The 144179-nt window shown below is 34.3% G+C and overlaps 7 protein-coding genes and 5 long non-coding RNA genes across 14 annotated transcripts; 4 read left to right on the top strand and 8 right to left on the bottom strand.

The window, feature by feature from the left end:
• Positions 1-20935: 20935 nt before the first annotated feature.
• On the bottom strand, positions 20936-24787 carry LOC123662625. Of its 3 annotated transcripts, none has more exons than XR_006744526.1 (5): positions 24374-24787; positions 23815-23891; positions 22166-23156; positions 21619-21683; positions 20936-21076 (listed from the first exon to the last, which is right to left on the bottom strand). It is a non-coding gene; the product is annotated as an uncharacterized LOC123662625 (long non-coding RNA). The 3 variants fall into 3 exon arrangements; XR_006744525.1 differs by having other exon boundaries at positions 24655-24787; XR_006744527.1 differs by lacking the exons at positions 21619-21683; positions 22166-23156.
• A 2564-nt stretch (positions 24788-27351) lies between these two features.
• On the top strand, positions 27352-30361 carry LOC123662896. The gene is made up of 3 exons (XR_006744563.1): positions 27352-27708; positions 29709-29780; positions 30214-30361. It is a non-coding gene; the product is annotated as an uncharacterized LOC123662896 (long non-coding RNA).
• Positions 30362-41338: 10977 nt separating this feature from the next.
• LOC123663080 lies at positions 41339-43678 on the bottom strand. The gene is made up of 4 exons (XM_045597819.1): positions 43657-43678; positions 42990-43127; positions 41763-42614; positions 41339-41673 (listed from the first exon to the last, which is right to left on the bottom strand). The coding sequence occupies exons 1-4, from the start codon at positions 43676-43678 to the stop codon at positions 41339-41341; spliced, it is 1347 nt and encodes a 448-aa protein (XP_045453775.1).
• A 2720-nt stretch (positions 43679-46398) lies between these two features.
• Positions 46399-47417, bottom strand: LOC123662904. The gene is made up of 2 exons (XM_045597681.1): positions 47269-47417; positions 46399-46938 (listed from the first exon to the last, which is right to left on the bottom strand). Exon 2 carries the CDS (start codon positions 46906-46908, stop codon positions 46456-46458), a length of 453 nt encoding a protein of 150 aa, XP_045453637.1. The 5' UTR covers positions 46909-46938; positions 47269-47417; the 3' UTR covers positions 46399-46455.
• A 20984-nt stretch (positions 47418-68401) lies between these two features.
• Positions 68402-68778, bottom strand: LOC123662898. Its single transcript, XR_006744564.1, has 2 exons — positions 68585-68778; positions 68402-68456 (listed from the first exon to the last, which is right to left on the bottom strand). It is a non-coding gene; the product is annotated as an uncharacterized LOC123662898 (long non-coding RNA).
• Positions 68779-75598: 6820 nt separating this feature from the next.
• On the top strand, positions 75599-78215 carry LOC123662845 (protein ALP1-like). Its single transcript, XM_045597637.1, has one exon. The coding sequence runs from the start codon at positions 76865-76867 to the stop codon at positions 77702-77704; it is 840 nt and encodes a 279-aa protein (XP_045453593.1). The 5' UTR covers positions 75599-76864; the 3' UTR covers positions 77705-78215.
• A 3106-nt stretch (positions 78216-81321) lies between these two features.
• On the bottom strand, positions 81322-82152 carry LOC123663079. Its single transcript, XM_045597818.1, has one exon. It carries the CDS (start codon positions 82150-82152, stop codon positions 81322-81324), a length of 831 nt encoding a protein of 276 aa, XP_045453774.1.
• A 9079-nt stretch (positions 82153-91231) lies between these two features.
• On the bottom strand, positions 91232-91826 carry LOC123663078 (putative nuclease HARBI1). Its single transcript, XM_045597817.1, has 2 exons — positions 91603-91826; positions 91232-91517 (listed from the first exon to the last, which is right to left on the bottom strand). The coding sequence occupies exons 1-2, from the start codon at positions 91824-91826 to the stop codon at positions 91232-91234; spliced, it is 510 nt and encodes a 169-aa protein (XP_045453773.1).
• A 3802-nt stretch (positions 91827-95628) lies between these two features.
• On the top strand, positions 95629-98025 carry LOC123662944 (putative nuclease HARBI1). The gene is made up of 2 exons (XM_045597710.1): positions 95629-96205; positions 97107-98025. The coding sequence occupies exons 1-2, from the start codon at positions 95723-95725 to the stop codon at positions 97851-97853; spliced, it is 1230 nt and encodes a 409-aa protein (XP_045453666.1). The 5' UTR covers positions 95629-95722; the 3' UTR covers positions 97854-98025.
• Positions 96225-99250, bottom strand: LOC123662945. The gene is made up of 3 exons (XM_045597711.1): positions 98868-99250; positions 98120-98205; positions 96225-96865 (listed from the first exon to the last, which is right to left on the bottom strand). The coding sequence occupies exons 1-3, from the start codon at positions 99097-99099 to the stop codon at positions 96317-96319; spliced, it is 867 nt and encodes a 288-aa protein (XP_045453667.1). The 5' UTR covers positions 99100-99250; the 3' UTR covers positions 96225-96316.
• A 10194-nt stretch (positions 99251-109444) lies between these two features.
• LOC123662908 lies at positions 109445-115141 on the top strand. The gene is made up of 2 exons (XR_006744566.1): positions 109445-109900; positions 114801-115141. It is a non-coding gene; the product is annotated as an uncharacterized LOC123662908 (long non-coding RNA).
• On the bottom strand, positions 110266-110726 carry LOC123662909. The gene is made up of 2 exons (XR_006744567.1): positions 110637-110726; positions 110266-110567 (listed from the first exon to the last, which is right to left on the bottom strand). It is a non-coding gene; the product is annotated as an uncharacterized LOC123662909 (long non-coding RNA).
• Positions 115142-144179: the final 29038 nt, after the last annotated feature.

Genomic DNA, 144179 nt, shown 5'->3' with positions numbered 1-144179 from the left:
AAACACTTTCTGAGAATCTCTAATATCTTTTAACTCATATATGCAACGATTCACAACATATGATACAAATGATCCAATGCAGTCTAAGATTTTTTGTTTTACTGTTTCTATAAAATGATTATGAATAACACCTTCGGAAAAAAATCATTTTCATCTTCTATATAACAAGATAAGTAACTATTAACTTTACAACATGATTTTTGTTAAATTAATAGAATATAAAATTTTAAAATAAAAATAATTTTATATCAAATCTATACTAATAGTATAAAGCTGAAGAGTTTGTTTTCTTGAACACGCTAATCTCTGGACCTACTGGACCGATTTGATTTTTTTTTCAGTATTTGATAGCCCATTTATCAAGGAAGTCTAGGACTATAGGCTATCACTATTATCACGCAAAGACCAATAAGAGTGGAGCACCGATGAAGAATGTTTCAAATTCGTATTTTTTTTCCTTCTGAGACCTTCCCCAGCTAGCCCAAAGTAACTATTCCACGCGGACAAAGTTGCGGGTAGAAGCTAGTAGAAAATAAAATTCAAATAATTTAACTGTGAGTAAATAATGGAAAATGTAAAAAAAATATATTAACAAGTAATAGATACATATTTAGATATTTTACTACTATTTTTCAGATACTTGACAAAATAATTTATTTAGATATAGCTCTTTCCTTAGTAATCAAATACGTGTATTTTATTGTTATAATATTTTAAAAGAAAAAGGGGAAAAAATAATAATTACATTCAATTATTCCAATTGTATCATGCAATGGGCGTTCCTTTGTCGTATACTTGTGTTATTATTTAAAGCAAAATAAATACATATTAAACTGTAACGATCACAAATAAAATATATCAATATTAACATTGTTTAATATTGAAATAAAAATAATAAATTTATCTTAATATAATAAAAGCAATAAATTATTTTATAATACAGGGTGGGCCATAAATTTTTGCAAATGGCAACACTCGATTTCTCAAAAACCGTTACAGGGAGGGGCGCGCGGGGTACGGGGAATGATGCGCCGCTTTATGCAATTTTAGTCACGATGGAGCGCTTCACGGGAAAACAGCGTGCTTTTTGTGTAAAAATGTTTTACAAAAACAACGACTCCTACGTTACTGTACGACGGCTATTTAGAATTGAATACGGATTACAGCGTATAAGTGAGTGTCCAAGTGTTAATTTAATTAAAGCTTGGGTCAACAAGTTCGAGGAAACAGGATCGACAACCAATATTAAACAAACAGGGCGGCCACGTTCAAGAAGAAGCGAAGAGAACATTCGGGAAGTTGAAATTTCCGTACGGAACGATCCAGAATCATCTTCGCGTAAGCGTTCGGCGGCTCTAGCAATACCAAGAACTAGTCTGCGGCGAATTTTGCATTTGGACCTTAAACTACACCCGTATAAGGTTCAAATTGTGCAGGAGAGGAAGCCAAACGATTACATTCAACGTAAGTTATTGGCTGACACTATGCTGGAGCGATTCTCTAGCCTTGAGAATGTATTGTTTACGGACGAGGCCCATTTTCACATCAATGGGCACGTAAATAAGCACAATTGCCGGTACTGGAGCACGGAAAACCCTCGCCTTAAACACCAAAAGCCCCTTCATTCACCTAAAACGACTGTATGGGCTGCCATATCGGCTAAAGGCATAATCGGTCCGTATTTCTTTGAAAAAAGTCAGGGAAATAACGTAACTGTAAACTCAGTGGAATACGTCAAGATGTTGCGAGAGTTTTTGACACCACAGTTACATGAATTTGAAGGATACAACAGCAGGACTTGGATGCAACAAGATGGAGCAACATGCCATACGTCAAATGTGACTTTACCGGTGATCAAAGAAATGTTTCCCAACAACTTAATTTCTCGCAGAGGTGATATTCCATGGCCTCCAAGAAGCCCAGACCTTACACCTTGCGATTTTTTCTTGTGGGGATATCTGAAGAGTCGAGTTTACTATAATAAACCAACGACCATATCCCAATTGAAAGAAAACATCCACGCGGAGATAGCCGCGATTCCTCGCAGCATGTGTCAACGAGTTTTCCAAAGTTTACGTAGTCGATTGCAGGAGTGCCAGCGACGAGACGGAGCACATCTCGATGATGTCATTTTTAAAAAATAAATTGCTTTAAATGTTTATTACGTTAAATAAATCATCAATAAAATAATATTAGTAGTTTTATTTTTATTCATGTTTCAAATGTGCAAAAATTTATGGCCCACCCTTTATTATATTTAAGTAAAAATTTATGAAATTAAAGGAATAAATCACATTATACATAATATATACTTTCAACGTATGTATGTACGTAATATGTACATACACATAAAAAATGTATATATAATAACAGTTTTTTTTTTAATTTCAGATTCTACATTAACTGAACGTAAAAAGATCCTGCTGAGTCATTGACTCAAACTAAATTAAGCTTGAAGCGTTTGACAGTCGAAATGCGAACTGTGAGGAAGACACTAATAAATTGTTTGTAGCTTATAAAGATATTAGCGGGGTCCGCACTGACATGCCTAATAGAAATAATAATTATGACATTCAAGTTGTTGATGAGATAGCTTATCCTGTTTTGTCTCTGCCCAATGAAATCGATTTCTTTTCATATGAAAATGATTTATGTAACTTTGAGGAGCAGCCAGTAGTATATGTTAGTGGTTATTTAGCTGCAAAATTATTAGATAAAACGAAATGTCAGAAATGGAAAGATTCGTTAAAAGTTGATAAACCAGTAGACGACTTATACAATTATATTAGTTTTAAAGAATGGTAGAAAGATTCGAGCTCATTGTGCTTTCCTTCTAAACCTTTATGTAATTTTGTAAACAAGAGCCAAATTCATTTCAAAGCTATTATATCTCAGGACTTACATATTAAAAATATAAAGCAGTGACTAGTTTGCAATTAAGTAATGAAAGTTTAGAATGGTTTATTTGCCAGGAGTATTTTATAGAAAAAACAAATCAATTAATTCATAATCTTTATTTATTATTCATTAGAAAATCATGTAAAGACAAAAATATACAATTAGAATAATGTGATCGAGACAAAGCTTAGATAATAACTTTTAAGATTCTTGTTGAATATTTATATTTATATTGTCAGTACTATAAAACAATGTTTGTAGAAAACATCCATATTGGCAGTTCTTGACATCTAATGTCTTTGCAATGTTTTTTGTTTTCCAAGTTTTTAAATGTGTATATTTTAGCTTAGAAACAAAAAAAATTCTGCTGTGGCTTGGCCCACATAGATTACGCGATTTACGTTATTTCGTTTTCTCCCATAATCCGCTGTTCGTTTATCCACATACCATGGCGTACATGGAATTATAGCATCCCGTGAAAGAATTTTTAAAATCGGTAGTACTTTTTGGAATTATCTACTACAAACATTTAATATCGCAAAAATAAGAATTTAGAAAATTACTCTAAATATGTTCTTATTATGTTTGTAAATTATTTTGTCTTTTATCTGTATGCCAAGGATCATCATATAACGCTTTTCAGAATTGTTTTTGCTTTGATAATATCTTTAAATATGTTTATGTTATGTTTGTTTGTTATTTACTGTATGTCGGATCGTTACATATGTAACGTTTAAAAATTTTAGATTTTTGTGAATATTTTATGGGTCGAATTCATCGTCTTGTTTGTTATTGATTGATAATTACTCTTTTGCGAGATCATTTCATTTGTATCACTTTTTAAGAGTTAATTTTTTTTTGTGACTATGCTACGTTAAGTGTTAAATCATGTTGTTTGTTATTTTTTGATAATTACTATTTGTTACTATTTAATTTGTTTTATTAATATTTTTTTATATTTAAAATCATCTTTTTTGTTATTGTTACTTACTGTTCCACGGGTTGCGGGTTCGATTCCCGCCTGAAATTGAATGTTCTACGTGTATTTATATATCTATTATTTCTGTTTATTTATTTCAAAAAATGTATATTCAGTTGTTACCTGTAATACAAGCATTAAGTTGCTTAACATAGGAACATATGACAGTATGAGTATGTTATAAGATATTTATGTTATGCGTGTAAATGATCTATATTATAAGATATTATATTATATTTATTTATTTTAATTTGTTTTGTAAATAAGTTTATGTTATGCTTGTAAATCATCTATGTTATAAGACATTAATTAATTAAATATTAATTAATATCTTAATAATTAATAATTATTAAGAATTTGTTTTGTTAACATGTTCGTTATGTTTTAAATCATTTTGTTTGTTATTGTTTGATAATTAATAGTTGTTATTATTTAATTTGTTTTGTAAAAGTGTTTATGTTTTAAATCACGTTATTTGTTATTGTTTGATAATTACTATTAATTTGTTTTGTAATGGTGGATTAAGCTCCGATCCTTCTCCTACTTGAAGAAAGAGGCCTAGAATGTGCTGAGAGCTGTGGGATGTATCGCAGTATATTTACGAAAATATAAAATTTGTTTGTTAGCTGTTGTGATCGACATGCCTTCAATAATGTAACTTTTTTGTATAACAACTTTAAGTTTGAAAAGAGTACCGAGAGTTTTTTCCTCTCGGCTTACACTAGGGACACACACTACACAGCTTCGGAGTACGCTGAGATGATTTATGTTTATGGAGAATGACACGGCAATGCTAATTTAGCAATACAGAAGTACCGGAAGAGATATGGGAACACTTTTATTTGTCCAACTGATGGCCGCACTATAACAAATGCTTTCCAGAGGATACGGGAAAATCAATGCTTAATCCCGCATTTTCTGTGAAGTTTTATAACAAATTACTTGTACTCAACAGATGTAAATACAGTTGATGGGTTAAAAAATAGAATTATTAGACCTTTAATAAATTAAAAAATATGGCCCCTAATGGCAACATTATGTCAAAATTAATGAATTATATTATAAGAAGATAATTATTTTAGATAGAATTTAAAAATTTAGTAACCTACTATGACCGACTAAACAAACCAACGTACCTAGTTCGTAGTAGTTCGTAGTGTCACCGCGCGTCATAACAGGTCAGTGAACCTATAGTCACACATGTTGTAGTATAATTTTATTATATTTTTCTTATTTAGTTTTTTTGAAAAAAAAAAACATTTTTTTGATTTTGACGTTAGGACTTTTTTGATGGTTTTGAAATACTCCTACAACCTAGTATTACCTGTGTTATCAATTTTCGTTGTATTGTCATCCCCACTCTTTATAGAGAAATTTTTTAGTAGGGAACAAAGCGTAGAACGGACGGGTGTGTTTGTCTGTAGAGTTAGAGCCCTTATCGCTCAGTTAGCGCCGAACACATTGCCTGAGAACCCTGTGCAGCTAGATATGGTGTACGGCCTACTGCATACAAGGATACGAGAGAGGGTGCCTAGGGCCGCGTTTAATTCATTCGATGAGATGCTGAAACACGCTCGAGTAGCAGAAGATCTTCTTGGTGAGACTAGTACGTCTGCGAGAAAGTATAACATGCCTGCTCCTGTCTTATCAAATAACAACAGTGGTGCGTTACCACTGCCATCAACATCAGCTGGTTCGTCTTCAGTGACCAATACTGATAAAATGCCTCCCACGATTCAAAACCGTAACAGACCTAGATGCTCGTTCTGTAAAAAGTCACGAGATATATCACGAAGATTGAAGGTTTCTGAAGCTAGTATGAAAGCCCAAGTTAACAGCTGCAATGAAAGCAAAGCGCCTGAAGTGGGCCAAACAATATCAAGACAAAGATGTGGACTTCTGGAGATCGGTAAGTGTTAGTCTTGTGTAGTTCGCGAACGAACTAGTTCTTAAGAGCGCTCCTAAATGCGAACTAGTTCCCAAATGCGTCGCTCCTTAGGTCGTTAGTTCGTTATATGTATGAGCGAGAGCGCGTCACCGCTTGGTACTGATTGAGTTTAAGAGTGCTCCTTCGATACGAATAATATGAACTATATAATGATTACTGATTGATAAAAAAAATTCTACTCTAGATCTTATGTATGTGTATGTATATGTAAGTAATATATGGTGTAGCTATTGCTGGCTACAGGATATTAAATCTGCACTACGCTGACGATATAACCTTGTTCACGTTTAGTCCTTGTCATATGGAAGAGTTACTTCTCAAATCCCAATCTAAGCCGTTTATAAGACTACTGCATTCATAAAAAATTACACTTAAGTATATCTAAGTGTAAATCAATTTCATTAAAAAATATATAAATTATTTGAAGAACACATACTTTCTTTGTAACACTCCATTAGAAAATGTCAGTACCATAAAGGATCTTGGCGCATTTTTTGATAGCATATTGATTACATTAAAAACAGGGGATTTAAACTATACGGCTTTGTAAAAAGAAGTTGCGAACAATTTAAAAACCCTGCTACAAATTTATTTATAGATGGAACATCTTCTATCAACACAGCAGCAATTGATTGGAGCTATTGAGCAATAGGCTGGTAATTGAATAGATGGTTAAATTTTATGCGTATAATTTTAGATTTTAAGAATGTCGGAGTCAAAACCTTGAAAAAGAGGTAGTACTACAGTACATGGGATAAAGACAGTTTAGGACGTTCCATGGAAGCAGTACAAAATAATCAAATTAATACAAATGCTGCAGCGTTTCAGTTCAATATTCCAAGACGCACCCTAAGAAACCATTTAGTAAGTGGTAACAAAACAATTAGAAGAAGATTTATCGCAGCGAATCAAACGTTTTGCAAAAGTGGGTGTACCACGTACGCCGCAATTTATCAGGAAACAAGCCTTTTTATTTTATGTAAGCTTTAAAATCAAACACTCGTTCAATATCTCAACAAGAATAGCTGGACGCAAATGGTTCAAAATGTTTTTGGCTCGAAACCCATCAATATCAAAAAGAAATCCCCAGCTAATGAATCCAACTAGAGCTCAAAAAATGAATAAGCCTTTTATGAAACACCATTTTAAAGAAGTGAAGGAACTCTATGAAGAACTAGTTATTATTGCACATCCAGAACGCAGTATAACATGGATGAAACTGTAGTTTTGGCTGAAAAGGGGAATAAAAGAGTACATCTTGGTGCTCCACAACACGCCGAGAACGTTACAATAGCGATGTGCGTAAATGCTGTGGGTATTGCTATACCACCCATGATTATTTTTAAGGGGATTAGGCGAAAATCAGAACTAGCATCAAATTTGCCACCTGGAACAAAAGTAAACATGGCACCCAAAGGCAGCATGACCAGTAGCTTGTTCGTAGAGTTCATTCATCATTTAGCACAACATAGAGTACCTGGTACCGCCATTTTTGGCGTAAAATTGTGGAGGCCTATGTCCAGCAGTGGACTGTGGTAGGCTGAAATGATGATGATGAATGATGAAAGTACCTGGTAAGTGTTTGCTTATCTTTGATGGCGCAGTGTCATTTATCATATGAGGCTCTGGAAGAAGCAGATAAAAATAATATAGTACTATACTGCTTATCTTCGAACAATACGCACCAACTTCCAACCTCTGGATAAATCAGTGAATGGGTCATTCGAACATCACTGGGATCAAGAAGTTTTGAACTACCTGTGCAATTCTCAAGAGAGAACTTTAAACAAAGCTGCATTTAACAAAATTTTCTCAAAATTATATTATTATAATTAATATAAAAAAGTCATTGATAATTGTTAGTTTGGCCTTCTTAGGAACATTTTGGTTTAACAAAGAAACTAACCTAACTCACCCCAAGAAGGCCATTTTAGATAACAAAAAAGTTTTTAATTACATTATCAAACGCGTTGGCAAGTTATTTGATGTCAATATAATACTCATTACTACTATTTTTAAATGATTTCCATTAATATATTCTTAGTTATAAGATGGTGTTCAAGTAATGTTCGTTGAGTTTTTTATAAATGAAAAAAATATATCGAGCAATTAATGTTTCACTTAAATGAAAGTGCATATTATGTAGTTTTAGTAAAAGCAGATATATTAATTGTTACAACTCTATTTTTAAGTTGAACGATTGATGTATAATATTGGCCTTGTTTGGAGCCGTGTGTGAAATAAATAGTGGTTAAAGCTAGGTTTAAAAAAAAGTGATTTATGTGGTACAAAATAAAACAAAGTATTATTTGATAATTTTGTAGTGTATAAGCATGTTGTAGCGTATTATATTATATTAGCGTATATACATATATCCTAAATGTAAGTATAAATTACGTGAGTTACATATTAATAGTCTTACTAGAGCATTCGACATGGTTTGATTTCCATCTCCCATTACAACCTTTATATGGCGACCCTGCCAGGACCTGTCTATGCCGTGTGTCGCGTGTGTGAAAAAGAAACTTTGTGTTATTGAACTTTGGACTTTAGTTGTGAGCAGTTATTGTGTTAATTTTTTTTCAGCATTTTTTTTTTGAGAATGTGCCAATCTAAGGTTGAAAAAGAAGATGTGTTCATCACTCATAATTCTGCTGGAGGTGTGATTTCCGCGAACAACGAGATCTTAAAATGTCATTTATCGACAATAAGCGTCGTACTGATAGTGATATGTACAATTTTATTTCTGGAAATTTGCAATTTTTTATACAAACAATACAAGAATTGCCACCAATCCTGGATTCGAGCGTAGATTTCACGGGATATTATCGGACGTTCCCTGAACAGAAGCAAAGCTCGTGGTGAGATGTACGAGTGCAGCAGCCGAGGCAGTGATCCCAATAACACAAAATAACACTAGTATCAGGGGTTTGTAAATGAAGAGTGTTATGCGCGCATTCCTAAGGACAATATACATAAATATATAGAATTAACTATATTTACATTATTTTTATTATGAGGTACAATACCCGGCAATAAATGTTGCACATCGACCTTTGGAAAGATACAAACGGCTAATTTCGGCTTCGTAGAGCGTTATCTCTGTCACACGAAATACAAACAGTCCGGTATCTATTAGGAGCTGTTAAAACAATTATGAGTTGCTTCTTTTGATATATTTTTTATTCTTTGTATGTATTAAATACACCATTTTTTCTTTGTGTTGGCTTTAGGTTGGGGTAAAATAAAAAAAATGTTCACATTATCTTTAAAATTACAGCTGTAGTGTAAATGCCAAATTAAAATTAGAAACTAGTTACGATAATATTGAAAGTCTAATTCGGGCAATAAAATGTAATTTATTACCTAAAAGGTCCACGTCCGCTATGCAAGCTAAGTTAAATAAGTTTAAACAAAATAATTTGTCAATTGAAGAATATGGTAGGCAAATAACAAATATGTTTGTAGACTTGACGATACCTCAGTCGGAGGGAAACGAATCTGACTTTAAAATTTTAAAACCGAGGAATGAAAAACAAGCCATTAAAATATTTGCTGACGGACTAAGAAACCGTCAGCAAGTATTTCGTCGTCTCGAAACTATTGTTACAGCTAGAAATTACTCCCTGGACGAAAACTCCTCATCAGTTCACTCCGGAGATGTTTTGACTATGCGTCATCAAAATTATAATCAATATTACAATTACAGAGGTCGTAGGAATTTCAACACTGGACAATTTAGAGGTCACCATGGTCGTGGCACATACTTTCAGCATCAGCCCCAAAATCCATTTTTTAAAAGTCGAAGCGCGGAACGTGACTGGAGACGCGGCAATTTTAGAGGAACTTCAAGGCCACATAATAATAAAGGTAAGTGGTATCTTAATAATTACAATAAAAAGAATCAAGGGTCGAGCAGACAGCAAACCATGCATATTTTGACAAATTCGAATAATAAAAATTCTAATCCTGACAACCCTAATGATTTTTTTCGTGACTAGAAATATCATATTATCATGTACTTGATTTGTCATACTTGTTATGTAACCATAAATTCATCAAACAATTATTCTTATAACTTATTACTTGACACTGGCGCTTCAATTTCAGCTATTAAGTATAAATATATCATTGCTCAGAACATTCCAATCCATAAAGAGAATCTTGTAGTCAGCGGTGTGGGAGGTAAAATCAACGCTATCGGATATGTTGGTCTAGATCTTTTGATTGGGGATCAAATTATAAATCATCAATTTTATGTATTTGATTAATTGCTATGTAAGGCTAGTGGCATACTTGGACATGATTTGAGTCGTATATTACCAGAAACCGCTAACTCTTCTATTTTAAAATTTTGGCGGTTTTAGATTCATTTGACAGCTAATCCATTATGCTAATAATATCTTTGATTTTTTGCTTCCAATCTCCGCCAAATCTCGAAGAAATCGACCCTAAAATGTACATTTCGTTACAATTCCCGCTAACTCCCAAGTCAACTTAGTTCCCGATTCCGCCATGTCCCACGTCGACTAATCAGAAGCGTCAAATTTGACAGAAAGTGTAATGGCGGTTGTTAAGGCAAAATTAAAAGTGTTCTCGTGTTTTTATTGTTTTACTGGTGGAAAACATGTGTGATTTGGAAAAAAATGTTGAAAAAACTGATGCTAATAAAACCAGGAAGCGTAAAAGTCAACCGCATTTATAGAGAAAGAATGTAGAACGTCAAAAAAAGTGAATGAAAAAGTCATGTTCTGTATGATAACAATAACTTTGTTTAACAGGGATGTATGTACAGCATGTTTACTTTTTGTTCAGTATATTTGTGTATAGGTACATATATATTTTTTAATGTCGTGTTGTGTTTTATATATTATAAAGCTGTAATCTCATTGACTTGCATTTTTTTCAATTTCAGTTTCACTTTCAATTACCAAACTTTCTTCAACAAACTTCATTCTATTGGATTTATACCGTTAGTAGAAAAGTAGTAGTATAGTGTGACTAAATTAATTATATTTTCATCAGGTACACTCCCAACTAATTTGCCAACTTTACCTGCATGCAGACACAATAAAAAAAGTATAAAATGTGCCAAGTTAACTATGAGAGATATATTGAAAATTCACGAAAAATTTTATAAAAATAAAAACAAAATATATCAAGACAACTATATCTTGCAGAATTGTAAGCAAAACAAAACACATCGACGAAGACCAAAAAACGAGACTCGGGCTGCCAAGAAAATGTGTACAATACTATTTGCCTAGTGACACTATCGGAGGCCTAGTACATGTTTGCAATGCTGTCTTTCTATCTATATTAAACATTAAAAAGGACAGGGTTACAGGAGTTTTGCAGCGGTCTTTTTAAAAGCGATCTTAATTTTATAAGCATCAATCTGGAAGAGCGGGACATTGTGACACGGTAGAATACTTACTTAAAGGGATGTCCCATCAACGGTTTCTTATTATGTAAAAGTTCTAAATAAATAATCTTTATTTTTTTTTGTCCCGCATATATATTTGATATATATGTATGTATTGTATATTTGAAATTTCTCTGTTGATATCATTACTGACTGTATTTGTATTTTTATTAGTAAAAATATTTTCTGATAAAGCAGTTTCTCAAACTTATGAAACAGCCTGTGTAACAGCTTAGGACTAAATCCCGCCATCTCCATTTCTGATGCATTCCTAATCACGCTAACTCCACTATTGAGTTCCATAATCAGCTATCTCCAAAAAATGTAGCTAATTTTCTCGAATGTGGTAAGATAAATCTGGCTATACAGAAGTTTAATTACATAATAATATACAAATCTTTCCAGAAAAACTAACAGTGTATAAAATAACTTAATACACAATAAGGTACGAATTACTTGACATGCTGCAAATGGCTTTGGTATGGAGTTAGCAGTGTCTGGAAATGTACGACTCATTTCTTTAATAAATATTATGCGATCTTGAACTTTAATTCTTGTTCAGTAACATTATGGAATCAAGGTATCAATATAAATTTACTTATAAATATGGGAAATAATTCGTTAAATATACCAGCGCGATCTGAATCTACACATTTTATTCATACTAATATGATTGAAGAATCTGAAATTCTCTGTCTAAAAATCTGAGTCCATCTGAAATTCAAAGTGGAAATTTTATCGCTAGTACCTTAGTTAAGCCGACAGACGGACAAATACCTATACGTATCTTAAATATAACTGAACAACATTTACAATTGAAAATAAATTATTTTAAGCCCATAATTTTTTTAGCTAGTGATTTTCATATTTGTTCTTTTGAAAAAACAACTAATAATTCTGAACGAGTTAAAGAGTTATTGTCAATCTTACAACTAGATCATTTAAATAAAGAGGAGAAAAGGAGCATTTTATCCTTATGTGCTAAATAATGATATTTTTTATATTCAAGGTAATAAATTAACCATAACGAAATTATATAAGCATTCTATTATTTTAAAACCTAATACAGTACCAGTGTATTCCAAGCCTTATCGACTTCCTCATTCACAAAAGGAAGAAGTTAAAAAACAAATAGATAATTTATTAAAAGAAGGCATTATAGAGCCATGCAATAGTGAATGGAGTAGCCCTGTACTAATAAGTACCCAAATGCTCTAACGGAGATACGAAATGGCGTTTGGTAATAGACTATAGAAAACTTAATATTTGTATTGTAGATGACAAGTTTCCATTCCCGAATATTAACGGATTTTAGATACACTGTCGGTGTGCATTTATTTTTTACATTTGAACTTAAATCAAGAATTTTACTGTATAGAGTTAGAAGAAAATAGTAGGAAATATACCGCATTCTCTTCTGGTCAATATCAAATGATTTCTTAAGGGGCTCAAAACTAGCCCTAGTTCCTTTTCATGCATGATGACCATGGCAATGACGGGACTCGCATATGATAAATGCCTTTGTTATCTTGACGACCTAATAATTATGGGAAGAAATTTTGAAGATCATTATAAAAATTTAATTGAAGTCTTTGAAAGGATTCGGAACTTTAATTTAAAATTAAACCCGTCTAAATGCGATTTTCTTAAAAAGCCACTACTTTATTCAGGTCATGTTCCAAAAAAATTTTTTTGTTTATTAATTTAAGTACTATACTATTACATATTTTTCATTAGCAGACGCTAGAAATTTATGCCAAAAAATTTGTTAGGGGATCTGCCATTGTCCTTTATGTTATGGCAATAATCCGAAGTAACCGAAAAGGTCTACCAGAAGCTTACAGTAAAAAAATGAGAAAAACACGTCTCAATGCTGGTAAGTTTATATTTTTTATGGCAGGCATATATCTATGATAAAGTGGAAAGACACTAAAGATATCTTTGTTGCTACTACAGCTTACTGCCCTAAAGAAGTTTTGGCATAGACACTTTTGGTTTTTGCTTAAATCTGCAATGATCAAATGCCTATATTTTGTACATGCTAAGTCACTTTGGCAGAAGGAACACACATAGAGATTTCAGACTGCGATTAGGTCGATCGCTGATAGACACTTTTTCCAGCAGGACAAGAAGGCCACCAGTATTCAAAAACAAAAATGGTGGTGTGTAAGGTGTGCCTAATGAGCTTCAGCTTTCACATATTGGAAACCCTACGCCAAGAATAAGTTTAGAAAATGCCGTTTTTGCAGCACTCGTAACAAAGAAGTACGTTCAAAATACATTTGCAGTATATGTGAAGTGCCATTATGTCCAGCTCCATGTTTTGAAAGTTTTCATTGTAATTTTGATAATGTGGGAAATAATTTTGAACAAGATACATGAAAATTATTTTCCGCATTACACTTTACACACAGGTTCTACGAAGGCCGAAGGAACATATTTCCCACACAATTTTTTTTTATTTAGTAATAAAAATATCAAAAAACTAGTGTGCTTGTTTATTGCTCTATCTATATTACATAAACAACCTCAGTTACTATATAACTTCACCGTGTTGCTCAATCCCAATTAAGGGTTAAATATGTTAAAGATGTTAGATAACATTTTTATGATAAATGTATAATACATCCGTGCCATTTATCAACATGTTATTATAATGGGCGATTTTAACACTTGTCTAATGTAAGACAACTTTCGTGCTCGTAAACTACGTGCCTTACAACAATCTTCCAACCTTCATCTCTTACCCACTGCTACGACTCATCATTTTCCTGATTGCACCTCTTCTCTATTAGATTTAATGATTGCGTCTTCGATTGATAATATTCCAGTTCATGGCCAACTTTCCGCATCATTTTCCTACCATGATCTACTTTTCCTGTCCTATCGTGTGCACCCCCCTAAGCGTAAACCTCAGTTCAATTTTTCGACGTAGCTATAAGCATATTAACCAGGAGACGCTGGAAATATCTATAAGAGCTATTTCATAGTGTTATCCTAGTTTATATAAATTGTTAAATAAAAAAATAATAAGAAAATGAAATTGAACATTGTATAATATATGTTGCCAAGCATTAATTCTGCCGATAAACTGTCACGCAGTTTGGCTGGTTATGAAATTGTACAGTATTGGATACTTTTTCGCCAACGTCCATACCACGTTGAATACACCGGTTCTCGTCCGATCACCGAAGTTAAGCAACGTCAGGCGCAGTCAGTACTTGGTCAAATAAATATTTTTTTTAATATTATTATTTATTGTTATTTTTTTTATCGCAGATCCAAATATACCCTCTAGTTAAAATAAGGTCGTGGAGAATGGATATAAACACAGTTAAAATCGGCTCTTCAAGCAATAAACAGCAGTCAAATATAACAGCTAAATGCTGCTACAACATATGGCATACCAAGGCGAACATTATGAAACACATAGAATCTGGTTCCATGAAGAAAATAACTGTTCGTACCCCCATTCTTAGTAGATGACAAGAAAAGGATTTAAATAGAATAGTTAGATTGTCTCAGATAGAAATGCCATTAACTCCTAAAATTGTTCATAAGCAGGCTTATGAATTCTGTAAAGCAAATCGTATACCAAATCCTTTTAATGATATAAAGAATATTGCTGGAAAAAAATGGCTTAAAAATTTTGTCAATCGCAATTCTGAAATATCGCTCGAAGGGCTCAGTTGCTAAATCCTGCAAGAGCACAAAAGCTTAACAAGCCAATTATCATAAAACATTTTGAGGCTGTTAAAAATATCTATAATAAATTAAATAACTTCAACCACCCGGAACGCCTGTATAATATGGACGAAAAAGGTTGTCGATTAACGCTACACCATTTTTTTGCATCGCAGAGGAACCCATTTACGGTTGATATTCAGGGAGGGCGTCCGGGTAGGCAGTCCTAGACTTTTTTATCTTGTCATTTAATTTATTATTTAAAAATGTTTTTAAATACGATTAATACGTCACAAAAATGATAAATAACGAAAAGATAAAATGAATAAAGCCAGAGGACGTCACCCACAAACGAGACCAAAGGTTCCATCGAGCTCCGAAACACAGTCGTCAACGACAGACGATGAATACAAAACACCGCCGTCTATCGCGGAATCGGATGCTGACGATGCTGACTTATCTGCGAGACGATCTAAACGTTGACGAGTCATACGCCCGCTACCAGCTAATTTGGAGTTTCAGAATCAACGCGCTCCCACAAGAAATCCCACTGCCGGTGGTGCTGAGATAGACTCAAAAAATGAATAAAAGTATCATGCGACCGTACTAAGAGCCAACAGGAAGGGGATACGAGGTTCTCAATTTGTCTGGTTTTTTTATGTATAATATATTATTAGGATCGTCAAGAAAATTAATTTTTATTTTAATTATTTAGTTTATGTAGTATGATTTTCAAAACGTTACCAACAAGATTTTTATAATCTGTAGTACGACGAGCTGCAATGAAGCACGAAGGCACGAGCTTGGCCGATCAAAGTCGAGCGACGCCAACGGCCAATACAGGGGTATAAAAGCGGTCGTCCCGAGGCTTAAGGCCTTGTTCTCTTCCTCGACGGTGCTCGGGTGCGTGTAACGGTGCTCGGGTGTGTATAACGGTGCTCGGGTGCGTGTAGCAGTAAGGTGCGAGAATAGTCGGTTAGCTCGTCGTAATTTAGGCAGTTAATTAGTGGTCAATTCGTGGTTAATTGTTTTCTCTTCGGTATTATAATTGTTTATCATTATCGTAGTTATTTAAGTAAGTTGTAATCTTTTAGTCAATAATATAAGTGGTACGAAACATTGTGTGCTCGCCTTCTTTTTTAACCCTTACTACTTCTGGTTCCTAAAAATATTATCAACTTTTTACTATTTGCATCAATTTAGATGATTCTTTTTTTTTCGAATTCTGGTTCTTGTTGCGTCATGGTCCTTTAATTTATTTTGATTACATTCGGAAGAGTTAGCTTATATCATCGCCCGAAGTCGCTGAATCGTTGCTTAAATAAAATGTGAATGCGTGCAAAGATGATTTTATTTTTAAACCCATAGATGCTAATGAAATTGTTAAAATATTTAAAACTTTAGAAATTAAAAACACCGCTGACTTCTGGGGTATATCTGTAAAAATTATTGGTACAATTGTTGATATCATAGCACCCTACTTAGCATAGTAAAGTTATACCTTTGTTTAAGTCCGGTTGTCATACAGATCCAACAAATTACAGGTCCATTTCTATTCTACCTGCCTGTAGATAAAATTATTGAAAATGTGATTGTGAGTGTAAAATATTTGAAAAAGTGATTCTCGGTCAGCTTTTAAACTATTTCACAACAAATAATCTTTACATAACAAGCAGTTCGGTTTCACTAAAGGACGCTCAACAACTGATGCCGGTGTCGAGCTTTTTACTTCGATAGTCAATGCTGGGAGGAGTTGCGTGATGCTTTAGGTGTATTTTGTGATTTATATAAGGCATTTGACTGTGTTCATCGTAACACATTAATCAGGAAACTCAGTCACTATGGCATTAAAAATACCGCACTAAAATTTCTGAGTTCTTATCTTAGTGATAGAACTCAGAGGGTTGAAGTAAATGGTACTAAGTCGTCTGGGTCTCATATACAGATGGGTGTGCCACAAGGCTCAACTCTTGGTTCATTTTTGTTTTTAATATACATAAACGACCTACCGTATTTAGTAGAGAAGAAGCATGGGATTGTATTGTTTGCTGATGATACTTCATTTATATTTAAATTACGTAGACAAAAAACCAACTATAACGATTTAAACGATGCTCTCTCTGAACTGGTGCACTGGTTTAGTGTGAATAACTTACTTCTCAATACTAAAAAAACTAATTGTATCAAATTTTCTGCTCAAATGTAAAACAAATTGATATGCATCCAAAACTCAATAATGATAAATTGAACTTAGTTAACTCAACCGTTTTTCTAGGAATCACCATTGATTCTAAGTTGTAGTGGGGACCCCATATCTGTCAATTGACGGATAGACTGAGTTCTGCAGCGTACAGGGCTAAAAGGATAAGGTTATTAACAGATGTCGATACAGCTAGATTAGTTTACTTCAGCTACTTTCATAGTATAATGTCCTATGGCATTTTGCTATGGGGCAATGCGGCTGATATTAATTTTATTTTTATTTTGCAGAAAAGGGCTATCCCTATTTATATTTACAAAATAAAATGTAAAGAATCTCTGAAAGAGAAATTTAAAGAGATCAACATCCTGACCTTTGCATCGCAGTATATTTATGAAAATATAATGTACATACGGAAAAATAGGTATTTATTTGTTAGTCGTAGTGATCAACATGCCTCGCATGATGTAATACTCAGGAACGACCACAAATTAATATTTTCTAAATGCCGGCTCAGGAAAAAAAGTAGTTCCTTTATAGGAATGTCTATCTTATTATACAATAAGATTCCGGCTGCGCTTCAATCTCTGCCTTTACTAAAGTTTAAAAAATTATTAAGCGAACTTTATGTAGAAAAGCCTATTATAACATCAATGAATATCTTAATGATAAAAAGGCATGGAATTGAATAAAGTTTGAGCAGGCTAGGTCTTTGATCTCAATCTGTAAATAGATATAGTTAAAATATTGTGAGCGTGACATGTGGTGGTTTCGACGCACACGATTGGCTGTCTCGTGTTTGTCCTGATCATTTCATGGTCATACTTGTTACTTTATGTCTTGTGTATGACTTTAAATTTTTAAGAGTACCGAGAGTTTTTTTTCCTCCGACTTTAACATAATCTAAGGTAATGTCTACCGAGACATTAGAAATTTAAATTAACTTAATATTTCGATTATTTCGACTAAGTTAAGGTTGCACATAACACTGGGTATATTACCTAAGTTTGTAATGTACCCAGTGTTAAGATATAAATCTTTATCCCTTTCAGCCCACCCCAATCCAATTGTGACATTCACTTAAAGTTAAATTTTCGCGGTATTTAAAGACTTACTTAAACGGGCCCACGGCCGCACGATTGTGACGGATATGCTCTATCTACGGATGTGAGTGAGACAGGTAGCAAGCGTCTCGAAGTTCAAATTTAAACGGATTCATTTCGCCCTCGCCGTTGCAGTGGGTCAATCTGCGTGTAATTATTATTTCCGTAAAATAATGCTATTTCTATATTGTCATTGTGAGTAAAAGTTAATTGTGAAGTGTTTTACGCAATAGTGAATAAATTTGTTTGTATTTTTAGGTAATTCTGAAAAAAAAGAGTCGCTGAAGAATACCGTCACAATTGTGTCACTACCTACGGGCCCAAGTACATAGTGCGTCCCAATGGCTAGATCATTATTAAGCCTCAATGATGATACGATTAGGGAGTTATTGGAACAGTCTGACTTGGAAGATGTTGATGAAGACGATGATGAGGCATGTGTGCAAGATGACGAAGATTCTTACTCCTCCGAGGATGATGCACCACTATCGTCTTTGGGAGGAGGGAGGGCGGACCCCAATCAAAAAGAGGGTAAGTGGTTAAAAAAAAGATTTCCAGGGAAGACCACTACTCAAATTCAAGAAAGTTCAAATAATGAAACTCCCAAATCGCCTGCGCAATACTTCGAAAATTATTTTAATGCTGGTTTGTATGAAAAGTTTGCGATGGTGACTGCGCAATATTACATGGCCCAAAAGGGGCAGCAAATGAAACCGCAATGCACGCCTAATGAAATTAAAAAATTCTTTGCAGTGCACGGTATTATGAGTTGCATTAAGTGTTCTCGAATGAAAATGTATTGGCATCAAAAATTTCGATATGATCCAATAGCTAATGCTATGTCCCGTGAGCGTTTTTTCGTGTTACGGGTCAACTTACATGTCACCGATCCTAACAGCGTCGATGAAAATGAACGATCCTCCAATAAGTTATGGAAGGTGCAACCTGTCATAGATTTGGTCAGGAACCACTGTCATTCATTACCACGCGAGAGCAAAACTTACTTATTCGGTGGATGAACAAATGATACCGTTCACGGGTCAGTGCTCACAGAGACAGTATGTGGCCAACAAGCCTAGACCAGTAGGGTTGAAAAATTTCCTAGTTACCACTCCACAAGGATTGACTCTAGATTTTGAGATCTACCAAGGCCAGACAACGGACTTACCAGACAGGTCATTTGGCTTAGGTCCTGCGGTTGTTTTACGTTTGACAAGGACGTTACCAGGCGGAAGTTTATTTTTCGATCGTTATTTTATCACGATTGGTTTGCTAGAAGAACTAATTGAACGCAATTTCGATGGAACGGGTACGATAATGTCAAATAGATTCAAGAGATCCTGGTATACGTTTAAAAATGATCAAGCGATGAAACGAGGAGTGGGAAGAAGTTTGCAGTCCAGATGGGAAACTATGCACGGTTAAGTGGAAAGACAACAAAAGTGTTTTGATGGCCTCAACGATACACGGAGCTGTGCCAAGTACTACTGTAAATCGTTGGAAAAAAAAACACGAACTTACAAAACCATTCCTTGTCCTTCTGTCGTCGCCAACTACAACAGCAACATGGGAGGCATAGACTTGTGCGATCAAATGATTAAAAACTACAGAACATGGTTCAAAACCAAGAAATGGACTGTAAAAGTGATCTCTTTGATCTCGCCATCGTTAACTCGTGGTTTGAGTATCGAGAAGATGCACGAAAAGCCAATATGCGTAAAAATGAAGTCATAGACTTGTTGGCTTTCCGTTTGTCGATTGTGGAGTATTTATTAGGTGGACCGACTCGAAAAAGAGCTCGCGAAGACTTCGAATTAGCTCCGATACTGACAAGCTCCGATACTGACAAGCTCCGAGTATAAACCTGCGGTTCTGCCAGCACCTGACAAACGATATGATGGCTACAATCACTGGCCGATATTTGACACGCTGAAAGCTCCTCGAAAATGCAGGTTGCCCGATTGCACCAGTAGATCCAGCCAAAATTATGATTTTTCTTTTAAGTTCTATGTTAAATTTGGTGAAATGTTTACCACATGTTTACCAATTATAATTAATACCAAGTATATTAATTATTTTTATTTTACTTACCTCATAAATATTTGATAAAAATATAATAACTTAATAAGGTTACAATAAAAAGACACTATTAATATGGCCCACATCGACACGACTGTGACCGTCACAATTGTGACATGGATTGGATTGAACTGGGCCCACATCGACACAAATGTGACCGTCACAATTGTGACTCTGAATGACTAAGGCCCAAGTTGATACAATTGTACGCCCCCTGAAAAATCATGAAAACAACATAGTATCCCTGAAAAAGTTCAGTTGCTGTTTTCTGTGATCCTCAACGATAATATATATCGATATTTTTCTACAATATCTTGTTTAGTTTCATCGTGGGTCTGATAGGGTTATTTGTCTGATTTTTTTGCTGCCTTAACTTTCTTTTATTATTGTCGATTTTTTTTTAATTTATTTGTAATTTTATTTTTGTAGTTGACATTATTTTGACTTTCGTTAAGTGTGTATATCACCTTATGACGAAATAAATGTTTTCATTTCATTTCATTTAAGTTATCAATAAATTGTAATATACTTGTCGATGTAAATTGAATTAGGTATTTTTTTAAACAAACAATTATTTAATAATGTATTATTACCATAGAGATAAATAAAACGGAGAAAGGACAAACAAAAATTTACTATCTCATGTTGTAAAGCACATTGAGTAAAATTTAGATCCATTTCATTTCGTTGCATAGATCATAACCGCTCCTCTGTGTCCTCATCAGTAAAATGACTGTCACAATGAAAATGTTTGTGATCTCTGAAACAATATAAAACGAACGATGTATAACAAAGGCAATGTATAAAATAAAAATAAAAAATTACGATAAATTAAAAATTGATACAAATTATACAATTACAAGATTGAGTGTAATTGCTTCTCAAAAACTGATGGGCGCTCCAACAAATCGTGTTTTTTTTTTTAATGATATTTAAATACGAATTACATTTTTATAAAATATGAATATCTTTTTTACCAAAAGTAATAAAAAATATAAATAAATAAAAATTCAAAATTAATTAAAAAATAATAATGGTGCAGGTGCTGCAGGTTGGAAGTTGGAAGGAAGAGGAAGAGGAAGAGGAAGAGGAAGAGGAAGAGGAAGAGGAAGAAGAAGAGGAAGAGGAAGAGGAAGAGGAAGAGGAAGAGGAAGAAGAAGAAGAAGAAGAAGAAGAAGAAGAAGAAGAAGAAGAAGAAGAAACCTTTGTTTGTAGGAATGTGTAAGGGAATCAGTAACCACTCAACATCTGGTGATTAAACAGCCTGTTTGCCCCTAAAAAAAAAATATATATATATGATACCTGCGCTCATTCGAGTCTCAGAATCTTCGTGTTTATCATCTCAGAAACGATACTGGAGGATACTTCTATAATAAGAAACAATACAAACTTAGATGGAAAATAAATAAAACTATTATACTTATCATACATGTATGTGATCCACTAGTTTATGTATTAACTACCAACAGCTATTTTCACAATATCCCTTAATAAACACAATAATAGATCTTATTGTATTAAGTTAATTTCTGAATAGATGTAGATAAACTGACAAAGCAGCTACTTGATGCAAGGTGGACTATAAAATGTGTATGTAGGTTTAATAAAATATGCTTTTAATACAATTTATTTTCTTCATAAAGTAACAAAGATGTACAGAATGCTAAAAACATTTCACTTACCTAAAATACAGTCTTATTATTTTTTATAAAATCCTTGTATAGGACAATAATTAATATGAGACATTAAGATACAATATATTCAGTACATTATTCAGAAACTTAATTTTTGGGAGTTAACCATCAATTGTAAAAACCCTATAATGAATTAAAGCATTAAAAACACTTACCTATTTTCTGAGGTTTTGATATAGCTTCTGAATATCAAACCTCAATCTAGCTGGTTGATGGAAGTGAATATCTATGCATGGTGTAAGATGTCCAAAAGCTTTCCTTATGATGTAGACGAAGCTATTTGCCTTTTTAGTTATAGCTGCGATGTGGTGCTCCCTTTTAAGGTTTTCAGTGATATGTATACCCAAGTCGACTTGATTGCTGACTTTTTTTAAAAGTATTCCTTCTATTTCATAAGGCTGGTGAGGATTTCGAGTACCTATATGTAATACACTACACTGGTCCACATTCAGTTTAAGAAGCCACTCATTTGACCAGTTTGTTATTTGCGATAAGTGAGACTGAAGACGCTCAGATGCTTTAAGGGGATTTGCAAAAATCTTTGTATCCTCAGCAAATCATGCTCACATTGCATGTCAAACACTTAGGAAAGTCAAACTTATAAATAATAAATAGGACCGGACTAAGCACAGAACCTTAGGGCACGCTGCTCAATATTTCTTTTTCATCAGAAAATGAGTTGCCAATTTTCACCCGAAATGTTCTTTGTCTTAAAAAGCTTTCTATCCATTTCAATAATTTACCCCGTACTTCAATAAATTCTAGATTTTATTCATAATTTCATTCTATATATTCATTTAAACTACACTGTGGGTTCGAATTATTTCTGACACGTGGGTGGAGGTTAACTGTGGTCACTTATCATAGCGGTCTCCATGACTCATAGCTTGGCAGAAACTCCCTGGATGATCACCCGCCAGTCTCTCGAGTTCAGTAGTCCAACTTCCAGGACTCCATCTCCATCACGAGGTCAGCTGAGGTTAAAAAAATTTTGCTCGGCCAGAAGAAAGAATCCCGATACTGATCCGAAGAGGTTGAGGAGTTCTTTATCGTAGATGTTGGGGTCCTAGCAGACAACCCACAAAATCGTGTCACGTGGTATCACCGGCAACAACGGTACCACACGTATCCGCTATGCCAAGGACCCTGGAAGGTCACACCAGAAAGTGAGCCCTTCGTAGTCAACCCCCAACGTCTCTGGGTTGACACGGAAATGGCTCATAAAGACAAGCACATCCTAACATTTTACAATAATTTAACAAAACAATAAACTTTAGAGCAAATAAAATTAATCTTACACACACAATCTACACACATATTCGCAATTAAAACAAGAGTAAGTTAATAATTACAATTAAATAAAAGTATTTAATATTACAACAACTTACCCAACAAAATCGCACCGTGAACCTAACCAAGGCTGAAGACAAAGGAAAAGGAAGGAAGCACCAGCGCTTATATAGTGCAGAGCCTAATCTACACCGCGAACCCCACCAATAGTTGCTTACGCAGCCCTACGTCACACGAAATATGCTAATAGAGAAATGCCTAGCAATGAAGAATAATATTTCGATGAAACAAAATAATTGTTAAGAGAATGAACGAAGAATAAAAATATACGTTACAGGTGGTACAAACAAACTAGAAACAACCTTTGGTTGTGCCAACTTCACAAAATGTGCTATCACAACAGTGCTAAGTGAGTACTTCCAAGGTTGCAGACTCGGCTGCAAAGCAGTAATAGTGTAGCTAACTAGTACTAAATATAGGAACAAAAAAATTAGTGATTCTTAATATTACATACCTGTCATGGTAACTGGTTTACCAATTGAATTATCAGATTCATGTTCATAGCCCTGACAGTAACTATGGTCATCCACCCTAAAATTAATATACACATAAATGTTAAGAAAAAGAAGTAGAATTATCCATTTAAGGATAAAAAAACATGAAAATTTAATTTGGATGACTTCTAGCATTCAACTTAAACCAGCTTCTACACAGAGATTCGAGTAGTAGGTGGTTTGAGTTGATGCTGTGAGTAGGAGATCAACCATCTTTATCAGCTATGGAGAAAACATCAGTCTCACAAAGGACTTTAATCCTACTACATAAATTTATTTAATGATTTATATGAAAGTATTTGTTGACTTGGTTTCCGTTGAAAACGGTTTATTCAGCAGTGAATGCATAAAGGTAGATGACATAAATTAGTAAAGTAATAGAAGATAAAATAATAGAAAATTGGATGAAAAGTAAGCTGTCCAATTTTTGTACCTCTTATAGTAAGAAAATAAGACTGCTGTTGTAGGACTAACTAAAAGGTCATAACTAACTATAAGGTAGGAGTTATAAATGCTTACCCTAGCAAGAGGTATGCCTAGAGCAATTTCCATTTCCGTGAATAGACATGGATATGAATAGCGTATTTTAACACCAGCTTTATCGAATTGAGTCTCGTCAAAATGTCTTTCACAGACACATTTTTTTAAAACAATTGGTTCTCGGTTAGTCCTAGTAAATTAGGGCTGGTCGGAACCAATAGCGACAGCCATAGATTCCTTAAATGAACATTTGAGGGCATGCAAAATAGTCTATAATTGGAGCTTGTTGCATCACAGTATAGTAGTATAGCACACAACACCTGTATTTAGGCGCCGCCATACTTGCGTACGATAGCCACAGAACAACGATAGCAGAGAATACTTTCAAGTATTTAAAAAATATTTACGATGTCAATCTCAGAATCTCAGTAATCTTGTTAAATGTCATTTGAAACCAGTGCTGCCAGAGTGTTTTTTGTCGAAAGTTACGTTGGCATGCATGAAAAGTTACATTTTTAAACTAAAACTTACGTAGTGGTAATTTTATGAGTCTGAATGTAGCAGTCATCAGCCAAATTTATAATTATTAACAAGTGAAGTAAATAATTAATAAAACAAAATTTTATAAAAATGCGCATTTAAAATTTTAAATGCATTTTTTTTTAATTTTCTGATGTTTGCTACATTCACACTCATAAAATTGCTCATGTAATTTTCAGCTCAGAGATCAAAAATTATTATTATTTTATATTTTCTTGTACACAATAATTTAAAAAAGTATATATTTATCAATATAATTATACTACTCTATTGTCAGTGGTTGAAAGTACGCCATATTTGTTTACTAAATAAGATTATTTCAACAAAATAGAATATATGTGTGATTTAGTCCTATAAAAATATACATAAATCAACATGTTAACAGGAGTGCCATCTCTATTATGTGATAATCACTAATAGATTGTTGAAAACAGTTAAGCGAGTTTTTTAAATTTTCGTATGGTTTCGTAAATATTGCAGTGTTTGTTCGTTTTTTTAAGATTTTTTTATTTTTATTTCTTTTGTAATTTTTGAAAAGTTACTTAAATTTAACTGAAATTGTTTCTTACATACATGTTACATGAACTGATCGAAAGTTACGTAAAATGTAAAAAATGTAACCTTCTGGCAACACTGTTTGAAACACTGACACAGATAAACCACTTGATAGGCTAAGAATTTTTTTTATGGACTGCACGTTAGTACATTGCCAATGACGTGCAGGAATTAAGGAAAATGGTCAAAAATTGTGGATAACGGACAAGAGGAATTTATGACAGGATTCAGAACAGGAGGCTTAGAATTAGCTGCAGCGTCAAAACTCAAGTGTTGGGCTTAAACGGACGTTTATCAGGTGCGCACTCTATTCTTAAAATATGTACTAGTACAGTACACCTTATCCATACTATTACTACTTAGAGTAGTACCTGGCTACAAAACAGTGTACAGAGTGCCTAGTGGGAGTTTTGTTTAATTCGTCTCGCAATAACGGGCGTAAATTTTAACTTCATTTTGTATGGGAAATTCGGGATTTCAACCTAGTTCTCGCGTTTGCCGCTAGATGACTCTGTATTGATTGTATCGTATAGATTATAGGTATCGTATATTTATCGTCTAGGCTGCACTGTTTAAATTCCCATGCAAAATAATATTTACGTATAAACGCGTGTCTGTCATGTTTCTGTGAATAAAATTCGCACTAGGCACATTGGTCTAATACGTTTTGTTTTATCATTTTGATATATTTTTTTTTGTCTTCTAGCACTTAAGATACGATTGTGAAATAACAAATCTCATTATACACATTATTTGATTTCCATAAATATAACGTTAACAAATTCATTTTACGTAAAAGTGTATTTAAAAGGTTTTTTAAATCACTAAAATTCTCAATTTTTACTTACCTACGCTACACAAAAACTAACAAAAAAAAATTACTTTTACGTAAAAGGAATTAGTTTACGTTACGTTCATAAAACTTTGATTAAAAGGGGATATTAAAACGCGAAATGAATAGGATGCGCTACGCGATGTAACTCTGATGATTTAACACATTCAACATTAATCGTTCGTTTGTACCGTTCTGCTATATACCTCTGTTTCATTTTAGAGCTGACGAATGTCGTTCGAATAAAATCATCTCGGACAGTCGGACAATCGGACAGTGTAATACTCGGACACATAGACGTACAATACAAAATCCCCGGACCGCGGTGAACGTAGTTCAAGTTGATAGTACTGTTACAGTGTAGTTTGTCCGATTAGGTCCGAATAGCGATTGACGTTTGGTACTATTACATTTCGAACCTTACTAAATAACGTAACCTTTTAGTATATCGTGCATGTGCTACCCAAGACTAAAGTTAGGCCGCTCAAAGAATGCGTTTCTAAAACATGTCAATTCGTCATGACTAGTGATATACAATAAATAAAATTAATAATATTTAAAACGTTATTTATTGCATTCATTATACATACATATTTATTCAATTTAATTTATATGTTGTCATTTTTTATAGGTATTATATTTCAATATAATACCTATAAAAAATGACAACATCTAAATCCGACCGATGGCGGGATAACCATTCAACTGCTGGCTTTGAAATACACAGGCCGAAGACGGGCAGCAGCGTCTTCGGTGCGACAAAGCCAGTACTGCGGTCACCAACCCGCCTGCCCAGCGTGGTGACTATGGGCAAAACACATGAGTTCACGTTATTTTTGGCGTAAACTTGTGGAGGCCTATGTCCAGCAGTGGACTGTATAGGCTGTAATAATGATGTGATGATGATGATTTCAAAATATTCAATAAATATTCACAATGTAAATAAGTTTTCATGAATCAATTAATTGAATTGAATCGTAATTTCTGAATGTAACGAAGCGAAAAAAATGCTTTGTTTATTTGGAAAATGTATGTTATGACATACATAGTTTTAAGCCTTAAACAATGAAGACTTTGTCAAGCAATTTAATCTTCCAATTCGCTTGAGGAGTCGCTGTCATTTTCACTAACGTGTATAATCAAATTATTGTCAATCATAGTATTTATACGGATATCGCGGTCAAAGTCATCAAATATAATCTTTTTAGTTTTTCAGATCATCTTCATCCAGTCATCTCTTGTGACTTTTCACATGCTTCGTTTAAAAGCATGTTCATCTTTTTTATGCCATACTGTGGAGAAGTATTATGACGGGCTGCATAACCTTTAATTTCAGCCCAAATTAGCTCAATGTCATTGTACTGGCCATGTAGCATAGAGGTACTGGCACGGAGGAATTTGGAGAAAGCTATTTTGGGTTGCCATTTTTTACCAGAAATATAAAGTAGTAAGTAATTTTATTTTCAATGTTTTTTTTTTTAATTTATCTGACTGATATTATGACACTAATTTTCTTATGTTTTGTTTGGGCATACCTTTATTATATTTTTTAATTTTATTATATACTAAGTACATTGTTTAATATAAAATTATAACGTTTCATTTTATATAATACCGACAGATTACATTTAGATTACACAAATATTCGATTACTACACATTACTACAAAAACAAACAGGTGACATAACCTTAAACCACAGAGTATAGTAATACTCCTTAAACCAGCGCCGTTTGACGTAGTTTGACTTTAAAAGCTATTGTTTTTATTTGTTAATTAAGTAATTGTAATAATTTTAGCCCAAAATTATTACATTTATTGTTAGTTGGCCTAATTATTCGAATAAGGTAAATAAAAGATATTTAAAATTTTGCCGTAAATTGTACCCCAGTTCAAAGTTACATCGCCTAATCGATCACGAATTCACGACCTGTTTTTGATAAAGGTAAATACTTTTGATATCGTTTGCAATGAAATTGGCGTGCCAATCTCAACCGGCTTGGTATCCGAGCAAATGTAATTTGTGTTACGAATAATTGTAAAGTTTCGATACAAAAGACGTTTGCTTCGTTCTTACGAGTAAGTTGAGGTCAGATTCTAATTGTACATGTCTCAGATTAATTAAACAAAAGGCAGATGGGGTATGTGCAACATAAAGTATGAAACCACTTTTCATTCATGTATGCGTGGCGACTAGAAATGGCACTGTAAGGACATGTGTATCTATGTGTTGTATAATGATACCCTAAAAAGAAAAAAACTCCCTGTATTTTTTTAAATGTCTTTTTACGTCAATAGGTTCTAAAGTTTTATTTGGATACATGGATTTGTAAATCAATGAATACTTTGGGTTTGCATTAGGATTGAACGATTGTTTAATTAAGTTGTTTATTAAACACTTAAATTTTCATATACACTGTACAGAATCAAGAGATCTCATGTTTTATTAAATTAAAATTTTCGTTAAAATAATAAAAGAAATAATATGTCAAGATTATTATAACTAGTGGTCCGTCCTCACTTTGCTTCGTGTATTACTTTTGTTTTTGTTTGATAAGGTTTAAGTGGACTGTACACTGCTTAACACACTAGATAATAAAACTTTAGTTTTTTTTTCAGTAGTATCATATTTATTTCATTAGAAAGATAAAAAAAAAAACACAATTCAAAATATTTATTACAATCACAGTAAAACTATTGCCAAAAAAAAATTAACCACCTTTATTTTGCACTAATTCCTTGTTAAATTGCCGTTTAGCTTCTACATGTCGAGAATTAGTTTCTAATTTTGCTATACAGTGCAATCGTACCATTAAATATTTCTCTATCAGGTACTTCACCAGATTCACTCTGTGATCATTTCCGAAAAATTGATGTTCTTCCTCCAATTGCATAAAAATCGTTTGGTTATCACTAAAACTTTTTAAAATCTGAAGTTACATATGTAAAATCATTTTGTGTTTTAATCATAACTTTTTCTTTTAAAATTTTTCTTTTTATAATTTTACCTGCTGTACAAACCTCATATGTATCAGTGGAAGGAAAATAAACCTCCTTTGTCTCTTTAATCAATTAATTTGTGAAAATCTTGTTTTTCAGTAGACAATAAACGTCTTAAGCGAGGCTTACATTATTAATTATTTTAACATGGTGTATGAACATCCAGCAATTTATCCATTAATTACTGTTTCATGTCATTGAAAATTGGTACATCCAATTATTGTGCTAACTGGTCCACATCCCCATGAAAAACCCAAAGATTCATTTTTAGACTCGTCAGTATCTTCTAGACGGTATGAGGAAGCTGTTGAATTAATAATCTGTGTTGCGGAAGTACACCTCAATATTGCCATGTTCTCTAGCGGAATACAATTTCCAGTTTCCAGACTACTAATTTCTAAATGTGTTAACAATTTTCAGTATATGCCCTTAAATTGTTTCACGTTAAGGTTGTCATTATGGCCTGCATGCATCCTGACGCAGCAGAAAAATATTTCCAGGTGATCCTGGCAAGTATGGAGGTAGGTAGAAACATTTATCTTTTTCGATTAGTCGTTCATAAAATGACTTTAAACTTGATATATTTATTAATGCTCCAATAAAACCAGGTTTACATTTTGTTTCTACAACTCTTTTATAAAATCGCGTTTAACGTAAGTTGGTCGACCATCTTTTATAATTTTCCTTTTAGTGACACTTTTTATTTGCAAATTTTGAATATAATCCTGAAGCTGATCTAGCAGTGCATACATTTTGTTTTTATTTCCTTCGTATATAGTTTACTGTAGTCTGTGATATATAGGTTTTCTATAGTCAAAATGTGTCATACTTCGTGAATTAAATACATCGAAATATGTCGATGCCTGTTCCGTCATTTGCCCACAAATCTTTTAGGTTTTGTCCTCCAGGTTTGAATAATCCAGCTAAGAAGAGTAATCCAATAACTGCTTTTAGTTCACTTAATGTGGTGTCTGAATAGCCATATTCATTGGAAGTAGAGATGCGCCGAGTACTCGGCCGAATAACTCGGTTCCAGTGACCGAGTGGTTGATTTAAAATACTTAAGAGTCAAAATTTAAATAAAACAACATTTTAAAAGTCACATTATTTTATTAATTTAAAACGTTAAGTACCTAATTAATATTTATAAATAATCAAGGGTAAATTATGATGTAGAAAACTAAGATTCTCTGCCAGTGTAGGTAATAATCTGTTCCTTTTCTCCTTCGTAGATATTGCCCGCTTCTGAAAATAAGCGCTCGCTATACACGGTGCTTGCAGGTGCACATAAGAACACACGTACCAAATGTGACAAAAGTGTATATCTTGTTTTATGTCCTGCCCACCACTCGAATGGACTCTGGTCTCCCGGCAACAAAGTCTCGCTTACATAGCGATCTAACTCTTAAGCGATGGGACTTTTAGAATCTTCACGTTCTGGTGGCTTGGTAGAAGTTAGTTCTTCGTAGCAATTCCAAAAAGCTACATGAGCATCTTGTGAAGGTCTTGAAATGTTAACATTCATTTCATTTTCTTCACTGCTGCTGGAACTCTTTGCAAAGTCACTTCTTTTAACTGATTCTAAGAATAGCATCTTCCTTATCAGTTCACTTTTTTCTGGATTAAAAAAAATCTTAATCTAATAGTAGGGGAGCCCACGATGCTAAATGGGAATTTACTCGAGCGTCATAGAGACCTATTAGGTTGCAAAATTTAGATGATAAGAAATTTTTTTTTTATATAATATATATCTACGTTTTAATCGATGGAGTAAGCGACTATAGATTTTTTAATTATGTAAAAAAAATACTGTTGCATGGGCATACTCGAGCGTGTCAGATGTTGATAGCATCAATGTCCTACGTATTTTTAATAATGTATGTATGTTAATCTGATCTTTTGCACGATGCGGGTGGCTGTACGTAAGGGTTAAAAATGAAGAAAAAAAATTTAATCGAGCTCGTCAGATTTTCTAATGGGGTGTTAAGTGCACCAAAAAAAGCTCTCATTCAATAATCTGACGATTTCAATCTGACGCAAACTCGCGGCCATTATTATAATGTGCAATAAAAAATCCGCCATTTTGAAATACTCAAGCGCGTCAGATTAAGATATATATGGTTCATCTTTATGTTCTAGACGTGCTATCTCATAATTTGACGATTATCTAGAGGGATTCGCCTAATCTGACAAAAAAATATTTTTACTTTTTTTAATCATTGAACTTAATTTATTTAATATATTGAATTTTTTTTAATATATTGAAAAGCTTAGAAATAGCATGCAAATAAATAAGTGTATGTTTTTTTAAGTAGATTACTTGTATTTGTAAGAAAATATTTAAAAAAAAAATGCTCAAAAAATTTAATTTTTTAAATTAAATTGATTAAATAATCATCATCTTCATCTTCATCAGTAGAATTATCTTTCTCTTCTGGCTCGATTTCATCCTCAGATTAGGTATCTGTTTACAAAAACACTTTTTACAAAAAGTCATTAAAATATTTAACAATTTTTTTAAATGAATAACGTGTTTTTTTAATTATCGGGGAAAAGAAATATGATTCTGGAGTATCTTCAAGAATATCAGGTATGACTACATCATCGTACGATTTCGGCAATTGATCACCTGCAAACCAGACCATTTTGAAAATTCCGTCGACAGCTTTCCATACATAGTCTGTTGGTAAAAAATCAATAATTTTTGTATTATGTGCATTACTCCACAACCATGCAATGAATCTTGTGCGTAACACTTGCTGGAGTAACTCCGATTCACAGGGTGGCAAGTTGTAATTCCAGACACTCAAGGAAAAGGGTTGTGATTTGTCTTTTACCTTGTACGTCCTATTGAAGATGACAATCCTGGCTTGATTGACATCGTCTAACTTTTTCAACTCATACGAGTGATAAGTCAAAGACTGTATGATGGTAAAAGAATCCTGTACATTATGCTCTTTTGGTCCCAAATCCAGAAATGCTTCTTGGAAAATTTCTGAATTCATGAGATATTGCAAAGGTTTCTTTTCCTTCGTCGGTACAATGCTGGGTTGAAATCTCAACCAGTGAACGCTTGCACACCTGGAAGCACCTTCGAAATTTTCGGGCCTAATTTTTTGTAGAGAGCGGATACGTCGATGTATTCTTAGTGCAGTGTATTTAGCTATACCGGTTCTTATTCAGACCCATCTTTTTTTAATTTTTTGCAATTTCTATGATGGTTAAAACGTATTTGTGTGAAAAGTTTGTATGGGGCTATATAATTTTTATGGTGTTACTCTGGAGTTGAATATATTATTTTTCATTTGAAACCAAGACATCCTCGCAGGGTGACTCCTAATTAATTAAAATGGTACCTGAAAAACACTGATATTTGTAGAAAAATGTGATAGCGTCCTTGTGTTTAGCGACGAATTTTTGTTATTTCGGCTTACGGAAATCGTTTTCGTTATCCTTGAATTATTTCCTTAAAAAAAAAATATATATCTACGCTCGAGAAAGTCGAGGTGACGTTTTTTTACAACTTTGCTGCCCTCCCCTTTCTCTACGTCACCCTCAAATTGTCAGATTAGTGGAACATACACTTTTTAGCATGTAATTAACTCACTCTACCTTAATCTGACGCGCTCGAGAGTTTTTGATGATCAATTTTTTTTACTAATCTGATCCTTTACCTTTCACGGGCGGCTTTATATATGGGGCTCATATTTGGTGGAGGTACTTAACCGGGTACAATGTATCCCCTGTATATTAATCTGCCGCGCTGTAGTAAATCCTGAAATGGGAAATCCGCTTGGGCTCCCCTACTATAAATCGAGGGTCCAGTAAAGTGGCCAAAGAAAAGTATTTGTCGTCTTCTATTTCACAAAAGCGGTTCTGAACTTCCTCTTGGAGCTTTTGTTTCATGTCTACTATGTTGGGGCACAGTGATAGGACTTCAGGCTTGAATAAATATTTTAGTAGTGAATTGCTGTGAGGTATCACTTCTGAAATTGAGGACATTGATGAGCTGGTAATTTTAGTTATTTCTACAAATGGTTTAAGTAATGTTATGCACTCTTTGAGAATTTCCCACTGACGTTCTGTTAAGGCTTGAATGTTGGCAGTGCTTGAATTATCAGATATGTATAGAGAAATTGCTCTCTTCTGTTCTAAAAGACTTATTTTTTACATAGTAATTATTTTTAATATATTTACACTTATTTGCTAACTACAATATATGTACACTTATTTTCTAGCTACAATATATGTACACTTATTTTCTAGCTACAATATATGTACACTTATTTGCTACTTACAATGTACACTTAACCTATGTTATTGTTTTACTTTATCGAGTATTTTTACCAAACAGTAGAGGTTTTCCGCATATTCATCGCGTGGCGAGAGCACCAGAGTCTACATCTGTAGAATAATGCGACCCGCATGGAACAAGTTCTCTACCGTACACTGGGAACCATAGATAATACACTAATATATGGGTATGGATAAGCCACTCTAACAAATCACTGGGAGGCAAATGAGACATCTGTGCTGCCTAAGAGATGGTGCTAACAAAAGTTATTATAGCTACACTAGAGGGCGCTTACGATTTTGTTGGTACTTTACCTACCAAAATACTATTTATAGGTATAAAAAAAACTACAAGATTAAATAGTTATTGCTTTTTTTTTAGTCTTTTCAAATAATAACTCCTACCTTGTAATGTGTTTCAAATAGTAACGCCTACCTTGATATAGAAAAAAATAAGAATAAAAATTGCATGTTTTTAGAATAAAAAAGGACATGGGTTCATTAGCCCGTGGATGGATATCACTTGTAAAAAAAATAATAAAAAATAATAATAATAATAACTCCAAGCCTGTGCTTTTACCACATCACTTTCGTCAAAAGTAACAATTTTTTCTTTTATTAATTGGTTTATCCCTTTACACCAACTATGAACGACAATATTAATTGCAGTTTTAATAATACACTTAATTACCTGAGACTTATGTGTATCACAAGATATCATATTAAAATCTACATCGATATTTAAAAAGTAAATAATTTTCTCTTCGTTAACTGAATGAGGTGAGACTAAGTTATTGACTAATAGTGTTTTATATGCGTTTAATAATTGAGCACAGGTAAGATTTGTATTTCAGACACCGTTACTTCTAATACCACTAAAGAAATTTTCTAAGGGGTCTTGATTAAATTGTCTAGTTATTTATATTACATATTTGGTGTTCCTTTTTTAAAAATTCCCACATTTCTGAAAAAGTCTCAATGTTGGAAATCCAATTTATAATAGATGGCACTTTTTCAAATTTGATGGATTCTATGCCATCCCTTTTTTTAATAACACTTTTAAATTTTATACTTTTTAGTAAAGGGATAATTTCCAACCAAAATTTTTGTGAGGGGAATCGTTTTTAAGACACCCTGCTAGTTCTTTTGAGGTACCTGAATAGGAGTGTCCATTAAAACAATCAAATAATTTGTCAAATATCATTAAAAAAATGAGGTATCTTCACACTCGGAGGGTAATATAGTGTCCTGGAAAGAAAAAAATAACATTAGTTAAATAACACTAATAATCAAAGTCAGTCCGTAATCAAAGTATGCAATGAATATTGTAAAGGTTTAATTTGTTTGGACATTTGAATTTTTGACTACTTATGTATATAACACCATTGAAATATATATATAACAAAATTGGCGATAAACACAAAGATATTCGCAAGGCGAAATATTAAAATTACTCTGTATGAAAATACAAGAGACTAAATTGGAATGGATCAATATATTGAAGTCAGCCATGCGACATTAGCTATTACTAATCTGCGTCTTTTGAGTAGTGGCATAAATAACCAGTGTTGTATTAAAATGACACAGATGGAGTTCACTTGCCGAAAAACCTATTGCTGATGAAATTCTCTGGCTGAATACTTGAGCAGTATACTTTACTTTCATTTTCGGTATTTTGTTTTCAATCACATGGTAAACTGTCAATTTATTGACCAGTTTTATTTCATCTTCGCCAACATCCGCATTATATAGCATGACAATATGTGCCCACTTTCGCCACCATTTTTTATATAATAGACATCCTTTTTTAATAAATTATTTCGCACCACTTTTAAAAGGTGTGGAGTATCAAGAGGAAAAAAATTTTTACCATCAATCAAGGCAAAAGAGTTATAATCAATTCCTTTCCTTAAATATTCTCCCCTTGTATCGTCTCTGAGGCTTTTTATTACACTAACATTTGTTTGTGACTGGTCACATATTGTAGCAATTATTTTTAGACCCGTCTTATGAATTTCTCTGATTATAAACTTTATTAGATATTTCAGATCATCTTTTTTGTGCAACTTTGGCAAAATGTGAAGCATATTGGCTGTTTAAATTTTGCTTTAATACTTTTTAGCATAAACACTAACGCATGATCTGCGATTTACGAAGTGTTTTTATTGCCAGTCTTAAAACCCAATGATATGACCTTTATTAAAATACAGCCCTGGTTCTATTGCCACATCGTCAAAGATCAGGGTGCACAATCTTTTTTCTTTAGGTAATCTACAGACAGTCTTCTTTAATTTGAAAATGTCTTCATTTATCCCCGGCTTTAATGGTATTTGGGTTAATAGTTTTTGTAAGCGCCTCTTGGAAGGCAGCACAAACATTTTTTTTTTTAAATTATATGCTTTTGTGCTCTGCTTAAATATGGAGAGTGTCATTACCTTTTCATCGGTAGTATACCTTCTTCCTCTTGGTTTATTTTTATGTTTAAATTGTAATTGTGTAAAAATCTGCATTGATGTCGGCAACTTATTGATTGTATTTAAAAATATTTTTGAATTTAAAAGATTCTTGGCGCATTCAATTGTTTTTCTGTGCATTACACTTCGAACTTAGGCTTTTTAGCCTAATTTCGAGTTTATAAACTTTTCTTCAAATATTTTTGGCATTTATAGCACTAATAGTTTTATCTGAAAAAAAAAAGATTTAAGTAATTATAGGCCATAGTAAAGTCCGTGTAGTGATGGAATGAATACAATATGTCACCATACCATACCATCCTGAGGGTATCGTACAAGGCGACTAAGGGAGTAAGATATACTTTTTCCTGTATCTCATTGATTTATAAAATAACCGAAGCTACACACTCAGCGTCTTAAAACTGACCGCAAAAAGAGCGCACAATTTTAAATTGTGCACCCATTTCAGTCGAATAGTATCAAGTCGCTCGTGTCAATGCATGTGTCAAACACGAAACACTTTTGTACACTGCTTTGTAAATACAACTTTATGCGTATAAGTTTGAATTTTCCAAAAAATATGTCTCATCACAGCAGCCTTTTGCAGTCCACTACTGGACATAGGCCTCCACAAGCTCGCACCAAAAATGGCGTGAACTCATGTGTTTTGCCCATAGTCACCACGCTGGGCAGGCGGGTTGGTGACCGAAAAAATATGTCTATATATCATTAATTTTTCAAACTCCTTATGATTATTTGAAGACAGTTTTGAGTGTTATTTTTTTTAGAGACTATGCATCTTAGGTTTTTTATAAATCAATGCTGCATCTTCTAATTTGAAAAGCTTCTACTGTTCTTATGATGAAACTACAACTTGAAAAATAATGTTCTAATAAAAATATAACAGTTTTATTACCTGCATCCATAGTATGTTGAGATGTTGATGGAATTTCTAAATATTGTTTGGTACATGCAAAGTTACATCCGTATCTTGTGATAAAGAAGGCAATGCTTCTTTAATAAAATTTATGAGCAGGTCACTGTGTAGTAGTGGTTGAGTAATTTATTGTGTAGCTAAAATTTAAATAGCAATAATGAGTGTGTTGCCGAGGTTTACACTAGAGCTAATTATAGCACTGAGACATATAAAGGCATTATGCCTTTATATGTCTCATGAGGATGTGATTGTCTTTAATTACTATTGTCTTTACTTACCTGTTATTAAAGTTGGAAACGCGTTTCATGTTAATTTCCCACTAGGCGTGTGATAACACCTCTCAAAATGTTTGTCACATAATCTTAAACTATTGTAAATATAGAGTGGATCTCTTTCTTGCATTTCTGGGTTCAAAATACTCGTCCATAATTTAAATCTTTCTTCATTTTGGACAGGATTTGTGAACCGATGAAAAACGTCTGAAATTACAAATAATTATATATGGAATTATCAAACAAATGAAAACATTCTCTGAAAGAACACGAATAAGATTATTGCTTAGTCGTTCTGGCTACTGGTTCTGTAAATAAATAAATTGCTTACCGTCAGCGTCACATCCAAAATAACACTTCCAACGCTTGTTAGACGCCATTCTGTGCTGCGAATAAAGAAGATCCAAATCCAGTAAAGGGAGGCCAAGGTCAATTAGAGTAAATCAAACAAGTCCAGAAAACACGCCGAAGTCACGAAAAATAAAATTAAACACAATGAACACAAACAGTATCAGCACACAAACTTTCGAAAAGCAGTGAAAACCATAGATCATCATGTGAAAACTAAAAAACAGTTGGAGGGACCTACGCCGCCATAGACAATCTCAAAAGTGGTGCTAGTTAAATAATAAACCGGATTTTTCTTAAACATTACTGCCAAAATAATTAAAAGTTCCTATTAAAAATATTTATCGATTTATAATAGTTAAATTGATAAAACCTTGTAGTTATCACTATATAGTAGAGCTATCTACAGCATATTAATTTAATTGTAATAACTACATGATTATAGTTCAATGGAGCAGTTATCTTGTAATTTTGATTTTTTTTTGGTCTAGTCCTTAAGTTGTTTGTGTATGGATGGATGTATGTATCTGAGTGTAAATAAACGATTATTATTGTTATTATTAATAACAAAATATTGATTTCTATATACAAAGAGGTGATAAACAGTGAATTTCTTAATGACAAGGTTGCTTGGAAGCAATCGGCTTTGACAAGAGCAACTGCTGAGTTGCTTGCCGGCTCTTCTTGGCAGAATCAGCTTTCCGAACCAGTGGTAGACTCTCAACTTGTTATAAGAGCTACGATTTGGCCTACATTCAGTAGATAATTTTGAATTTATATAATAAATATCAATATACGAGTATATCCATAAATATCAATATATATCCATAAATAAAACAATTTGAAATACCTAGTTTAAATATTATTTTATTCATTATAAAACCAATCAGTCTTAATAATAATTAGTGTATCAGCATCAGAGCCCTAATCAATTTTAGATGAAACTGACATGTTTTCCTTCACCGATTAATTAATCTTAAAATATTTATCAACTATTTTTTCTAATGAGTCTAGTCATTAGTTCCTCTAACGCCATCTAGTATTGAGTAGAGATTTTCACGCGGTCTCTGTCTTTGTGTGGTTTCAATGGTTGCCGCTAGATGGCGTTAGTTTCTTTGTGTGTTCGTAACAATATGGAAAACTTTTTGTATTACCCCCTAAGGCTGCATTTGTCAAAATTGGATATAAAAACGAAATGTATGCATAATTCACATCATCAGAGTACATTGCATGTAGCAATTCCGCTGTGTAACATATTACATTTAGGTTTGCCAAATTAAAATGTGCTTTCAATTCCAACCACTGTGTGTGAATGTGTACAACTGCGGACTCTACAGAAAGCCACCTACTTTGGCAAGATTATACAATTTTTAAAGTTGTAAACAATTTGTATAGTTCTTTGTAGGCAGCTTGTCGCAATGAAGAACGGCTGAACCAATCATATGTTTCTTTAATAATGAATTCGAGATTCCTGGGTAAGAACTGCTTTGTTGCTGTGGAAACAGCCAATTGTAAAGAATAGCAAATACAGCGCACCAAAACTACACTCGACAGTTCTCTTTTTAATTTGACACGCACACCGTTATTAACTCTTGTCCTGACTGCAGCATTATCAGTTCCGATACCCATTAAATTATGTAGAGATACACTTAACCGAGAGAGGGACGTTTTTATAGCGGTAAACAATCCCGTCTGCATTACACTCGTAGAGCATTGGAATATCTAAATACGTGGATATATATTTTTTGTGACTGCAACTGTAATAAATAATTAACATTCCCAATTATTTATGATTAGAAATTTTTGTTGATTCGTCAATTAATAAACTATAGGGTTGATCGTTTAAATCTTCTTTTAGATTTTTGGAAAAATTGGGTGCTAGAACATTTTTAATAATTGGCAACCAATTTGAACGTTTATTATTAAACTACGTATTTGAAATTGTTGCTTAAATTATTAAAAACACCCCAACCACCCTAAAATACACTTTCACTGATTTTCGAAATAATACTTATGTTCACTTTACTGCGAACCGTCAAAGAATACTTATAACAAATGGACACAACGATAAATAATAAAATTCTTATTTTATTATTTTTTTTTTTTGTTATAAGAAAAATAGGGCTAGAGAAACACAGGTAGCAATAACTCGGCAATTTGACAAAAAAAAAAAAAAAATTAAGTAAAATACTACTTAAGAAACTTCATGAAGTAGGCATGTTTTTTAAACTATGTGCCACCTAGGTTCCCCTACGTTTTTTTTATACCACAGGTGCTCAAACTTTATCATAAAATATTCAAATACATTATTTTTCTTTTTTAAGTATTTAAAAAAAAGAAACAGTTGCTAGAAATATTTTGTAAAGCGCGTTAGCAAGGCCGATTATCCGCGGTTATTTCCAGAGAAATCAATTCGTTATTATTGAATTTGCAGCCGTAGTGCCCAAAAGTTTGAACAAATGTATCGAATTTCGTACTTTAATAAATCCTAGACCGTTGCAGATAGATTTATTTTTTTCTGGCTTGGCCCTGTGCCCTTCCACAAGCACCTGCGGGGTTATCCATTAATTGCCGGGCACCCTGTATATAACGAGGGAGGAGGTCGATTGAAATCAAAACAGGTGACGTCAGCGCCGCTGACGTCGCGGTCTGTACTGTCACTACTCATTTTAGATAATTAACACGTTGACTGCCAGCCCGGTCACCGGTGACCGGACCTCGTCTTGTATCTACGCGCCGTGTTGGTCACCGGTGACCTCAAGACAGAACTGTTTTTGGGCAGAATTATTACGCCGGTGGCTACGTTTATCGTACATTTAGTGTATGCAAGTGACCGGAGCGGCGCTGTAGACTGTTACTACAGCGTGGTTTCGGCGTGTTTATGATATTGTGAGCAAGGGCGTCGCCAGCCGATGGCGCAGGGGGGGGGGGCAAGTTGACTTTACCTACTACAATTCATACTTTTCTCATTCTCTATGAATGAGAAAAGTAGGTATGAATTGTAGGTAAAGTCGACAGCCCATGAAGCTTTTCACTTGTACTACGAGCCTTACATCTACAGCGATTGTAATAACAACAGTATCTTAGTACTATATACATATATATTCTGTGACAGTACAGAGTCCAATGTGTAAAGCTACACGAGCACGAGCTCTTGACTATGCAATAAAAAACTTGTAAATAAGTTATAATAACATTTATTAGAAAAATAGAATAAAAAGGAGTTTGAATTTGAATAAGTATACAGCGTACAGCGTATTTTTTTTAAATTACCAGATTTTAATATTGGTCGTTGTTTGTTTATATTAGGTTAATTAAATCATAATTTTCGGGGATTCATTGTAAACTTCTCGACCACTTTATTATTAAAATCTTGTAAGTTTCCATGTATAAGTTTTCGGTGCACACTCATCATGGCCAAACCATTCAGGCGATTTTCACTCATAGTGCTTCTTAGCCAGGTTTTTAGTCTCCTGAGGCTGCTAAACGATCGCTCTACCGTACACGTCGTGCATGGAAGAGCGATCAAAATTTTCAAAGCATTTTCCGTGTCGGGAAAGAAGGTTTTTGCTTCTTTTAGGATATCAACAACGGTTTGATCTGTTGAGTTTGGTTTATTATGCCAGAATAGCTGCCAAAGCTTGACTTCAATTTTTATGTTTGGTAAATTATAAAACTGAGCGATAGTTTCACAAGTTTCTGTGAGATTTTCGACTGACATCGTTTGCATTTGTGCGGGGTGTAATTTAGATAAAGCAAATGATGGAGTATTTTCTTCAGCAAAGCGTGTCAAGCGATGTAATGACGGAGTCCAAGTATGGTATTATTAATGATCTTTTCGTGAATTCTGAAGGGCTTTCTGCTGGGTGATTGCTTCGATGACGTTGTTTCCCAACAATGCGCGGCATTGAAGTGATATCCTCCTCCAGGCCGACTTTCTCTGCAACAATAGTAGCATCCTTTATAATTTCATCTGTGACTCTTTCGGGATTATCACGGTGGCTCTTAAGCAATTGCAAAATGCATTTGACGTGTTGCGAGGCCTTAACCACATCCAAAGTTATGGATTGGAGTGCGTTGACAACAGGTTTCAACAAAGCAGAGTATTTAGCTATCAAAGTAATACAAAGTATAAACGAAATTTTGAAAGCAGCCGCATGGAGGGAAAGGCGTTTTTTCGAGTTGCAATGTTTCCTTCACGCGATAAGTTTTCTAAGGCTTCCAATATAACAGGAAAATTCTCCTTAAATACTCTGATAGTTTTATGTTTCTCACTCCATCTTGTTTCGCAGAGCCTGGCAATATTAGGTACCAATTTTCTTCTCAAAACAGATTCCCGAAAAAAATTAATAATATCTTTAGTGGTTCCCATGGTGTTTCGAATTTCAGGAAGAATATTGAGATCATTTATTACCAGATTCAGTTTATGGGACGAGCAATGAAAGAACAATGCTTTGGTATATTTTTTGCGCAGGATCGCTTGTACTCCACCGTCTTTTCCGGACATCGTCGAACAACCGTCAAATCCAAAACCAAGGCATTTATCAGCAGGATTAAGGTCTTCTTTTGTTAGAAACTCATCGATGCAATATGCAATAGATTTCGCATCCAGACCTTTCAGCTCAACAAATCCGACGAACATTTCTTGGACCTCATTGGCTTCCTCGTCAAAATATCGCAGCCCAATCGATAATTGTTCAGTACCGGAAATATCAGTTGTTTCGTCTGCTAACACACTATAAGCTTCTGCTTCTTTTACTTTTTTCACAATGTGTGCCTTAATAACATCTCCACAAATTGCGATAATTTCATTTTGAATATCAATCGATCGATAGCTTGCATTCTTTTTCCCATGTTCAAAGTGTTTCTTCAAAACTAAATCTCCCGCGTCAATTCGTAGCTTGTATAAGTCCTCGAGAATACCTTCGCCATAATGTTTTCCTCTCAGAGCTAAGTCGTGCGACCCGCAAAACGTAATACAGGAAATAATAGATGTTATAATTTTTCGGTTTTCTTCAATAATGCCCTGGGAGTATTTGTTGAGTTGTAAATCTACAGGCACACTTCAAAGAAATGATTTAGCGGCTTCCAGTCCCATCTTATGGAAGTGGGTTTCCATGTGCTTTTTGCAATGCTCGTGAATATCTTTGAACTTACAAAACGGCCTTATGATAAATGACCCTAATACGCCTCTAAAAGAATTTGGATTTGGCGGGAACAACGTACAATATTTACAAAAGGTATCTTTTTGGTGCCTGGAATAAGCCAACCATGGAGAGTACGTTTCCAACCATGAATAATTGAATTTCCTCTTTAAATGTTTAGCGTCTTCCGCAAAGTCATACGTCGCAGACGGAGACCAAGTGTTTTCAAGCAATTATTTCTTCATTTCAGTCGATAACATTGATGCTTGCCCAATAAATTTACCGATGTCATTTTCGTTGCAGTCATTTATCGAAGAGTCGGGAACTAAGTCCGGTTCTTTGGATGTGCTAGGTCTCGTCAGGTCACCCACGGAATCATCGCTGTCACTGCTTGCTCCCTTAGGTTTCTTTCTTTTTAAAACTGCAAAACAAAATATTTGAAATAGCTACAACTTCTTCTGGTCCGCAATTCACATTGAAAGCATAAATGCGCTTCAAGACGGCGGCAGGCTCGAGCCCGCGCAAGGACGAGCGTCAACGATATTTTTTATATCAACAGTCCTAGCTATTTCGGGCGGTTTAACTGCCGTGGTTATGCTTGCGCGGTCTCGGGCATCCTCGCTCGAGCACTTTAGAGCGGGCGCAACGACACGCACGCACCGGAATCTCAAGCATACGCGAGCCGACTGTGCTGAATCGGCACTGCCGATATTCATTCATACAATTTTCTACTTTAAGCTATGGTTATACGGTTCTATTTTCGATTGAGCCATTAAATTGAGCAATTTTCCTTTTGGTTTAAACTGACGACCCTTAAGAATCGGATATCGTGCCTAGAAACGGATTTTTTGCGATTTTAAAAACCAATGCAAAATCAGCATTTATAATCAAATCAATCGACGTTATTTTACGGACGGAAAATACGAAAGCTAAACGCAAGTGATACCCACCTAAAAACTTTCTGATGTCCATATTGATTATGTGGTCACAGCCTCACAGCAACTATTTAGATGTGATAATAGCGCACAAAACAAACGTAAAAGCGGGCAGTGGCAACGCTAACGCACGAATAAATGACAGACAGACGCTAAAACAAAGGCGGCTGTGCGGGGGGCGCGGGCGCCGCACAGTTACATGGTGCTTCCCCACTCCCCCTCTCCCGCTTCAACGATAGAGTAGAGCAGGCAGAGCGTAGTTGAGCCTACGGAATATTAGGAGTGGAGTTGGTGAATTCATTCGAGTTTCGACGTACGGAAATGATTGTTCAAGGCTTGAACTTCAAGCAAATCAACTCAAAGACTTAGGACTTTGGTTGCATTATATTTGGCAACTTTTTTAGAATCTTTTTAGACTCTGATCCTTCTCGGAAAGAGGCCTATGCCCAGTAGTGGGATATTACAGGCTGAAGCGAAATATTTTAGTATATAAGGAAAAAACAAGTAACTAGGTATTCTAAAATACAATTTAACGAAGCGATGCAACTTATTGAAATAAATGAAACAAAAATATGGTTCATTTGGACATTCTTTACAAAACGTCGCAACTTTCTTTGTTTTATTTTTGGCTAATTTTGAACCGTACATTGCCACACAGTTTTTGTAACATTCTGAACAAAATCGTCTAGTGTTTCTTACGTTACCCTCTTTTTTCTATAATTGATGTTTCAGTCTTCTTGGTCTATCTATTCTTTCGGGTTCTGTGGTCTCGTCTTTTCCTGCATCAACTAAATACTCCACTAACTCTCTTCTAAACTGTACTATACTTTCATTTTTTTTTATTTTCGTTATACATAATCCATGCATTAACAATAGCTGTATTCAATATAAGGTCTCTTCCTAATTTTTTACACCATTTAACGTAAGTAAATTGCACAAACAGCCTGAAACAAACAAAAATGTTGATAAGGTATTTTAATAGCTGTTATGTACAATAGCAAGTTTTTTAATATTCTGTAGTAGTAGGTAGGTCATAGGGATGTCGACTTTGCAAAAACATCGATGTTTTTTAAATTCGATAAATCAGAACGGTACATCAATGTCTTTCAATGTATCTGGTGAAAACATCGATGTTTTGTAGGCATCGAGTACTTTTTTAGGGTTCCGCACCCAATGTGTAAAAATGGAACGATATTACTAAGATTTCGCTGTCCGTTATCACCAGGTTCTATGTCGTGAACCGTGATATTTAGACAGTTGAAATTTTCACAGATTATGTATTTCTATTGCCGTTATAACAACAAATACTAAGAAATAGAATTCACAGGACACAGACCAGATAGACTACTTAACACAACTTTTCATGCAAACCATCACTAATTAAAACATTGTTTTATTAAAAAAAGTAAGAGCCAGTAAAGCCATACGAAAAATCTTTATTATAATTTAAGTAAGAACAAAATAAAATCATCTGCAATAATTTTGCTAAGTCTGTCATGTCCTATTGCCAGTGTTCTTTTAGGAGACTTTGCAAAAACAACAGTTTATTCAATCGTTTGCCTTTCAGTCTATATCGTTGTTGATTTACGACTTGTGCCGCTTTAGAAAATAAACGTTCAGATAGGACCGAAGTTCCTACCATGGTCAAGTATTTGTATGCAATTGAATAAAGTTTAGGAAGCTGAATCTTGAGATCATTCCAAATTTCTAAAGGGTTCTCATTTAATCTGCCTACTGGACTACGTAAATAAATAGATAGTTCATCTGAAATAGAATCGTCAGATTTCACCGTTTTCCAGCTCTTGTGGACTAATTTGTAGTGATCTTCCCACAGAGAAGACTGATCTGACGAACCAGATTCCGCGGGCTCATTTTGTACTCTACTTTTAATCATTTCCTTGATTTTTGAAATAGCCGTGGAGCAAGCGAGTCCGTGAAATGCATTTTCAAACCTGGAGTCCAAAATTGTGGCTATAGCAAGAGAAGTTACTCTTTCTATAAAACCCATTCTCTTGTCAATCTCTTTCAGGATCAATGACTGCAATTCTTGGGCAAGAGACTCTTCGACTTTAAGAGGTTTAATTTTTAAAAGAAGACAATGGATAAGTGGTATTACTTTGCTGCTAGTGCAGTAATTATCACCTGACACTTCCTTAGTTGCCGTTTCAATCGGTTGCAAAATTTGTAAAACCGAAGAAAAAATAGATAACGCCCCGTATTCATGGTAAACATTTGTTTAGCAACAGTTGCTAAACATTGTTGGTGAGCGGCGAGAATGTTGCTAGCAACTATGTTTAAATCAATACAGGTTGTCCACACGCCAGTCTGCGTTAAAATGTTGCCCGAGGAGGTAGTGTTGTTGTGTTCTCTGTATCAGATGTATAGAATCTCTAATAAAAAAAAGAGAAAAAGATGGTGGATTCGAAATTATCTTTTGCAAAGAGAAAATTTGATGAGTGACCTCAGAATGACAGACGGATCATTTTGTAACTTTACGAGAATGTCGAAAAGTGATTTCGAACATCTTCTAGAAATGATTGGTCCATCAATAGCCAAAAGGGAAACAAATATTCGTCAGCCAGTTTCACCTCAAACGAGGCTGGCTATTACATTACGGTATCTTGCAACTGGAGATTCATACAGTTCTCTTTCATACACATTCAGAGTATCAAAACAATTGATTAGCAAAATTATACCAGATGTATGTCAAGAACTAATTAACTCACTAGCAGGATATGTCAAGGTACAAGAACACTATTTGTGTAATCAAGTATTTTATTAATTAAAAAACACAAAAAAAAAAAACAGTGTATGCTATTGCGTTGATTCATCACTGAGATAGTTAACTAAGTTTAGTATAGCCGAATCTTCTGTTTCGTCTCGTAATGCATCTAGTCTATTTGTTTCGTGTCTCTCAATTTCCCTTATTTCAGTTTCCTGAACATTATTTGGTGTTGATGATGGATGAGAAGATGCCGTTTGATATCCATATGTATTATATCGTCCCATTTTTAATTCATACAGTATATTATTAATATGGTACTTTGCCTGTGTCACGGCTTGGTCATCTTTAACACTTCTTAATTCAGCAGCAATATATTCACCATATATATCAAATGGATCCTTCTTCTCCCTTTCATCCATCTTTTTTTTAGCACTTTTCAAAACCTCTAATATTTCATTTGATTCATCTGTCTTATTTCTTTTCCTCGAAGATGTAGATGTTGTAGCATTCGGCCTTGGTGATTGAGATGGCTCTGACTCCATACCACTTTCAAGTGCATTGTTTTCATCTACCTGTAAATTATTATCTTATTATATATTTATTTATTTTTTAGGTTCCAAGTTCGGAACAAGAATGGAAACAAATAAGTCGTGAATTCGAAATACGATGGAATTTTCCACATTGCATTGGGGCCATTGATGGGAAACACGTTATGATTGTGGCGCCAAATAATTCTGGAAGTGAATACTACAATTATAAAAATCAGTTCAGCATGGTACTTATGGCAATTGCAGATGGCAATTACAACTTTATTTACGCAAATTATGGAGCTAAGGGTCGGTCGTCCGACAGTGGAATATTTCAAGAAACACCGTTTTATAATGCATTGTTAGAAAACTCACTTAAACTGCCACGGCCTGAACCAATAACACAAGGCGGAACAGAAATGCCGTATGTAATTGTAGGTGACAGTGCTTTCGCGCTAACGGAGAACATCATGAAACCATATCCTGGCATTCATGAACGTGGGAACAAAAAGCGTATATTCAATTACAGACTATCAAGAGCTAGGAGGATTATAGAAAATGTTTTTGGCATTTTATGTGTGGTGTTCCGTGTATTCACTAAACCTATTCCGTTAAAACCAGCCAATTGTGAACTCGTGGTAATTGCTTGTGTATATTTACATAACTTCTTAAGACGTAACTCAGTTTCCAGATCCATATATACACCTCCACAAACTTTTGATTTTGAAGACTCTGAAGGTAACCTATTAGAAGGTTCTTGGCGAAGGGAACTAAGTTCGTTTCCTATGATTGATTTGCAAAGACGGGGCAGGCCTGCATCACAATCAGCTCTTTGTATTAGAGAACAGTTTGCCGATTACTTTATAACTCCAGAGGGAAGAGTTCCATGGCAAAATAATGTAGCGTAATTGTAATAATTTTACAGACAATAGTATAAAACAATTATACAGATTGAAATATTATATATTATATCAAATACAGATTGAAAGTGTCAACACGTAATTTAGATAGTGGTGTTTAATGTTTAAATTTAAATTAATTTTAATAAGATTTACTGCTTATTTGATGCATATTCTATAAGATTGCACCCTGTTACGTAAAATAATAATTCGTAACGTATAATAATTGTTATAATTTAGAAATATGTTTATATATTATATCAGTATATATTTTATATTAATTTCTACACGGTTATAATACTACTGTGTCTATTTATGTAAGGATATTTATTTTGTATGTATTAATATGTATGTTTATTTATTATTCAATCTATTAAACACTATTATTATTCATCTTAGAATCTTCATATTGTACACTTCCTATCCGTCGCTACTATATCGTGTCCTGTGCCCTAGGGTTATCTGGAAGAAATCGCTCTTCAGCGATAAGATCGCCTTTGTACATCTGTGGTTATAGTTACTACTCTGTTTCTTTGTATTTTGGTGTACAATAAAGAATATTATTATTATTATATACAAAAACAAATTACTGTTTTATTCATAGTATCCGTTTCACCAGAAGTAGTTGCACCACATAACAAAAATTCCAATGGCTCGTAATAAATCCATTTACATTTTTCTATTGCGCCGCTGCCTGTAGTTTTTTTTTGCCGACATCTTTTTTTTCTCTCTAGTAAATTGAGTACGCAGTACATGTATTTTAGTTTCTACGTCTTTTTTGGGTATATTTAGGACTTGAGAAATTTCTTCGAATGCATCGTTCTTTTTGTTTCTATCTTTGTATTGTTTTATAGAACAATCCCATAATAATGGTTTTGATTGAAATAATTCTATTAATTGCATTATTTTATCATTGCTCCACACTACTGCCATGTTTATAAACTGTTGCAAACTCGTCCACACACGTCAACAATTGTCGCTAAACTGATGTTTACGCTTGTCGGGCGAGAGCTTGTCAACATGATGCTGTCAACTCTGCAACACGCAGTGTTGCCAGCAACATGTTGATAGCAACTCCGCAACACGTTGATTCAACTTTGTTGCTCAACAAATGTTTCCCATGAATACGGGGCATAATTCTGACGCAGTTAGCATTGGTGGTGCATTTTTATGACGAATGATTATATTATTGAGGACGCTGCGAAGCTCCAAAAATCGCTCGATCATATAATACGTACTGTTCCATTTCGTTGGAACCTCTTGTATCCATTTAGTTTCTTTCTTGGTTGCTTCAGGTAACCCTTTCAGACCTGATGCCAAACTTAAAGGTATTTTAAAGTGAAAGTTAGTATTTCCGAATAATTTGGATGATTATGCTAGTGAAAAAATATAGGAAAGTGGAAAATTGGTTTTCCAGGATGCTCACAATTGTGAGGGTTCGGGCCAAGTGTTAGTACCCTCGCAATTTGTGAGGGTAATTAATAAAACCATTTAATTTAGAAATATGAACATTTATTGTCATAAAAACAGTCTCAAAATTATCAATAAATGAAGACTTTTATTTATTTCACATTTAAACAGTCTTTTTCTTAGACGTAATTAAAAAAATTAAGATTTTTTAATAATTAGGAAGAATTATCTCAGTCTTAGTCATCGTAATATTTGTAATGTTTTTGGACGTAATTTAAATCACATTTTTTATTTAAATAAAATTAATGAAAAATAAAAATGGACAATAACTATTTTTCATTATGAAATTTGAAAAAACAATGGCTATCTTTGGTATTGCAGAGATAAACGTCGCTCTTTCTGCATCTAACTTATGACCGACTGCAACCCTTCACTCTGCAACATCGTGGCGCTTTTATGCCATCCACAATTGGCCAGTGATTGTAGCCATCGAGTCTTTTGTCCACTGTTGGTATTGTAGCGGGTTTATATTGTGATGTTTCAGGCATCTGAGTCAATCATCGGTAGGATCACGTTGCCTCTTCCTAGTTGTCCCACCCAGCAAAAAATCAGACACAGCCGGTTTAAAATCCAAGAAATCCATGTATTTCTCGCTTTTTTTTGATAGTGATGCTTTACGATATTCATACCATGAGTTAACAAGTGACATATCGAAGAGATGCATGAATACTTTCACTGTCCACTTCCGTGATTTGTGCCAACATCTGTATGCTTCCATCATCTGATCACTGACATCTACCCCACCCATGTTCTCGTTGTACTTTTTAACGATGTTAGGACATTGGACATAGATATAGCTTTTACTTATTTTATCCCATCGCTCTACGTCTACCACAGGCTGACTACCAAGACATGTGGAAGCCATCAACACCGATTTACTATCTTTCCATTTAACTACAGACACGTTTCTTCCTGCGTTCACTATTTCCTCATAGTCACCTCGCTTCATTTGTGAATCCTTCGTGAATGTGTATCCCTTGAACCTATTGGTTATCAGTGTTCCAGTCCCATCGATTTCCTCAGCAATCGACCTCTCCATCAGTGGAATGGTCGTGAAGTACTAGTCAAAATATATAAAACTACCTTTCGGCAATGTAGATATCAATCTTAGTACAACAGATGGGCCTAAACCAAGTGAAGTGTCAGGGAAGGACGTAGTGTTACCTTGATTAAACTCAAAATCCATAATCAAGCCTCTTGACGATGTAATCACAAAGTTTTTCAGCCCCAATGGTCGGGGCTTTCCAGGAACAACTTGTTTGACTGGGCATTTGCCGAGAAATGGGACCATTTGTTCATCAATGGAATACGTACCATGATTCCTTGGCAATTCTAAGCATCTGTTACGAACTGAGTCAATCAGTGGGTGAACAATCCAAAGCCGATTTCGACTTTGTTCGTGAGCTGGAACAGCTGCCTTGTCAACTGTATGTAAATTGGTCCTAATCAGAAAGAACCTGTCCCTTGTTAATGCCTCTGTTATATATGGCAACCTGAAACGCTGAAGCCACGCCATCTTGATCCTGGGATATTTCATACAGCCAAGAATACCATTAACACCGAAGAACTTTTTTATTTCAGCTGCAGTAATTGGATGTTTTAGAGTCTCATTCTTTGTTGTTTGGTAGTATATATTGGTATACAGCGCGACCTCTCAAAAATGTCTTCTGGAAAATATTTTTCAAAGTATTCTGACGGCGACATTACCTTGAAATATTAATACATATAATTAAAAAAGTAGGTACGGTACATACATTAACCAGATTTCTAAATAAAATGCAATATGCATACCTCTTCCTCAATTAAAGTAACTGATGGGATGGGTTTCCCACGAAATTTCCGTTTGGTCCAGGTATTTCTAGTAGCTGGTGTTGCCACAAGAGGAATCCTAAAATCTTCCTCCTGGTCTTCATCAGAGAGACTATCAGGCTCTTCCCCTGGCGGCACCCAATTTTCATCTTCATCCGAGTTTTCTCCGAAGTCCGAGTCATTTATGGTAGCCAAAATAGCGTCATCGTCAAATGCTAAATTTTTTCTACTCATGGCTACCTAAATAATGGCTAAAAATACCTAAAATAAAGAAAAAAACTGATTTTTATTTGTATGTGAAATACCTACAGAATTTGAAGTTTAGACTGAACTCTCACGTTTGTGAGACGGCGGCGTTTTGGCGTAACCAAAATCAATGAAACGAATTCATCTTTTCATTATTCTTATCATCACTAGCTATTTTGGACTCATTCTATATACAATAAAATAATAACAACTACGAATAATACTTACCAGAATAAAAACAAAAATCCTCAAGACGGCAGGTCCCGACACGCTCACCTCGCGCGGCCTCGGACGCGAACTGAGAGAAAAAGACAACTAGTGTCGCCGCGAAAAAAATTGTAGGTATAATGGACTACACTCACAGTTGTGCGGGATCGTCCCCGTTCGCTTACCATTTCTTATTAAGTCTATAGAAAATCAAAAATTTGCACTCACGAAAGTGAGTGCTGGGTCTGAAAGGGGTAATTCGATACTGGCTACATTGCTTTGTTTAAACCAAGTTACTATCTCTTTTAGTTTGGTTATCAAGTTTCGCAGATTAGTACACTGCTGTATAGCATTTTGTGACAAAGTAACATACCATGTGTTGTATAAAACATGGTATATGCTTTTTTCCAAAAGCTAAACCTACAGCTTTTACCATGTTAGCTGCGTTATCAGTGACTACAGCCGAAACTTTGTCACTATCTATATCCTATTTAGCACAAGTTTCCAGCAGCATTTCAGCTATGTGTTCTAAAGTATGGTGTTCGATTGACTTGTACACTCCAAGAGTGATTGAAAAAAGATAATTACCTTCACCGAAGTGTGCTGTTACTCCTAAAAAACGTACCATGGTCATTGTTTTAGACCACATGTCAGTAGTATTCAATATTTGACAATTTAGATTTTATGACTGTCGATAATGCTGCGTATTTATCACCAACCCATCGGATCAACGTTGTTTTACTCGGGAGTTTATAATGTGGTGCAAGAACTTTAGTCAAGCTGCGAAAGCCTTTCATTTTCAACAATATTAAATCGTTGATTATCTTTACACATCATGTATATTAGGGCGTTGTTAATTCTTAATGTTTTATCACCTCTCTCTGAAAAAGCGTTAATTTCTTCAAAACATGACACAATTGACTTCTGACATTTTGGAGCTGGAGGGATAGAAACATATGCATCGTCTTTTGAAGGCTCACATTTTTTATCGGCATTTCTAGTCGATTCCATTTCCTTATGCCAGCAGAGCTCGTTGATGTTGACGGTAGTGGATCAGAGCCATTGGGGACTAATTGTATAGTTTTCTTAATTATTTATTTCTTAATTATTATTTGAAATTTCATTATTAAACTCTTGAAAAGCAGCCTTATTTATATTTTTTAAATGACCAATCAAATTAGTTGTATTGCCACAAGATTTAATTAATTTTTGACAGAGTCTACATTTTGCAGAGTTATTATTTCCTTCAGTTTTATCGTAAAACCTCCATACATCACTCTTCTTAGAAGGTGCCATCGTACGTGTTGTCAGACTGAAATAAAAATAGTTCATTTATTATAATAGTTACAATCGATAAATTCATCAATCAAAAATGTCACATCACTTTCAAATAACACAAACAAATTTAATAACATAAAACTTTGGTAACAAATTACAGAATGATAGACTAATAAGGTGATGAAAATAGTTCATTCATTAAAGTAGTTACAATCGTTAAATTCATCAATCAAAAATTCACATCTCTATGAAATAACACAAATAAATTTAATAACATAAATCTTTGGTAACAAATTACAGAATGATAGACTAATAAGATAATGAAAATAGTTCATTCATTAAAGTAGTTATAATCGATAAATTCTTCAAACATATCAAATCGCTATCAAAACACACAAATAAATTTAATGCCTCATTACAGAATGATTCAGACTAATATGATGATGAATAGATTCCTTGATTTTATCAATTAATATACCCATTAATAATATACACATTCTTTTATTAGTGAATATAGCCAATATAGGTATACAATTTAGCGGATGAGTTTGCTAGCTAAATGTCACGATGTATATTAATTTGAGGAATGGGATATGTATCACCTATAGTGATGTCACTAAGCTGACGGAAGTCTATTACGATTCGCCATTTCTTTTCCCCGGAAGCATCTAGTTTCTTGGGTACCACCCAGATCGGTGCAGACCATGGTGATTTGGACGGTTCGATTATGCCTTGGTCTAGCATTGACTCTTATTTGTTTCTGGACTTCGGCTATATGGATTTCGGGAAAACGATAGGACTTTACGTGGATGAGATTTTCAGATGTAGTTTTGATGGAATGTTTTATAGCGTCAGTGTGAGTTAATTTTTCACCGGGAAGGTGAAATATATCTGAGTAATCAGAACACAAGTTAAAAAGAGCGTCAATCTCTTCTGAATTTAGGTGTGACACTCTTAGATGATTAAGGACTTCTTTAGTGCGTTTATAGAAATCATGGTGCTTAATATTATTAATGGGATATTGAGTTATAGGATCATGGGATATAGTAGGAGATTGAAGAGTGTCGATTGGGATTAGAGTTATATTTAAGTTGGAATTTAGAGAAATAGGGGATTCCGAGGTGTTCAATACAGAGACTACTTTACTTTTACTAAGCAATTAGCGATGAGAATATCCTTTATTTGAGTCTGATCTAAAATCAATCCTTCTTTGATTTCTGGATTAGAAACAGAGCATTCAATTATCATTTCGGATCGAGCAGGGATTGAGTATGTTGGTTCATGAAATTGTAACTTGATTTCTGATTTATTTATTCTTAGAAGATTATGAGTGTAGTCAATGTTGCATCCAAAAGAGTTTAGCATGTCAGTTCCAATTATGCTATCATACGGGAGATCAATTTCGTTTATGACATGAAATTTATGGCTTACAAATTTGCAAGGCGAATCGGTGATTTGTAATTTTAAAATAAAATGGCCTAGTGTTTTAGTTGAACTTTTAACGGGATCCTATGCCTTTTAGACTTATTTTTTCTTTAATTAACTTGGGATGTTTCTCTATGCATGATGATTTAAGGATACTGACTGCGGATCCAGAGTCTATTAATAAAGATAATGGAGTCTGTGACACTGAAGAGTAGACAAGGATATGTGGAAGCAAGACTTTCAGGGTTGGTAGTTATTTCGTAGATTTTGTTATTAATGTGGATTGATTTATTGGGATTAGTCTTAAATTCAAAGTCCTTAGTACAGGAATCTTTGGATTTAGTATTTGATTTAGTGGATTTAGTATTGAGTTTAGTCGATTTAGTATGTGATACAGTGGATACAGCGGATACAGTGGGTACAGTTGATACAGCGGATACAGTGGATACAGCGGATACAGCGGATACAGCGGGTACAGCGGATACAGTGGATTCAGTGGATACAGCGGATTTACGATTTGGTTTAACGAGGAGTTCGGAGTCACGGAAAACGGTGCCAGGTTTTGTATGGGATCTCGCACGACACCTATACGAGACGTCTACGAGTTTTTTGAATGGTTATAGTCAACTTCGTCGTGACCGTAATCGTCATCTTTCGCAATATTTGTTTCAACGTTTATTCGTGGTTTTGTGTAAGACGAAGGGTCACTGTTACGAAACCGGTTGTTGTTGAACTCCCGTTTTCGACAAACGTCTATCGAATGTCCTGGCGATTTACAGTACCTACATATTAATTGAGCCCTATTAAAAGGTTTAACGTTAGGAGTTTGACTATTTTCAGCGAAAGACTTTTTATACGGTTGGGCGTGATTTTTACTCTATTTTATTATTGAGTATGAGTTTGTGATCTCCTATATATATTCTGTTGGATTGTCTCTTCACATACAGCTATGTTAATGGCTTCATTCAAGGTCGAAGGTGATTTAAATCTTACAATCATATATATAGATATTTGAGGTTTGAGACCCATTATAAAGTGATGGAGAGCAAGGTCTTCCATGGCGGCTGTGCGCTCAGGTATCTCAATGGCTTTGTGATTTGATATCGAAATTTCGGTAAGAAGTTGTGAAAGGCAAGTTTCTATTTTAAGTGCAAACTGGCCTACGGTGAGCGACCTCTGCCTGCTTTCTTGTAGCTCCGTTAGGAGGTGAGAATAATGCTTACGTTCACCAAATTGAGTCTTTAAAAATTCTTTAAGTTGTTCCCATTTATCGAATTCTTTAATAGAACAGGCAAGTTGCGCCCTACCTTCTAACTGACTTAGTATATATTTTACAAGAATCGGCTTTTGAGCTTCCGACGCTAATTCTATGTCGTTGTCACAATCATTATAAAAGAATTTAATGTTTCTCGGTTGCCATTATAAGGTTTAATAAACTTGAATAACACATTAAGATCCATTGTGATTTTAAGTTTTTTAGAGGTAATTATAGGTGAATTTACGAATTTCTTATCTAAAGATTCGTAACTCTGTGACTTATGCATAAGCAAAATTCGAGACAGTAAATACAATGAGATACAATTACTATTAAATTAAATATGTATTACTTACAGGCACAAGACGTGGGCGAAAGCGATACGGTGCACCTGCATGTCTAGACGGCGAGAGGCTAACGTTGCGGATTTCACGCGGGGACGATGGCGCAGTGGTTATCGGGCTCAGTAGGTTTCAACGGGTCCAGTGAGGTTTAATATAAGGACTCGGCGTAATTAGTAGAATTGGTAATGAGGCTACTCGGACGGCGCAATCTGCAGCACTCTGTGATATTCTACGGCCTTCTGTGGTACTCTGTAGCTCGTAGGATGTAGTAGAGACAGCGGAAACAGCGGGTGCGTCGTTGCAACACGGAGACAGTGGATGATTACAACTTACACATGATTTAAGTACACAGTTTCTTGCAGATTTTTTTTTTCTCAGGATACAGTGAAAAGATAACTTTATCGGCACAAAATTAATCACTTCACTCAAGTTTTTCAGTTTTTTATTTCACGGAGACGGACCCGAGGACATTTTATATCCCTTTACGCTGCCACCAATGTTACACGGGTTCCGAATAAACAGTTTTAAAAAAAAGATTTTTTAATAGGATAGGGTTAGTTTTTAATAGGATGCGGTAGTGGGTGTAAAAAGAATAGGGGTAGTGAAGAAAGCAGGAAAAACAAAAGTAAGATGACTGAGTTATTGAATTTAAACGAATTCTTATAAATTTTAAAAACTTGTATTGTTATTGAGTGACTAGTCTATTTTTATAATTTTTATAACCAATTGTGTGTTAAAACAAAGAGGTTATGAGTTATTGAAGTTTCTTATATTGTAGATTGTGGCCTAATCGTATGGTTATTAAGTAAACAAATTATATAGCGGTGGTCAAAGTCACTCGGAGAAGTTAATATTGGTAAAAAATTTGGAAGAAGTGAAGGTTGGGGGGGGGGGGCGAGGATGAGATTATGAGTGGGTTAAGTAAAGAATATGAAAGGAGTGCGTATGGTGAAAACCGCACAGAGATAGGATGAGGGCAAAAGGAGTTACAGATTTTTAAAGATTTCTGTGGAATTATTGTGACACACTTAGTTTTGCGGTCGCCCGGCGAAATGCGTTTTAGAAGAAAATTTGTAAAAAATCCAGTTTTTATCGTAAAATTCTTAAACAAGCACTATTATAACGAGCACTGATTGCACTATTGTTATATGTAATAATAAAAGGGTCTTCTCGATCTGGTTTCAAAGTTATTGAGCTCAGTGCTATATGGGGGGATATTTAATAAATTTAAAACCGGTTGGTTTTCCACTATTAATTAATAAAAACTTAAAAAAATTTGTTTAGCCACGTGGCCCGAGGCGGGACGGTTCTAATGATATACACCACCAGGGTGTACATTATGAAACGGTGAAAGTAGCCGGAATGGTGACCACATGGCAACTGAAGAAAAAGGTCCAAAACTGTAGCTAAATGTGTCGAAAAAATCCGCTCGATTCTTCTCGCTGAGCACTATATGTTGATGTAATAAAAAGTTTAGGTCGTCGCGACTAAACGCGCGCCAAACGCAGTTAAAGTTTTTTAATAGGTGATTTCGCCCGCCTTCGCAGGGAAAAACGGGTGGAACGCACTGAGTTTTTCACTGATCTGCACAAAAGTTATATCACCGTGTAGGGGGCGATGACCCGAATCTTATGGTATATGAAACAGTTACATAAGTCAGAACAAGAACAAGTTACATAAGTTAAGAACTGAGTCCACAATCGAATTTAAAAAGATTTTTCACTTCACGGAATAGCGATTTGTTTGTGAAAAAACACGTTTTTGGCCGTGAAAATTCAAGTTTTCCACGTACACAAAATCCAAGACCACCACCGTGAAGCTCGCGTCAGCGCACAACTTTTGATATGATCTATGGATTTTTAGCGCGTAAAGAGCCGTTTTTGCAATTTTTCGGTGCGGAGCGACGCGGAAACGCTGTTAACGGGGCGAGCGTTCGCTGCAGAAGTGCAGACTAGGTGTGATATGTTGAAGTCCTTTTTCAAAAAGTTTTTTTTACTTCTGTCATTTTGAAGGTTTTGTTATTTCTTGCAACATATCCTTTAGCCTGCGCTCATACCAACTCAATGGATTGAGCTCACAGTGGCATGGAGGCAGACATAAAACAAATATCCCATGCTGCGCTGCCATCTCGTCTACAACATACTTATCGCAATTTTCTTGTTTGTGCTGCCGTACAATGTGTATAAGAGTAACTTTAACCATTGTTGCTTCGAATGAAATATTTTTGCTCGTTAGCCACTCTTGTATTTTAGGTTTAGTCGAAGACATTTTAGGCAGCGATTCTAGTTTCCTGGAGTGGTAGGGGGCATTATCCATCACTACTCAACGGAATCGGCATTCATCTCTTGATGATAATCTTCTTTATTTTTTATTTTTTTGCTTCAAATAATAATTTTCCTTCCCTTCGACACTCTAATTTTTCCAAGGTATCGCTGGCGCCATAAAATAATGTTCTGTCTGTCAATTAAAATGTTTTGTCTTAATTTTGTGACATATTTGAAATTTAAATGTTTCATAACATATCTTAATGTACTCCAAGAAAAACTGGTTAAGTCTGGGTCTTCATTGACAACCTTAAGAATCTGTAAAGTAATAAAAAAAAGTTTATGAGTAAGGAAGTCTACGCAATCTAATACTTTGGTTTTACAAAGAATATTATGGTGTACACAGAATACAGTGTAGTAGAAGGAATAAAGTTTAAGTTACCTTTAAAATGGTGGGTGACTCATTTGCATAAAAAAAAATAAATGATATACTTTTCGCCTTATAGCGGCAAAAGTAAAATCGTCTAATTTATTTTTGAAATTGTGTTTCGGTCCACGTTTCTCGGGAGACTTAAATTGTTCATTTTCTTTGTATCCTTTTAACACACTGTAAACTCACAGGTCACACCGATTCTCAAAATGTCAGCTGTTTTCGAAACACATTCTTTGTTTTCGTGAGCCTCAATAAGTAATAGTGAAGCAGCTTTCTCTTCAAATACGTGTTTGTAGACGTTTTATATCATAAGTTTTTCGGTAACGCTTAAAGCATTCCGAGGTCTCTTCTTTCTTGGAGGCAAGCTTTGGCTTGACGTGCTTGGTTGAGTATCCATATCGTTTGTACGAAACAATTTAGCAACAAATGAACACAACAATTACCACAAACACAACGTAACGAAAAACTTAACAAAAACAATAAATAAACAGCGTGAGCGCAGAAAAACATTTGTGCTATCAGACCAGAGGTTAGAAGCCGAATTACAAACAAAATGACGACCGATGCGCGCGGCGTTGATCGGTGTTGACACTAGTCATCGCGCCGCGCTTTGTAATAAGCCGTCAAAAAACTGATTGTAGTTACATACTACTTATATCAGAGCACTTTTATACAATTTTATTGTAAAATAGAAATAATATTCTTTTCTAATTTGAAATGATTAACTTTTCAAACTCATTGTTCATTCATCTGATTGAACGAGAACTGAACGCATCACTATTACTTTATTTATTACTTAGCTTTATTATTACTTAGCCACTGTCAACTGGCTTCGTCTAATTAGTATACATATATACGAATTTAGGTGTGCTGGCTTTCTCTCACTAAAATATTCTCCATGGATAGATAGTTTTCTTATTACGACTTCGCAAATTGCGCATATGTTAAAAACATCTTGAGAGGGAAAACTCAGTCTACCTTTATTTCTTGCAAGGATTAATTTATGGAAATCATGTTCTTCTTTCGACAGTAAACTATAGAGATACTTCACGTTTTAATATTTTTGCAATTACAGTGCTACCAGCTTTTATAACCTTTTTTTAAACCATCGTTTTCCGCAACATTCAGAGTGTTGTGAGTTCTGCCGTATCTCTATTTTACGGAGAAAGTCTAGTGAAACTAATTCTTGGTCTATTGGGTACTCTTGTTCTTCATCTCATGAAGATATCTTGGTAGAATAAGTAATGATTGTAATAGCTGTACAATTTAGAATGGCAATATCTTCTAACGGGACACAGTTCTCAGTGGATAAGCATTTTAATTCAAGATAGCAAAGCAGTTTTCTATACGCACCTTTTAACCGGCACTCATTTGGGTTGTCATTATACCCACCTTGCATCCTAATAGATGAAAATATAAGTTCTAAGTGATCTTGGCTAATCTTGTAAACTGGAATGTAAAGAAGTCTTTTTTAACTTTCTATCAATTTGTAATAAATAGTTTTCAATATATCTACCAAAGTAATCCCCAAAAATCCTCTTTTTCATTTTCACCAAGCACTGGTTTGATATATCGAGTTATTAAATAAGTCGCACGGCCGATTCAACTTTGAGATTTAATACTTGCTGTAATGATTTTTTTTTTTTTTTTTTTTTTTTACATTATTTTTTTTTTTTTATAAAAAAAAAAACCTGTTTATTCAATTTTTCTTATGTTTTGTAGGTCTATGAAAGATTGAATCTTGGTTAACGTCTGATTTAAACTCATCCAGTAGGTCCTAGAACAAAAAATACAACATAAAATTATGTTTGCAAGCAAACGAAAAAAACCCGACTTCAATTATATCCACAAGTAATACAACGTAGGTAGACAAAAACTTAGTCAAGTAATAATTATCAAAGATTACTCCAAAAGTTGGCCATCTTCCATGGCTCCATGGCTGTGACGCTGCGTTGGCGTAGCGGTCACAGCCATGGATTGTACCTGTTGCGCTGGCGGTTGCGAGTTCGATCCCCGCACATGACTAACATTTGTATTGGCCATACAGGTGTTTGCCGTGGTCTGGGTTTTTGTGCAGTCCTAGTGGGTCTCCCCACCGTGCCTCAGAGAGCACGTTAAACCGTCGGTCCCGATTGTTATCATGTAGACCTGATAGCAATCGTTACTCATAGTAGGGAATATATCCGCCAACCTGCATTTGGAGCAGCGTGGTGGATTAAGCTCTGGTCCTTTTCCTACATAGGGAAAGAGGCCTATGCCCAGTAGTGGGATATTACAGGCTGAAGCGATAGACTCCAAAAGTTGTACTGAGATCTCGATGAAATTTAAACGTGACCACATGATAAACATCGGCTTTCGATTAAATTAAAAATTATCAAAAACGGTTCACGCAGTAAAAAGTTATGCGGATTTTCGAGTTTCCCTCGATTTTTCTAGGATCTTATCATCAGATCCTGGTTTCCTTATCACGGTTCCACACCAAAATATCTTCTTTCCAACAAAAAAAAAAATCAAAATCGGTTCATAAACGACAAAGTTATCCCCGAACATACATTAAAATATATATATATATATATATATATATATATATATATATATATACAGAGTGGGGATGACAATACGACAAAAATTGATAACACAGGTAATACTAGTTTCGGGCCAGAGAGGAAGACGCCTCTGCTGGCCCACTCCGGCGCAGACGTACGGGGGCAAGGAGAAGGCGGTTTGCCCACCTCCTCCCCCCCTCGTAATAGTGGGGTCGGCGGCCGATAGTCGGGGGACTTCGGCCGGCCGGACGACACGACCCCATACGTCTGGGGGTGGCCTTGTTGTGAGCGAGGCCACCCCACCATCATTCCGGGGCCCGGAAGCTTTGTCCGGGCCTACCGCTGAGGCGAGGTGGCGAATGCTAGCGCGACCCCTCTCGCCCCACCCAGGCGGATGACTGCTAACACGTGGTGGTTTTTAGTCAGTAGGAGTCTGACATAACCCTCTGGCGCCCCCGCGCTGGAGGGTATCCATGATGGATTTTCCCCACATAAAAAGAAAAAAAAAAAAAAAAAAAAGGTAATACTAGTTTATAGGAGTATTTCAAAACCATCAAAAAAGTTCTAACGTCAAAATCAAAAAAATGATTTTTTCAAACAAACTAAATAAGAAAAATATAATAAAATTATACTACAACATGTGTGACTATAGGTTCACTGACCTGTCATGACGCGCGGTGACAAAACGAACTACTACTAACTAGGTACGTTGGTTTGTTTGGTCGGTCATAGTAGGTTACTAAATTTTTAAATTCTACCTAAAATAATTATCTTCTTATAATTTAATTCATTAATTTTGACATGATGTCGCCATTAGTGGCCATATTTTTTAATTTATTAAAAGGTCTAATAATTCTATTTTGTAACTCATCAACTGTATTTACGTCTGTTGAGTACAAGTCGTTTGTTACAAAACTTCACAGAAAATGCGGGATTAAGCATTGATCTTCCCGTATCCTCTGAAAAGCATTTGAAATAGTGCGGCCATCGGTTGGACAAATACGGATGTTCCCATATCTCTCCCGGTACTTCTGTATTGCTAAATTAGCCTTGCCGTGGCATTCTCCGTAAACAAAAATCATGTACTCCGAAGCTGTGTAATTATAACGTGGCATTATAAATAAAATAAAAACTATTCTTACTATTAACACTAGCGCCTAATTTCGCACAATTCACCTAATAACTATTAAACTAGGCATTTATTCTACGTTAATGTTCTTGTCACTATAAAAATAAAGCGTTAAAATATCGCACAATCACTCCAAGTCTTTCGAGATAATCCAATAATTAATTAAAACGAACAAAACTCGTGCGCATATGTAGAAAATTGACAAATCAACGCGTATGACATCAAGAAACATGAGTACCTAAATAAACGGCACAGAGACCACTGGCCGCTTGTCGCGTACGCGGCAACTCAGGGAAAAACTAAAAACAGGTTATAACATGTTTTGTTTACGCTAGCCTACGCACCAGGGCTGACAGATGTACGATTTTAATCGATACGATTTTGTTTTTAATTTTTACTCGTGTACGATCGCTAGACTAAAATCATACGCAAAATGTACGATTTTTATATTCCTATTACCTGGAAGCATTTCATAATTAAAGAAACATCATTCACCGGCAAGCTTGAATTTCGTTAATTTCCCTTACTTGAATGAACCTACCACTTTTATATGAATGAGGACTCTTTGAAAAATCATATAAAGGCTGTATTTGTTTGCTTGCTAATGAAACTTATAATTTATCTTGTGGTAATAATTGCAACTTGAAAAAGAAATACATTTTGAAATAAAAAACAATTTGAAAATTATAAAACACTGGCTCAATTTGCTTTAAATTTGTTATGTTTTCCCCATTACAGTGCAATCTGTAATGTGAACGAGAATTCAGCGAAGTTAATTTAATCAGAACAAAACTTAGAAACAGTTTATCCAATGATAACTTTAAGGGCACATTATTAGCCTAGCAATTAATAAGAAGAAACGAAAATGATACGACTTTTAAGCCAACAAATTCTTTTGTTAAAAAATATGACCACAGAAAATTTTGTATGAGTGTGACAAACTTTTCTAGCAGCCCTGGCACAGCCAGTTGTCCTTTACACCGTTAGACGTTCTCAGGGTCATTGCAACACACGTGCCACGTTGATTGTTTTTTTCAGCTGTTGCAAGATTTAATATTTTAATGTAATAACGTGGTATTATATTATTAATAATTGTTGTTATTGTTATTTGTTGTCTTTATCGCATTTGTTGAACTGCTCGAGCAAAAGTTTCGCGAATATTTTGATCTTGAAATAAATATAGTCAATGAAATACTTAAATTTATTAAATATTGTTGATATGCCATGTGTGCTCCCCGTGATATTACCTACTTGCAAAAACTATGTTAGATTCAGAATTTAGATTTTCAGAATTTAAAATTTAAGCATTAAAAGAAACAATAAATTTTTAAAAAACGAAAATTATAAAAAGAAAATTATTAGATTCATACTGAATATTAAAACTATTTAACTAATGTTTTTAATATGTCTTAACACAACACTGACCTACCAAAACAGATAAAAATTTTGCACGTTTTTAAATTACGCGTACGCGTAATATTATGTTTGTACCGATCGCGCTCAAAGGGTCGTTAACCTGCGGGTGACCGTTTATTAATGTTATACAACACGTAGTAATTTTAAAAAATGAAAAATCATATTTTTTGACTAAACTACTGGATGAATTTTATTGATTTTTTGTATGTGGGCTTAGAATATCATTACATATACGATGTCAAAGTTATTGTCGTATTGTCATCCCCACCCTGTATATATATATATATATATATATACAGTCGAATTGAGTAACCTCCTCCTTTTATGATGTCGTTTAAAAAGTATTTCTCATGAATAAAAAAAATATTAAATTATGGACTAAAATAAATGTTATTACAAAAACGAGTTCAACTACTGTGACCCCTAAGACCCCTAATTTCAGTTAGAGTTGCCTAACTATCGATATTTTCGCTATCGATAGATGACCTCGAAAACTAGTAACAATATCGATAGTGCTATCGATAGTATCTATTCTATCGATATCACAAATAAACGAATACTATTGATTAAAAGTAATAGTATCTATAGGATCGATACTATTACATTATAATAGTATCCACAGTATCAATTTTTTTAAATAATACCTTCGATACTATCGATAAAATCGATCGTTGTTTAAAATAAAATAACTATCAATATTATCGATAGTTTTACAAACTATCGATAGTATTACACCATCGATAGTATAATAACCACCGATAGTATCGTTTCCTAATTATAGCTTATTTAGCAAGTAGAGTTCAATTATTTTCTCTCACTATGCCTTACGTTGTGGCACTGTTCCTAGCAATACTGGAAGCTGATTATAATGATGGGTAAGTTTAAATTAATATCGGTATGATTTTATTAATTACCTAATAAATACAAACGTAATCAGATTACTAAGACTCCGTTGTCCGTCAATCCGTCCGCCTGTCTGTCACCAGGCTGTATCTCATAAACCGCGATAGTTAGGCAGTTTAAATTTTCACAGATGGTGTATTTCTGTTGCCGCTATAAAAACATATACTAAAACAAAATAAATATTTAAGGGGTTTCCCATACAGGAGGCATGATTTTGTTGCCGTTTTTATAGATTGGCCGGTTTTTAATTTAATTTGATTTAGTTTTCATTATTTAGTAAGACTTATAGTGTTAACAGTGGGATGTTAATATTAAAGCACAATTTCAACACTATCTTCTGTCTTTATTGAATAAACGTTTTTAATAACATAAACAAATAATATTAGCAGTATATAATATGCACAAGAAAACAAACACCATAGTCACAGAAGGAGAAAAATTATTGATAAGATGATACAGTTCGTAAGCTAGAAGCATTGTAGGATATTTAACAATACAAGCAATAGGTTTTAAGCGACACGGGCTTCGCGTGGGAGTGCGGATCCGGACTGAGGGGCATCGAGCCGGTCGCTCGTGCGCCGCGTCGTGATCAATCGATATATTTTTTATTTCAAATATGCGTATAATAAAAATATTGATGAGTATGATGTGTCTGTTTGTAAATAATTAATTAATAACAATTTTATATTAAATATAGAAATATAAAAGATATTTAAAGATATGTAATAAATAATAAATATACATAAAAGATAAATAATATGTTTTAAATGTATATAATATTATATAATTTATTACTAATAATTCATATTTAAGTAGGCTACAGACTTATCACTTGAAAGTTTTGTTTGTAATTGGAATAAAATAATAAATGGAATATCTTTGACCACTTTTAATTATTGTTCTAGCTAAGAAGAGATCTCTTGTCATATTTGATACTGAATTTGAAACACAATCCCAATTATCTTATGATATGGGACCACACAGTCAGCGCTGAGATTGTGCTCAAAAAGATGACGCACTTAAAAAACTTAATGTCGACGGTGCTAGCATCCAAACGCCAGAATATAACAATAAAGTTATAGATGCTAATATAATAAAATCAAATGAGTTAGGCTAAGCGCGCACTGGCGGCCAGGCCACAGCGGCCAGTATTGCGACCAGGCCGTGAGTGTCGCGACCAGCCGCAAGCGTCGTTCCCAAGCCATAGCCCATAACGATATAATTTGAACACTCCGTAAGCAGTAAAACATCTATCCGCGGCGACCAGTGCGTGCACACTAGCGCACGATCGTACAATTCTTCGAATCTCGATGGCCGCGGCGGCCGGCTGGCCACAGGTACGCCGCAATGATCTCGTTGGCCGCGGCGGCCGCTGGCCGCTCGCGGCCAAGTGCGTGCTCTACGATACGATGTACATACATTTCGCTCCGCGGCCCGTCCGCTGCGGCCAGGCCGCCAGTGCGCGCTTAGGCTTATGGTGTGTTAATTGCGCCAGAGTTGTTAAACGTACCATTAATCAAAAGGAGACAGATTATGTCTGATATTATACGCTTGTTCAAACATTGAAGTCAACAATCAGAACTAGAGGTGTAAAAAAAAGTGTCAGTGAAATGATTAATATTCTGTGATTTATTAACATAAATAAAACATTGTTTAGCTTTAAAACTGTAATTCAAATATAATTAAAAAATGTGCAGCAGTTGTTGTATTGATTAAAATTAAAAAATTACAAATTCACATAACAAAACAATCGACTAAAGAAAAATAATCTTTATAATCATCCTTCTGTTCCTTTGTCCTTGATAATTTAAGAAATACAGTTTTACTATGTATGTACAGATATCAATTTCTTTTTGATAGAAAACCTATTTTGATCAATTAAACTGGTACCTACTCAAATATATTATTCATTATAATAAATCAATACAAAAAACTATATTATTAATTATATCTTACTAGAGTATTTATTTATTATTAAACTTGTTTAATTTAAATGTGTACTTTAGTTTGATTAAATATAATCGTACATTATTCAAATAAAGATGAGTTTTGATTTATAAATAATAGTTCGTTAAGATATTTGCTGCTAAGGCGACTGCGACGATCGGTCATAATTAGACCAGCTTGTGATAATATTCTTTCTGCCCGAGTTGAGGTTGCAGATATACATAGATATTTTAAGGCTATTTCTTTTAGGTTATTCTCACTGTGATTCCAGTATTCTATAGGAAATTCTGTTTCTGGGATGATAGGTTTTCCTACGTACTGCCTGATATCAACAATCGCATCAACCGTTGAATTTGATCTCTATGGAGCATTTAAAAAGTAAAGTAACTTATCAAGTATTGACTTTTTAGTTGCTGTGATTTCTTCTTCTAAATTTGAATTATTTATTTCTGAGCTAGCAGAGATAGAGGATTTTCTTACCAAATAACTAGAGTATTCTCTTTGGACACCAGCTATAGCCCTTTCACAATCATTTTACGTCTTAACCGATTTTTTTTTAAAATGGGGATTTAAAATTGTTGCTATCATTCAAGGAGTTCTAACCTCATATGGTTTTAATCGCCTATTTATAGACTCTTTCATAACTTGTATGAAGTTTATCAAAAAATCAGACGAGTCTCATTGCCTGAGAGGAGGTTGGGCAAAAGTGTACACTCGAGTTTAATTCAGATTAGACTAATAAATAATCAATCTTATATTCGATTAGGTAAAAAAAAAACTATGTTTTTCTTTTTCAAATTTATTTTATTAATTTGAAAATACTTTTAACTTAAATACTTTTTTTTAACAAATAAAAAAAAACATATTTGCTATTTATATACCTTCGAATAAACTTACTTTATTCCTTTTTTGTCTTTTATAATCAGTTTTTCTGACTGGATTGCTTTTGTATGCGAAATGTATACGAGCATTTATAAACTTTTCAATAACAGCGCGAATAAGGTGTAGCCTATGATTTGACGTTGGATGTTGCTGTAAAGAATGTGAGTTTAAAGACGCAAATAAGTTATTACAACTTATAAATGATTTTAAAATTCGATTTTTTATAAATTCAATGTCATTGGGGTCGGGAAGTATAATGTGACCCTTTTCTTTAATTATCTATCGTTGTGTCCATTTATTATAAATATTCTTTGACGATTAGCAGGAAAGTGGACATAGGGTGCCAATCAAACCACCAATTGCAAATTCATGCGACGTTTCGATCCTTTATTGGACCATCATCAGGCATCTATAAAATATAAAATCATTGAAGAAAGCTGTATACATAAACCAATCCACAACAACAAACAAACAAAAAGAAACCAAATCCTCAGTACCTTTACATACGGTAGTCAAAAGACATCTCCCCGTCAAAGTTCTTTAAGTAAGATTCTAAATTCCAAACATTATATACTATTTTTTAAGTTATATTCTAAACTTTAATCTCTAAATTTTGAAAATTTAAACTACAACATTTGAATTTATTAGGTAACAATATGCACACTTTTAAGTTATTAAGTTTTTAATTTTACAATTTCAAGGCATCAAATTCTCCGAACTTGACTATTGAACTGCATCTAAAACATCAATCATATATGTACACACAAATAACCATCAAAGACTGACAATATCTACATAACGATCAACAACCAACATTTTATATTACCTTTACATATGTTAATTAAATTTATAATTTTTTCCTCCTATGTTGGTTCCTTTAATTTATATTATTTATACCCACATGTATTTTTCTTCAATTTTATATATTAATTTTTATTATTCATTATTTAAATTGTTAAGATTTACAAAATATTAGTAATTTCTTATCAAATTGTCATTAAAATTAAGTCATTTAAAATTGGCTAGTTAAAATTTACATTAATATTTCTATTTTGTAGTTATTGCTCTTTAAATTTACATTTTGTTCTCCAACCTCTTGTATTTTCATGTCTAAAACAACAAATTATACATAAGCCACAGCCGAACACGTTACATTGTACAAGAAACAAACTACCCACTACAAGTGTACTAAATACGGATTATGAACTATAATCATTATAATACAGGCTTTTACTCACATATAGTCGCATCAATACATATTTTTGATTATTAAATTACATCCTCCAATTAGTTTTTTAATTTTAATTTTTTTGTTAACGGCCGAAAAACACGTCACTCCACATGGATGTCACAACTGTCAAAAAACCCCTCGTTATGTCTGATTGAACACAGATGTTACATGCAAATAATTATCAAAATGTCAAATATTACCACTTACAATTCAAAATTATTAATTTTCAAAATTATTACTTATTTTCAGGAAAATTCCATACATTTAATTATATTATATTTCAGATTTATACTTTTTTAAAATATCGTTATACAAGATGCTCAAATTATTTGTGTCTGTTCTTTTATTCACTGTGTTATTTACTTTGATAAAAAACATTTCACTAATATTTCTTTTAAACCAATTTCTTTCGTTGTCTAATATACTTGTATTTTCAAAATTAAAATTATGATGTTGGTCGAAATGATGGGATGCTAAAGCAGTCTTATTATCTTTTGCGGCGTTAACATTTTTACAATCATTCACATGTTGCTTGACTCTCGACACAAGAAATTGTTTAGTTTGTCCTATATAACAACGGTTACACTCACAAGTAATTTTATATACCAACCCACTACGTTCTTCTTTTTTTAAAGGATCTTTTAATTTAGTATAAACACTATTTATCTTCAATAAATTATAGAAAGCTAATCTTACATTTGTGCCTATAAAACATCTGTTAATTTCATATGACAGTCCTCTAATAAAGGGAAACCGACAATATGTGAAGGAGTTTGCGACTCTAATGTTATTATTCAAACGATTACTTACTTCCTGTCTAAATTTTCCTACAATCGCGTTAATGAAAGACTTATTATATCCATTTTTTAACAACAAGTTACTAATAATTTTATAATTTTTTTCCCAATGTGCTTCATTACTTAATTTAATCATTCTATCCAATAACCCAGTAATCATTCCTATCTTTTGTGCACGTGGATGGTTTGATTCGAAATTCAACATTCTACCAGAACTTATCGGTTTGATAAACCAGTCAGTAATTAAACACCCTTCTCTTCTTTCTATCAAAATATCAAGGAAAGAGATGCGATTGTTTTGTTCTATTTCTAAAGTAAACTGTATGTCTTCATTAAACCTGTTAAATAAATTTAGAATATTATCAACTTCACTCTCAGGCACCGCTGCCACTGTGTCATCTACATATAATTTAATAAACGGAACTTCAAATGGTAATGATTCTAAGATTTTACTAATTGCATAATTCATAACTATATTTGCAATAACGGGGCTAGCCGGATTACCCATACTACTACCTTCTATTTGTAAATAATACTGACCTTCAAACACAAAGTAACTCGACATATAACAAAAATTAATCAATTCAATTAATATATCTTTAGGAATTTTGACAAATTGTTTGATAATATTCCAAGTTTCATTAACTACTTCTAATATTAATTTCTGTTTTACATTGGTGAATAATGACACTACATCTAATGATACCAAAACATAATTACTTTCTAATTTTACGGATTTACTAAATTCTACAAATTCAAACGAGTTCCTAACATTAAACTGATATGTATCTACCAATGGAGCTAGTTGTTCATGCAAATAATGTGCTAACTTGTAACTGGGTGAGTTTATGCAGCTAACTACTGGTCTCAATTTACATGTATTCTTATGTGTTTTCCTCAAACCGTAGATCCGCGGGGCAACCGTGTACCTCGACGTCAACCTTTCAGCACGTGGTTTATCAATTAATTTTAATCCCATCATCTTCTTTAATGTTATAGTAATCTTTTCTTTAATGTTATAGTTAATTATCGTCTCTGATCTAATGCAAATCTTAAACACATCTTCGCTTCGAAAACATAGTCCATATTTTTTTAAAACATATTTTTCAAAAAAATCAATTCGTGAAACCACAACTTATTGTTAGAAAGCAGACATTAAGTACAAGCTTCACATTTAATAGTTTTAATTTTTTTTTGATACCCATCCTGAAATATAACCGATTATCTGCTCAGTTGTTTTCTTGACGCTTTCGCGATTCAACATCGTAGACAGCACTTTGATATTTTTATCTATAGCGCAATTAGTTTTTTCAACTTCGAGTACATTGCAATCTTAATCGAAAGCTTTCCTACTTAGCGAAGAATTTATGATATCTACTGCAGATGAGCACGTCAATACAGGAACGTCTTCCAGTGGTATGCAATTACCCAAGAACAATAGCTTCAATTCCAAGTGCTGAAGGATTTTTTGAAAATTCCCTTAAATTGTATAGCACTGGGATTATTATTATAACCCTCATGGCGCCTGATAGCACTCAATAAAATTTCGATGTGATCTTGAGATAACCTATAAGTTGCAATATATTGCAAACGTTACGCTTCAACCAAAGTGCAGAAGTGAGAAAGCCTAAAAACTCTGTTTTGTTTTTAGATTCGAAAATTTTTTCTTTATCACTTTCATGGTAATTCGTCCGCGAAGATCACGTCTGTACTTAATAAATATATTTAGACCTAGTATATAATGCTTGACTTTTTCGAGGTATGCTATAACTTCGTCGGCGTTTTCTTTCGAAAGTGGTTTTTTAAACCATATAAATCTGATGATTTTGAATTTAATATATCGAATATATTGTTAAAAATAGTAATAAAATCTATCGTGGCTGACGAAAAGAAAAGTCGTCACAATCTCATTACGTAGTCTGAGTGCATTTGCAACACTCACGCTCATAACTTGTGTTGTTAATTTCACTTTCATTATTTCATTTCTAAAATGAATATGGCGGGAAGTAATTTTATTCTCAAAATTTAATCCTACATTTTTTTTGTAATTTGACTAAATGAGTAATCAGCCAATGGATCTCTCTCCCACACTCGTCAAAAATTAGCCTTTTAGCTTCAAACGAATTTCGTACTAATTTTATCATATGACAAGCATCAAGCATGATTGCTACCTCTAAATCACATTCAGGATGTTTAAATGTAGTTTAAAGACATGCTGGATGCTTTAAATGACAACCTAATAAATTGGCTACGTTTATGTTTGCTGCACACACATCAAATGTGATAGCAGCAATGTCTACTCCTACATTATAACATTCACTCAAGCATGTTTTTAATAAATTTGCCCGAGTTTCAGCTGACAATCCGTTTACGAGAAAATATGACACAGGAATTTTCCAACTTTCATTCATACAGACTAATATAAAAACATATGCTCAAGTAGCAACTTCGCCTTCGGTCTTCCTTCCATTCTATGTAGTTTGGTGCCGAAGAGCAATTTCGTCAGCAACTAGTGTACACAATATTCTCTGATTGCTATTTTTGTATTTTTTTTAGGATATTCAGAGCTTGTTTATTGATCACCGGAACTGTTCTCATACCATTTACCAATCACACGAGGATGTGGCAGTGATCCATTGAATGCCTGCCTTACATATTTGTAGGCAGCGTTAGCATAATAATGGAGAGTGACTGCAAATTTCCTTAACGCTGGTGTATATTTTTTACGATATCCCTTAAACTTGCTTTTTTTAATCAATCTATTTATTTATTTAATATGGTTTGCTAGCAGTTGATACATTTATTATACTTGACAATATTAATTTTATCATAGACTACATTTATAAACTGTTAATAAACAATGTTTCATCATCTCTGTAAACAGTTTATAAACAGTTCATAAACATAGGTGATGAAACATTGTTTATGATACGTGTTGCCGTGCTCCCCACTACGAGTGGAGAGCAAGACGAAACATCTAGTTTATAAACAAAAGTCAACAGGTGTGGACGTGTTTTGCGTGAGTTTATAAACATGGAGGTAGTGTGGTCCAACAACCAAATTTCGAAGCTTTGCAAGCAAGCAAGCTCAATTGGACTATTGAGCAATGGAGCTCCATCCTGTTCACTGACGAGAGCAGAATGTGTCTCCATGGGTACGACAGATAAGACCGAGTATACAGGCGTCCAGGGGAACGGTTCTCGCAATGCTGTTTCGCTGAAACAGTATCATATGGCGGTGGTGCAGTCATGACGTGGGCTGGAATATCATATGAAGGGAAGACCGAGCTTGTTTTCGTGCCTGGTGGTGGTCGGAGTGGTGGTCTAACAGCTCAAAAGTACGTGGAAATCATTCTCCTCGATCATTTTGTTCCTTATGCAGGGTACATAGAAGAAGATTTTCTATTGATGTATGATAATGCTCGGTGCCATACAGTAAGTGTTATTCGCCAGTTTCTTCAAGAGGTGCAAATTGAGACGATGATGTGGCCAGCCCTCAATCCTGGTCTGAATCGCATTGAGTATTTATGGGAGGAGTTTAAACGGAGGGTGCGAGCTAGAGATACGGCTCCATCAAGCATCGTCGAGCTCGAAACTGCGCTAGAGGAAGAATGGAATACGATACCTCAAGATTTTATCATAAAATTGATAAAATCAATGAAAAATCGCATGCAAGCCGTTATAAAAGCTAGGGGAGGCAATACAAAGCATTGAAAATTTAAATTTTCTTTACTTTTATCAAAAATAATTTTTTTATTCATTATGTTGTTGTTTTCATTTTTCTTCATCTTTTTATGCATTTCTGTCAAATTAAATTTTATCAATAAATACTCAACCGATTTTTCTTATTAGGATAGCATTTTTTAAGAGAAAAGATTAGGCTTTCAAACAAAAAAAAAAAAAAAAACAAGAAAACCGGATAAGCCATTTTCCTAAAAATCGAACTTTTATAGGGCTTGAGTCGATTCAGTTGCACGCGAGTGTAGATAACGTTTATAACTGTCCTCTGCAACAAGTACCAACTCCCAATACTGAAATACATTTGGAACAAATGTTGGAAAAAGAAAAAAAAAGTCAGCTGGTCGGCTCAAAAAACTACGTGTTGTGCGTGAAAGTAAAAGAAGGCTACAAAAGAAAACAGCTCGTTTGGAAAATATTGTAGCGGCATTAAAGTGCAAGATGCTAGCAAGCTATGAGGAACTTGACTTTTTATCAAATATAGATACCGAAAATGCGGATCTTTTTAGAAGATATTTAGATAAAGAAAACCGCCCAAGAAAATATTCGGCATCTTTAAGAAAATTTGCGATTTGTCTGCACTTTATAAGTCCTAAGGCTTATGTGTTTGTACGCAAACAATTTGACACTTGCTTGTCCCACCCTAAGACATTGTACAAATGGTACACTTGCATTGACTGTGAACCAGGGTTTACAAGCGAGTCTTTTGATGCGCTAAAACTATTAGTTAGTAAATCTACTGAAAAAATATTTTGCTGTATTAGTCTAGATGAAATGTCTATCCGCTAACATCTTCAGTGGAATGGCAAAGAAACCGTTGGATACGTAAATATTGGGCAAAATTTAGACTCGAATAATATACCAGTAGCGAAAGACGCTTTAGTATTTTTGGTGACATGTTTAAACGACAGTTGGAAAATACCTGTAGGTTATTTTCTTACAAATAGTGTCAGTGGTGAGCAGCGTAGCGGTCTATTGCAGAATTGCGTGCATTTATTAAATGAATGTTGATTACAAATAGTATCGGTTACATTCGATGGCTGCCCCTCTAACTTCGCTATGGTGAAAAATTTAGGTGCGAAGTTTGACAAAGTTGACCACATCGAACCTAAAATCAACGTTAATGGCCACAATATCGTGATATGTCCAGATGCGTGCTATACCTTTGCTTTGAGGTATTACTTATTTATTTAATATTAAGTAAGGTGCCAGAACAAACCACTAATCCAATTTCACGTCTTTTTATTATGCGTTCTACAGAATGACTGAAGATACAGAGATCTTACAATATAAACACTTATCCTATTACAAAATACTGTTACCAAATTTGAACATAAATTAGAACGTTACTTAAATAGGTATGTGCACACGGCACAGTATACCCCCCTTCAAAAAAAGAAAACAGGTTACTATTACATTACACATTAAAAGAAAACATAAAAATGAAAAGGTGTCGTAAAAACAGGATTTGTTGCAAAATATTCTTTTTTTTTTTTTTTTTTTTTTTTTTTATAGTTTAAATACATAATGCAAATCATATATGATATAATATAAAAATCATAACACACTTTAACCTCTATCATTTTAACCATTACAAAAATAATTATTACGATACGCACATTTCATTACTTCAAATAATATTATAATTACATATAGACTACGCTTACAATTGGGTACACATAACTGCTATATTAAATATCTATATGACATGATAACACATTACTATTTTATTGCACTTTCACTAAACAATCACTTGCTGGCATCCTTGGTTCTGTCGTTGCTCTGATTGTCTCATGACAACAATAGAATTGTCCAGTAGTGTCCTTCTCGTAAAGCTTGCAAACTGAGTTTTACAGCGTTTCCATAAAATGAAGGCAATAACACAGAGTACCACGGTCAGAGTTGCGAGAGAATACAACTCTACCCTAGTGCTATAGTGCGTGGCCGTTTCTGAGGCCATTGCACTGTTTCCTGCACCTGTCTGTGCAATAATGATTTCTTCTTTTTCTTGTTTGCTTTCCGATTTACCCATTTTGATATTATTATTTCAAAAATAAATGTATTAAAATGTAAAGATGCGGCCAATATAATAAATTTGATGACAGGCGTCTACAGAGTGAATCTTACCGTAGGCTTACTGATGCGCCCTGATCTTGTCACTATAGGCGATTTGTTTATATTACACCGTTCCATAATGGGCGATCTTGCATTGTCATCGAAATATAACATGAATGCAGGTTTGAGTCTGTCTATACTAATATTTTTCTGCGTATCTCCCTCTTGAATTTTAAAATATTTATCTGTTCGACTCAAAATTTTATATGGGCCAGAATACGGTGGAGTCAGTGAACTTGATATTCGGTCGCAACGAACAAACACATGAGAACATTTTTCAAGCTCCGGGTGAACGAAAATTTCTTTTTGACGTAATTGGCGTCTAGGTACTGATGATATATCTCTTATTTTCTGTCTAAGTGCTTGTAAGCGTTCCTGCACACGATGCCGTCACCGCGCCGTCGCCGCGCCGACGCCGCGCAATTACACTGTAGATACGAGTCGCGCGAAGCCCGCCACCGCGTCGCCGCCGCGCCGCCACCGCGCGCGTTCCCCTAACTCCTTGTTTGTTTGATTCATTCCATTACCGGCCGCGTACGAACGTGCACGCCGCGAGATCGCACGTGACGCAAACATGTCTTATATAATGAAAAAAAAGAAATTTGTGCTTGCCTACTATATGTATAGAAAATGGCAAAAAGAACGTCGAGTTAGAAAGTTGTGGGTTCATCCTATGCTGTCGGCACGGGAGCAATTTGGTGAATTTCATACACTTTACGAAGATCTCCGAAAAGACGAGGCCAAATTTTGTGATTATTTTCGAATGAATTACAAGACATTTGATAAATTATTAGATTTATTTAAGAATAAACTGCAACACACAAATACAAATATGCGAGCAAGTATATCTGCTAAGGAGAGATTGGTTGTTACATTGAGGTAAATAAAATAAATATAATATATATTTAATTATTCTGATGTAATGTAGAAAAATCAAAATCAATCAAGCTTGAAGTAGATGGACTTGGAATGCTTTGTAATGAATCGTTTTCAATGCTATAATTCGAAGCCTGTGATTGAACTCTCGTACTGGGTCCAGCATTAGTATTGTAACCGTAGTGTGCCGGGGTGTCCATTGCGCCTGCTGTGCGTGAATGATGTGGAGCGCTATAACTATTTTTATATTGGATATTTCTTATAATATTCAATACTTGGTACTGGAATTCAACAATATCTTCGTCTTTGAAGCGTTCCACGGTAGGAGCTATACCTTTAAAAAAAGACATCATTCTACTATCGTCATCTTTTTCTAACGTTTCCATAAACTTAATCATTTTCTTATCTACAGGATTTAATTCTTCGTTTTTCTTTCTTTTGTTGACATTAGTAACTTCAGATTTGTTTTCTTCCGGCATGTTTGATCCAGATTGGGTTGGCTGTGGGGTAATTTTTTTCAAAAATTGTAAATTATCATAATATTGATATTTATGTACTGGTTTTGCACCTGATCCAGATTTCGATTCACGTATCTTTTTGTCGCATTTCATCCACGCATCCCTTATATTCTTCCATTTCTGAGATATTAGTTTACCTGAAATAATTAATATTAATAATCCATTTTATTATTGTAATGTTTTTTTCGATTGCAGGTATTTAGCAACCGGAACTTCATTAGCCGATCTTGAATATCGTTTTAGAATGGGAAAATCAACTTTAAGCGTAATCATACGAGAAGTGTGTTCTCTAATATGGTCTGAACTTTACCCAAAATATATGAAAATGCCATGTATAAACGATTGGCTAGAAATAGCAAATAAATTTGAAGTGTCTGCTAATTTCCCTCATTGTGTCGGTGCTGTAGATGGAAAGCACATCAGAGTAATAAAACCAAATAAAAGTGGATCGATGTTTTTGAACTACAAACATTACTTCTCGATTCTATTAATGGCAGTCGCCGATAGTGACTACAACTTTATTTATATCAGTGTCGGTGCTTATGGAAAGGATTGTGATTCAGGTGTTTTTAAAGACACAGCTTTCTGGCACAACATGATTAACAATACTTTGAACTTGCCAGGACCTACTTCCTTACCTAATACCAACATTGCCTTGCCATATGTATTCGTAGGTGATGAAGCATTTGCATTACATCAGAATTTACTGCGCCCATATAATAGTCAAATGCTTGATGCAGAAAAATCCGTTTTTAATTATCGGTTAACAAGAGCGAGACGATATGTAGAATGCACCTTTGGGATACTGGCCAATAAGTGGCGAATTTTTCATCGACCTTTAAATGTGTCATTGGATTTGGCTGTTGATGTTGTGAAAGCTTGTTGTTTACTGCAAAATTTTATACACAAAGAGGAGGGCGTAAAAGGGGTCCAAGAATCTCTAAGCGGGTGTGAATTAGAGGAGTTTTTGCCATTTGATTCAACAGAAATGGTTCCTACAACAGCTAATGAAATACGTGACAAATATAAGGAGTATTTTAATTCTGAATATGGCAGTGTACCATGGCAAAATAATTATTGTTAATATGTATGCGAAACATGTTTCTATCTAGCGGGAATACTCAAGCTACTACTAGTAGTGATGGGACTCGAGTGACTTTTTTTCACTCAAGTCACTCGCCAGTGAAAACCGATTTACTCGAGTGTCACTCGAGTAAAGATGAGACTCGAGTATTTTTTTTTTCGAGTGAATCATTCGAGTCACACGTAATCCGAGTCATCAAAAATATGACTCGAGTGGGAGTAAAAACAAAACTACTCGAGTAACTCGAGTGAAACACGGCTCGAGTCCCATCACTAACTACTAGTAGCAAGTGATTGCTTGTTTAATGTAGGTACCTACCACACGAAATTGCTTACGAGATATACTATCCACACACTATATAATACACTGTTGCATTACGATTTAAATAAAAAACATACTGATCGTGTCTTGTCCCAAACTTCCTTTAAGTCAGCTACTTATATATTTTTTCGTTTGGCCTCACTAGATAGAAATACATTAACAAGAATAAATAAAATTTTGTAAAAAGATACTTACCGTATTTATTTTTCTCCGTATCGGGTAGGTCTGCAAAGTTCTCATTCATTATATGGCAGATCTCAAACCAAGCTTTTAAACTTTTACGCTTGTCTTTATATATTTCCAAAGTTTTGTCCCATAACACTTCTCTGTCCTCCACTAAACTTATAAACGTTTCGTAATCAAAACTATCCATGGTAATTAATTAACAAGTTCACGCACGTGCACGACGCGGCCGGTAATGGAATGAATCAAACAAACAAGGAGGGAGGGGAACGCGCGCGGTGGCGGCGCGGCGGCGACGCGGTGGCGGGCTTCGCGCGACTCGTATCTACAGTGTAATTGCGCGGCGTCGGCGCGGCGACGGCGCGGTGACGGCATCGTGTGCAGGAACGCTAAGAATGATTCTTCACTTGAGATTTCTGGTTTTTTTAACTCAAAGAAATCACCAGGAAGTCTTATAGTTTCACCGTACACCAACTCGGCTGCGCTTATCTGGGTGTCATCTCTGTAACTTGCTCTTAACCCCAGTAATACGCTAGGTAACTCTTTGACCCAATTCTCTGTATTACCTCTACACATAAGAGAAGTTTTGAGTGAACGATGCCACCTTTCAACTGCACCATTTGCCTGTGGATGGTATGCTGTTGTTCTAATTCTGGTTATTCCCATTCTTCTCGCTAGTTGGTTAAATAAATTAGACTCAAATTGACGTCCTTGATCTGTCATTATTCTCAATGGACAACCAAATCTAGCAATCCAGCCATAATATACGGTTTCAGCTACACTTTCTGCTGTTATATCTTTTAAAGGATAAGCTTCGGGCCAACCAGTGCTTCTATCTAACATTGTTAATAAGTACCGATATCCATTGCAGTATTTAAGAGGACCCACGATGTCTATGTGAATATGTTCAAATCGATCACTTTTTTGAAAGGACTTAAACGGCGAAACATTGTGTCTTTGAACTTTGGACCTTTGACATTCCAAACATGATCTGGTCCATGATGCAATATGTTTGTTCATTGACTTCCAAAAGTATCTTTCTCGCATCATGTTTCTCGTGGTTCGAATGCCGGGATGACTAACTCCGTGTATGGCGTTGTAAGCCGATGCGCGGAATTCCAACGGCAAATATGGACGTACCTTTCCATGCGATGTTTCACAATAGATATATGCATTACAGTTCGGGATTTTCACTTTTTTAATATTTAGCGTTTTAGATTTTAATAGATCTAATAGCTCTGTGTCATTACTCTGTGACTTAGCTAGGTCTTCATAATTGATTGTGGACGAGAAATCGATGGTAGCTATTCGAGATAAGGCATCTGCTACTGTATTTTCTGAACCCTTAATGTGCTCAATTTTTGTACAAAATTGCATCACATAGTCTAAATGTCTCAATCTCCTAGGGGTATCGTTATTACCAAAAGAATTTTTCTTAAATGCTTGCACTAACGGTTTATGATCAGTGTAAATAATAACAGGTCGTCCTTCAATTAAGTATCGGAAATACTTTATTGCCATATATATAGCTAATAATTCTCGATCAAATGTACTATAGCGCTGTTGAGCCTCACTAAGCTTATTGGAAAAAAAACCTAGAGGTTTCCATGAAGTACCTTCCTTTTGTTGAAGTACAGCTCCAGCACACGTGTTAGAACAGTCCGTCATGATAGAGATAGGAGCACCAGCGATAGGAAATGATAATGTAACTGCATTTTTTAAACTCTGCTTACACTGTTCAAAGGCTTCTTTTGTCTCTGGAGTCCATTGAATAAGGCTTTTGTCTCTTTTTTTAGTATTTCTCAAATATATGTTTAATTTCGCTTGATCACCTGCAGCACCTGGGAGAAGACGTCTATAAAAATTTATCATTCCTAAAAAACGTCTTAACTCATCAATTGTTTGTGGCCTTGGGAACTCACTCAATGCTTTAACGCGATCTTCTAGGGGGCCTAGTCCTTTTTCAGAAATGTGAAACCCTAAGAAGTCTAATTCAGTTTTCCCAAACTCGCATTTCGCTAAATTGATAGTTAAGCCGAATTTATTTAATCTCTCAAATACAATTTTTAAATGTTCTTGATGTTCGATTTCTGAAGATGACGCTATGATGACGTCATCGATGTACGAGAATAAAAAATTGAGATTTTGAAAAACTTCATTGTTTAAAAATCTTTGAAAGGTCTGAGTTGCATTTCTAAGGCCAAACGTCATTCTTGGAAACTCATATAAACCAAATGGCGTTGTTATCGCAGTTTTTTCTATATCCTGCTCCGCTATACCGATATTGTGATAAGCTCTTTGCAAGTCTAATCTAGTGTATATTTTTTTATTAGCTAATAAGTATGAACAATGCTGTATATGAGGTATCGGATATCTATCCGGCTTAGTGATATAGTTTAAACGCCGATAGTCTCCGCACGGTCTCAATTCTCCATTTTTCTTGACTACTACATGAAGTGGAGAAGACCAGCTGCTCTTGCTTGGTCTACATATTCCCATATCTTGCATCCTTTGGAATTCAGCCTTTACTTTTTCAAATTTATCCGGTGGTAAAGGACGCGGGCGCGCGCTAACAGGCGGCCCGTTTGTTTCTATATAATGGACTACAGAGTGGCGTGGAGTATCCTTAAAACACATTGGCTTAGTGATATCGGGATATAACGCTAATAGGTCACTGTACGGATGGTTTGAGTTTATTGTTGTTATTGTTCCTTGACCATCTAATTTCACCGACGTTATAACAGATAAATTCGTCACTTCGTCTATTAGTTTCTTCCGATATACGTCTACTACTAATTTATGGTGGCTTAAAAAGTCTGCACCTAAAATTGGTTGATTCACATCTGCTATAATAAAAGACCAACGGTAAGGTCGCCGTAAATTTAAATCTAAAATAAGAGTTTTTACACCATAGGTTTTTATTTCTGTCCCGTTAGCTGCATAAAGTCTGTACTCACTACACTTGTAACTACAATAAGGTTTCTTAGTCGCTGGAATAACTGAAATATTCGCACCAGTGTCCACTAAAAAATTAAAACCACTGTTTTTGTCCATAACACATAGGCGTTTAGAAGTCGTAATGGTGCTAATCTCCGCCTCCGATTGCACCATACTTAGTTTCCCTGATTATTCTTATTCCAAGCACACGGCTCTATACATTTCTTTGCTCTATTCCGATAGCGATAATGATACGAACAAAGCCAATCAGCACTATCGGGCGCACGCCGTCTCATATTACGCTGTCGCGATGTAGACCGAGAGCGTGCGCGACGAATGTGATTTCTAAATGTAGATTTTTTTGATTCCAAATCATTAATTCGCAGATTTAATTTAGCTATTTCGGCCAAAATTAAAGCTGTATCATTAGAACTCGAAGTGTTGGCCCTTATTTCCGAAATTTGTTGTGACCTTGACGTCTCCATTACCTTGTCAGCGATCGCGGCCAAATTTTCTAAATTCTTTACATCTGTAACCGCTAAAACAGCTCGTACTGAAGCAGGGAGGTGTCCTTGCCACATAATGGACAGGGTTTCATCGGGAATTTTATCTCTTGCTAAATCCTTCATTTTACGCAGTAATTGAGACGGTTTTTGATCTCCCAATTCCATTTCGCTTAGTAATTTTTGAAATTGGCGAATTTCAGACTCTTCGTAAACTTGTAATAAGCGTGATTTTAGCGCTTCAAATTTTTTAGTCTCGGGCGGCTTTAATAAGATATCACTTACTTGTTGAATCACCTCCTTGCCTAATTTGGCGACAACCAAGTTGTATTTCGATTCATCGCTCAGCTTCTGAGGTCCAAGGATTGCATCAGTTTGTACAAACCACAATCTGGGTTTATCGCACCAGAACTCCGGAATCCTCGACGAAACTGTTATCGACGCTAAACCGGAGGAGTCATTTTGCATTGCTGCTCCTGATCCTGAACTGTTGGAGCTAGTCATAATTGAAGGTTCTTGTGTCGGGGTCACCAAATATACCTTTGCTTTGAGGTATTACTTATTTATTTAATATTAAGTAAGGTGCCAGAACAAACCACTAATCCAATTTCACGTCTTTTTATTATGCGTTCTACAGAATGACTGAAGATACAGAGATCTTACAATATAAACACTTATCCTATTACAAAATACTGTTACCAAATTTGAACATAAATTAGAACGTTACTTAAATAGGTATGTGCACACGGCACACGTGCCATATGCTAAAGCTAGTAAAAAATACACTTGCCGACAAAAAAGAAATTATCAATGCCGATAATAAATTAATCTCCTGGAACTTTCTTGAAAAATTAAATCATTACCAAGTTTATGAAGGATTGCGTTTGGCCAATAAAATAACAAGTGGACATATACATTTCAAAAAACAGATCATGAACGTCCGTCTCACAGCACAAACGCTTAGCAGATCAGTCGCTGTGGCGCTAGAATATTGCAAAGAAGATCTTCATATAGACGAATTTTCGGAGTCTGGTGCAACCATCGAATTTATTAAGTATTTTAACGATGTATTTGATATTTTGAACAGTCGCAGATTGAGCGCCTGTGGCTTTAAAAAACCAATATCACTGCAAAATTTTGCTATTATAAACTCAAAATTAAGAGATTTTGAAAAATACATAAAATCACTCAAGTTTCCACAAGGCCAAACTGTGATAACCTCGCAAAGAAAAACAGGCTTTATTGGTTTTTGATTTGTGTTAAATCAATAAAAATTATTTATAATGAGCTTATAAAAATTGAGAATGCGTTGCTTAGGTATTTATCCACATATAAAATGAGCCAAGATCATCTGGAGTTTTTTTTAGTGCCATAAGGTCCAAAGGTGGATTTAATAATAACCCTACTGCGTTACAATTTATGTCAGCCTATAAACGTTTTCTGATTCACGGAAAGTTAAAAAACATTACTACAGGAAATTGTGTACCGTTAGAGTCTATTAATATTTTAACTTGCAATATGACATCCATTTGTAGGAAAATGAACAGTCGAAGATCCAAATTACTCTCAATGACAGAAGACTTATATCCAGAGGACATGGTATTTGAATTGCCGGAACATCATGATTACATAGGTACAGAACTAACCGAATTTTCAAAAGACGTCACCATATACTTAGCCGGCTACATTACAAAAAACTTGAAAAATGTTATGAAATGTGAGGAATGCCTATCGGCGATTGTTTCTCACGAAAAGTATCCAAGCTTTATTCAAAAAAGAGATTTTGGTGGATTGCATTATCCATCTCAAGATGTAATAAAAGTTTGCCTACATGCAGAAAAATCTCTAAGACATATTTTCGTGGTAATGCTTATTTTAATAATAAAAATGGCCTGCCAAAGTTGATTGTCAGTATTTTTGTTAAAAGTTTGTTCATTCTAATGTATTTGTTGGTAATGCTTATTTTAATAATAAAAATGGCCTGCCAAAGTTGATTGTCAGTATTTTTGTTAAAAGTTTGTTCATTCTAATGTATTTGTACAGTTAAGGGATCACGTATTGGAACAAAGTCCACTCGACAATCATCTGTCGTTGTTAATTGAGGCAATTGCTCTCAGATACCTTGAGGTGAGAATTCATTTCATTATGAAAAAAACATCTCAAAGCGAAGAAAGAATTAGAAGCATGCATACCAAATTAGTTTTACATAAAGGCCAGTAAATCAAATAAATTATTTTAAAAAAATGTATTTTATTTCTATTGCAAATATATAATATTATTATGTGCACACGGCTACAGATCAGGATATACTTTTCCAGTTTAACCTGACCTCCCATTATTCGGAAAACCTATTTGTATTGAAAAAAAACCCTCTATCTCCGAAAAAGAACTGTTTTTTTACAGCTCTAGCGCAGTCTAAAAATTTCAGATAAAAGGTACGAGTGTCCGAATTTACAAATAGTTATTAAAAGTCGTAAGTATTCATTTACCAATTTCGGTTGAGTACATTTACTTAAACTTCAAGTTAAGAGAGTAATAATTATTACACGAAAACATGGGAAAATTTCCCAATATGGTCACACTGAAAAAAATATATATTGCTGTTTCTTCGGCCATGCTATGGCTACATCTATAGGTTTCTTTGCCTAAGGCTTGACCAAATACGTCTGATCCTAGTCAATATTACGACTTAAAAGCATATTTTGGCATATTTTATCTACGGAATGTCAAGTGGTTTCAAACGGTCGTCGTGCAATTTGTCTTGAATTTATTCTCGGAGTAGAAGTATTATAAACGTGTAGTTTATTTGAAAATGGAATCTCAATTGAAGATTGTTAAAAGGCAGAGAAGTGAAAATTGGTTGGAGGAAGATAAGGTTTGTAGTAATAAACCTAAAATTGGACTAAAGTAAGTCAACATTTTTACAATACCTTTTAAACTAACGCTTCCTTATGCTTCTATTTATTAGATGATATTGAAAGAATTAATAAGGGAGAGGGTTACAATCTTCGAAAACAAAAATACAGACGCAAACACGAACGCAAAAAGGTGGCGGCTTGGAATAATATACATATTAGGTACTCAATTCGAAATATTTTGAATAATTTAATAAGATTTTTGTGTAAGTAATTTATAACTCAGCATATTGTGTTTCAGTTTTAACAATATGGCCCGCACTCCAAGAACACTGCAACAAATAAAAGCTCAGTGGTGCATAATAAAAATGTGTGAGAAAAAAAAGAAGTGCCTGGAACGGAAACAAACATTCCAAATTGGGGTGGTCCACCACCTGCTACTGACCCACCAACTGGTGATGACATAGCAGTGTGTACATCAGATAAACATACTTGTTCAATAAGTATTCCATCTGCTGTAAAGAAATATGTATATAACTATATTAATTGTTACTTGTTACTTGTTTCAGCTATTAACTGACAATAAAATGGAGCAACCAATTGTAGTCCCTAAATCACCACTTCTCTGTGAGAATCCTGAACCAGAAATAGAAATGGTATGTGTATTATACAGTTGTCAATAAGTTGTAGCCAAATTTTGTTACCAAATATGTTCTTATACATTGTAATGTAATGCAAAATAAATAATTTTAACTTGATTATTTTAGATGTCGCAACCAGGCACATCTACGAAGACCATACACAACACACAAACAAGTAACTTATTGGTAAATATGGCACGTTTTTATACTTCATTTGCATCCTATTGCGTGCATTAAACTGCAAGTACCTAAATAATTTTAAAATATTCTTTCAGATGACACCGGCAAGTACCTCTAAACAACTAGACATACAACAGATCACCACCACACCAACAAAGAAAAAACTAAAGAGTCCGAATTATAAATTAAAACATAAACTGGTATATTATTTTTAACTTTATTATTTTTTTTTATCCTGATACATACCTATAGTAAATAATATTTATATCTGTTTGTGGCACTTAAATTAAGATTTAGTATAGACATGTAATCTGAACAATCAATTATAACAATATACAAACTAAAACCGAATTTAATAAACTGATGTTAGTGAACTAAGTACAATATAGTAGAATCAATTATTATTTATGATACAAACATTGTTGTTTTGATATAATTTAACATTTCTTATTTTAGATCAACAAGGGCAGTTCAAGTGTAGCACTACAAATAGCAGAAAATGAAATTGTATATAGAATGGAACTCCACGAGGCGCAGATGGCAGTCGAAAAACAAAAATTAAAAAATTTATCATTAAAAGAACAATTAATAAAAAGTAAATTAGAATATTATAAAAATAAATAAATTGATTGCATTGTACAGTATTTTTTATTATCAACTATTCACTAAAATGTCTCCTAATAAAAGTTTGTAACGCAGCATTAGCACCAGCATTACTCCTTGGAACTTCTCTAGACACTTCTCTGTTATATTCGACCCCACTCTCTAACTGCACATCGCCATGGTCCACTGCAGTATTGTGAAGCAAAGAAGCTGAGTGTCGTGCAAGTGCACGTGCAACTCGGGTACAAATCCGACTTCTTGAACCTGCAATGGCAACATAGGATTTACACAAGGATTCATGTCGTACCTACAATAATTTCGTTTATGATTTTGTAACATAATATATTGTTCAGATTGTAAAAACTTATCTCTCGACGACCCCAACATCTTATTGCCGTTAAAACTTGGATTTCAGGTGATGTACCAGAACCTCTTCTATTTAAGTTGAGATCATCACGTACTAAGTTAATTATATAAATCGCAGTCATTGACATATTATCCTATAGACGCGTCATACACGAACAACGGGACACTTAAATACGTCTTGTAAGCCACGAATGCAGGTATTGCACATGTGTGTGCGCGAAAGATGAGAAAAGATTCCGATACGTGTTGTTAGAAAGAAATAAACATAATACGTGTTGTTAGAAAGAAATAAACATACATTATTCGTCACTCGCGCGAGCCAATGAACGAGCTCGCGTCCGTGCGACGTTTGGGCACTCAGAGGAGATTGGCGCAAAGTGAACACACGAGTTTTTGAAACAATAAAATAATAAATATTATTTTAATATTACGAAATTGAGTAGGTGTTTTATTAAAATAATAAAATAAGACAATGCGAATATAAAATCTTTTATTTTCAACTTGTGTCATCATCATCATCATCATCTGCTGCATTGCTTTATTTTGCAATACTGGTCATACCCCTTCGAATAAAGATAATTTGTTGCGTTTCTGTCTTTTTGTTGTTGTAGATATAGCTGGGTCTATTTTATGCAAATAATGTAAGCGGACATCACAATATTTGTCAATTACTGCTCTTAAAAGATGTGTCCTATGGTTGAACGTAAAGGGTTGCTCTAGCTGCAACGAAGTGACAACGCAACGAACGCTGGATTTCCAAGCTAGATAAAATATCTGTATAAACAAAAGACTTTATAACTTTTAATTTTAATCGAATAATTTGTGTTTCGCAAACCAAATCTGAAGTTTTATTTTCCTTATAAATAATTTAATAGCAGTTTCGGATTTGTGACAAATTTTAAATAATTCATAAGATGGGTAACACAAACCACCCATATCCTTGAGCGTGATTAATTTGTGAAAATCCAGTTTTTTATTTGTCACTAGATCTGAAACACATACCTCACCCTGATTGTTTTTATTAAAGCCCTCGCTACTCATCCAGCTATGTATCCTATTATTTGCGTGTCAGCATCATTAAACGGCGGTCATTATTTAAAAGGTTGTTCAGTATTTCTACATTTGCTTCGGCTGTCATATCACTTGCAAGAGTTTTACTATTTTTTATATTTTTTACACGCGCGTATGTTCCTTCACGTGTAAATTTATGTTGTTTAAATGTTTCACCCCCATATAATTCTGACAGTAAAGAATTTTGTTCGTTACTATCAACGTCATCTTCTAATTCAACAAAATTTCTAAACGTACGATTTATGTTATCAACGGCCGATGAGCAAGTGAGAATTTTAAAATTGTCCCAAGGTATACAGTTCCCCGACAGAGACGAAAGAAGTTCTAAATGTCCTTATAATTTTTTTACAGATTCCCTGAAACTGTCGTGTATTGGGGTTATTGTTGTATCCACCTTGTCTACGAATAGCTCCAAATAATAACTCTAAGTGATCTTGACTTAGTCGATACATGGATATGTATTTTAAAGCATTTGTTTCAACTAAAGTCGAATATAAATGTTTTAAGCTGTCTATACAAATAACAAATCGTACAAAAACCTGTTTTACGGGCAGATAGTACAAGTTTTTTTCTATAATTTCATGGTTACTGAACGTCTAAAAATACGTCTCCTCTTAATATAAATTTTTAAAGAACAGATGTAATCTTTCATATTACTTAAAAATTGAAAAATTTCATTTTTATTTTCAGAACAGATAGGTTTTTTAAAACCGAAATGATCACGTTTTCGCGAATTCATGACATCAAACAAATTATTGAAGTTTTCAATAAATTGTACGGTGGCTTCGGTATTTAAAAATCGTCTAGAAGACAGATGTTTTTCACATAATTTTAATGATGTAGCCACACTTTTGCTAAGAAGTTGAGTGGCGAGCTTAACTTTCATGACTTGATTACGAAAGTCAATATGCCTGGGTGTTAACTTATTAGTAAATGTGAGTGTCTTACTACTTTGTAGTTTTAATAAGTTTATTAGAAACTGTCACTTTATTTCGCGCCCTTCGTTGTCTAAAATTAATCTTTTAGACTCGAACGTATTTCTGACAAGTTTCATCATGTGACATGGATCTAGAAACACTGCTTCATCCATGTCACATGATGGATGTTTAAAGGTAGTTTTTAAATCATCAACATCATTTAACTTACATCCTAATAAATTTGCTGCATTAATATTTGATCGGCATCCATCGAAAATCAGCGCAACTACGCTAACGCCTACTTCCCAACATTTTGTTAAGCAAATATTTACTAAATTAGATTTTATCTCCGCTGTAAGGCCATCAACAAAGAAATAGCCGACGGGTAATTTCCAATTTTCGTTAAGACTAACTAACATCATAACAAATGCCCGTGTAGCAACTTTATCCACATCTGAAGTTCAATTTCCATAATTTACAAGACCTAGCGTTTTTTTACCATTCCAAATGGTTTGTTGCCGAATAGCCATTTCGTCCATGACAAGCGAACATAAAATCCTTAACTTTGAAGCGGAACATTTTTTTTTAAATATCAAATGCTTCGGCAGTAAACCCAGGTGTAGCATTTAGATTCTCGTACCACTTCCCAAGTGTTCGAGGATGGGGCAACGAGTCTTCAAAAACCTTACGCACATATTTATACCCCGTCGGAGAATAAAACTTTTATTCTTACTTACAGTAAGTAAGTAAGAATAAAAGTTTTAATAAAAGTTTAATGTAAGAGCAAACTTTCGCAAAGCTGGTCTATATGATATTCTTAGCTGCTTTGTTTTCTTTTTACGTTTCATTATTCTTGAAAACAAATCTGCTGCTTCCGCTTTAATACATAAATCATGAAACTGGTCTTCGCCTACACTAATAACCTTCTTTAGTTTTACGATACTCTCTTTTAAACTTTTACATTTTTCATTTAGTCTTTTATTTTTCCTTTTTAAATTATTATTACCCTTCAGGAACTTTGTCTTAGACATCATTATTCTTCGCATTTTCAGTTTTAAAAATGTTTTTCTTGGCGTATCAAAAATTGACTCTTAAGTCACTTATATTTTTATTTTCCAATGACTTCGGCGAACTTGGCCTCGAAGAAGTATAATATGAGTAGTTGGCAGATTTCATAGCAGCCTGAATAAAAAAATACATAAAATTGGTGTTAATCTGTTTTAGCTTATGCTAATGATGCCCTTTCAAATGATATATCACATGATACGGAGAGCTATTTTTAAAACAAAATACCTGATGGTACCTCTCGCTCACATGATATCGGCTTAAAGTAACAGCTATGCTGACGCGTTTCGTGCGGTTTGTGTGTTTCGGTGGCCCATTAATAGGAAAATGGAGGGCAACGCATCTGCATAACCTCTGGCTATGCAGATGTCTATAGGCGTTGGTAGTCACTAGTCATCAAAAGGCTTCGACTACTCGTTTGGCCTCCTATACTATAAAAAAAAAAAAAGATGAACTATTATTTTACCTTAATTAAAGGAATTGCTGGTTTTTAATTTTCTTCTATTTTTTTTTTTTTGTATTAGATATATTATTTGCCAAAAAATGATCCGAGCAGACCGTAGAGTAGCTAGTCGGCATCCAATCATTTTCACTCCTTTGAGTCCTAATTATCGCTAACCTTTTTCCCCTAATCAGTCCGTCTTTAGGAAATCTAAAATGAAACAAAAACGATGATGATAACATAATCATAATAATAAAAAAAATACCGTATATTAAAAGTACTGCTGCCATTATAATATGCCCCAACCGCCCCGCTCCGTATGGTATAAACAACTGATTTGGCGTGCCGTATTCAAAAGAACTTACCTATGGAATGAGACGGTTTTCTTATCCCTCACAGTAGCAGTGTATTTTTACACCACCTATAGACACAGGAAGGCATTTTTTCAATGCTGATGCATTTACCTATTTGTGGAATTGCAAGTGATAGTCAGCGATAGCGACATGTAGGCTCGACACTGGATGGCGCGTGACTTGTTTCACAGCGGGCAAATACCTTCAAACTGCCTTGCGACTATTGAGCACGGGGTAACGTATCTACCTCTTTTGGTTTAATCTAAGGTCGCAGTAGATTTCTTAAAGCGATAACGCTTCCGAAAGTCTTCGTCGTTCAAAGAAAACGGATCACTCCTGCTTTTGTACACTTTTCTTCGACGCGTGCTATTTTCAAGTTCAATAGTTTCAATGACATCTAAGCTGTGTAAAGCTTGCATTTTAATAATGCAATTTTTAAAGTTATTTATTTATTACAACAAACAACTTTATAAAATAACATTGACAAAGCATTTGTGTGTCAAACGCCAGTTTTTTATTAATCAGTTGTTCTGAGTTCGGCCATCTTGCATATTATAGTACTGTTATAGTAGGGTCCTGCCCTCTATAACTTTGTGATAGGTTTATAGAACTGTTTAGTGTTATAATGCTGTTACGAATACAATTTTTTGCCAATGTTCTTATAGCGAGCTTATAGAACACTTTAGGTGTTCCATAACTTTTTATGAATAAGACCGTTACTTTTTAGCACCGAGTTGTTAAATACAGTAGCATCGTGAGAAGACCCGGACCAGTTTTTGCGGACAGTTCTGACTGCTTTGTAAAATATAGATCTACATTTTTGTATACAAACAAACAAATTTCAAATATATACTGGCTAGGAAGGGGTAGTATCTTATGTTGCTTAAATATTGGCTTGCAAGTATCAAGATAACCAGCACTGCATCCTTAAACCTTTGACTACGAAATACCCTCAGAATATCTACTGAATTTCCCCATATTATTAGTCCATATTTTAGGATTGATGGAATATATCCATGGTAAGCTATGAATGCTGCTTTAGGTGAAATAACCTGTTTTATGTTTTTAATATAAATATACCTATATTATACTAACCAGGTGACTTACACAATACTAACCAGGTGACATGTGTGCAGTCAATTGCACCCAGTATCCTTGGAAATCCTGCTATTTCATAGAAACCATTTTGTGTGTTTTCTAAGATCCTTACATATTGAGGATATAAGCCAGCTATGGCTCGAGAGACATCTGATACAATCCTTTTAGCTGATGTTTTCGATACCCCAATGAAGTCGGCTACCGATACCAGCATTGTTCCGAATGCATAGAACCTCAGTGTCAGCAATAATTGGTGTAATGGCGATACGCCATTATTCCTAAAATGTAATATAATCGCAAGGTATTCGAGTTATAAATATTAATAAAATAACTTGTGACTCCATGGCTTTCGTAGATACTTACCGGGAAGATTGTACTCTCAAGTCTGGCATTATTTTTATTAATAACTCATTTACCAACGTTTTATTTAATCTGAATCTGAATATAAATTCTTTTTCAGAAAGGACACTCATATAATTAATTTGCGCATAATTTCGGTGGTCTCTTGATCCAACAATACTTAAGTCTGAATCAAATACTCCAGCTTCAAACATTTCATTATCACTTTCATCACTGAACAGATCCATTATTAATTGATTAAATATTATAAATAAAGACACAATGATTCCTTTGATTATCCTCCGAAATCGAGCGATATGTAAAACTCTAACAGCTAGTAGTGTCAACGAATAACAGTTAACTGCCAAAGCGATATTGAAACAATTGTATTTTTTGTATGATGGCTCCTCTACATAATGGCCCAGCGCTGGACCAGCGAGATGGCCATCCGATGGTTGAAACGCAACTACACGATGGCGATGTTCAGTTGTGAATTTGTGATTGCTGCATGTTTCATTATGAACGTGCAAGCTTTAGCCGCTGCGGCAATATATCTATACAGCACATACCAACTTTTCCTTAATGTGCACGAAAATAAAGTAATTGAAAAGAAATGGCGTAGAAGACATTGGTGGATGATATCGATCCATCGAAATAAATCTAAGTAAGTAAATTTAATTTTCTTAATTTTTATTATAATAATGTGCTCTGATTTTAGAAGCTGTATGATTAAAATTATATTTTTTTAACAGACTTTAAGCGAAAAAGGAGGTTATTAATTCAATGTGTATGTATGTAATGTTGTTAGAATTGTCCCATTTTTAGGGTTCCTACAGTAAAATTGTAAGAAAGGAACCCTTATGGTGTTACTTTGTTTGTTCAATTGTTTCTCGAAAACTAGAAGGCCGATTGCGATGATTCTTTTTTTATTCGTTTGGGTATTGTTCAACTTAGGGAATAGTGAAAATTTCATAAAAATCTGTTCAGTAGTTTATGAGATATGGAATGTCGAAAATTTGAAAATTATAAATGCACGTATACGGTTGCATCTACGATTTTTAATCATGTACTTGTTTCAGACAAACTATGGATAATCAGCTGGCTGAACTTCTTGGAGAACCATCTGGTGAATTTGAAATCTTCCTGCGTTTGTCAAACAGTGATTTTGAGTTTTTAATACAGAACATATCGCTCCTAGTCGCAAAACAAGACACCGCTTTTTGAGAATCAATACTTGTGAAAATTCGGCTCGCAATAATCCTAAGATACTTAGCTACAGGCGACAACTTTAGAAGTTTGCACTACTTATTTAAAGTTTCAAGACAACTTATATCAATAATTGTGCCTGAAGTATGTCTTGAACTCAACGAAACTTTAAAAGCATTTGTGAAGGTAATAAAATAATACTATTTATTTAAGTTTAACTATCTTTAATGTAAAAATTAGGTAATTGATTGGTGATTAAATTTGTGAGTCTTCAATATTTGCATTAATGAAAGCTTGGTTGGTGCAAAATACTTTGTGATTGTAAATTTTGAGTCTTTAAATTTGTAGTTTCTGGTATAAGTATACCTAGTATATACCACCTACCTATATACCTACTAAATAATAATAATATAATGATATAAATATATGAGTACCTATATACCTAGTAAATAATAATAATATAATGATATAGATATAATGATATAAGTATACCTAATAGTATCCTATTAAATTAAGTAATTTAATAGGATACTATTCTTTATGGGGGGGTAACATTAACGGTGGGGGAGAAATAAGGCGGCGAATAAGGCCGGTCAGTATCATTCGTAGCTGTAGACGTGGAATAAGTACTTGTAGAAGACGCAGGACGGTGAGTATATGTTTGATGGGCAAGGGGAGTAGAGGTGCGGGTGCAGCCACTGACAGCCACGAAGGTTGGTAGATAATATTATTTGGGATGGAGATTGAAGTACATAATGACAAGCCCTTTGTCTGCTTACTTTACTTACGGTTATTTTGCCTATGTAAGGAATTGCGTCAAACATATAATGTATATGTTTTAGCATCACATATGGCCACAATTTTCATGCCATATTTGTCCGGTTTTGATGATGTATAAACACGAGAGAGACACTTTCCTCGAAAACCTACCAGTTGTTCATCAATCGTAGTAGCGTGGTTGGTACGCTTTTGTGCAACTGTTTACAAAAATCTTCCATGCTTCCTGAATAGGGGCAAATTTATCCTCTTTATCACGGCTGTCATTATCGTCAAATCTCAGACAAAGTATCAGAAAATAAAATCAACTCTCGGACATTGTTTTGACTAGTACACAGTTGCACTTTTTTTACTATCTTTGTTTACCGCGGCATAAACTAGTAGCCCTACGAGTGCCTCTATCTCTATTATGTCTGTTTTATGAGTATAACGTTGGTCTTTGTATTTAGGAGCACGTCTGTCAATTTCTTGGTTTGTGGTTGTATGTAAGTACTATGTCGAGAGGCTTAGAGAACCTTTGTTCTCATAAAAGCATCTTTTTCTGTTTTAATATTAGAATAAACTTGCGAGGATCTTTGGATGTATTACGCTGAGGTGTTCTTCTTGATGATGGCGCAGAAACAGACCAAACATGACCATTTTTACCTCTCAAAACACTCCCTTGAAGCTGTGACAAAGGAACATCATCTTCGTCTGAGTCAGAAATAATGTGGTCTTGTTAGGAATGCACGGAGACGTTATCTTTATTTTCAAAAGCGTCCTTCGCCTCTATTGGCTCTGTTTCACTTTCATAGTCCTCAGCAATATTATTTAAGTACCGCTCAAGCTCCTCATCATTACGAAACGCCATTATGAACTGAAAATAACATATAAAAATACAGTAACAAAAGAAAATATCTATGTAAATAGTTACGTAAATAGTAACAGCCCACACATATCTGCAGAACCAACTTGACGTGTTGCCGCTCCCATCGCGCAACGGGTACTGATATTTCATGGTAAGTCAAAAGAATACACTATTAATATTACGAAATAAAAATATCAAAATGTAATTTGTTTATATATGCTACAAGTAGCGACATAATGTTCATTTAGTGTACGGAATATGACATTTCAATAATATATTCAGTCTGTTGTTTGAATGCACACGGTCGTTTTATTAAAAGGTTATGGGCCCAGAATATTGGCTTTAAAGACTAGTTTGTCGCGAAGTAACTTGTGTTAAAAAGTTGCAGCTCGACACGTTAGTATTTTTCGCAGTTAGGCTAGTTCCGCGTATTAGACTTTGAATTCGTTTGCGAACAATTAGCCGGTTGCTATTGCATATCACCGTAATGGCGGCTAATTATATCGTGAATGTGTCTAAGTTACGAGGAAGGGAAAATTACGACGAATGGGTGTTTGCAGCCGAAAATTTCCTCATACTTGACGGAATGATGAAGTGCATCAAACCAGAGTTGGACGCCGGTGGTGCGGTAATTATTGCATCAGCCGCGGATGACGCCAAGACAAAGGCGAAACTGATTTTAACGATAGATGCGTCGTTGTACGTGCACATTAAGACAGTCAAGACTACTAAAAAGCTGTGGGAAAAATTGAAGTCTCTTTTTGATGATTCTGGTTTCACGAGAAGAATAAGTTTAATTTCTATCCGTTTGGTCACACAAATAATTGAGACAAGTCAGAAACTTTGTGGAACGGGATTTGTAATTAATGAAGAATGGATTGGTTCGTTATTGCTAGCTGGATTACCAGAGAAGTTCTATCCCATGATCATGGTGATAGAGCATTCAGGCATTCAAATAACAACGGATGTCATTAAAAGCAAACTTCTAGATATGGAGACAGGAAACGGAACCAGTAGTGAAGATAGTGCATTTACTGTGTCTAGAAAATGGCATCACAAAAGGAAACAGGCATCGACAAATAAAGATGGCGCCTCGACCTCGAATTTGTCAAAGACAAGTAATGTTAACATGAAAATTGTCAAAGTTAAATTATATCGTTGCAAACAAATCGGACACTACCGAAGTTAATGTCCAAATAACTCGAATTTAAAGAATAAAGGCGTGTCCAAACATAGCGCTGCGAGTGCGCGGCAGCAACACGCGGCAATCGCGAGACACAGCTCTGATGCGCGACTAGTGTAGACATCCCAGAAATGTGTGCGCGGCAATACTGCGCGGCATGTCCTAGACACGCTGTGCTCTCAGTTTGCATTCGATCCAAAATGAAAGCGGCCGCGTGTGTTGTAGCTCTACTTATTATTCGAAAATTACGCAGAAGGAAGAGACTGAAAAAAACAAGGCAATGCTGGATACGACCACTTTTCCAACAGAGGGTAAAGAATTTGAAAGTGATTAATTATGAAATCCACTATCGAACAACACAGTTTTTAAGATTGACCTTGGAAGAATTTGAACATATACATACACTGGTGGAACCATTTATTAAAAAAACTGATACACACTGGCGTGTAGCAATAACGACGAAAGAGAGACTCGCAATAACTTTGCGATATTTGGCCACAGGAGACTCATATACTAGTCTACAATATATATTTCACGTGTCAAAGCAAACAATCTCAAAAATAGTCCCAGAGGTGTGCGATGCCCTAGTGAAAGCTCTGAAGGATGCGATAAAGGTAAAAAAGAACAACTTTATTACTTACATTATTTTTATTAAGTTTTTAATCAATCATAAATATGTGCATGTTTAATGTGCAGACAATAAAAATGAAACAATCACTATTTAATTATAAACTATTCTCAGTATTCAAATCGTTAATCAATTGTGTAAGTCCGGATCCCATACTAGAGTCACTAGAGGATGCCGTATTGGAGATATCGGTATAATGTGTAGTAAAATAACCTGGTCTTCTTTCATCGTTTTCTTGAATTGTAGACTGATTGAGTTGGTTTATACATGCCATATCAGCGTCAAATATTATAGTATTTATGGAATGTTTTACTCTTGCTAAGGTTATGGGATCGTATTTTCTCAACTCTGCCGCTACGTGCATGCCAAAAGCAACGTATAAATCGTTGCTGTTATCGCTTTGTTTTCGCATTTCTTCCAATGCATCTTCTAACATTTTATTCTCGGCATCATACTCCGGATCTTCGTGTGTTCTCTTTGTTGGCTTCCTTTTAGTTGGAATCGTAGATGCAGTATTCATGTTAGTCGTATTTAGTTCTGAAGTGCCTTGTTCTGTAGCGCTTTGTTCTGTAGCGCCTTGTTCTGTAGCGCCTTGTTCTGTAGCTCCTTGTTCTGTATTATGTGACTGCGACGATGAGCCACAATCCTGTAATCAAAACAACGATTTTTAGTTGTGTTTGTAGAATATAGGTATAGTCTTTGGGATTTAAGAAGTGTCTCCGTTTCAGCTAGGACTAAAATGCTTTCGTATGATGTCCGACTGTTTTCATTTATATCTGTCGTAGAATGTCGTAGTTAGATTTCCACGCGATTTTTTGAGGTTACCCACCCCCACCCGTGTTAAGATAAATTTCGCATTTTTTTAATGTGAACTTTATATTTTTCAGTTACCAGTATCGGAACAAGATTGGAAGATAGTCTCTAAAGAATTCGAGGAAAAATGGAATTTCCCACATGTCATCGGTGCTTTGGACGGAAAACATATAACTATTCAGGCTCCTTTTAGAAGCGGCACCGAGTATTACAATTATAAAAAATATTTTAGTATTGTACTTTTAGCATTAGTAGACTCAAATTACAATTTTATGTACGTTAACGTTGGAAGTCAAGGTCGAATATCAGATGGAGGCGTTTTTAAACATTGTGAATTGTACCGAAAGTTAGAAAATAATCAACTTAATGTACCAGCACCAGAAATTTTAAATATACCCTACACAACAAAAGTACCCTATGTCATATTAGGAGATCAAGCTTTTGCTTTAACTAAATATATGTTGACACCTTTTGCAGGAATTCATTCAAAAGGGTCTAAAGAACGGATTTTTAACTACAGACTATCGAGAGCACGTAGAGTAGTTGAAAATGCTTTTGGTATTTTGGCGTCTAAATTTAGAGTACTGAGAAATGCAATTATGTTAAACCCAACATCAGCTAAAAAGGTAGTTCTAGCTGCTGTTCACTTGCATAATTTTCTTCGAAACAGCTCTTCAATAACAACCTCTAATAACTCAATGAATGAATCAGTTACTTTAACACCGAACGAATGTATAGGTGGCACTCCAACCGATATTCGTAATTTTTTGGCAGAACATTTTATGGCAAACGGGTCGATTATTTGGCAAGATAGATATTAAATAATTACGTTATGAGAAACTAGATGACGCCCGCGACTTCGTCCGCGTGAATTTATTTTTTAAAATCCCTCGGGAACTCTTTGATTTTCCGGGATAAAAAGTAGCCTATGTCACTCTCCAGGTCCTCAGCTATACCTATGCAAAAAATCACGTCGATCCGTAACTCTGTTGCGGCGTGATTGAAGGACAAACCAACAAACACACTTTCGCATTTATAATATTAGTATGGTTATACATGAATGTATGTATGAAATTAGCGTACTTACCACTGTGTCAATAGGATTACCCCTATCATGCAAAAAGTGGAAAGATTCGTAGGCAAACCATTTAGACTTGTAGGCCTTGTTTCTATCTGTAACAATAAAAGTGTCAATTCTGTTATATCCATCTGCTTGTGAGAAATACTTTCCTAAACATGTGTGTATAAACTCACGACCATCAGTCTAGTTTACCAGCTGATCAGACCGTTAAACATATTTTACAACGGTCACATATTTTAACCAAAATATTTCGATGATGATTATACGTATTTCGAAAATTATTCAATCTACGTAATTGCATTAATTCATTGATTTATTAAAAACATTCATTCAATGATTTTGCGCTCTAAGAAATGTCAAACTCAATCGGTTTGCCATATTTATTTATATTTTGGGTCGTGCATGAAAAAACGTACTATACTTAGTTGAGCATTACAAACGTGCGAACTGCGTACGAACCATATTACTATCATTATGTGAGCGAGCGCAATGCATGCGCCTGACCGCTCTCACCTAGGCTCCGACAGGCACGCACACTTACACAATTATACATGTACACGACGTAACCACAAATAAAGCTCACTCGGTTACGTAAATTCCAAGAACTACATATACCACAGTATACATTTAACTTAGATACCTATATGTAAGTAGAATAGAATCTTTTGTTACAAGTACTTCATTTTGTTATTGTTTGCTGTAGGAGTACTTATTGTCATTTCATCAATATCATTAAATAAAAGATTAAACTTACCCGAACCAGTAATGTTACTCGTTTTTTCTCTGTTTCTCTCCCTTCTGTATGAGCTTAAAAGACTTTTCATTTTGGTTTTTAGAACTGCTTTCGGTTGCTCGAAATTTTTTGCGATTTCATCCCACATGTCTTCTCTTAAATTATTGTTATGATATTCTTTGCGCCTGGTGTCCCATAATGCATTAAATGAACCATATATTTCAATAAGTCGAATTGCCGTTTCGTTATCCATCGTTTACGTCCACACACCTTCACTGACGAACGAACACTACGCGCGCGGCAACCTCGTTCGCGCGCGGCAGCAACACGCGGCATTCGTGCGCGGCGGCCGTCCAAACACAGCGCGGAAATCGCGCGCGGCATGCCGCTCACGATTGCCGCGCTATGTTTGGACACGCCTTAAAAACGAAGACTGCAAACAAACCCACGCATTTTCAGCTGTATTTCTAAGCGGAAGTTTTAATAAAGGGGACTGGTATATTTATTGAAAAAATGTAAATTTGAAAGATGGATCGTGACTGTCTTTATAAATGTGTTATCTTAAAATTGTCATCATAAATGTAAGCGTTTGTTTCCGTTTCCTGACACGGGTGGCGCCCTTTCTCTTCCTTTCGTTATGTGTCAAATGCTGGTTGTGTAAGAATTAAAAATCGCATTCTATCAGAAATCTAACGTGACTTTTATTGAAATCCTGCCAAATTCCAATAGGTTATGGGCCCAGGCATATGATTATTAAATATTTCAATAAAAAGTCGAGTTAAGAGCAAGATTACTACCGGTGTAAAACTAACCTACGTAATGGAGGTTACGAATGCGATGAAAATTGAGAAGTTTGATGGCAGAAATTTCAAACAATGGAAATTTCAGATCAAATGTGCATTAAGAGCAAAGGGATTGAACATAGAAAAAGCAAGACCCGGGGAAACCAGTTCGCAAGTGCAGTGGGATAAGGATGATGGCATGGCAATGTTCATTGTAACCTCGTCCATGAATTTGAATCAAATATCTCTCATAGAAAACTGCGAAACTGCTAAAGAAGTAATGTCAAAATTAGAAGCAATCTATGAACAGAAATCTGAATACAACAAAATGTTAATTCATGAAAAATTCTACCAATATTCATATAATCCCAGTGACACGATGGCTCAGCATGTATCCAAGAAGGCTTAGCAAAGCAGCTACGGGAAACTGGTGAGAAGATTAGTGACACAGGAGTTATAACGAAGATTTTAAGCACTTTACCATCAGCATATCGTTCGCTTAGACAAGCATGGTTGTCACTCGATGAAGATAGTCAAACAATTCAAAACCTCACTTCTCGCTTAGTACATGAAGAAGCCAGCCTTGCGAATGATATAATAAATAATAGTGAGACCGCATTAGTGATATCAAAAGAAAATTCTAAAGTAAGAAAAGTAAATAAACTAAATACATCAGATAAACAAAATAATTCAAGTCATAGATTTATATGCTATAATTGCAACAAAAGAGGTCATTTTGCTAGAGATTGTACGATGTCGAAGAAAAGGTATAAGGAACCTAACAATATGTTGGCATTCAGTGCTGAAGGTTACTCATGTACACATAATAAAGAGGCATGGATACTCGATAGTGGAGCCTCAATGCACATGACCTTCAAGCGTGACTACTTCTGTGAGTTGAACGAGTCTCGATACAATAACTATGTTAAGCTGGGTAACAAACAAAGTATCAAAGTATGTGGTGAAGGAACTATACTGATAGATAAACAAGTTAATGGCACATGGGAGAGATGTACTCTTGAGAATGTGTTGTATGTACCTGATTTAAGAAGAAATCTGTTTTCTGAAGGAGCTGCCACTAGAAGGGGATATACAATCGTGAAGAATAATAAAAAAGCAATGATAATGAAGAATAATGTTGTTGTAATGAATGCTCAATTACCAGAGAATAATTTATATGAATTGAATGTCAAAACAATCAAACAAGAAAATTGTAATATTGTGCAAACAGATATAAGAGTGTGGCATGAAAGATTAGGACATTTGAATGTCAAGAAACTTCAAAATATGTGTAAGAATGGTATGATTCCTGTCACATTGAGTGAAAATCAGAATTTTGTTTGTGAAGCGTGCCAATATGGGAAGCAGGCGAGACGCCCCTTTTTGAAGTCTAACCGAGGTCCAACACAGCCTGGTGAAATTGTTTACAGCGATGTGTGCGGTCCTATAGAAGAACCTTCTGTGTCGGGTATGAAATACTTCGTTCTGTTTAAAGATGGAGCTACAAGTTATCGTCATGTTTACTTCATAAAATATAAAAGTGAAGTATTTCAATGCTTTCTGAAGTACAATGCAATTGTGAAGAATAAATTTCAACGTGATTTGCACATACTACATACAGATAATGGTTGTGAATATGTGAACCAAGAATTTACATCATTTCTGGAGAATAAGGGAATAATACATGAACGTACTGCCCCATATACCCCACAACAGAATGGGAGAGCAGAGAAAGAGATGCGTTCTATCATGGAGACTGCAAGAGCAATGCTATATGCAAAGAACATTTCCTTAAACTTGTAGACAGAAGCTGTCAACTGTGCAATATATTTGTTGAATAGAAATACATCAAGTCAGACAGGAGATGTTACACCATTTGAACTATGGCATGAAGTAAAACCTAACTTACAACATAATAGAATATTTGGATCCATTGGATATGTACACGTACCAAAAGAAAAGCGAAGGAAGCTAGCCAAGAAAAGTGTGAAGATGTTATAAGTTGGATATGATCATGATAATTACAGAATGTATGATCAGAAGACCAGGAAGATTACAATATCACGGGACGTGAATTTTGATGAATCTAGTACACCAGAAGAAAAACAAAGTTTTATAGAAATGAGAGTTGAACAAGAAGAAAAAGAACTTGCTACATTGTCTACCCACGATGATCACGATGAACACGATGTATCTGAAGAAATCTCCTCAGATGATAGTATGAAGAGCTTAGAAGATATAGATGAAAGTTATATTCCTCAAAAAGGTAAATATTTGGAACAGGAACATAGAAACATTATGTTACGTCCTCGTCGAAATAATAAGTTGGAAGCGAATATCACAGAGTTAGAAATACCTAAAACTTATGAAGAAGCGGTGAATAGTCCGAATTCTCAACTATGGAAGAAAGCTGTGGCTGAAGAGCTTTAGTTACATGAAGAAAATCAAACATGGATTCTGACTGATCAAACTGAGAAGAAGCCTGTTTCTTGTTAATGGGTGTTCACAACAAAGAAGAATAAAGATGGAGAAATAATACGATTCAAAGCACGACTGTGTGCACGAGGATTCACACAAGTCAAGGGCTTAGATTATAATGAGACTTTTTCCCCCACTAGCAGGTACGATTCCATCAGGGTGCTGCTTAGCATCGCTGCGAGAGATGAACTACATATCGAGCAATTTGATGTGAAGACGGCCTTCTTGTATGGTGAGCTCTCCGAAGACATATACATGGAGGTGCCAGAAAGATTGGAAATTTTCGATGGCGGACGTGATTCTTCACACCACGTTCCTTAGAGACTAGTGGCAACGAGATTAGTGGCAAAGGGCTTCTCCCAACAACCGGGTATAGTCTATACAGAGACATTTTTACCAGTGGTGCGACATAGTTCTTTAACCCCTTGTAACCCAAGACCATAAATTCTGAAATAAATTCTGTTTTAGGACTTGTTTTTAACTATAATATAACAAGTAGGTTTCAGAAAATCAATATTTTTATTATTTATTTATTTATAATGGAATATAGGGAGTGTGATATTTTATTTATTTTATTTTATTTTATTTGGATAGCTTACAGCTTATTATAACTATAACTCATACAGAATATGAATAAAAAAAAAAAGCTAATAACAAGCTATCACATATATCTGTAACAATGAGCTAATACTGTAAAATGTTTTTACATCGTATGGAAATTTTTGAAACAATTATTTTTTTTATTATAACACAGCTACGCCGCATTTTTCACATATTGTTTGAGAGACTCCTGAACATTTAGGGAACTTGCATCTGATTCTAGTTTCTGACCACTCTGGCCAATGCCCGACTTGATCTTGACGCACTGCGATTGGCGGAATATGCTGCGCAGGACCCTTATGTTTTTTGGCCTGGATGGCACTTTCTGTGGTTTTGCGGTTCTTTAATGTTGTTTTCTTTCCAAGTTTGCACAGAGTTTCGGCTACTTCGAGTCGAAAATCTGCTGAAGACTTAACTTTTTCTAGAATTTGTGTAGCAGATTTGACACGTCGGTATAAAAGCCAGGCATTTGCCATTGTAAGATCTAATAAATGGTAGAAAATGCGGACTTGCCACCTTTTACTACGTATTAGAATTTTATAATAGCCCATAATACTGTCTACTAAATCAACACCACCCATGTATCGATTATATTCACAAACTACATAGGGTCGGTTAATGTGAATATATCTTTTATTAATTTTGTCATAGCGTCGCACTTGAGACTTAGGCACTTCACCTGCGAAAGTTGATACCATAGTAACAATTTTATTATCCTTCCATATTACATTTGAGATGTTAATACCGTCAAAATTAGTCACAAATTCCGTAGAATAACCTCGCTCTTTTTTTGATACCTCTTTATCACTAGGTAGTTTGCAATTAGGGATTCTGTTACGGCGTACAGTTCCAAGACTCATGATACCGTTCATAGCCAAATAATGCAGTAATTGCAGAGACGTGAAATAATTATCAAAAAAGAGCTTATAGTTTTGATACTTCGGTATATCACGTGCCAACCTCATGACTACATTAGACGCAGCACCCAAATTAAAAATATAACTTTAAAAATATAAACATGAGCAGTATATTATTACAAGCAAACCAGCTTAAAAAAATAAAAATATATAAGAATGTTTAATTTTAACATAAACTATAAAATTATAAAAACGAAACTATATTTGGTAAATAATCTTAGGTTTTCTATAAAATGAGATCAAAAATCACAATTGAAAATAAATTTGGGAACATTGTGATTATAGTAGCAACATAATTCACTTTTGGGGTTTAGTTTTGGAAATTAAATTGGTAACTTGTTATACTACCTATTTAATCTGAATCCATCAGAGCATTTAATATATCATCATCACACCTATAATAAGTGGGCCGCCTAGAAATGGTTTTCGTTGATGCTGTGTCAACAAATGTATTTGACAATGTTTTCTTTAATTCTGCATCGCTCAGAAGAACAATTCTTTAGGATACCTTTTATACTTCTTGCCACGAGGATCTGGTTTATAAATCCTCGGCATGGCGAACGCAATACGATGTAGCGTACCTGTTTGAAATAAATATCAAGTATTTAGACTGATGTCATTATTATTTACTGAACAGCAAATACAGATAATTACTTCATTTATTTTAATGTTTGAATTTATATTTAAAAAAAAACAGCTAACTACTTAAAATGGTTTTCTAATAATTAATTGATACTTATAATAATTTTAAAGCCCGTAGGTAGCTAAGTATAATGAACTAGTCTACGATAGAAAACCCTAAAAAACGTGTTTCTATTAACCCCTTTCTCGTTGTATAGGTTAGTCTTTTCAGCGATAAGTTGAATTATTTCTTTAGGAAATAAATAAAGGAAAAATTGTATAGGTGTATCCAGTCTCAGTAAATCAGATGGTAATGTGCTATCTCCTAAAAACTTAACTTGTTGGTCATTTAGGATAAGATTCTTTAGTTTCCATTGTAGTTCTCTCTTGCTTTGTTTTTTTCTAGAATTTGTGATTGAAGGAGTTGGTAGTCGATCCGGTGGAGTAGTTTGTAAAATAATTCCATTTTCTTTCGGGTCATTAATAATAGAATTTAAATCAATACCTGTTGTTTCTGCGTCATCGTCATACATAATATTTTCCTCCAACAATGGTTCAAAGTCAGGATCTATCACGTCATCATCGTAATCCATTCCATCTTCACTGTCATCACCAGTGAGAAGAAAATTAACGATTTCTTCGTCATGCAGAAGCCGGCCCCGTGAAAACATTCTAAAAAAAAAGTATTTTTCATTAGTTGTATAAAAATAATTTTTACTCTCGTTAATCAATGTTACAGAAATGTTACAAACACGTTTAAGTATCTTTTTTGAATAAAAATACAAAAATTTAAGCAATAAATTACCTATTATCAAAATTGAGGTACTTAACTAAAAGCTGTAAAGAAAATCGTATCTATTTACAAAGGAAAACAATTATTTTACAAATTTTCAATAATCTACACGCACCAACTTGTCGCGGCAACTGAACTGTCGAAATAAATTTTCGATTACATACTTGTAACGCCATCTCTATTAAAGATTGTGTATTATTTCGATAGTACGGTATGTAGCAGTTATGGTGCAACAAGTTTAAAGGAAATAAATAGTGTCCGTATGAATTTTATAGGACCTTTTTTAGTTATGGGGCTACAAGGGGTTAAGATTACTTTTTGCTTTGTCAGTAAAACTAGTACTTGACATTAGACATTTCGATGTGGTAACTGCATTTTGAAATGTGGCGAACTTGATGAATATATTTACATGCAAATACCTGAAGGTTTTGATGGTTCAGTTACTAATAAAGTTTCAAAGTTAAAGAAAGCCATTTATGGATTGAAACAGTCATCTAGAATGTGGTATAACAAAGTAGATATTTGTTCAACAAAAAATAGTTATGTAAAATCTAAATATGAACCTTGTTTGTATGTAAAGAATGAAGATAAGTGTGTATTAGAGTCTCAATTTAAGATTAAAGATTTAAGCCAAATAAAACAATGTCTTGGTATGTCAGTGTGCTGTGATAAAAAAATTAAAGTGTTAACATTAGATCAAAGTCATTACATAGAAAAGTTATTGTTAAAATTTAATTAAGAAAATTATAAAACTGTAGATACTCCTACGGAAAGTGGACTGTAGTTGGCTAAACATAGTAATTATGATAAAAGTTTGCCATACCAGCAATTAATTGGTTGTTTAGTGTACCTTGCCAAACTTACACGTCCGGATATTGCATTCTCAGTAGTATACCTGAGTCAGTTTAACAATTGCTATAGTAGAGAGCATTGGGCTCATGCTAAGCAGATATTGAGATTTTTAAAGAAAATTAAAGATTATTGCATTAGATATTGTGGTACAGGTAATAAGAATATAATTGGTTATGTAGATTCAGATTGTGGAAGTGATACTTTAGATAGAAAATCATACACCGGATTTTGTTTTAATCTATCAGGAGGTGTAATTTCATGGAGTAGTAAAAAGCAACATCATATAGCACAGAAGCAAAATACATTGGTATTTCTGAAGGTTGTAAGGAAGCTGTTTACTTAAGAAATTTGTATAAAGAAATAACTGGTAACTCTGATTCTATTCTTTATTTATTTATATTTATTTGGGAAACAGACAGTACAAGTACACAAAGTAAAAAGAACAGCAAAAGATAGTGGATAAACCAGTCAAGTTTCCACTAACAACTAACACATATAATAAGCAGAGCGCAAATATTAAAACAAAAATTTATAATTAGAAATAAAATATCTAAAACAAGAAACAAAATACAAATACAAAATCGAAATTAAATTAAAATCTAAATCAAATTAAAATTAAAATCAGATTAAGATAAAATTATAATTTAAATCAAAATAATATAATTAAAATTAAAACACAAAATTGAGTAACTTAACAATTGAAAAATGTTATTAAATAAAATGAAAATCAAAAAAATAATAACAAGCTAATAAAACAAAATAATTAAATTCATTGGTTCATTAATTGATTAATGTTACATCGAAAACTTATCAATGAACATGAGAATATTAAAAAAAATTATTATACATATTGCAGGAACGACGAATAAAATCATTTTGGGCATATTTAGTTCTAGTACTGGGCAACTAGAAAAGATCATTTTTACGTTTAAAAAAATTAGGGACATTAAAGTTCAAACAACTTAGTCAATAAGGACTATCAACAACAATATTAACTAGCTTATACAGAAAGATTTGATCTTTCAATGTACGGCGAATGTATGTCATTGTGTCATTTTCTTATATTCAATGACAATCAAAGTGCCCATAAATTATTATACACGGTGATTTTATAACCGTTTTGAAAATGAAAAATTTTACTTTGGAATCATCTATAGTACCTATAAAAATTGATAAATCAATTGTAATGTTGACTAAAAAAAGTTTCAATTTTAATATTCATTTTTACTCGATCGACTTGGAAAGTAGTAAGGCACTGATCATTTATTCATTATTTTATATGAATGAAACACGTCCGTGCGCGTTTCGGTTGATAAAAGTATACCTATAGGCGCGAGCTAGCGAGTACTTACGTAGATAGACTCGTTTGTCCTTCATACTTTACACGGGCTTAGGACCGTCAGAAATACTTATTTTATTTAAACTTCTTTTAGATTATTAACCACGATTGTTCTTTTCACAACAAATCAATTTATAAACGGACTGTAGGTATAAATTTCAGGCGTATTTAAAAAATCGGAGCTATCTACAGAATAATTAACTTACATAGGTACCTATTAACAGTTTATTTACACTATTTACACTTCTCTATATCGTTCAATACACAAATGTACACGTTTAACACAATTGTCTTTTAATTTTCTTAATGTGTCTTTATCACTTTTCACTTTATCAAAAGCGTCCCCTATCGCAATGCGTAAATCATCACAGCTTTCATATTGACGTGTATAACTTTTTATTTCCGACCACCAGAAAAAATCCAGGGGCGTTAAGTCCGGACTTCAAGGTGGCCAAGACACAGGCCCTCCTCGACCTATCCACCTATCACTAAACTCATTGTCCAGGTACGCACGCACTACGCTCGCGTAATGAGCGGGACAGCCGTCGTCTTGGTAGTACATACCTCTCGAGTAAGCTAACGACACATCGTCTACTAACTCAGATATTACTCTCCTTAACATCTCTAAGTAAGAGTTGCCGGTTAGATGACCTTCAATAAAAATAGGCCCTATTAATTGGTCGTTAATAATACCGGCCTACACGTTCACACTAAAACGAACCTGGTGATGGTTTTCTCGTATCAAGTAGGGGTTAATTAGAGCCCAGTAATGCTCATTGTGCACATTGTATAGTCCCACTTGAGTAAACAGTGACTCGTCCGTCCAGAGTATGTCGTCGTTTGTATTATTTAACAACCACTGGCAAAAGGCGATTCTTGCCGGTGCGTTGTTTATTACGTGAGCCGTACGAAAATGATACGGGTGTAATCCTTGTGTACGTAATATCTTCCATACGAAGTTTTGGCTAACATCGAATTCTCTTGCTGCCATCCTTGTCCTCCGCCGGGGATCGCGCTCGAAGTACTCAAGAACATCTTCAAACTCCGGCGAATAATAATTTAAACGTCCTTCACCTTGTGTACGCATGAACCGTTATGGTATTACTGAAATACTGACCGACTGAAAGCCAGGGACGCGGGACGCCGATGATTACAGGTGAGCAATGCCGTCATTGGTCAACGCCAGCGCAACTCGGTAGCTTTGTTTTTATTGGCTAATACGATTTTGTGACTCGATATTAAAACGTATAGTATTTCTATTTTTAGAATGTACCTACCGTGTAGCGCTACTACTGGTTCTCACTTTTTGTCTGTAAACGATATGAATATCGACTTTGATGAAAAAAAAATTACATATATTATTAAATTAACGTTATATATAGCTTCTGTTGTTGATAAATAATTCAAAATTTTCGTTTCCAAAACGCTTTCAAAATCACCCGGTATAACACAGTTTTTTATTGTAAATCCAAACATGTAGATATTATATCATTTTGGAAGAGAATGTATTAATAACAACATTGTACCTACGAACAGCTGATATGGCTGCAAATGTTCTAACAAAATCTTTAAGCTGTGGAAAACAATAAGTTATTGAAACTGGGGAGCAAAATAAATATAATTAATTTAGTGTGTTGTTGCATTACTGTATAACATTTTGATATAGTGGGGGTATTAATATTATTAAATAATAATATCAAAATATAATTTGTTTATATATGCTACAAGTAGCGACCTCTATGTTCATTTAGTGTACGGAATATGACATTTCAATAATATATTCAGTCTGTTGCTTGAATGCACACGGTCGTTTTATTAAAATACATAAAATGCTAGAGTGAGACAGCAAATAATTTTCAACGAATCGGCGCGTGATTGCTCACCTGGGTTGTCGGGGCACCCCCGTTACCATTTTAAGGTTAAGAGATACAACTTCTGTCGGAAATGCAACCTCTGTCGGAGATGCTGCAGTTGCATAGTTGCAGCAGAATTTGGGTGACTTGTAGCAGAATTAAAAGATACCATATCTGACGAAAATGCAACCTCTGGCGAAAATGCAACCGCTGGCGGAGATGCTATATTAATTTGCGGTGGTGATGGTGTATAAGATAACATTGTTGCAGCAGATTTTGGGCGACTGGAAGAATAGTTCGATAAACTGAAATTGTAGACGTGTTCATCGATAAATAGCTGATGTATTTTTGCCATCATGATATCTCGGCGCTGTTCAGAATGTCTTCGTAGCTTTCTAGCCACGAGTACCCCAAAGGCGAAGCATTCGTTCAGCTGCCGCTGGGAATACTGCATAAAACTATATGCTTTATTCATTCTTTTTTCTGCCTCTATAAGTTCAGGAGGATTATTTTGTCGTCTTCTGTTTGGATTATTTTGTATTGGTCTTACTGTTGCACCTTGTTCAGTTCAACCTTGTTCTTGGCTTATAGTATTTTGATCTGAAGGGCTCGGTTCTTCATTGATTATAGGTTCTTGATTCTGCAAGTACAAATAATATAAATATTTTTGTTACAGTTGCCGGAGACTGCCGAGAGAACAAGACTGGCTGGCCATAGAAAGTGGCTTCCATCAGCGTTTCCCGCACTGCATAGGTGCGATAGATGGAAAACACGTAGTGATAGTCTCCAGTTAACAGTGGCTCAGAATATTACAACTAGGTACAAAAAATATTTAAGAGAAATTCTCAAAATAATGTTGAATAATTTTTATTTTCACTTTAAAAAACAAAATGACAGTACGGTACTTGTTAATGTTTCCAATTATGCGTTTTGAAGGGAAACCAGAGATTTATTTATTTATTTATTCTTTATTGTACACCACATAGAGTAATTTAGTTCAGAATTGTAAAGAGATATGTTTCCAATCAATAAAGACATAATCAAGTTTTATTATTTTTTATAAAACTACCTTATTTATTTAATATTTCTTGAAAAAAAAAATATAGGTTTTGAAGGCAGTGGTCTATAAATGTTCTTATTACGTTACCGAATAAAATTCGTTAAAAATAAAAACACGTAAAAGATTGCAAACCTTTTTAATAAATTTTAAATATTTTGAATGAAAACACAGACAGAGAACACAAAACTTTAATTATAAGATCAATACTTTAGAAGAAATAGACCACATTTTATCCATTTCGTTACCTTTGGAACACCAAGTTCACAGGCAGTTCGCAGGTTAAATCACAAATGAGATATCAAATAAACTTAATAAACTATCCAAGGCCAAGGCAGCTTGTTTCTTAGATAAAAGCGGAAGTCAGACTTCGACAAAAACTTTTCAATGTTTATTAATACTCCCATTTCTAAAAACGGGAAACTGTACCTCTAACCAATAAATATGTTTAATATGTTTCTTTATAAAATCTATCTGTATGTTATTTATAATACCTACCCACTAAAAGCTGTTCAAAATGAATTAAAACATGAGGCACAAATTATGAAGTCCATATCTGCCTCTCCACCAATGCAACGCCGACAATAATATCTGTTACACGTCATACATCTTTCTAGTTCATAATTATATGCTCATACCCATCTTGCATCGTGTACAAGGAACTAGAAGTTTTACTACGGTCCGTAAAGATTTTGTTTGCGATAATATTGATTTGTCATTTATGAAGTTGAAGGGTTTGGTCGTCCTTGTGTAGGAAAATCTGCTTCCAAAGCGTCAACTAAAATTTGAACAGTTCCACTTTTATTCGTTTTTGTAGTTTTTTTCGTTAACATAGATATATTTTTTTTCATTTGCTGTCTTCTTTTTGTAAGTATGCTGAACTGTCTCCCACATTTTCCATTCTATTGTCATTTTTGGGTCTTCTAAATTTTAATTATTTTTTTTTACATTTGCACTGTAAACTTTTGCCATACACGCAGTTATAATTTTTTATGTTGCATATATTGTCCTTTATCAATACGTAGGAATTGGGATATAAAATGATGTTGCGCCGTCTGAGTGCTACACATTTGAAATTAAAATTGCTGTGTTTTATGCATAAACACGTTTCTCTTTTGTTTATTGACGGAGAAAGTATATAAAAAGGTTTAACTCTACAGAAAGTAGCAAAAAAAAACGGATCCACCTTCCTTTTTAAAATCTCATATATATATATATATATATATATTATGTATTATTTAGATATCTAATTTGTTTTTTGCGTTTATTTTTGGTTACGCATTCTCTTTTCTCTGCTGTAGCTCTTGTAATATCCTCTCTCAAAAAAACTTCTCGATTTCTCTTTTTATTTTCACTATCTTCTTCTCCTTCTCGCTTCCGAACGCCTAACATATTCAGCATATAAGTCGTTGCCTTTATTTGAATTGTAGATTTCTGCCCAGCAATCCTTTTAAATACAGTCTTTTCGTTATTATTTTTACAGCTTGTATACGTGTCTTTTAAAGCTTTTTCTAGAAATTCGTTCCTAGTCTGTAGTTTTAGTATATCTAAAATTTGTAGTGTTTATTATTTCTCTTTGTTTCTTCTGGATGCGATACAGTTTTTTTTCTCAAAGCGAAGTAAAGTAATAATGCGATTTTGAGATGCATTATATTTCTTTCGGTACATATTTCTAGATCTTTAAATATTTTTTACATTTGACATTGCAGTGATGTCTCTAGTAGTACTTGTTATTTCGGAACTGGCAGGTGTAAATGTTTATATAGTGTTGTTCTCTTTTTTCTTCTGTCGCTTTTGTTCCCGCCATTTTCTTCTCACCTCCGATATTTCTCTATCATTTAATTCACTATCTTTTTTACATTTATCTTTAGATTTAATTCTCTCAAAAAAGTTTTTTTTTTTTGTAGTTTTCATATTTTTCTGGATCTTGTTTAAGGCGCTCTCTGTTTTTCTGCGTTTGTTAATGGCATTCTTGAATTTACTGCAAACAATTATTTTTAGATTTAACGCTAGTTAATAAAGATGGTTTTAAATAAATACCAACGTTTAAAAAAAAAAAAAATCTCAAACAGAATCTTATCCTAAAGGCATTTAAATACCTGCTTTATTCCGCCATATGTAAAAACAGATCAACTAAAAACATTTAGTAAAATCATTTGCATATTTATTGTAACGAACTACTGAATTATATATTGTTAAGGGCACACAAAGAAACTAGCGCCATCTAGTGGCAACCATTGAAACCACGCAAAAACAGAGACCGCATGAAACTTTCTACTCAATACTAGATAGCGTTAGAGGAACAACTGTGGAACTCTATAGAAGTATAGTCTCGAAAACCGAGTACATGCGCGAACTTTCCAGAATGGTCTGGGCCTCGTCTCGGCCGATATAAATAGCCGCAGCGAGGCGAGCGAGTTCAGTTCAGTTTGAGCGATCTTCGAGGCGACTTCAAGAGTGAAAACTAGTGATCAAGAGTGGTACCAGCGAAAACTACGACATTGGCTACGACTGAGGACATCGTGAGTGCTTAGTGTTTGAACTTAGTGCTTAGTGTTTGAACCTAGTGCTTTGTGTTGGACCTAGTGCTAGTGAATAAAGTCTTGTAAAGAGTCAGCAGGTCTTTCTCTCCAAATCCTTCGAACCCTAACACGTAACAATTGGTGTCAGAAGTGGGATTTGGAGATGCCATTGACTCCGAGAGAAGACTTTAAGGGCGTCAGGACAAGGGCGCAACGAGCTGCGGAGGCCACACCTACTGGGGACAGCTATGTCTCGACAGACGTTGTCTTGTCCACCCGATTGGCAGCGCCTGGTACAATTTAAACCATTAAAATTCAAACTTTCTTTAATATCATGAAGATCCCTAGGCAATCACGTCAACTTAAAACTGAAATCTATTGTGACCTTAAAAACACAGCTCAGCTGAGAAGAAACTCAGCGAGGGTTTTTTATAAGGGGAATTCAGGAATCCACACTCAAAACCACAACAAAAAATCGTAAAATAGAATATAACCCTAAAACCCGATCGAAGTGCCACCTACTTAATGGGTCTAATTGTTAATCTAAGTCATCAACGACCCACTTAAACAAAAAATCATTCAAAATCGGACAAAAGCTTATACGTTGAATAAATGTGCCACCCAATGGTGAAAACCCCATCCGAATAGCATCAGTAGTTTTTGAAAAAATCGCGGACAAGCATACATTACATACGTATATACATACAAACATACAGGTGAAACTGAGAACCTCCTTTTTTGTAGTCGGTTAGCAAAAGAACTAAATAATTATAGACGTAAAGTCAAAAATACCCACGAAAAAAAAAAAAAAAAAAAAAAAAAACGCAAAGGGATCTTTTTAAAGACATGTTATAAAATATATTTATTTTTAAAATATGCATTGTTTTTCGCAAAATTGTATATTCGAGTAATAAATTGATAGTAACAGCGTAAAATATCACCAAAAAATTAAACGCCAGTTCACAATTTTTAAAAAAATACGTATGGAAAGTCATACACTGCTAAATGGGACACATCACTCTCTACATACATTTGCACACTCAATAGTTTATCTTTTTTTGTTTTTTTCATAAATTATCAATTTTGTCATAAGAATAAAAGCAGGAATGTAAACAGTAATTCAGTGATTTTATTAATTTAATTATTATCTTGAACATAATATTTTTCTACCATTTAAAAAAATTAAGTCATTTTATGGGACCACACTACAATAATCATTCAGCATTATTTTGAGAATTGCTCTTTAGCATCGTTTTATTAGCCCTGGTTGATAGTAATTACTGCTTCATGTATGCCGATGTGGGATGTCAAGGGAAAATAAGTAATGGAGGTGTTTTGAAAAACTCAGTTTTGTTTAATAAAATAAACAATAATGTGTTAGGACTAACAGCACCAATTCCACTACAAAATGGAAACGTTAAGCTACCCATATCTGTTCTTGGGTGATGAAGCATTTGCCTTACATAACAATATAATGAAACCATATGGAGGAGATCACTGAGAAGGTACCAAAGAAAGAATTTTCAACAAGAAACTTTCATCTGTCTGAGTTATTGTTGAAAATGTATTTGGTGTCATGTCGCTGTATTTAGAGTGCTACGTTCGCCTATGCTACTTGAACCAGAATTAGCAAGCCAAGTAGTCATGGCATGTGTAGTTTTACACATTTTTTTAAGAAGAAATAGGCTGTCTAGAACAGTATATAATCCACCAGGTACATTCGACGTGTATGATGAAGACGAGTTAATAATACCAGGGTTATGGAGGGTCATTCCTAGAAGATCTCCTAGGAATCCACTTTAAATCAGAAACGAGTTTGCTAATTACTTTTATAATACATAAAATGATTTATCTGTAATCATTACAGCCTGTACAGTCCACTGCTGGATCTGTAAATCTTTCAGAAACTGTTTATTATTTGAAAAACAAAAGTAAAATTATAGAAAATGTTTTATTAATTTTTTACTTACTTATAGAGGCTAGTCATTAATCATTTCATAATTTAGAAATAATAAACATTATATATATACATACATACACACATAGAAATAATAAACATTATATGTATATATATTAATGTATATATATTAATGTTTAAATAATGAATATTATTAGTACTAACTACTAGTTTGCATTGCAGATAAATGACTGTGGTCTGAATATATTACATGTGGATGCTACATTTGGAGGGGCTACATGACAGCTTCATTTTTAATAATACAGTCATACAGCGTCACCTGGAGCAACTAAATAATGCGGGAGAGACAGCATATTTGTTGCTACATTACTACATTATATTTGTTACTAACATTAGCAACGTAGCGAAGTTAAGACGAAAATTGAGACAGGCAGAAGAAACAATTAAAAACAACAGAATAGCATTCGTAAGACTCAAAGAAAACTTTTTAAGACGATGTAGAACATGTATCGAGCACGAAGGTCGACATATTGAAAACTTTTTATAATAAATAATTTTAAGACTATTACTTTTCGTTTTATTAATTAAACCTAAATAACCTCCAAATGTTTATTAAATCTTCGATCTTAGTTTTCTTGCAATCTTTTGGTTGGTTAACAGACTAATTAACCTTAAAGGAATAATAAATTGAACAAAAATTTTTTTTTTTATTCAAATTGGTAATTTTAGGAATTTTCCACCTTGATATCTTTGAAGGCAAATTTTAGCAAAAGTAGCCCCATTAAGTACAACTTTTTATTTATGATTATGAAAGCTGAGACTCTGGAGAAGTTTTTAAGCCTAATTAGAAACCATAAAATCGCCTGTTTAGATTTTTAATTCTAAGTTGAAAATTAAAGTCATAGTTCTCAAAACGTAAATTTTTCTTTACACTTAGATTTTCACAATTTCCATCAAAGTTAAGAAGCTGAATCTTTTAAGCGGGAAGCTACAGCTCATGACTATTTAGATAAAAAAAAAAAAAAATCTAAAAAAATTTTGAATATCATATCAAAAATTGACCGCTCCAGTGGGGTTCGAACCCGCGTCTCCGACGTACCGTGTCGGCGCTCTAGCCAATTAAGCTATGGAACGATGCACCCGCTCGAGCGAAATTTTCGATATGATAATTTTTAATTTCGGTTTAAGCGAACCGTGGCGCCGTCTATAGTGAGCTCTTTACAGAAACCCGTAACTATTCAAAGTTTCATATTACAATGAAAATCTTTGACAGGAGACGACACCGTGCTATTTTTAATATCTAAGATTTTTTATTTTTGTGTTACCCACATTAGGAATTCTAAACATTTTGAATATCATATCAAAAATTGACCGCTCCAGTGGGGTTCGAACCCGCGTCTCCGACGTACCGTGTCGGCGCTCTAGCCAATTAAGCTATGGAACGATGCACCCGCTCGAGCGAAATTTTCGATATGATAATTTTTAATTTCGGTTTAAGCGAACCGTGGCGCCGTCTATAGTGAGCTCTTTACAGAAACCCGTAACTATTCAAAGTTTCATATTACAATGAAAATCTTTGACAGGAGACGACACCGTGCTATTTTTAATATCTAAGATTTTTTATTTTTGTGTTACCCACATTAGGAATCTTCAATATATATATATATATATATTTGTTACACAATTTGTATTATTTAGCATTTTTTACTTGTTTTTTTTTATGTATGCTTTTTATTATGTTTTGACTGTGTTTTGTATTATATGTATTATAATTCAAATCTTTTTTGTAGTGTATTTAGAAGTTTAATTAAAATTAAGTTTATTATACCTTTATTTATATATTTGAGGCTGATTCATTTGTGTTTATTTTATTATGAACAGTAGTTTATTTAATTTAAGTTTAAATTCCGGCTCTTCTTCTGACGACTATTTTAGTGCAGAAAGCGATGATGCACAAGTCTTGCCAATGAATGATCAACTGCGTTCTATATTTGCACCTTTTTCTCGTAATTTAAACATTTTCCATATAAACGCTCAGAGTGTACCCGCACATTTCTCTGATCTCTCTGCGACCTTTAGTAGCAGTCTTGTCGATGCCATCTTAATTTCTGAAACTTTCCTAAAACCTTCCTTGCCATCTATTCAGTTTACCCTACCTGGTTATATTTTAATAAGAAATGACACAGTCGGTAAGGGTGGTGGTGGGGTTTGCATTTATTTGCGAGCTGATATTCCGCACAAAATTGTTTATTCCTCCGCAAGCCAATATTCGAAATCAGCAGAATTCCTTTTCCTTGAAATCAACTTTGGGTTTTCCAAAACACTTTTAGGCGTCCTTTACAGTCCTAGATTATTTCACCACTTTAGAAAACATCCTTTTTAATTTTGTTTCTATCATTATTTTTACTTTTAGGTGATTTTAATACGTGTTTAATTAAAAACGATGCTCGTTTTTGTAAACTTCTTTCTATTCTCTCTTCAATAAACTTACATTGTCTTCCACTGTCTGCTACACATCACTTTCCAAATACCACTCCTTCTCTTCTTGATCTTATTATCGTCTCTTCTCCTGAACTTGTTTCCGCTCATGGCCAATTAACCTCAGCAGCCGGTAGTAACGAAACGGCCAAGCCACATATTTTGACTAAGGTGAAGAGTTTGTGAAGTTAGGGCTTGTAGAGTTAGGGCGTGTAGAGTTAGAAGCTTGGCTCTACATGAGATCTGATAACTTTTTGATAGTGCGAGCCATATGATCTCGTCTTCGCAACATTTTACATGAAAATGTTTTTGGTGAGATCTAACATTGACTCTAGGTCAGTGCTTTTTTCTGATAGTAGGACTATGTCATCGGCAAACCTCAGGTGGCTGATATATTTACCTTGTATACATATACCAGTTTTTTACCAATTTAATTTGCGTATAATCAATTCCAGTACAGTTATAAATATCCGAGGTGATAGAGGGTCGCCCTGTCTTACTCCTCTTTTGATGGGGATTGGTGGACCTGCGCTTTCCAGTTTCACTCTACTAGTGTTGTGTTCATATAGGTTTTTTAAGACTTTTACATACTTATCCTCCACTTTTTGTGATTGTAAAGCTTTCCATATTGCGGGGTGTAGTATTGTATCAAAAGCTTTCTGATAGTCAACAAATCCTATATAGAGTGAACGTTGAAATCCTCGATGTTTCTCTATAATCAGTTCTAATGAGTTGATGTGTTCAATAGTGGAAAAGCCCCTTTGGAATCCTGCTTGTTCGATTGGTTGACTTTTCTCTAATGTAGAAAACTGATTCTTTTCTCTATAGTCGAAGCGAATAACTTGTAAAGAGTAGGAAGGAGGCTAATTGGCCGATAATTACCTATGTGTAGTGGGTCGCCCTTCTTGAACAGCAATATTATATTAGACTCTGACCACTGTGTAGGTGTTGTAGAAGCACTAAGTATAAGGTTGAATAAATGGGTCAAAGGGACTACCAGGAAGAGACCTGCCATTTATATGGCCTCGTTCGTTATTCTGTCAAGTCCTGGGCTCTTCTCTGCTTTAAGCCTTTTAATTCCAATTGTAATTTCTGTTTCGTCCACTGGTTTTATCTCTACACCAGTGTTATCAAATTTTATGTAATTTTGATCAACGTGGTGCTGTACTGGAGCACTGTACAAGTTTTCATAAAAGCTGGTTGCTATGTTTAGTATACCTTTACGGTCGTGCGTTGTGTTTTGAGCATCGTGCAGTCCTTCTATCCATACTTTGTGCGATCGCAGTTCCTTGTAAGCTGTTTTTAATACTTCCTGTAGGGTTAATGTGCTTTTCAATAGTAATCTTACGATGAGTCGCGTAATCTCTTCGAATGTATTTACTTCCTAGTTTGTACAGTGCTTTCAATAATTTTTCATAACTCTCGTCTTTGGTTTGGTTTTTGTAGAGCCTTTCTACGATGTAATAGCTCTGTAGTGTGGGTAAATATCACAATGTTACTTTATTGGTGTTGTATATAAGGCTTTCTTCAAACTAGTATCTAAAATATTGACTATTTTGTCATAGCATTTCTGTACAGAGCTGGTTTGTTGCATTCGGTGAGTGACTGTTTGAATCTCAATATTTCTTCTTCATTTCTTAGTGAACTTCTTGAGTTTCCAGCGTAGTACACCCTAGTTACTTTTAATTTTGAATAAGAAATGTTCAGGTTGACGACTTGTATATTCTGCACATTGTTCTTTAAATTAGTTAATATATAGTCTATTTCGTTTTTAATAGAGCCACCTGGTGAGCGCCAGGTCCATATTTGGCTGCTTTTCTTTTTATAAAAAGTATTCATAATAGACAGTTTATTTTCGTATGCAAATTCTATTAGTCGTTCGCCTCTGCTGTTTCTTGTGCCATAGCCGTAGTTTTTCATGATCATATTTTCTTCTGGTTTCGGTTGAACAATCTTGGCGTTAAAATCTCCCATGAATACTATATTCTTCCCTGATATTTTCAGGGCTTTGTCAATAGTATCATAGAATCGCTCTATTTCTTCATCCTTTGCAGCTTTTGTAGGGGCATACGCTTGTATCAGACTGATTTTGAAATTATTAATATCTAGTGTCAGTAGAGCCACTCGTTCAGACAGACCAACAAAGCTCACGATGTGGGCTTTGAGGTGTTTTTTTACGAGAAACCCCACACCATAGAGGCCTGGCGTTTCTCCTATGTAGTAAAGATTAACGTTATTATATTCTTGAATTGAATTTCCTTGCCTTCTAATTTCAGATAAGCCTATTATATCGAATTTTACATTTTTCAGTGCTTCCATGAGTTCTAAAAAGCGGGCGTGAGATGATAATCTGTTTACGTTGTATGATGCAATATAGAGTAGGTTATTATAAGTAGGTTCCAGTTTATTTGTGGTAATTGTCTCTGGAGAGTTACGGTCTTTTCCTCCCACGGTGACCGGCCGGATTGGGAGAAGTTTTTTGTATGTTATTGTATGTTCTTCATTCTTGATTCAAACGCCCGTCTACGAGAGACAGACGGACGAGAACCTTTGTATAAAAAGTAAACAAACGAACAGCTGTAAAATCATAACTAGCGCGTGTCAAACTACATGGAAAAAGCTTACTTAGTTAAACACACATCTAATTTATTGTTGCGGGCACTGTACCTTTCGTTTCATATGCCGAGATCGGGTTACCGTTGAACAGGTGACGGGAATTAATATTATAATTCTCGGTACCGACTGCAACATTCGGGGAAATACGCTAGTGATAACGCCTCATAAAATAATGACTAATGACATAAATATCGAGCCGGTAATCTATGCACCAGAGATCGCACCCATCAATAGCATCATCAATATATCCATCCCTATCCACACGATGAATATATCGGATGGTTTCGGATAAGATATCGATAACATCGACAACAATATAAAGCGGCTAAAGTCGGCTTCGGACAGCCTAGAAAATGAATCCAATAGCCTGAGCTATCATGACGTCCATCACTACGTCGCCAATTACTGCCTGGCGGCCGCAGGGCTGGCGGTTGCGGGAAGGCGTGGGTGCGCGCGACCTGCAGACGCGCTCGAGCCGCGCGCCCGTCTCCGAGCAGTGATCAGCAGGACACTACTGTACACTGTGTGTGTTCGAAAAATCTAAAGTGTACAAGTGTGAGTGAAAAAGCAGATAAAAGTGATTACAGAGTTAGTGTTCTCGGCCAAGACATTCCAAATCAGACTAATCGATCGGTTCATAAAAACACTTCGCCTGTTTTATTAAAACGTAATTTTAGACGTACTCGCTAACTAAAAATTGTCGGGTCCATTTTGTAAATTAGCCGTTAAGATTTTATGTCAGTTTCATCCTTGTTTTGGTTTAGCTTACATCATCCATACCTCACTCATCTTCTCGCCCGGGAGCATGTACGGTTCAGCCGCATATACATATCGCCCGATCAGAACTTTACGTTAGTTGCACGATTCATTAGCTACATACATCAGTTCACATTCACATATCATCATCGTATAGCGCGTTCGTGAGTTCAATCATAGCAAATAAATAGTACAAAATATATTTACATTTTACGGCCTTAAGCCCGCCTTTTGCGCAACGTGTTATCTTGATGTGTTTTTATGTTGGTTTTTCTTTTTTTTTTTTTGGAGTTGTGTAATAAAGTTTAAATAAATAAATAAATAAATTTTAACTTTTATTTTTATATCTTTTTTCTACCATAATCAGCAGCAGCAAGTCAGGTGAAGTAACATACAGTACCACACTTCCTGCAATGTATCCGACAATCATTTTTCTCACCTCGTTCATAATTGACACATCTAGTGATTGAGCTAAAGTGTCTAGTTCTGCGTCTGCAGATATTTCATTTAAAAACCGCAGTTCGGTTTCATCGAGCTCTTCGTGTGTGTATGAAGGACTCGTTGAGTTAATTACTTGGATTGCTGATGAACACGTAAGTATTGCCACATTTTGCAGGGGTACACAGTTACTTGTCTCTAGGCTTCTTAATTGTAAATGCGTCAACAATTTCCTGTAGATGCCTTTAAACTGTTTAGCATTAGGATTATCATTATGTCCTCCGCACATTCTAACGCAGCCAAAAAAGAGTTCGAGGTGATCTTGACTAAGTTTATACGTGGGCAGGAACACTTTCTTTTTTCACTATCACACGCTCTATAAGTAATTTTAAGGTTTCAATGTTGATTAATGCGGCTATAAATCCTGTCTTGCATCTCGCTTCAACAATTTTTTTTTTGTAGAAATGCACTATGACATATTTTACTCTCTTATTTTCGATAACTTTTTTTTATCATAGTTTTTATTTGCAGTTCTCGTATGTATTCTTTCAATTGGTCAAGAAAAGCATAAATCTTATCCCTGTTTCCTTTATGTATTGCTTTTTTAAAATCAAAATGTGCCATACTTTGTGTGTTGTACACGTCAAACGTGTCATTCATTAATGAAATGAAAGTTTCAGTCGGTTTGGCATGCTCAAACTGAGGAATACCTAATTCCATCCTACAAACTTTCATTGCTTTACCACACTTCTGTTAAGCGTTTGTGTAGCTAGCTTAACTTTCATGATGTTATTTTTAAACATAATATGTTTTTCTTGAAAGTTTGTTTGCGAAGTGCAATCCTTCATCGTCCTGCAGTTTGTTTAATTGAATTATGTAATTCCAGTCCACAATCCTACCCGTCTATCTAAAATTTGCTTTTTTGCTTCTGATTCCTGATCAGCTTTATGACGTGACTGGGGTCTAAGAAACATGTCACTTCAGTACCATTTGATGGATGTTGGAATGAGGTTTTCATGTTGTTGATGTCTTCGTCTATATTGAAACCTAGAAGTTTCATAGCAGTCATGTTACTGAGATGACCGTCGAAAGTTAGCGATATCACTTTACCTCCAACATCATAGCATTTTGCGAGGCAAATATTAACTAAATTAGATTTCTGTCCCCTGTTAAGGTATTTGTCTGAAAGTAACCCAGGGGGATCTTGAATAGTTTATTTATCCCTACCAGCATAAATACAAACGCTTGGGATGCCAAAACAGTAGACTCAGATATTTCATCCCCCATGTCGACTACGCCTACATATTTTTTTCCATCCCACAGTTTCTGTTGACGCAAGGCGATAGTTTATGGGGAGAATTGTCCGTCATTTTCTTTAATGCTATAAATAAATGCTTCTTGTGTGAATCCGGGCCCACTTTTGACATGTGTATACCACTTTGCTAAGGTTTTGGAATGAGGTAAGCAAGTATTGAAAACTTCTGACGTATTCATAGCTCCGTGGTGAGTAAAAATTTAACGTTAGACATAATTTCTTCATAGCTGGTGAATATTTCAACTTTTTCTTGCCCGCACATGACCTATTTAAATTGTGAAACAGTTCAGTGACGACAATGATTTCGCTTAACATTTTATGAGTATCAATATTTATAAAAATGTTCTCATATAATTCCTTTAAAATGTTTTTTAGAGAAGCATTTTTTTAATCGCCTTACTTTTTGTTGCAAATTCTGATTATTTTTTTCTTATTAATAACGCTAACTAGCTTCTGTCTTCGTAATTCCTTTCTCATCAGATTTTTTCGAGGCGTGTCAAATATAGATTCCAAATCCGAATCTTTAATGTTATCAAAATTATCATTATCCGTAGTTCTCCCAGGGGAGAGTCCTGTCACTTGATAAGCGATTTTCTCATCCGTAGTCCTCTCATGGGATGATCTTGCCTCTTGATGTGTAGCTTTTTCACGATTTTCTGCCCGTTCTACAACCAATTGTGGCTTCGCGTGTTTTCTCCAATTTAAAGTATACAAGTGTGGACCTTGACTTTCTAGCATTTGATTTTATTTTTTTTATTTCTTATGAATTTAAGTTTAATGTCTTTCACATGTTTTGATGCTTTTTTTTACAAATAATCAACTCTATTTTAGATTTGACGTCGATTTTCTTAAGTTCATTTTAAGATTTGACGTCGAGCTAACTTTTTTTATTAATTGTCACCTTAATATACAAACACCCCATTTACTAGAAACATTTTTACCTGTTTGTCGGCAATTTGCTATTATTTTTAAACAAATACAGTCAAGTCATTTATAAATACAACTTTGTATTCAAAAATGCTAATAATATAATTGTTATCACAAAGAAATAGCCAATATTTACGAGATAAAAATATATCGATAGTGCAAATACGGCTGCGCCCATCCCTCAAAAATAGCCTAGCGAACAGCCGTGCGCTCACGCAGCCGAGAGATCGTCGGCGAGATAACAGAGCTTAGAGAATACGAAAAACAACGCCTTGACCACAGCGAACGATGACTGTGTGTGATAGCTGTGCCATCCGTGATGACAGCGAAAATTAATATAAATTGCTGGGTAGATTCCAGTTGCTTGAAATCCAGCTTGAATATTTCTGCAAGTAAAAGCTATTGGCATAGCAGTAGCGACAATGCCTGGAATGTCATATATGCTCATTGTCTTTGCCGGATTGTTCCGCATCCATGCATCACAGCTGGGGTTTATTGCTTTCTTAAATGGACCAAAGTATAACCTATCCATAGCTTATGGGAGCAGTGGGGTGGAAAAGATAATAAAACAATTCCGTTATTTTTGCAATAGTCTAGACAATCAATATGTATATGAGACGAGTGGTTATCTAAAACCAATAGTACGCGATGAGACTTCGAAGAGTTGGCATATTTTTTAAAATGATTTAAAAATTGCAGGAAACCTGAATCTTGCATCCATCCTGAAGGGTTAGTGGTGCCCGTGGAACCTATGGAACCGGGCGCGAGGAAAAACAAAAAATGGAGGAAACACATTACCTATGGCATTAACTGTAAAAGCTAACGTCACAAGTGTTCCACGTTCTGCTGATGTCACCGATCCAACTTGTTTTATTCCTCGTCTTGCCACAATTCTGTCCGTTTTTTGTACCGTTGTTACTCCCGTCTCGTCAACATTATAGATGTCCTGTGGTTCAAATTTATGACGGTCCATAACCGTTTGCAAATTATCGAAAAACGCCTCAACATTTGTACGATTAAAACTCGTGGCTCTGGACAAACTTGTGGCTTGAGCTGCTCTTACTGATAGTTCGGGATTTCTAGCCATAAAGGCTAAAAACCAGTCTTCTCCTGCAATCTCATTCTCATCCCAAGATCGAGGCCTTGCCAAGTTGTACGATTTTGTAAGTTCGTATGCCAGTTTCTTTACCTCTTTTTTGGGGAGACCGAAGCATATATCAGCACATCTTATTAAATATTTCGATAACTCCTTTTCTTGGGCTTCAGAGAACACTTTATTGTGGGGAGAATAACCCATCTTTACAGATTTTGAGGATTTTTTATTGCAACTTTCCCGTTTTTTCTTGTATCTAAACAATGATGTTAAATTAACACCATACATTTCGGCAGCTTGTCTAAGTGTTAATCCCTTTGATTTAATCTCTTCGTAGGCTTTTTTATATGAATTTATAGTGCAAATTCCACGATTAGTAGTTTTCGGACGGTTTCGCGGCATCTAAAAACAAAAAAGAAGTGTTACTGCGAAAAAAAGCTTAAAACCACATACAAGGTCAATTGAAACATGTTTCATTCATTCTTTTTTCAGAAAAAATCTGGATTTGGACATTATTTTATACAAGTATGATTTGGATTCAGATAATTTCAGGTTAAATACCTTCGTCCAAACACGTCGCAACTAGCAAACAACAAGTAATGATGTACTGAAGCCCCTGTATTCGGATAGTTTGCCAGTTCCAGAAACCAAATATAAAGACTTAATGACTCTTTGCGAAGCAGGACATATACCTAGGCAATACCATGACTTTTTAAAAAAATCTCAAACGAAATCAAATTGAAAATGTTTCGGCGAGTGATGAAGATGATTTAATAGAAATTAGATTTAAACTAATTATTTTTTTGTATTTTTTTGAATTATTTTCGTTTAAATATTATTGTTTTGAATAATTTTGATTTATATGAAAATATTTTTTGGATTGTTTATTTTGATTGGTGTTTGCTATTTTTTTTTTTTTTTGTTTGTTAAATCACGTTTTTTATTTTAAAAGGATTTTTGTTTAATTTTGATAATTATAATTATCTACTTTCAAGGGTTTAACTTACGAGACTGATTATAATTGTGATACATAGGTATGTAAGGTTACATGATAAGTTTGCCAGAAAGCATTTTTGAAAATACTTGGCATTACGAAATATCGTGTAGAGTATGTTTTGAAACATTTATTTTATACAGGAGAGATTGCCAAAGAACGACGGGGCGGTAACCACAAGATAAATAAATATAAAGATCAGAAGAAATCAGTTTGTGAATATATTATGAAACTAAAATGCATAGAGTCGCATTATTGTCGCTCGGCTACTCAAGAACGCAAATATTTATCTAGTGACTTGAATATTAACAAGCTGTACAACATGTTTAAAGATGAAAATCCTCAGTCTCCTGTAAAAAAATCATACTTTCGCCATATTTTTAATAGAGAGTTTAATTTGGATTTCGGTAACCCTAAGACTGACGTCTGATCAACTTGTATAGCATTAAACGAGAAAATTGAAGCAGAAAACTGTCCAGCCAAGAAAAATGAACTCATGACGTCACTGAGAGTGCATAAACTACGAGCAAAGGCGTTCTTGAAAATGATGCAGGAAAAAAAAGACGACATGATAACATTTTCCTTTGACTGTTAGAAAAACAGTCCACTGAAAGAAGAAAAGGTCATAAAGAAACAAGAAGTAATCATACAACCAGAAGAATATTGCAACGTTATTTCCAGTTATGCGACGGTCACGAATCTAAGAGATATTGAAATATTCGACTTCAAAAGCGCCACTCAAAAGGTTTTTAAACCGACAGCAAAATGGCCATTCAAAATAACGCAATGCAAGAGATTTGTTATAAAAAGATCAAAGACGCCGAGAAACACACTTATCCGCGGCGAGCTGTTTTATTTAAGTAAATCTTTAAATGTGTGTAAAACCGGTCAAAACACAAGCATGCTTCGACCTACCACAATTTCATTGGGAGCACCTGCGACGCGTGCGAAAATAACCGACGTTGACAAATTGTTACAAAAGCATTTTGGATTGGACTGGAAAGAAAGAGACGATTTAAAATTTTATTTAGGTATTATTAGAGGGCCAACTTCGGAAGGAAATAATGATTTAGAGGAAAGTTTGTGCGAAGCAATGGCAGAAGAGTCACCAGATTTAAGAGTATAGTAGTAACTTATTGGTAATCTGTGGTATAATGAAAATAATAGTTCCTAGATATGTAGGTAGTTATGTTGATTATTTTAAAAATTTATTAAAATGTGTCAAAATATTGTTGTGTTTACTTTATCGAATTGAAATGAACATCACTAATCGAAGCACACAAAAATGGCGGCTGTCGTTATCAAACTCAGCTATATCCAGTAACTCTTAATCAAATACAGCTAAGTCCATTAGTGAGGATCAAATACAGCTAAGTGCGATTTTATTTTCACTCTAGACTCAAATATAGAATGAGTTTTATTATTTTTAATTATATTATGAACAATGTTCTATATCTTTATAAATCTGATTTTAAAATATTGAATTCGTCGTCAACTTGACAATATTAACGGTTTTTTTTGGTTCCTGAGAATTTGACCGACTTGGACTTAGCTGCCTTTGATTTCATAAGCCTCAATTATTTTATCTCTCTTTACAGCGCTCACAAGTTCAACAACAACTCTGCCCGGTTTGTCCGATTTACTTTTGGTTCGAAAGATATCCTTTATATCTTGTTGCTGAACGGGAACGCCGACAACACTGCCAGTTTTTACTATAATATTGCAGAGATCGTCTTTGCCTTCTTTTTCTTTTTTGGGGATGTTTTTAAGCTCCAGTCTTGTTGAGTACATCGACCGTTCCAAAGATTCAATCTTTGACTCCAGTTGTTGGATATATTGTCGATCAGCTTTTCGTTCCTTTGATGCCTCATCCAATTTTATTTGTAGCTCGTCGTACTTTTTAGACACAAACTCAATCGTAGACATAATACTGTTGTTTTGGGTAATTAATTCCTCCAATTTTGATTCGAGTGTCGAAAACTTGCTACTATTTTCCCTCTTCGATCCGGCAAGTAGACCGCGAATTTCCTCCATAAATACACTCACACAGGAAACTTCATCTCTTTTACGCTTTCTTATATTTACATTTTCCTGGTCAATGATACTCAAATTCGGTGCGGATCCGGAAAGTCCAGGAGCCGAATCCACGCTCTGACTCAGGTTAGTTACGTCCAAGCGTGTAGGGGTCGCAGGTGGTGTGCGTTTGAGTGGCATGATGGAGGAGAAATAGCAGTGATGTAATTATACTTTTTGTCTATTAAAAAGTCACAGGCGCTATGAAAGAGTCCAATGTATTAAGGTCGTATATAGTCTTAGTAAATTTTAGCGGCAACAAAATAATAAGTGACAGTGGTGTAGCTCCAGCCACTCTCGGTTCAAACCTCGACCGCGTTGACAAAAAATTTAAATTTTTCTTACAAATTTGGGGCTCCAAAACGCAGCCAGGCACGTCTCCAACTTCACGAGGGGCGAAGTCCGGGGCTCCACATAAAATCAATTTAGAGAAAAATAAAATATAACAAGCGCTAGCAACACGTCCTCTCGGTTTCGAATTCAAAGCGGAAGAGGACTTATTATATGGATTATAAAAGTATCGAACATTCCGCCCACCAAAACGGTTTACATTAAGAGTCAACATTTTAACTAGTGGACTGTATACAGAATTAGAGATGTTTCCAATGAATAACATTACAAACTACAAAACCAACATAAATTACATTATTAAATTGTAGTAGCGAAAATACATTAATAGAATATAAGTTTTATTGTAGCGACATTTGCATGAACTTAAAATCCAGAATAAATGCTTTTAGATATTTTAGATTTCAAATTATTAAGTTAAAATTTACCTTTAGTTAAGTTTAGTCTTTTATTTCTTTAGGAAGAATTATAAGTTTAGATAGAGATCTCTTTAAAATATTATTGCCTTTACACTGGACGGATACAACACGAACTAAATTGTCTGATCTTGGATCCACATATTTTACACGTCCTAATAATCAGTGTTGCCAACCCGAATTTTAAAAAATTAGTAGATTATATGCCAAATGTTGGTAGAAGTTGGTAGAATGTAAAATGCAAAATTGGTAGATCTACCACCTCAATTTAGAAGATTTTGTTAGATTAAAAATGCATGAACTGTTATTAAAATGTTTTAATTATTTATAATTTAAACATTTATAATTATTTATAATTAAACAAATTATTTATAGTTTTTGGAAATTATACATATTTTTATTGAAAATTTTTAAATGTTCTGCGCCTGGCTGCCCGTTGTTTGCTATGAATCTTTTGGTACGCAACAATCCTTCTAGAGTCTCTGTGCAAATTTTATTTCTTTTGAAGGTTTTCATATTATTAATTGCAGAAAACAATCTTTCAACATTGGCGCTACTATGTGGAAGTGCAAGTAATTTTCTCACAAATTCGCATAGCAGGGGAAACATTGGAGACTGGTCTGCTTTTTTAATGCATGAAACATGCTTCCAGAATTCTTCAGGTGTAGGATCCGCATTTTTTTCTGTGAAATGAAATGTCATGTTTCTTAATAATCTCCACTCTCTGTCCAATTCAGTCATGTTTTCTGGACATAGGCCTAAAAATAAAAATGTAATGTAAATAAAAAAAATTCTAGAGTGGAGAACATAAATAATTAATTATGTTTAACTTGCCTGGAAACTGAACTCCTAAATGAGCAATAGTTGAGACTGTCTGTTTTTCAATTATATGTTTAGGATTCATAAATTTAAGACATTTTAATCTTTGCTTTTCATTAAAACAAAAACGCTGCTTTATTTGTTTTACACTCTCCATATAAAAGAGAATGCATTTTTCTTTAAACTGTACTATTTCTATTTCATTCATTTTAGCCACAAAGTCTTGTTTCAATAATAAGGAAATAACATTGCCACCAAGGTATATTTCTTCGATTGGTACATGGTTTTGTTTATTTTCATATTCTAAATTCAAAATTTTGTTCTCTAAATCTAAGTTAAGATCCTTGCTACTGTTTTTTTCACCTTCAGTCAGCTGCAGTTTAATAAAACATTCCAAGATAGTTTTGTATGTTGTAAAAATCCGTTCATATAACAAATAAAGTTTAGGACTTTCTGATTGCATTTCTTTATTAATGTCATGGAAATATGGCAACACATAATCCAAAAAATTTAAGTATAACTCTGTTGAAGGATCCATAGATTTCACATGGATGGTCTGAGCTGCAAGACATGGCCATGCAGTAACCATGCAAACAAACAACCAGATATATGCCTTTGTTGCATGGTGACCACGTCCCTTGGATGTTGCATTTTGCAAACGTCTCCCAACTCTTATCATCTCGTTCTTATCCAAGAAAGGAGAAAGTGTTACAAGGGAACTTTTTTACTTTACATTTCCATCTTTATTAATGTCTTCTATCTCTTTTTTTATATGCTTTCTTTTGATAATATTTAATACAATTCTCTAAAATAATTTCCATTTCATCTATCGTTAAGTGTTTCTCAGTGTTTCTTTTATTCTTTACCTTTAAAAATCTTCTGAAATATGACAATACTCTCTTCATTTTGGATATACTAGAAAATCTCTCCAATATCGGTGTTTCTTCTTGAAGGAAATGTATGTTAAAAATTTTCTTTTCTAAACCAGTTCCAGGAATTTCAACCTTGACCGTTCGATATATCTGTGTTTTAGCCACTCTGGCCCATTCCACCACAACTTGGTATCTTTTAGATCGCTAGCCTTAACACCTCTTGTAGCAATGTCTGCAGGATTTTCCTCTGACTTAATGTGGTTCCATTTACTGATCTAAAACTCTCAATATATCAACCACTCTATTTCCAACAAATGTGCCCCAACGATGTGGTTGCGACTGAAGCCATGACAAAGCTACCATCGAGTCTGTGAAAGCATAAATTTCTTCAATGGGAATCTTAAGCAAACCACATATTTCCTCTCTAAACTCAAATAATAATGCCACTGCACGCAGCTCAAGTTTTGATAATGAATTGTTTTAAAGGAGCTACTCTTGTACGACATGCAATCAATGCGATTTGGACATTATCTTCATACTCAACAACTCTCAGGTAAGTGACTGTAGCGTAAGGCGTCATTGAAGTATCTGTAAAGCCACTGATTTGAATTTCCTTATTGCCAGCGCTTGTATGGAACCTTTAATTCTTCCATTCTTCTACTAATTCAACAGGTAGTTCTAAGCCTAAGCCGAGTAGATGCTAAGCCAGAGTTTTTGAATTAGAATTTTTGCTACGATTACTAAAGGAGGTAGCCAACCAAAGGGGTTGAAGAGACGAGCAACGTCAGAAAAAATGGATCTTTTTGTTATAGGATACATTAATTCAGGTAAATTTACTGTTATTTTAAATTTATCATCCTTCCATCCCATGTAAGACCTAGAATCTTAATAATTTTATTTAGCTTAATTTCAATTGTATCTTTTATATTTTTATCCCCTTGTATAAACTGTAACAACTCTTCAGAATTACTAGACCATTTTTGCATTTTAAAAGTTTTAGTACAGTTTTAATATCCTTACATAGATTCTGTTTTTTTCTATATTATCACTTCCTGACATCTAAGGATGACAGTAATCATCAACATAAAATGACCCTTTTATTTCAGGTACAGTGTATCTGGATATTCTTTTGCTTTGTCATCAGCTACTTGGTTTAAGGTTCTTACTGCGAAGTAAGGAGCTGCTGCTGTGCCGAAGGCAACAGTTGTTAAGTCATAACTTTCCAGATTTTCATCAGGATTATCCCGCCATAGTATTCGTTGTAATTTAGGTCTGTTCATCTGTCAGTTAAATCATTCGATACATTTTCTCGATATCACATCACACAAACCTTGTGTGTTCGCCACTTTGTAATTGAACTTCGCAGGTCCGGTTGCTGCAGTACAGGTCCCACCATCATGGTATCATTTAAAGAAAAACCTCCAGACCCTTGCGCTGAAGTATCAAATACCACACGAACCTTTGTTGTGTCTTTCTCTTCCCGTATTACAGCATGATGAGCGAGATAAGTGGCGTTTATATCATCTATTGTTTTAGATTTTTTCATGTGTCCTAATTCCTTGTATTCGTGTATTACTTTCTTATATTCTTCTTTCAACTTAGGATGTCTCTGAAACTTCTTTTCTAATTGTTTAAATCTATGTACTGCTTAAACTTCAGTCAGTTAGTGTTGCCACGCCGCTTTACCGTGTCCTCGATACTTTGCTTTAAAGTTAAGTGTACTATGTAATTTCCGGTATTATCTCTCTTTGTTGTACACTTGTAATTCTCTTCACATCATTATTCTTCCTTTGTTTAGAATCTTTCTTTTTTTGTATAAATCTGTTTCAACTTCCAAAATCTCTTTAAAAGATTATTATTTTCCTCGACTTGTTTTAATACATGCAAACTTTTTACACGTTGTGTATTTGAATCACCTAATCGGCCTGATAAAATCCAACAAAACCGTGTACATTGTGCAACTACTTCACCTGGTCCCTTTATCAACCCTACGTTTATTATTTTACCAAATATATCAGCACCCAGTAAAATGTCTATCCTACCAGATGAGGCAAAAGTTGGATCAGCTAGTTTAATATTACTACTTAAGACCAATTATGATAATTAAGATTTGCATTTTTAGGAGGTAGCATACTAGTTAATGATTTTAAAATAAAAGCCTTTAATGAAAGTTGTTCACATCTAGAAATTATTTGTAACTGTGTTTATGATTAATACTTATTGAGTTGTCACCTACTCCAGAAACAACGCCGCTAATTATGAATTTTTTCAAACCCAGTAACTCCACCACTCTCGCAGTGACGAGCGATGCCTCTGAGCTCTGATCAATGAGCGCCCGGAAGACGTGTGTTTGCCCTTCACTTGTGCTGACATCTACCAGTGCCGTTGCCAATAAAACCACCTGATCAGGTTGTTTCTCTCTTAAAATGTGTGTCACAGTTACCCTTGTATCTTTAGGTTGTACTTGATCTTTTTGTTTTGTTCTCTCTGAGTCTCGACCTTCTTCAAATGTTTTGAATAAAATGATATCTTTCTTCTACTGATTGACTTGTAAAATCCTTACAGTTAAAAATATAATGTTCTCCTTTACAATAATTACAGAAAGGCTGTGCATTTATTTTACTATGCGAAAATTGTAATGTGTTATGATTATTTTGATTTGATATTGAGTTAATATGAAAAGTTTTGTGCTCCTGAGGTTTTTCTCTAGTAGTATAAATTATTGTTGGATTAACTAATTCAAGTGTTCGAAAATTTAGATTTTCAAATATCTATGGGAGTGAGAATAGCTCACCCCCTTAATTTAGAATCAGCTGTAGTCATAGCCAGACAAGAGGAGGCTAGACTTGCATATAGAAAGACATTTAATAATAATCATGTTAATATATCAACATCATCTCAAGCGAAGGTTAGAGAACCAATTAAAAACTTTATTCAGTTTCCAAATTATACGCCATTTGTAAATAACCCCGTCCAAAGACAAAAAAAAACAATTTTGTACCACAAAAAAATAATTTATCACCTACGCAACGCCAGCAATGGGTTCAGTCCATGTTACCACGGAAGAATCGCCCTACATCAGGCAACTATAGACCACCAGCGGGAGGTTTTCAAACTTTCCCCAACATCAGATAAGCCAGCCTAAGCAGCAAAATGTTTCAGACGTGACCATGAGATCGGTCAATAGACCTGAAAAGCCACAGTTTGCAGTGGAAGAGTTATAACACAATTAAGTTATAATATATTATAGTTATAATATAAGAGTTATAATACCGGTTCACAGGAAGAACAGCCATATGAAAACGAACAAGGTATGTACCATGAACATTATCCATACGATAGCGTATTGAGTGAACAAGAATCATATGTAAATGAAGAGGTAAGTGACCAGCAGGTTTTTTCGAGAAGCCCAGACCCAGGTGAAGAGAAGTAATAAAATTAAATAATCAAGATAAAGACCTCTCTTCTCTCTGAGAAGATCTGCCTTATATAGAATTACCGGAATTTAAAGGTAAGTTCCTAATAGATACTGGTGCTTTTAGATCATTAATATCCGCCGAGGTAATTATAAATTCTATATTTCAGTATTGCGTAGAATTTGAACCGTTCGAAATAACGACAGCACACGCAACCACGCAGCATAATTATGAAGCTTATTTACCGTTACCTCCAACTTTTTACACAGATACAATTCATAAATTTCTGATATTTGACTTTGACCCGAAGTACAAAGGACTGATAGGTTTAGACTTACTTAAAACATTATGTAGTAATAGCGACTTAAAAAATAAGATTTTACATACATCGACAGCAGACTTACCCATTCATTTTGACCATCCTATTAAAAAATTAACCATCGAACCCAGGTGTGAAAGAGTTACAACTGTAAAAACTAATTATTCTGACGGTGAATATATTCTTGACGACTACATTTGGTCTAATGATTTATAATCACCCGTGGCAATAGTGCAGGTTAGCAGAGGAAAATTCAAAACTTCCATTATTAATTTTAATACAGTTAAGAAACTAATACGTAACACGGACAATATTCAGGAATCAGTTTCCAAATCATTATCCTTTACTTTTTGATTATCAAGTTTTTCTAAGCAAATTAAATTAGTATTTTCTTGACTACCTGTACATGCCTAGCATTAAATATCTTATCTCTATTATTTATCGTTGTGTCCATTTGTTATAAGTATTCTTTGACGATTAGCGGGAAAGTGGACATAGGGTGCCAATCAAACCACCAATTGCAAATTCATGCGACGTTTCGATCCTTTATTGGACCATCATCAGGCATCTTTACATGTAGTAGTCAATAGACATCTCCTTGTCAAAGTTCTTTCATTATGTAAGATTCTAAATCCAAATACATTATATATTATTTTTAAGTTATGTTTAAGCTGTATTCTATGAATTTTGAAAATTTAAAACTAAAACATTTGAATTTGATAGGTAACAATATGCACAATTTTAAGTTATTAAGTTTTTGGTTTTTACAATTTCAAGGCATCAAATTCTCCGAACTTGACTATTGAACTGCATCTTTACATATGTTCATTAAATTTATAATTTCTTTCTTCCTATTTTGATTCTTTTAATTTATATTTTTTCTACCCACATGTATTTTTCTTCAATGTTATATATTATTTTTCATTATTAATCATTTCAATTGTTAAGATTTAAAAAATTAGTCATTTCTTATAAAATTATGTCATTCAAAATTGGCTAGTTACAATTTTTTTTTTAATTTACATTACAATTTCTATTTTATAGTCATTACTCTTTACATTTACATCGTGCTCTCAAATTTCTTCTATTCTCGTGTCTCACATATAGTAGAATCAATACATCTTTTGTGATTATTAAATTACATCCTCTAATTAGTTTTTAATTTTAATTTTGTTAACGGCCGAAAACACGTCACTCCACATGGATGTCAAAACTGTCAAAAAATTGAAATTGATGATGATGTAGCATGTTTTGATCTGGAAAAGGTGTTGAATATCCCCCAAAGTGAAGTAAGCATATTTCATTATAAACGGAAGTATCCTGTATACAATTTCACGATTTATAATATCTTAGAGAAGAAAGGTTACTGTTACGTCTGGCATTGTCAGATTGCGAAAAGAGGTGCGATAGAAATAGCAAGATGTCTTTGGTCATTTATCCAGGCACACGTTGAGTTAGGCATAAAAAATATATCCTTTTATTCTGATTCATGCGCAGGGCAAAATCGTAATCGTTTCGTATTCGCCATGTTTTCTTTAGCGGCGAAGAAATACAACATAAAAATAACACATAGGTTTTTGGAGAAAGGTCACAGCCAATCGGAGGGCGATTCTATGCATGCTGCTATTGAGCGTTCTAAGAAAAAGCATACTATCTACACACCTGATCAAATATATTCCTTGATAGAGAATGCCAAAGTTACCGGGCATAAGTTTCAAGTAAAACAAATGATGCAAGCTGATTTCATAGATTTTAAAGAATTAATTAAAGGGAAGAATTGGTTAAAAGATACAGATGGTAATAAAATTTACTGGAGCAAAATAAAAGAAGTAGTTTTTCCTTATAATCAACCTGATACAGTTTACTTTAGATACAGTTTTGAAGACGAATTACTAGAGAAGCAAGCTATTACGAGGACTAACTCAAGAAGGCGACGAGGGGATCCTATAGAAGATGCTGAAAACCTAAAACTCGCATACACTGGAATGCTACCCATACCTCTTCCTTTATATAGAGATTTAATAAGTCTGTGTGACTCCAGTGTTTTTACAGAAATCTAGTGCCATTAAATTCCACCTCAGTTACCAACGATAGTGACGAGGAGAATTATTAGTAACCACTAAACTTATTAGTTGTTTTCTGTTCGATTTTACTTGTTTTTATTTTAGTAATATATTCTTGATAAGTACCTACATCGTTCTAAATTGGATAAATAAATAATAATTATTCTTATTAACAATATTTATTTTTATTGAACCTTCAACAAAAAAATATTATCTAATTTACATTATATACTATGCACTAATAAAGTCGTATTACATAAATAATGAGTTGATCTTATACGGGCCTTTATCTTTACAAACATGTAAAAGCAACAAAATATACAAGAATAAAGTGTTAATGACCAGAGCAAGGCTCATGGAAGAAAAAATATACGTTGAATAACCATGCAACATTTCACTACACTTGTTTAAGCTTCATTTATGACACGAATAAACGTGCAGTGATACAATAATGTTAACAAGTCACATATTATTCACTAGAATAATAATTCGACGCCCCCGGGGAATAAAGTGGTAATAGAGAAAATTAAATTTTACAGGACGAGCAAAAAACAGTTTTTCTGTTATATCGCGTCTCCTAAATGGGCTATAATATTGTATTATACATCATTATTTTCAGCATTTTTTATGTAACATGTAGCTATAAAAATAAATTAAGTATCACGTGTACTTTTAAAGTTATCGCCAAAAATGTGTAATACTGATTTTTATATTAAATATTTACTAAGTAACGGCACATAACCATTTTATTCCCGTGAAGTTGTAATGTAATGAAAACTATTTGCATGCATTACGATACTCTTCTACAGTATTTACACGAATGAAATGAAATTGTAATAAACTAATACAACTTTGTTCTTGTAAAAGTTACCACCAACTTTTTTAGTATAGCTCTATAACGACTATGTTTTTGTATGAATATACTGAACCTGAACATCGTAATATATTGTAACTTTCATTAATTTTGACTGTTATTATTGTTACTTGTTACTGTTGGCCTCTGTCATCGTACTTCTAGGTAAAGTTTTCATAGTCAGCTGTACTTATTGTGTATAATAAAAAAATAATAAACATAATCAACATAATCTTTATTTTAGGAAATTAATAATAATTATTATTTTTGTAATAATACCCAATCAACCGGAATAACTTTAATGAGACATCATTACAGTCATTCATTTTCAGAGTCATCTTCATCAGGAACTACTTCAGTAATTGTACTTAACAATGAGTTGTAAAAACTGTGATAATTGTGAGGTATGGCGGTAATCCTACAAAGACTCTGCAGATCTTCGTGCAGAGCTTTGGAAATTGGAACTGGACCGGTATATGCTGGTTCTAAAATCACATCGGCGACAGATGAAGTTGTTGCGTTAGTTTTTCGTTTTCGTGTGTTTTTAGTAGATATTGATGTTGTAACTATTAATTCGTTAAAATCTCCATCATATTCATATTTATAGTAAAGTGAATGCGGGTTTGTGTAACATACTTTTATTTGTTTGATCTTTGACCAATATATTTTTATTCCATTTGAATCCTTTAACCAATTTTGTCCGGTAATTAATTTTTTTAAGTCGTAAAAGTCAGTTTGTCTCATTTCTTTCACATTGTATTTTTCACCAGTTTGTTTAGCATTCATTACTAAACCATAAAGTTGGTCAGGTGTATAAATTTTTTTATTTTTTAGGGCTCGTTCTATGCATGCGTGCATAGAATCACCTTCGTTTTGGCTGTGACCTGATTCAAAAAACCTATGAGTAATCTCCAACTTGAATTTAATAGCAGCATACAGATAAAGTGCAAACACGAATCGATTTTTATTTTGTCCTGCGCAGCCATCGGAATAAAATGAAATTTTATTTATTTGTTTATTGTGTTGTTCCTCAATGAAATTGTATAGACAGCTACCTATCTCTATTGATCCTCTTTTAGCAATTTGCGCATGCCACATGTAACAGTATCCCTTTTTTCTTGTCGCATCAAAAACGGTGAAATTATAAACGGGATACTTCCGCTTATAGTGAAATATCCCTACTTCTGACTGAGGTACGCCCAAAACCTTTTCTAAATCAAATATAGCCAGAGTAGAGTTAGCACCAAAATTTTCCTTTTCAGAATTTTTGATTTCACGAATCCTTTCTTTATTATTGATATGTTTTATGTATTTATCTGTTAAAGATTTTTTGATCTCGCCTTCAGCTTGTTCATAAAGCGTGCAAGTACTACATAAATCTTTCTTAGGATGAAAAAAAGAATAATTAAATTTTGTATTAAATATAGTCTCGTACTGTCTTTTAGTAGCCATCTGAACATCACTATAATGTTCGTCTGTCTGTTTTTTAAACCAATCTGTATATAAACGGTACATTTTTGAAATGTTTAAGGTTTCACATAAATATTTTCTTTTAGAAGATTTTCTGAGTGTGATTCTTTTGTTGGAAATAATTTTATGTGTGAAATTATACTCTCTTCTGTTGGAACTGACATTTTGCGTGGTCGATTGTTATGTTTACCCCTATTGTCCATTTTGTCAAAATCACTACCGTTCTTTTCTATAGCAGTATAAACAGTTTTTTCGGATATTTGTAAAGTATTAAGGAAAAATACCTTACATACACGTACTTTGTCACTTTCTAATGGCAAATAATAACTAATAGTTTGAGTACGATTATTATTCCGAATAATTTGAAGTTTTTTCACAGATTCTGAAGTTACATATTTACTGATATACTGCCATTGAAGCTCACGGTTACCAAGTTTATAAAATTTTCGCATAATATCATTCCTAATTTCAAAAGAAAAGGTTTCACCACATTTCAATTTACATTTACAAGAAGGCCCTACTGATTTTGCAGGGTACTGCTTTTTAGAATGACATCCAACATAAGCTTGGCCAGAATTTTTTAATCTTTTACATTTATTGGCTATCCAATCTTTTTTATTTCGACATCGCTTACGGGTTAATTTTTTTATACAGAGAGAACCATCATCATCATCAATAGATTCCACGGAACTACTTGGTAAAGATCCTGATACTGAAACTGTAGATAATGTTCGTGATTCTGGTTCAGATGTAACTAATATTTGCGTTTTCTCAGAATCATCATTCTCGAATAAATCATATTGCGTTGGGCTTCCATCTCTACTTAAAGTTATAACTATATCATAAGGGCTTAATATAGATCTATCCTGGGGCGTTAAAGTCTTACTCAGATTAATATTGTCATTACTTTCATCGACTCGAGACTCTGCAATAATGGTGGAATCTTCAACGGATTTATAAGGTGATTGTATAACAATATCTTCATTATTTTCAATGGGTTTCAAAGTTTCATCAAAGTTTCTTTCAACTGAGTCTAAAGTAGTGACATTGAAATCACAATTAGCGTGAATAATGTAACCATCTGGCGAAGCAATAAAATCAATATTGTCTAAAATATGTGAAAAGTTCGAGATTGATGATGGTGTTCTTATAACCCGTTCATTAATGATGTCTATATTATAATCATTTCTTCCTGAACTCGATGGCAAGTCTTTTTCAGCGGAATTTTCAAGATTAAGGTTTACTGTTCGTAGTTCAAATATATCAAGAGATGGTTCTTGTTTATTGTCACCTTTTCCAGTATAAGAAGTCGTTGGTTTATCTAAAATAAATAAAATGAAGATATAAAAATTAAAATCATAAAATACAACCAACTTACCAATTTTATTCAAATTGAGCAGGTATACTTTTTAAATCTTTTGCTGCTTTATCATCACGAGGAAGAATGTCATTTTTTTCAAGATTATTATGTTCATCCTCTGAAATGAATAAATTTAAATCGTTATTAACAAATTCATAATGGTATTAAAGTCAGGCTGGAATGCTACCATGAATGGGGCAGCTCGACTGGGGATACCATCACACCATATCGAAATAAAATTAATCGGTGAGTGGGCTACCAGAGGCCCAGTACCTAACCTTCCTTCGGTCCTCCTCTACTGTAAAACCCAATACCTACAATGCGCGATCCTACTACCTTAAAAGTAACACTACGCTACTATTGCGGTTAATTAGTCAATTCACATCGAGTCAACAATATATTCTTAATTAAATCGACTCTAGGAAAATTATAATCCTGTGGAAGATTATACAAACAATTATTAAATCACGGATATGAATTACGCCCAAACTAAGAGCAACCTTTTATGACTCACACAAAATTTTGTCTCGTGTGAGAATCGAACCCGCAACCAATACAAGTCAGACGTCAGACAGATTTTCTGCTAAATTCAATGCAAATAATTATGATCCCTATGCTAATAAATATTGTATTCATCTGAAACGCTTTCGTTTTTGCATTCATAGAATGAATCAATGGTCATAATAGTACAGTTAACGTCACGTCAGTAGAAACATTTTAACATTGATAGTATCTTTATTACGTAAGCAATAAGGGCGGTTTTTGAACTGCAATGTATTGACTGTACCTAAAAACACGTAAGTACTTGGTAATTTGTGAAAGGATAATTTCGTCACTATTTCAATAAATATTTAGAATTAAAAAAAATACTTACCACTTTCCCATTCGTCAACCATTTTAAGAATCCTTTTGGCTCGTGATCCTTTACGCCAAGTTGCCATTGTATATAATATCTCAAGCAATTCAGTGTCACACAATCTTCAATTTTATTAAGATCGAGTAATTAATAATGTTTATAAACAATTTATAATATTATAACCCAACGCTCACGACAAGATCAAATTATGTAATGATTGACTAAAATGTATGGCCAAGTCGCTCACGCACTGTAACATGAAAGAACCTGTCGCATTCTGAGTAAAAAAGACAATAATAGCCAATTACTCTACTACTAGAAAGAGAAAAAAATAGTATCACACGAATACATCACTTAAAATTCGTAATGAAATTTGTAAATCATGTTTACGTGAAATTGTATCGAAAATTAAGCTAATAATAAAGTAGTAATGTACGTTTACCGACCAACACTTACCGAACGTTTTGCGGTAACGTGTGTTACAGAAATTAATCATCAACTTATTTACGGGAATAAAATGGTAAAACGTCTTACCAGCTTATTGAGACAGATGTTCGTTCCGTATTATATGACTACGATATTATTATGGGTTATAATTGTGATTTGATTTCCGAAGAATAAAAATGTAAATTGTTATAACTTAATGGATTTAAAAAAAAAAAATCTAAAAAAAAAATCAGAAGATGTATTACTACCTATAGATGCCGAAAATGCAAAAACATTAAAACAGTGGTAATAGCACTTTACGACTTTATTCCCCGGGGGCGTCGAATTTAATACGGTTTTTCTTAAATATGTAGTAAATCGATAATATTTTATTTATAATAAATATATGAGCTGAAAGATATTTTTTTTTACCTTTAATTTGATTACACATTATATTTTTGTATTTATTATATAATGAAAGTTATGTGATTCCATACGTTTTTATATCTTCCTGAAAATTGTCGTTTTTCAATTGCACGTTAATTCGTTGGGGCCATCGATATGTACTCCATCGAATGGCAAAAAAGGGGATAGCCGCACGCACATATATTAATTTGGTTGATACATAAAATAACTCCTGATCAAATCGATAACGTTATAATTGAATTTGGAAGATTCATGTTTTGCACATGGCCAACTTTATGTTGCCTGTTCCAGAGTCGGTACACAGCCGTTTGTTTATTCATACTCAAAATGGAAAAACAGAAAATATTGTTTATCCAAATGTTTTCGATTAAGTTTTAAAATAGCTAGCAATTAATAAAATATTTTATTTGTGTTAATAAATGAATTTGATGTAATTTAATTTACTCTTTATTGTACACATAAAAAGAAGTTTTCAATTTACAAAACGATTCACAAAAAGAAATGTACAACAGGCGGTCTTATCGCTAAACAGTGATCGCTTCCAGACAACCAGCTTGGAGGAGATAATGTGAAAAAAGCGGAAAGGGTGTACAGAATTAAAATGAAGAGAACAGGAAGAAAACCAAATATACATATTAAAAATATATTAACTACACAAAAAATTACAGAACACATTACATAATAATATGTACACACACTACGCATATAAATACATGTCAACATATACACACATATATACGCACATATATACACATACATACATAATATTATACATAACTAAGTATTATTAAGCAGCAGTCGTAGAACAAATAAGAATATATAAATATATACAAATATCAGTGACTAATGATGAATGGACGACAGTAATTTCAAAGTCTAACTGAGGTAGGGCACAGCAGGAATTTTCTGCTCAAAATATGGAGCAGCCCGACTGGGGTAGTACCTCGACCTTACAGAAGATCACAGCTAAATAATACTGTTTTCAAGCAGTATTGTGTTCCTGTTGGTGAGTAAGGTGACCAGAGCTCCTGGGGGGATTGGGGATTGGGTCGGCAACGCGCTTGCGATGCTTCTGGTGTCGCAGTTGTCTATAAGCTACGGTAATCGCTTACCATCAGGTGAGCCGTACGCTTGTTTGCCGACCTAATGACATAAAAAAAAAGTCTTAAGTTGTGTATTTTAACCATATTTTTAAAAGAATCCAGTGATGTTGCACGTCTAATGTGTAATGGTAAAGTATTCCATAATCGTGCAACCTCAATGCTAAAAGACTTGCTGTAGAAGGCAGTAGAGTGATTACAGATTTTCAAAGTTAGATTTTCACTAGAACGAAGTAATCTATTGTGTGAGTCACAGAGAAATTCAGATGTAATTTTTTTTTATTATTTCACTTTATGAGTAGCGAAGCACGTACCGGGCCGCTAGTTATTTAATAGAACTCTGTAACTATTTTCATTATACCCCACTAAAATTCCTGGTTGGGCTTTATCATTCCATTTACTGTTTCGTAAAACTTCAGAAACTCTGACAAAGACTCTACGCCATATATTTTTAAAAGCTTTACATTTGGTTTTATCCCAAAAAATATTTCATAAGGAGTTTTATTTTCTACTGTATTTGCAATTGTTCGATTCTTTAAATAAGCTACTGTTTTTATTACTTCTGGCCAATATTTTCTATGAATTTTAGCTTCTCTCATTAAACACCTACCTATATCCATAGCAGATCTGTTATATCTTTCCGCTACTCCATTTAATTCGTGGATGTAGGGTGGACATGGTAATAACTCTATACCTTTTTGCTTTATAAAATTATAAATATCCTTATTTAAATATTCTTTTCCATTATCACACTGTTATTTCTTAATTATTTTGTTAAATTTATTTTCTACTAGATTTACAAATTCTATAAAACAACTAGCAGTTTTAGCTTTACTTTTAATACAAAAAATCCTAGTACATCAATAAATGTCAGAAAATATTTTTCTCCACCATAACCAGTTGTATAATATGGACCGTTCAAATGAGTATGAATTACTTCTAAAATTTCTGTTCTCTTTGTTCTATTATCTTCAAAAGGTACATTAACTACACTCGAGAGCAAAGAAATCGCACACCCCCTACATTTTCATTTTGATTGCAAGTATTTTTTTAATTTAATGTTATTTGCAAATACAACTTGAATTAAATTGAAGTACACATTATTAGCTTTCTAAAAACCCATTATGTGTAGCTTTGACCTTCGAAATCATTACAATAGCAACAAAACAATAAAATTACCCAAATTCATTCGTTCGGGTAGTTCGGTTTGTAAGACTTTGAGCAGGTATAAAAGGTTAAGGGATGATTGAAATGACATCATTTACATTTCAACTTGCAGTCAGAAAGGTCCTTTACCGAATACGTCATCATTTTGAACAAGAAAATGGATACCACACTGGAAGCAGCATCTCAAGTGGTTGCACTAATTGAAGCTGGACAGAAACAAAGTCAAGTGGCTCGTCAGTTAAATTTGAGCAGATATGCTGTTCGACGTGTATACGAGCGACATCAGCAAACTGGTAGCTTTACCAGGCGACCAGGATCAGGCCGAAAACGTGCGACAACTCAGCCCGATGATCGTTATCTTGTGATGAAATTCTGCGAAGTCGCCGGTTAAATGCAGTTCAACTCGGACAGCAACTCCGGGAAGTTAGAGAAGTGGAAGTTAGTCGGTGGACGGTTAAAAGAAGACTAGCCGAAGGAGGCCTGATAGCGCACAGAGCAGCAACTGGCCCAAAATTGACCCCAGTACACAGACAAGCGCGCCTTCAGTTTGCACGAAATCACCTAAATTGGATAATGGATCAATGGAAGAAAATACTGTTCTCTGACGAAACCAGGATTTGTCTCCATGGTAACGACGGACGGAGTAGAGTCTATCGAAGATCTGGTGAGCGTTTTTCTCGGTGCTGCATCTCCGAACTGGTCTCATACGGCGGTGGTTCGTGCATGTTTTGGGGAGGCATGTCACTGGAAGCGAAAACCGAACTTGTGTTCATCATAGGGGCCGATACCGACCGTAAATCGGGAGGATTTACTTCCCGACGTTACATCGAGGAAATCCTGATAGAACATGTTGTGCCTTTTTCCGCATTTATCGGCGCAAATTTCGTTTTTATGCATGATAACGCAAGATCACACACCGCCGCTATAGTACGCCAGTACTTGGAGGAGGTTGAAATACCCGTTATGGCGTGGCCTGCTCAAAGCCCTGATCTCAATCCTA

Source organism: Melitaea cinxia, chromosome 19 (assembly GCF_905220565.1).
Source record: "Melitaea cinxia chromosome 19, ilMelCinx1.1, whole genome shotgun sequence".
Classification (NCBI taxonomy): Eukaryota; Metazoa; Arthropoda; class Insecta; order Lepidoptera; family Nymphalidae; genus Melitaea; species Melitaea cinxia.
This window is presented reverse-complemented; position numbering and strand designations above follow the sequence as displayed.

Excerpts from the sequence above, each read along its gene's own strand:
- LOC123662945 (XM_045597711.1), bottom strand. The coding sequence starts at position 99,099 with ATGGATAACGAAACGGCAATTCGACTTATTGAAATATATGGTTCATTT. Across the intron at positions 98,206-98,867 it reads GAGTAACATTACTGGTTCGG|ATAGAAACAAGGCCTACAAG; the intron begins GTAAGTTTAATC and ends TTATTGTTACAG. Across the intron at positions 96,866-98,119 it reads GTAATCCTATTGACACAGTG|GATTGTGGCTCATCGTCGCA; the intron begins GTAAGTACGCTA and ends TTTTGATTACAG.
- LOC123663078 (XM_045597817.1), bottom strand. The coding sequence starts at position 91,826 with ATGGATCTGTTCAGTGATGAAAGTGATAATGAAATGTTTGAAGCTGGA. Across the intron at positions 91,518-91,602 it reads TTGAGAGTACAATCTTCCCG|GAATAATGGCGTATCGCCAT; the intron begins GTAAGTATCTAC and ends ATTACATTTTAG.
- LOC123663080 (XM_045597819.1), bottom strand. The coding sequence starts at position 43,678 with ATGGACATCAGAAAGTTTTTAG. Across the intron at positions 43,128-43,656 it reads GGACATCAGAAAGTTTTTAG|TTTTAAAAAGAAAGAAACCT; the intron begins GTGGGTATCACT and ends TTTGTTTTGCAG. Across the intron at positions 42,615-42,989 it reads CTGCAACGAAAATGACATCG|ATTTACAACTCAACAAATAC; the intron begins GTAAATTTATTG and ends GTGTGCCTGTAG.
- LOC123662944 (XM_045597710.1), top strand. The coding sequence starts at position 95,723 with ATGTGTGCGCGGCAATACTGCGCGGCATGTCCTAGACACGCTGTGCTC. Across the intron at positions 96,206-97,106 it reads CTCTGAAGGATGCGATAAAG|TTACCAGTATCGGAACAAGA; the intron begins GTAAAAAAGAAC and ends TATATTTTTCAG.
- LOC123663079 (XM_045597818.1), bottom strand. The coding sequence starts at position 82,152 with ATGACTAGCTCCAACAGTTCAGGATCAGGAGCAGCAATGCAAAATGAC.
- LOC123662904 (XM_045597681.1), bottom strand. The coding sequence starts at position 46,908 with ATGGAGTCAGAGCCATCTCAATCACCAAGGCCGAATGCTACAACATCT.
- LOC123662845 (XM_045597637.1), top strand. The coding sequence starts at position 76,865 with ATGGGAAAATCAACTTTAAGCGTAATCATACGAGAAGTGTGTTCTCTA.